Consider the following 102,284-nt stretch of genomic DNA (forward strand, 5'->3'; position numbering starts at 1 on the left):
GTTAAAGACACAAACTGACATTCAAAAAATGGAGAAAGCCCCAAGCAGTGCAAAACCAAGAAAGTCCAAGGCAAGACACATGATAATAATCAAACTTCTGAAAATTAAAGACAAAGAAAGAAACTTGAAAGCAGCCAGAAAGAAACAGCACATCACCTATAAGGGAAAACCAATTCAAATGACAGTGGATTTCTCATCTATAACCATGGGGGCGACAAGGAAGTAGCATACGCCATTTTTTGAGTGTCAAATGAAAAGATTTGTCAACTTCTAATTATGTATCTGGCCTCACCCCCAGAGTTTCCTATTCATACATCAGAGGTGGGGCCTGAGAACTGGCATTCCACATAAGTTCCCTGATGCTGCTGGTCCCTGAAGCAGGCCCCAGGACCACAGCTCACTGAAGTCACGTACCACATAGTAACGTTGTTTGGTCAGTGACGGCCCATGTATATGACAGCGGTCTATAAAATGGAGCAAAAAACTCCTCTCACCTAGTGACTTCACTTCATAATGTCTGATTTATCTACGTTGGTGGTGATGTTGGTGTGAACAAACTGCTTTGCCAGTTGAATAAAAGTATAGCACATATAATTATGTACAGCATACTTGATCATGATCATCAGTGACTTACGGTTCATGTATTTACTATACTATATTTTTTATCATTATGGCAAACACAGGGCTCGTGGGCTGAATCTGGCCCGGCACCTAGTTTCTACCCAGCGGCACTGCCAGGCTCCTTGCCCCTAGTTAAGGAGTAGTTACATTTATAAAATCCTAAGATTACATTCGGCCCTTTGAAGGCAACTGCAAGGCTGATATGGCCCCCGGTGAAAGTGAGTTTGACACCCGTTTTGGAGTGCACCCATTCCACTCAAGGAGGTGTGCTGTAAAGCAGTCGCCGTGTTACGTATCTCGTGTTCACTGCCTCTGCTGACTGCGTCATGGTACCTGTGCTCGATCTGACCTCGTGTTGTCTGTACAGGAATGCACTGTACAGGCCCGTAGCCTGGGGGCCATAAGGTGGACCACACAGTCTAGGCCTGCAGCGGGCTGGCCCATCTCAGTCTGTGTGAGTGCGCTGTGGTGTTTGCACGTGGCCAGATCGCCACGGGATGCCTTTCTCAGACCATATTCCATCGGTAAGTGGCACAGGGTTGATTGACTTTGAATGTGACTTCCTTAGCACCTAAGATAGGCCAGAGAAGAGGAACTTCCAAATTTATGGAAATAGTGATGATATGAGGAAACACAAGTGTCATTCTACAGTTTAGGAAGGTAGACGACAGGAGAGTAGAATGAGGGACACGAAAGTTGAACATTTACGGGGCATCTATACACCAGGCCTGTGCTAGGGGCATCATGTTCAAAAGTGTATACACTTCATAGAGGAGAACATGATATTCCCCATTTCACAGACAAAATAGTCTCCAGGGTGGATGCATTTTTATTTTAGGGGCAAATACATCACCCTTCGGCACCCAGGCAATAGTTACAGTTTCTGAAAATTAAGCGCGCCAGTGAGAGCCACCAGCCCCGAGTCTCGAGCCTCTATCCTTTGGTGCGGAGCCACAGCAGGCGGCACTGCAGGGTCCTAGGACCGGGCTCTGGGAGGGAGCGCCTGCAGTGGCTCAGGAAAGGAGAGCTCCTGACGCTTTCTGGGTTGAGCTAAGACAATGTAACTTCTGTTGTTTTGTATCAATCACTAAATCGGAAGTAATTTTTCTAAAAAAGAACAGGTCAGTTTTGAGTTTTCATGTCCTAGCTATAGCCACAATATGATAACATAAAATGAATGACCCAAATGGAAACTAACTTTATAAATGCCAAGCAACACAGTTAACTTTTTATTGAAATAAACAATAATACAACGTAATTTGGTGATGTGAAATTAAAGGTTGTAAGTCTTAAGTACCAGGTTTTCCAAGGATAATCAATTAAAAAAAGAAAGAAAAAGCAGTCAAATACTCTAAGCACTTTTTTCCCTATCCCTAAGACATAAGGTCTTTGTATAAATTAAAACAGTATTTCAAATACACATAATATTCACTGACTGTAACTAGAGATCCTTAGAATTTTAAACATTTAAACACAGACCTATATGTAAATTTCTTATAAAAAATAAACAATATTGCAAACAAAATAACTTACGGCCCAATCAGGTTCACTCGTAGTGCACAGTACCAGATTTACAACAACAAGTTCAGTGCAAATGAGCCTCCAGGTCACTTACAGAAGTAAGATGATAAACCTGAGATGACATCAGATACTTGCTCTGAGCTGTTTGGGTTGCGCTCTGTAATAAATATGTGGTAAAAGTCTGCAGTCCGCTGTGCATGGGGAGCACTCATCTTTCTCCATTTGAAAGCCCTTCCCCGGAGTCGGAGTCGCAGTGCTGCAGAGGCGTCCCAGTGGTGGGTGGGGAGGTGGGTGGGGAGCGGGGATTCTGCAGCAAGTCCACCAGCGAAGCGATCTTCTCATCCACGTGCTCCTGGAGGGCGCGGATCCGCTGGTCGATGTGGTCCATGAGTTTCTTTTCCATCAGGTCCATATTTTTAGAAAGAATCTTTTCCAAGTAGGCACAAACAGGCTGCTCACCCATTCTAAAGATAAATTTAAAAATAATGTAACAATTATCTCTAATATTGTAACAAAAACAAGCAAACTATACAACAAGCAGCCAATATACAGCTTTATGTTTTACATTTAGGTCCATCATCCCTTTTGAGTTAAGCTTTGCACACGGCATGAGGTTTAGATCAGGGCTCATTCCTGCCCACAGGATCTCCAGCTGCTCCAGCACCGTGTGTGAAACGCACTGTTCTCCCCTCGTTGAATCGCTGTTGCTCCTTAGAGTCGGTCTAGCGTGGTCTGTGCATCTCTTTCTGGGCCCTCCGTTGTGTGTCAGGGTCTGTGCGTCTACCCTCCAGCAGTGCTCCTCGGTCATGAGTGTTCTCACTGCATCAGACTTGACACTGGGAAGAGTGTCTCCTCCTGTTTTATCATCTTTTCAAAGCTGATTTAGCTGTTTGACCTCCTTTGCCTTTCCTTACAATTTAAAAAATAACCTTGTCTATGTTTACAAAAAACTGTGGTAGGATTTTACTATGCATTATGTTAATTAAGCCTCTATATTAACAGAGTGAACAGACAATTTTACTATATTAGAAATGAAATTTGTAACTTAAAAGTTTCCCAGGAAAAAAGACCCAGGCCCACTGGTTTCTTTGGAGAATCCTACACAATCTCTTCTAAAACACAGAACCCATTTTACGAGGCTGGTGTCACCCTGACACAAAGCCAGACAAAGCCAGTATAAAGACACATGCAGACCAATATCTCTCCTGACTTAGATGCAAGAATACTCAACAAAACATTAACAAATCAAATCCAGCATGTGTAAAAAAGAATTCTACCCCATATAATTCTGACCGAGTGAGGCTTCTCCTAGGTGTGCAAGGCCGGTTCCGTTGGTAAAAATTAATGTGATCCCCCATATCAACAAACTATAGAGGAAGATTCATACGATCATATAAACGGACACAAAATATGCCTGCCAGATGCAACACCCATCTGGGACAAAAGAAACTGCCCCAAAACCAAGACTGAGGTGACAACACCCTACACTCAGGCCCTAAGCAGGTAGACTTCCGTCCCCACTTCTGGTCTCTGAATGTTCGCGCATGACGTGCAGGGAAATTTCATGTGTAAAAGGGAGGGACTTTGAGTGAGGAGGGCATTCCATCACAGCTGGACCCAGAAGCGCTCTTCAAATATGATTAGTTTGTTTCTTGAGATTTTATCTTTGCCCTACACATGCCAACTAGTTAACGCTGAGGCAGACTATCAATAAGGAAAATGTTGCCCTTCTATGTCCTTCCTGAATATGAGCCACATTTTTTAATAACACCTCAAATTTCAATGCTATTGAAGAATTTACAAAAATTTCAACCAATACAACTACCTCGTCTCACATGTGAAAAAAGTCTAAGCCAAAAGATTTAAACAGTAAGACAAAATAGTTAAGCCAGGACTGCGGCTGGAGTGCCCACTTCCAGGCTAGAGCAACACTTTGGCACATTACATCTATATAAAGAATAGAGAACATACTAAATACTTAGTCATCCTTCAATCCAACCAGGACTGCCAAAAACTGGAAGTATGAGATCAGGGGATAAGAGCTCGTATATTATAAATGATTGTAAGGTTAAAAATGTTTCGATGGCCCCAAACCTGGCTTAGGTTAAACATGATACACAGAAAACAACCTGTTACGGGGGGTTCGTTTGGTGCCCACAGTGCTGCCCACACAATGCCTGAGCAGTGCTCAACTCCTCCAGCTTAAGGCACTTTTTCCACAGCACTCCGGTGTACTTTGTAGAATACTTATTTCCCATAAGTGTATTAGTGGTAAAATGTACAAGTTCCTAAAATTATCTCTGGAAACATTTTCAGCATGCATTTATTGAAACAAATATGCTTATCACTAGCTGATCCTCCCACCTACCAAATCTAAACCACATTTTTAAAAAATACTCACCCCACACCAGTGATGCCGTCACTGGGCTTGGCGATGGTGCCCGGCCGCCCCGCCTTATGGCCCACACGGAGCCCGTTAACTTGACCGCACAGATTCTGCAGAAGAGGCAGCAGCTCGGAGTCCGGTGTACCTGAGCGGTCACTTGCTTTCTTCGGTAGGAAAGAAGACACCGCGTTTGTAAGGTCACCGCCAGGAAGAGAACAGTTTGGTGGCATGACTGGACACTCTCCGAGGTTTGTCCTGTTCCCTCCAGCGGGTGCCTGGGTCCTTCTGTCAGTGTGAGCTTCTGAGTCGCCAGTCACGTGGCCAGGACTCAGCCCAGCTCTGAAAGGACAAGGTGTGGAGGGTGACCTGTCCCAGACTGCCGACGGGGACGACGCCTGCAGGCCCATCACTCGAGTGAGCACAGTCTTTCCCAAAACCGACTGGAGCTGCTCTCCGATGGAAACGCAATTCTAAGCCAAGGAAATAAGTAAATGTCACTGTTAATAACGATGACAGCCACCTTTGGGAGTAATTTAGAATCAGGCAATGCGCATTCTTTCATTGGACCCTCAACACAACCACAGGAGGTACGCTATCATTACTCTGCAACATTAGGTGTCCCTGTCCTCTGCTAGGGGACACCTCCCAAACCCTCCCTTCCACTCCGCCACCCCCAACCTGTGTTCCTGATGCTCACAACATCCCCCACCCATGTTTTATTCACTCTAATGTTCAGAATTCCAACATTCAAAGCCTTCTTTCCCAGGCAGTCTCCTCTTGTGGGCTCCATGTGTCTTACTGGTGTCATCCTCTAACAACATCAATTTCACGGCTCCCTCTCCTTCTCACCCACAATCCCAACACCCAGTTAGTTAGCTGTCAAGCCCTCCCAGTGCCATCATGCTGGCAGCTCACAGCCCGGCACCAGGCTGCTGTGTCCATCATCTGACCCTCACGAACCCTCGCGGGGACGAGGGAGTAACGGGCAGCTGCCCTCCTTCTTGTCGTCTCACCCTGGACAGCATCACCTTTCCTCTGGTTCACCCTGCACACAGCGTGGAGTAGCACGTCTTTGAAATGCAGTGCGAAAACCCCTCCAGACTTAAAAATCAGCGCCCAAAGCCCTCTATGACTGAGCCCTGATCTACTGCAAACTTCCTGTCACTTCTTGGCTCCACACACACGAACGTATAACCACTTCCCAGCTATGTCCTGTTCCCTTTAATATTGAAGATTTAACGCATACCATTTTCTGTCTGTGAAACTGTATCCCTCCAAGTTTACTTGCCTGATCCAAGCCTTCTCCTTTAAAGGCCTACAAAAATAAAACTATAAAGATCCTTAAAGACACGATATAGAAAACTGATCTTTAAACCTTGTCAAGTGCTCAGAACGTGCCTCAGTCACTGAGAAGGGGGTAGCAGGTACTGGCTGAAAGGGCAAGTGACTAAATTTATGAAAAATTGTGAAGATCTGTAACAAAAACATTTTGTGAGACAGTAGGTCTACAAAATGCAATTTTTACTAAAGTAAACAGATAATAGGCAAATCAACAATAAAAGCTCAAAGAAAAATTTAAGTCTGTACATATTATAAAAAGCTATTAATTTTGAAAAGTTTTGGTGTCCAGAAAAAAATTCCCCTCCCGCTCACCTGCTGCTGGAAGCTGACCATGCTCATCAGCTGCTGAGCCCCAGGCGACAGTGTGGACCCCATGGAGCGCACGATGGTCTGGACCCGCTGCAGGTCCACCCCTGCGGCCACCACGGGAGAGCGTGCGGAAGGACGTGCTGAGGCCGGTCGCACGTGCACCACGACTTTGCTGACGAACACACGCTGCTTTTCACCAAAAGAGAGCAACTATCGTAAAACAAAAAGGTTCCAGGGAAATAAATAATGACATTAAAAACAATCATCATTTATGGTCACTTCTTGTTATTACCTGAGTAACAGTGAAGCAGTCAAGGATCCAAAAATTTACTTACTTTTTGCTAAAATAGTCATTGTCTGAAAAAATACCCCAAAGAATTATGTAAATAAACAAATCCTTTTCAAACTAAAAGATTACATGTAAAATACCATTTCACATGCTTAGATAAGGAATTAAAAATAAACCACACCAACCTCACAGCTTCATATACTACAACTTTCTACAAAACAATTTAAACTCGTCTGTCCAGAGCCCATGCAGTATTTGCTGAAATACTAAATGTGAAGGTCAGTGTTTTAGAATTTAGAACAGCAAAGGAATGTCACGAGTTCAAGTGACATTCTGACTCAGTGAAGGACACCCAGTTAGGGAAGGTTGGGCTCTGACCCCAGTTTGCTGGTTTCTTCCCCAGCAGGTGGTCCAGGGCTGTGTGCTGCCTCGTTTGGCCCCTGCTTTAAACCAAAAAGCAGTTCATGTGTGGTACAGGGCAACAACGTAGCTGAGTGGAAAGGGAACGGGGTTTAGAATCAGACCTAAGTTCGGTGAGGACCCCGCTTCTCTGCCTGTGCGTGTGCGTGTGTGCAGGGCAAATGCCAAAACTTGAGCCAGGAGCAAAATGATTTCATATGGTTGTTATGATGACCAATATTAAAATTCCCAGGATCTACCACTGAGTAGATGCTCAAAAATGTGTATCACTGTCATTTTTAACATTACCATACTATCCCTGCAGAAGAAATCTTCATATGAACCAAAGGTTTCCCTAAAAGAAATGACTCTTTGCACTCCCATGTACTTCCACAGGACAGGTACAAAAAACACTCACCTTCAGAGACACGCAAACCCACATATCACACAAAGACACAGGTGAACACAGATCCACAATCTAAAAACAGTGGCACCAAAAATGTGACTGTCATCAACAATTGAGTAGACACCTCTCAGGTCTCTACACTTCCATACCACATTCCAACTTCCACATTATCCCTTTTCTTTAAAAAAGTTACTTTTACTTTTAGAGAGAGGGGAAGAGAAGAAGAAAGAGAGGGAGAGAAACATCAATGGGCAAGAGCAGCATCAATTGGTTAGTTGCCTCTCACACTCCCCCAACCTGGGGACTGGGCCCACAACCCAGGCATGTGTCCTGACTGGGAGCTGAACTGCTGACCTTTCAGTTCACAGGTCAGTGCCCAACTCACTAAGCCCTACAAGTCAGGACCTTTTCTGCTTTTTTTAACCTCCAAGACTTTCTCACTATCAAATATAACACATACTTTGTATACTGAATCTATTATGTCTTGCCCACTATCATATTTACATGAGGGCTTTATTCCAATTTGTTTTATCACTGCTCATTCCTAAGTGCCCAATATGGTATCTGGCATCAACAGGCATTCAAATATTTTTGAATGAATGAGTCACTTTATTTAAATGACTTTAGAAGCTATTAATAGGTATATACCTCTAAAACATTTTAGAATAATCAGTCTATGATCCTCTATAAGTAATAATAAGCAGAGAACCTCACAGATAAAAATAATCTAGGGTTTCTTTCCCTCAGCTCCCTAGTGTTACCAATTAGGTTGGTCCAAAGAACTGAAAAACTCGCTGTAGGCGATTCTGTTCATCAGCAACAGAGCGCATTTCATAGTCAGGGCTCAGGGTTTTCAGGCCCCTTTCCTGAGACCGATGACGTCATTAAAGTTCATTTAACTATATTTTTAATGTTGAAGACACCAGTCCGAATCTCTTGAACTTTGAGTTTCCCTTGTCTGAAACTTCTCCAACTGTGTTTTTTCCTCAGTATTTTGGGCCTGAAATTGCTGTGGTTTTCTTGGCGCCTACATTTTATATACAAATAAGAAAGGTTTTTAAACAGTTTTCCAAGGCTTATGAGCACCATGGTACTGTATGAGCAACAGTACATCACAAGACATTGCCACAGCCAATACATGGTCATATTTCGAAAGGAGAATCTTGAAAAAAATTTTTAGAATATAATTGTTTTTTCTTGTTTACTAAGTATTTCTGAACTAAAACCAGGGACTAAGGTAGACTAATTGCATTACTAACCAACAGAAAATAAATACACAGAGCACAACTGTAGCTTCCAATTTAGTTAACATGCAATAATGACTCACCTTTATTTTACAAGCATATGTGGAGGACTCCAATTTTAGATATTTTTTGTACATGCTAATCTTTTCATGTTCACTAAAAATAAAAAAAAATGACCCTTTTTTTACTTTCACACATTATCACATTTAATAGTCACATTTAAAAACAAAGTTTTCCAGGACAATCCTTTTTGGACGATTCAGTTTTGCTCGTGAGGCACGAAGGGCTGTAGCCCCTACTGAACTGCACTGGACACACAGACCATACCTGCCACTTACTAGCAATATTTAAGATTCAAATTTGATTAACAAATGTGTAATCATGTGGCACAGAGCATGTTTTAAAGCTCTATTAACATATCTACTATTTCCCACATATATGGTATATAACACAGTTCATATTTAAGTTCTATAAAAGAAATATTAGGGCAGAACATCTGTAAGAAGTCAGGAAAAAATCAAAACGTAATAAAGGGTTAAACCTGCTAACATGGCACAGTATAGGGCTCACCTATTACTTTTATTTTTTGTTTATTTTTAGAGCGAGGGGAAGGAAGAGAGATGGAGAGAAACAACCATGTGTGAGACATCAATCAGTTGCCTCTCAAGCACCCCCTACTGGGCACCTGGGCAGAAAACCAGCAATATACCCTGACTGGGAATCAAACCAGTGACCTTTCCGTTCACAGGCCAGCAATCAATCCACTGAGCTACACCAGCCAGGGCTCATGCACTACATTTAGAGGATGTCCTTGTAAGAACATATGTTCAAAGTCCCAAGCTCACAGACAAATTAACCGTTGGAAAACACCCCTGTTAGTTAAAGGACACAGAGAAGAAAACTCTTCCACTGAGGAGATCTGACCTTCCGCCCACTTATCTTCCCTAAACTAGCTCTCATTTCCACACTTCTAAAAACAACTAGTCTGATCTAGACCATCTCAAAAAGCCCTAAAGGTCTAATGTTCTATTCCTGCTGGTGTGTTTTATCTTCTCCCCCTAATGCCTGGCACCAATGTCAGAGAATCAACGCATCCTGCAAAGTGGAGGAAAAGAAGCACACTACTTCAGAAGAACACGCACACACGCAGAAGCCACAAACCTCTTCTCCAGAACATCACGAACAGTCTTGCCCCGACTGGTTCCACTGTACTCCTCTCCTACATACACCTCCATATTTCTCGCTGAACTTAAAATGCCAACAGAAACCACTTCTTCACCTTCCTCAGGGTCACAGCGCAGGTAAAGGAAGCAGGGGGTTTCCTCTGGGCTGTTCCGGCTCCTTTCCAAAATCACCGGATCCTGGCTGAAAAGAACATAAGAACATTATACAGTATAGTTCTCCGAACACGGTTACTAACCCTCTTACTAAGCCGTATTTCTTGTATTCACTGCCATTTGCCTTTGGGATTCGCGCACCGTCCCAAGCCCCCAACAAATGCTCAATACAAATCCATCAAGAAATGGATACTTCAGACATCAGGGCTTTCTCCTACGTTTTCCCTTGATCCAACATCGTACTCAATCTCCCGTTATTGCTTCTCATTTAATTTAAAGCTCACCAGACACCAGTTCTGTGCAGAATAGTGGGAAGCACAATACGATAAAAGACAGAGTGTATCTGTTGCAAAAATTAAGAGAATGGCGATTCTCAACTGCTGACACTTTTTCACGTCTCTTTTGGTTGCCAGGAGGTGGACAGGAGTTTTCTGTTTATTTGGGGGATAGAGGATGATTCCAGTTGTGACAAGTGCACTCAAGGGCTGACCTGACGGATTTACCCGCGTTTGTGTGAAATGCCTTTTGCAGGTGACCCGCCCAGAAGCCCCTGCGCCTAACACTCACGCCCTGCAGTGGCCCCGGCCCTCCAGCCACCCAGGCCCTGTCCGTCACCCACCCAGGCCCTGGCTTCCTGCACTGACCCTTCACCACATTCGCTCCGGATCCCGGGCCCAGACTCTCTCCACTCAAGGCCCCCGCCTCCCCTCACCACGCCCCCAGGAGCGTGGCTGTCACCAGGCAGCCAGCCCGTCCCCGCAGGCCAGGCGCACCCTGGGGCAGGCAGCGCCAGCAGCTCATCCCACTCCAATTCCTGCGCTCCGACACCAGCTCCGGTGACAAGGAGGCTCTGGTCCAGGCCCCCGCCTGTGGCATCCCAGGAAGAGGCCAGCGAGGGGCGGCGGGTCCACAACCCATCCTCAGCCTCGGTCTCCATTGGGCCACCTCCAGGCCAGGACAGCCCCGGAACCTTTCTCCCGGATCTTGAGCTTCTGCCTGGGCGGAGGGGAGCTGATAAAGCCGGGCAACTTCCGGTTCCTCGGGCCTCTTGCTCTTGCTGGAAAAGAACCCAGTGCGGTATAAACGCATGCGCGAGGCGGGCCTTGTTGAGCAACTGGGTTCACAACTTGCCGGGAGACCCCCCAGAGGGGAGCATGCGCGCTAACAGCACCTTCTCTCACCGCGGGAGCTGTTCTCAGACACGGAGTGGTGGGCGCGGGACCATGTCGTCCTTTCTACGTTGCCCCGGGGAAAAAGGCAGTGGAAGGACCACGGTTGCTGGGCGGCCCCGGAGGGTTGATCTAGTGAGGAGAGTGTGTCGTCAGGCAGTCGTGGTGTCGTCGCTCCACGCCACCAGAAGGACTGTTTGCAGACACCCCTGGAATGGGCGGCAGGCATCCCTGCTGCAGTGGAGCGCTCGGCGGCGCGGGGCCCGGGCGTGGAGCTGGCGTTTCCTTTTTACTCTTCCTTCTCTGCCCACACACGCTGTCCCCCTAGACGGTGGTCAGGTGGACGCTGGCGGTGCGGCGTTAGCAGGCGGAGGCTTGGCCGGAGTCCCAGGGCGGCGCTGGGGGGGCGGTGTCACAGGCGACTTTGGGGGGTGCAGCCGACGAGGTCTCGACGGCCCGGGGCACTGCGGCCAGGGGCGTGGAGACCCCAGCGCTCAGGCTGCAGGAAGCGAAGGCCCGGAGCCAAAGGGGCCCAGGGCGGGATCTGCAGCCCTGGCCTCAGCCCAGGGAGCAGAACCTGCCCGGGTCTCAGCAGACAGGAGACAGCATAGGAAAAACTGAGACTGGGCGGCTGTTACTGGCAGGCGGCAAGCATCCTGGTTGCCAGGGAACACGTTTTATCACTTAGGTTGAATGAATAGTAAACCTAGGCAGGGAGGAGGAGGGAGTCATCTCACCCAGGACTCAGCAGTCCTGAGCCTGGTCCCATAGTAAAGCCGGGTGTTACAACATCCTAAGAAACTATCTTGGCAAGGAAGGAGGGAAGTCCTTGAAATTCTAAGTAGCATTGCCACTGTCTGAGAAAGAAAGCCTTGAAACTGTGCTTTCATCCCAGAGCCTGAAATGCCAGAGAGGGTCCGCAGGGCCCAGAGGAGAGCCCATAAATAACTTTGGGTAATCGCCGCAGCTTTCATTAACTGCCTCCTGTCCTGTATCTGTTTTACAACACGATGAACAAATGGAGTCTGGAGCAAGATAAGGATTCGTGCCAACAGACCACCCGACACTTACCTCAATTTAGGTAGGCATGTAGTCCCCCTCCCCCTGCCTGGAAATCTGGCATCACCTTTACCTGTCAATCAGTGTGTGACTTGTTCACCCCATCCCGCCAACTAGGTAAGTCCTCAGATCAAAGGACCCGCTCTCTGGGTGCCCTTGGCTCTAGACCACCCTGGGCCTTACCACCTGGGCCATAGCCGCTCATACTTTTGCTTTGCTCTGAACCTCTCCCTTTGAGCCCCCCCCCCCCCCCCGCTACACCCCACCCTACCTAGGCCCAGTCTCTTCCATGGGAAAGGGTCACTAATAAACTGAATGCACTCTAACAGAGTTGCTGATCTGTAATTCTTTACATGCGTCAGTAAGAAGAACTAGGTGTCTCCCGTCAACACTAGACCAGGTTGGTTGGAAAAGTGAGAGTGGGTGGGACTTCCCAGGCACCCTGCCACCTAGAAAGGTAAATGCCTCACCACCTCCACCCACTTTCTTTCTGAAAAGGTTTGTGCCAGTGAGTTTTCATCTTTTGAAAGAAAGAATAAAGATTATGGAAAAGTGGAATGTCAGAGTTGAAAAAGTCCTTAAACGTGAAGGTCCTTTTTGCTAAGTTTTTACAAAACACTCCACTCATTCAAGGTTGTCTACCTCAGTAATTCTGCCCAATGTGTCCTGCTTCCTGTGGTTATAAATTAACTTGCATTCTTATCCACATATTTGGACAGTCCAAAGGAAAATAGGCTCTTCAGAAATTCCAACGTGCAGTTTGGGGAGCGAGATCAATACTATCAGTTCTATGTTAACTGTTTAAATATAAGGCTGAATAATCAGGAGTCGGAAATTAAAGAGTCCTCATGTTTTCCTCTTTCTTTCATTTCCCCTGTAGCCAATAAACCAAGTCTTAAGGTCGGTAGGAGTCCCATAACCAGGCCTTGTTATTAACAGTGTGTGTTCCATAATAGATTCAAACACTTTTGTTTCAGAACTCCTTTACAACCCCCCCCTTTTTTAGACACGGTTTTTTCTAATTCACTTTAGAGGCAGAAAGAAACCTTGACTTGTTCCACTGATTTATGCATTTATTGGTTGATTCTTTTTAAAAAAAAAAGATTTTATTTATTTATTTTTAGAGAGTGGAAGGGAGAGAGAAAGAGAGGGAGAGAAACATCAATGTGTGGTCGGTTGCCTCTTGTGTGCCCCAAACTGGGAACCTGGCCCACAACCCAGGCATGTGCCCTGACTGGGAATCGAACCAGCAACCCTTTGGTTCACAGTGTGACACTCAATCCACTGAGCCACACCAGCCAGGGCTATTGGTTGATTCTTGTATGTGCCCTGACCCAGGATTGAACCTGCAACTTTGGTGTACCAGTACAATGCTGTAACCAACTGAGCTACCTGGTCAGGGTCTTTACACCCTTATATCATTAAAAACTTCACACAGCTTTTGTGCATCTATAAGTTTTATTTTCCTAATTAACAAAATTAACCACCTTCTTCTGCTTGGATCTACAGTAATGCACACTAACTTGAATCAATAAAGAGAAGATTGAAAAGGTCACTGGCATGAATGACAGGGTATCTATGGAAAAAATCCTCTCCAGCTTCAGAACACCTGGCTTAAAATGAACTTTCATAATGGACCCATTGCATGGAATCGTTTTATTCTGCATCCCTGGGATCTTGGCTGTAACTTAAAATTGTTTACCTTTAAGGTCTGCACGAACCAGCTCTTATTTTGGTAAGTTAATAATGAAGGCAAGTAGCATTCGAGCCAAGTCAGCTTAGGATGTTCTTTTTTGTTATGTCTTTGTGACTCTTGCACATTCTGGAGAAATAACCCATCAAGTTCAACATAATATGCTCACAGTTAATTTTGAGTAGTGCATGTTTCCTGCAAAAACCACCTATATTTATGCAAAATTATAGACGTTTGAGGTATGTTTATTAATGTCCCTCTAGGGGTAGGTGGTACTATGGGATTGCAGTTAAAGGAAAGCTTTAAAATCCCTTTCTACCAATTTTACTTTTGATAGCTCTGCTTTTATATATAACATAATATGAACAGCCAGTGTAAATATTGTTAATATTAAGAAAATTTTTAATTATTTTTTAAAAACATATTTTATTGATTATACTATTATAGTTGTTGCAGACCCTGTCCAGCAGAGTCCGCCTGTTGTGGCTGATGATGAGAATCAGTGCACACAGAACAACAATCCTATGGACAAAAAGGGAACAACACAACTACTCTCTCAAGGGGAGAGTGTCCATGGATGCCTCAGCCACTCTCTCAAGAGGAGAGTACCTCGACCCTTGCCTAGACAGGCTTTTATTGTTTTCCTTGGGTCTAACATCATAGAAAGATTTATTATCTATCACATAGAATATTATGTCTACATTCTAGATACAATCAAGGAAATGAAAATAACATGCAAAGGGGAATGGCGATTAGCTCATTAGCTCTGTCCTCAGGAGAACTCATACAGGCTTTGGAAATTACCTTGAAGATAGACAATACGCATTTGTTGTTTTAGACCAGGGTGATGGAGTTTTAGCAAGAGCAAGCCATAACAATCTGTATGCATTTTCTAGGCCTGATTCCCACGGGAAAACTCTATTTGAAGGTCTGGCTCCTGCCCACCACTCCGCATCTGTAGGTTTTCCATACAGAGCTGAGTAACATTTGCCAGGCCAAGACAAACTGGTCTCCTACAATAGTTGTCCCATTTTTTTCCCCTTTATCCCCCTCCACCTTGCACCCCTCCCACCCACATTCCGCCCCGCTCAGTTCATGTCCATGGATCGTACATGTAAGTTCTGTGACTTTACATTTCTAACACTATTCTTAACCTCCCCCTGTCAATTTTGTACCACATTTATGCTTCCTATTCTCTGTACCTTTTCCCCTAATCTCCCCGGCTCCCAATCCCTGCTGAAAACCCTCCATGTGATCTCCTTTCTGTGATTCTGTTCCTGTTCTACTTGTTTGCTTAGTTTGTTTTTGATTTTAGGTTTCAGTTGTTGATAGTTGTGAGTTGTCATTTTACTGTTCATAGTTTTTGATCTTCTTTTCCTTAGATAAGTCCTTTTAATATTTCATACAATAAGCACTTGGTGAGGATGAACTCCTTTAACTTATCTGAGAAGCACGTTACCTGCCCTTCCATTCTAAATGATAGCTTTGCTGGATAGAGTAATCTTGGATATAGGTCCTTGCCTTTCATGACTTTGAATACTTTTTTCCAGCCCCTTTTTGCCTGTAAGGTTTCTTCAGAGAAGTCAGCTGATAGTCTTATGGAAACATCTTACAGTAAGTAACTGTCTTTTCTCTTGCTGCTTTTAAGATTTTCTCCTTTAATCTTGGGTAATGTGATTATGATGTGCCTTGGTGTGTGCTTCCTTGAGTCTAACTTCTTTGGCACTCTCTGAGCTTCCTGGACTTCTGGAAGTCTATTTTTTTTTTTGCCAGATTGGGGAAGTTCTCCTTCATTATGTTTTCAAATAAGCTTTCAATTTCTTGCTCTTCCTCTTCTCCTTCTGACATTCCTATGATTCAGATGTTGGAATGTTTAAAGTTGTCCTGGAGGTTCCTAAGCCTCTCCTCATTTTTTTGAAGTCTTGTTTCTTCCTTCTGTTCTGTTTGAATGTTTAATAGTTCCTTCTGCTCCATATTATTGATTTGAGTCCCAGTTTCCCTCCCTTCACTGTTGGTTCTCTATACATTTCTCTTCATTTCACTTTTCATAGTCTTCACTTTTTCCTCTATTTTGCAACCATACTCAAACATTTCTGTGAGCATACTGATTACCAGTGTTTTGAACTCTGCACCTGATAGGTTGGCTGTCTCTTCATTGCTTAGTTCTATTTTTGGAGCTTTGATTTATTCTTTTATTAAAGCCATATTTTTTTAAAAATCTCAGCACAGGTGTTATAAGGGGCAGATCCTTAAGTGATCACCAGGGTGAGGCAGCCCATGTGGCTACATTGTGGTGCTGTATGTGGAAGAAGAGGCCAAGAGGGAACAATGCTACTTGCTTGGCTCTCTGCAGGCTTCCTTCCAGTCACTTCCTCCACTCCCCACAAGCAAACTGGGTCCTTCTGGTGCTGATTCCTGGGTGGGTGGATTTGTGTACATTCTAGAACCCTGTGGATCTCTCCAGCAAACTCTCCTGTGAGACTGGCACTTTCTCCTGCCCCTGCAACCCCCACAGGTTTTTATAGTCGGAGGTTTTGAGGCTTTATTTCCCAGTGCTGGAACCTTGGGTTGCACGATCTATGCCACTCCCCAGTAGTTCTTCCTGGTTTATCTGCACACGAATGTGGGACCACCTGCTCCTCCAGCTGCGCCTGCCCCAGTCTGCCAGCTGCCACCTTGCCTGGAATCCTCTCTGCCCTGGCTGCCTGTCTCCACCCATCCTACCAGTCTGGAAGAATGTTTCTTCTTTTCCTCCTTGGTTGTTGGACTTCCATATAGTTTGCTTTTTGGAAGCTTAAGAAACCAAGGAACTGAAATCTGTCTCACCATCATTGCTATAAGGCAGAGGTTGGTGACATTAGGATCCCCTTTATCTTAGTAAAACTGCTTTGATTTTTCCTCAGACACTTTGGTGGCTCTTAGGGTTAGTGAGGTTGATGATTATTCTGGGTCTTTCAGCATGTTTATGGAATTTATGTATTCAGCCTCTCAATACGAGGAGCAGAGCAGTCTTTGGGAAGGCAGAAAAACACTAAAGAGAAAAACACAGACTAGGTAATATAAAAGTAGCTCAAGACCTGATATCATTTGAGCATCTGTCTCACAGTTTAGGACAATGTTGCTTTTTGAAAACTCAGTAGGAAGACTGGCGACTTGCCAATGATTCAAAGAGAAATTCTATTTCTAAGAATTTCTGAGGATAATGTCAAATGCTGAAGATAATGTCAAATACAGGAAAAAATATAGATAGATAGATAGATAGATAGATAGATAGACAGATAGATAGTCTCCAAGGCTATTCATCAGAATTCTTTGTAATTTTAAAATATTGAAAACCTAAATGTCCATACACAGGCAAGTACTGAATACAATATTGTCCTTCAGTACAGCAGAGTCTCATACTGCCACAGAAAAAGAATGAAGTGATGTAGTAGTTTCCAAGATATATTGTTAATTAAGCAGGAAAAAAGCAAAGTGCAAAAGAATTTCTACTGTGCCACCTTTTGTATAAGAGGGAAGGGGAAATAAAATATACACGTGCCCACTTTTGAAAAAAGAAATGCAAGAAAAACAAATGTGATTGGTTACCTACAGGACTGGGTGGGAATGGAGTAGACGGGATCTGGGAGAACCCTGCCAATGTTTAGTATCCTCAAAAACAACAAAAATCAAGGATGGGGGTAGTTATGATTCAAGCAACTTCTGAATGCAATATTTTGGCTATATATCCTCATACTAAAGATTAAAAAGAGGTATACTTACCTTTGCTAGGTTTTGCCCAGTGACATTGAAAAGTGATTTAAAAGTGGTTCTGTATTCCAGAATTGAGCAAATAAGTACATTTTTGAGGATTCTAAGAAGCAGGTTTCTCACTGATAAACAAAGAAATTACAAAGATGGAAAAAAGAACCTTTAAAATGAATCCTGTGGTATTGCACAGGTATTGAAGGTGCCCTGGTGAACTCATGATGGCTGGCTGGCTGGATATTAAAGACTTCCCAGCTCTCTCTACTGAAATAGCAAGAAGCAACAACACATCTGTAACACTGAGCACACTTAGTGCCCAGATCCTGATTTCTGAGTACCGATCTCCACTGAAAAACAAGGGGAAAACCAGAGCTTCTTGGAGAAATGGCTGCTTCCAGAGCTAGGGCAGGGAAAGGACAGGACGGACCTGCAACATATTGAAGTACCTTAACATAAGGAAAGGCTCGAAAGAATGATGGGGCCCTGACTAGTGTGGCTCAGCCGGGTAGGCGTTGTTCCACAAAGCGAAACGTCGCCAGTTCAATTCCCAGTCAGGGCACATGCCTGGGTTGCAGGTTTGGTCCCTGGTTGGGGCACATACGAGAGGCAACCAATTGTTTCTCTCCCTTTCTCCTTTCCTTCCTCTCTCTCTAAAAATAAATTTAAATCTTTCTAGAAAAATGATGGGAACATGACAAAAGTCAGCTTGAAGCTCCTCCACTTTGCAAGTCTGAGACAGTTTGAGCACTAACCACTCATAGATTTGAATCCATTCAATAAAATTCATTCAAGAAGAACATCTATAAATCCATTCTGATACAAATGATAACACATCCTGCTTTCAGTAGAACCCCAATAAATATAGAAGAAGGACAAGGTTAGGAAATCACCATCTGAAGACCATCATAGCTGTAATTGACCAGATGAGAAAGTGGGGAAAGTTTCATAGGAAACAGAGGTAGCTCTCCATGAGATGTTAATGAGAAAGTTAGTTGTATTACAGTGGAGAAACCTGGAGACATCACCTTAACCGACTGGCTAACATTAGCACCACCAATAGTAGGGAAAACCAACATTCTGCATTTCATTTCAGAATATGGCACTGCTGTGGTACTCTTGCTAAGAAAATAACCTAAATCCGACCATGAGGAGACATCAGATACACTTGAAATGAGAGACCCTCAAAAAAATAATTGACCTGTATGAACAATAAGAAAAGCTAGCAAGGCAGCAGGATATAAGGTTAATATACAAAAGTCAACTGCATTTCTTTACAACAACAGGAAACAAATAGAAAACAATTAGTGAGCATACCAATTACAATATTATCAGAGAATACTAATTAAAATTTTAAAAGATATCTATATATGGCATCTATAGGAAAAGAGTATAAAACTTTATTAGGAAACAAGTAATTGGACCTAAATGTTATAAACAGAGTTACAGGTTCAATAAAATTCCAATAAGAATCCCAAAGAGATTTTAGTGAAACTTGATTCTAAAGGATTCATGAAAGAAATAATTGGTGGGCTGGACTGCATTAGATAAAATTTCTGCTCTGCAATAGACTATCAAAAGAATGAGAAGACAAGCTATACACTGGGAAAAATACTTGCAAAAGATGTATCTTATAAAGGACTTATAAAAATATACAAAAATTCTAAAAACAGCAATAAGAAAATGAACAACCCAATTTAAAAATGGCCAAAAGATCTGAATAGACACCTCACCAAAAAAGACATACGGATGGCAAATAAACATAAAAAGGTGCTCAACATTACATGTTACTAGGAAATTTCAAGTTAAAGTAACAAGATACTACTCTGCAACGATTAGAATGGTTAAAATCTAAAACTGACAACACCAAGTGCTGACAAGAATGTGAAGCAACAGGAACTCTAATTCATTGCTTGTGGGGACACAAAATGGTACAGCCATTTTGGAAGACAGTTCGGCAGTTTCTTACAAGTCTAAATATACTTCTTCCATAAGATCCAGTAAGCATGCTCCTTTGTATTTACCCAAATAAGTTGAAAACTTACACATTAAAACCTGCTCACAGATGTTTATAGGAGTCTTACCCATAACTGTCCAAACTTGGAAACAACCAGGATGTCTTGTCCTTCAGTAGGTGAACGAATAAACTGCTTTATGCAGACGATGGAATATTATTCAGCACTAAAAAGATGTGAGCTTCCAAGCCATGAGAAGAGACAGGAATCTTTGGTGCATATTATTAATATGCACTAGTAATGAAAGAAACAAATCTGAAAAGGCTGTAATTCCAACTGCATGATTTAGCATTGAGTTATTGGTTGCATTTTTTCCCTCAGTATACATTGTTTTAACCTCGCTCACATTTTGAACATACCTTAAAATAAGGTGAAGGCTAGAATCTTAATTCAATTTTTTAAAAACCATTTCCTCACACAAGGAATTTGTTTTTTATGTCTCCACAGCTTAGTATTTAACGCTAAAATAACCCATTGTCCTCTGCATGAACGCACTAGAATTGAGGTCTAGGTATGTTCCTTTGCTGCCCCAGTTGCCTCATGCTTGCTGCCCACTCGGCGTTAGAACGCAACTATCAGCTACTTTGACCTTCCGCCTGTCAATTACATCGAAGAGGGGCAGCGGAGCCCGGTCGTCAGACTGTTAGTTTCCCCTCCTATTCTTTGATTTCCAGTAATTGGCCTTCCATCACCGCTGGGGGAAGAGGTTCATTCTGTGATTTCCCTGCATAGGGGAATTCATCGTAACTAATTGAGAGCACAAATCCTAATGTCTTGCAAGTTTCTGGTAGGGAGAATGATTCTAACTGAAGATTAAATTCAATTCTCTGACACTTTAGAAAAATGTCCCAGGGTTGGAAACGCATCTGCCGTGGTCTTCCCAGCCTAAAGGATTCGCGTCACAGAGGGGTCGGCCCCAGCACTTCAGGTGACCACGTGTATCATTTCAGATTCACAAACTAGCCCATTCCTCCAACGCGACACCAGGTGGCGCAGTAGGGAGGTGGGAGACTGCGCACGCGCGGTTGGAGGACGGTTCCGGAGACCAGTTTCGCAGCGGCCTTCAGTCTCCCGGGCAACATGAAGCCCGGAGTGGAGGCCCGAGGTGCGCGTGGAGAGGAGCAGCGGAAGCTAGGACTCTGCGTCCTCTGCGGCCTGCCCGCGGCAGGAAAATCGACCTTCGCGCGGGCCCTCAGCCTCCGGCTCAAACGGGAGCTGGGCTGGGCCGTCGGCGTCGTCGCCTACGATGACATCATGCCTGACGCATTCCTCGAGGAGGCGGGCGCACGGCCACAAGTAAGTACACAGGGGGCGGGGCCTAGGCTGCAGTGCACTGGGCACTTGCACACACCACACTGCGTCCTGGGCGACACCTGGCGGGGGAACCTTAGCCTAGATACCGAGGAGCGACCGGAGTTCGAGGAAAGTGGAGCTTGTTTAATAGAATGAGTTGACTCCATCTTATTCTAATTTATTGCAGAGGTTTATATGTGTACATAGGGCATATATGTATTGTGTATTCTTGACAGTGGAGTCTTATAAGACAGGTTCTGAAGTCGGCATGCGAGGTGCAAGTCCCCACAGTTAAATATACTCTTGAAAATCCTTTGGGAGAGTTATTCTCTCAAAAGTTCCAACATTAACAGCCAGCCAGGGGCGAATCCAGGTATTGTGGGGCTTAAAGCTTATATAATTTGGAGAACCCTTTCTAATAAAAATAATACAAAATAGTAAATAACAAAATTGCTAGGGCCTTTCCCAAGACGATAAAGATGCTGTACAAATGAAGGATCTGAAGCTCAATTTCATTCACCCCAGGGTAAACCTGCCAGCGCCAGCATTGGAAAAGATAGCTGTCTTCACCCCATGAAGGAATGAGCTTGTATTAGGGACCAACTTGTCCAGTATATACTTCTCCTTAGTCCTCAAATCACAATCAGTGCAATGAGAGGCATCCCCTTGGAGATGCAGGTGAAGGGTGCAGGTGAAAACAGACCTCTGGGGGAAGACTACATTCACACCTGGTTGAAATATTCTGAAGAATTTAAATACTTATTTTTGTCATTAGTGCCTGAGTGTAGATAAATTCACCATAAATAAAATGCAAATATGACATGATTCCACTCCATAAGTTTGTATGCAGAAGTACAGTATGTGCAGTGTACAGAAGCATTTTGGACCACTCCAGCAAAGTTATACATTTTCCCGTTTTTTTGCTCATTATGAGGCAAATACAGCGTCAAGTCCCTGGCAGAAGCTGGTATACCTAGATGATAGTATTTTAAGCACTCTGGAGAAAGCTGAAAGTTGTTGGTAGTGATTGTTGTAATTTGCTGGGCCACTCTCCTCCTACAGACGAAGGCCATGAAACTCGCCTGGTCACAGGAGAAGGCTATCTCACCTTTTTTAGTGGGTTTCCTTTTTAGTGAGTTTTGCTGATGGATTTGTTGTATGTGCTGCAATTTCAGCGATGTGGTAAGGCAGGGACAGGCAGGAGAGGGACCCTGATCTCCCGTCCTTGTGTTTGACCTCAGAACTATGTTAGTGCTCTCCACAGCCCTCAAGCAGCGCAGGATCACATGTATTTTCAAGCTATTTATTCTCTTCCCTTCAGTCTGCTTCCTCTACATTTCCCCACCCCATTTCCACCCTGTTGTTAGCCTTAGGTCTTTCTCAGTTGACCCAGGGACCTATCTGGGGGATCCTTTTTCTGTCCACAACTCTTCTCGTTTCAAAGACAAACCGGCATTGCTCCATCATAGCCACACTTATTTATTTTGGCAGGATACTGGTTTTGGCTCCTTTCTCCTGGATGGTCACAACAGCTTTTCATTCATTTATTCACTCATTCAGCCATTCAATGATTTAATATGGTTTCCTGAAGCACCTGTTGGTGCCAGACCCTCTGCTGGAGGCTGGGTGTACAATGGACTAGCGGGGACACAGAGCTGCACACACAAATGTCCCTACAGTGTAAACCCTGCTGGAGTGAAGACCCAATATGTACAGGACAAGGTGTCCTGATAGCCAGGGGAGGGTCTGAACTGTCTTCTGCAAGGTTTAGTCTGAGAAGAGTCCACAAAGGACTAATATCATTGACGAGGAATTTTATAGGAGGACTTGGAGACATGAGAGGTTAGTTATGTTTAGGGAACTCCAAATGGCTCAGTATGGCAGGCGGAAATTTTCATATGGGGCTGGGTGGCCAGGAGGCATGCCTGCCTTAATCTACTATACATTGCAGTTCTTCGGTCTTTTACAGCCATCCCAGTGGAAATTGCTTCGACAGGAACTATTGCAGTACATAGAGCACTTCTTGCTGGCTGTCATTAACAGCTGTCGGATGTCTGCCCCGCCCAACAGGAGAGAAGCCATGTGGGAAGATTTTATAACCTGCTTGAAGGACCAAGACCTGCTGTCCTCTGCAGCCCTTGAGGCCCCGTCTAGCTGCCTCTTAACGAAGACTGCTATTTCTGGGCCTTTGTTTTTGATTTTAGATGACAACTTTTATTATCAAAGTATGAGATATGAAGTCTACCAGCTGGCTCGAAAATGTAATTAGAATATTTTTTCCTTACACACCCACACATTTATTTGCATGTCAATGAAGACATTATTGTCTTCATTGGGAATTTAATTGGATTAGGAGGTCTATATGAATTTACTTAATTTTCAAAGCTAAAGGGCCCTGGCTGGTGTATGTAGCTCAGTGGATTGAGGGCGGGCTGTGAACTCAAAGCTAGATGCTCAGTATTGCAAATGGTTTTCCCTGCTGTGGCTGGGATAATTTGTCTAATATATTTATTTCCCATTTTGGAAAATAGTACACCAGTAATTCTTGTGGTTTCAAACTGTTTTCAGATTCATTAGGCTTTTGCCAGGTCTTTTTAGATTGTTCTCTCGAGACCTGTTTACAGAGGAACGGCCAGAGACCTCAGGCACTGCCTGCTGAGACCATCCAACTGATGACGAGAAAGATAGAAGAGCCAAACCCCAAGAAAAATGCTTGGGAACACAACAGCCTCACAATTCGGAGTCCAGCGTGTTCTTCTGGAGCCAGGTACCCTACTCAAAGCCATCCTTCCCTGCGTGTCTCCCTACGGCAGGCGCTGTGCTGAATGCTTCAGTTATAGTACATCCACTCGGTTGATCCTCACACAGGCCTTGGAGAGATACTGTCATTTCCCCTTTTGCGTTCAAGAGGAAACTGAGCGAGAAAGTTTTGTTTGCCCAGAGTCAGCAAGCTTGGGACAGCTGAGATTTGAACCCACGTTTGTTCCCAAACATGTGCCCTGGTTAGGATTCTGGTCTCTCAGAGGTCGGAGCAGGGGTTCAGCGCGTAGGACGCATCTTTGATACTCTTGCTGAAGTGGCAGATTAAGCTAAATAGTTGCCCAGTAGTACTGTTATAGAAAGAAAGAGTGGGATGGATACTGAATCCTAGTTTTGCCTTAAACCTCGCTGTCATTTTCCTCCTTTGTGTAGGCAAGGCCTGTGTCTGAGGCACTGCATTCATAATATGTGCCTTGAGCGTTGTAGAACAGCACATATCTGATAGAAATTCCACTGTTTCACTGATGAAATATTCTGTGTTTGCACTGTCCAGTGTGGTTGCTGCCAGCCACATGTGATCGTGAAGCAGATGAAATATAGCCAGTGCAACTGATGACCTGCACTTTACATTTTAATTACTTTAAACGTAAGTGGGCTCGTGTGGCAGGTGGTTCTTCCATCAGACAGTGCAGTTCTAGAGGTATATTGCCCACATTTCCCAAACTCCCACCTCTCGTCCATAGGGGATCTGCAGTTTTTAAAGGCTCTTTTTTTACAAGTCATTCTTCAAAAATGTTTGGTTCCCAGAATATAGTTTCTGTGTATTTTATAATAAATATTTTCACATAATTTAAAAATTGGATTTAAGTGACCATTGTTTATAGGGTTTATACAATAAGCTTGTTGCTGAGGTTTCTAATTTTAACTCATAATGCCCTGGAACTTGGAGCAGGCACCAATCGCTAGTAACTCGTTTTGGAATACTTAAAACGTTTCCTTTGGCAGCTGCTTGAAATGTTGCAGTATGCCTGAGAACAGCATAAGATTAGCATCAGTGTTTTCAGTTCTTGCTGCAAGCAGGGGGAGGAGGGTGGGCTTCTCTGGTGCCGGTCTGGCCCTCAGCCCAATCTGCCGATCGGTCTTGGGCCTTCAGAACCTGGTCGCGTGTTCTCACATGTCCAAAAAGTCCCAGCGGCACTGAACAGGTTGGTTGAAGTCTGGCAGCCTCTCTTAGGAAGATAATCTCTCTTAGGAAAATAATCTGATAGGTGTCTCCTTCCCAGGCTTCTATGAAATCCTGTTACTGCTCTGGCAGCAACGGCAACTGAGCAGATGCTCCATACGGGATGTGCTCTGGACACATTTTCTGTGTACTCTCATTGAATCCACACAATAACCCTTTGGGGGTACATACAGTTCTCCCCCTGTTAGAGAGGGGGTAGCTGAGGCCCAGGCAAGGACACTAACGCATCCGGCCACTTACTAAAGTGGCAGAGCCAAGGTCTGGACCCAGTGCTCCCTCACCCTCCAGCCTGGGTTCTTTCCATTGAGAAAACTCCTCTTGAGACTGAGATTTAACTCAGTTCACTGCCTTAAATTTTTTCAGTGCTATCCTTTGCACTCTGAGTAAAATCCAAAGTCCTTATCAGAGCCGACATGTCCTAACCTTGATCCTGCATCTAATTAGATGCATCTGATCCTGCATCTGTCCCTTTGCTACTTTTCAACCAGACCAGCCACCTCTGTTGCATGAACACACACCTGTTCTCACCTTGGGGACGTTGTACTTGCGGCTCCCTCTACCCTGCCCCGTGTTTGTGCTCAACTGGCTTCCCTGACCCCTCTCACTAGCCGTGAAGAATGTTAGAGGACCCAGTCGCTCTTATCCATCACTGTTGTTTTCTTAATTCGCCACTTGCCACTGTCTGAAATTATTTTTTTGCTTAGTTTATTATGTTTTTCTCCATTATGTTATTTCCTGGAGAAGGTGGGGATCTTGCTTTACCCTCAGCTTAGCAGCTTCACGTACCTGGTTGTACAATGTTTTTCATACAACATGCTCAATAAATATTTGTTGAATGAATGAATGAATTCTACCGCAACCCTCCCCAGGCCCTGGACAAGTGAGGGCCTTGGCTGATCCACATGCAGTGAACGAGCGGAAGTCAGACAGTGAAGATGGCACGTCTTTGGTTAGGGAATCAGAGAAGTTCTGGTGGCCTCAAGGTCAGCACTTAAGGAGAGAAAAGACAGTATCTCCCCAAACCTTATTGACTGATATGTCTTGATATTAATATTTTTGTTAAATGAAGGGTTTGGGGGCACTTAGGATTTGTTGGGCTTCTACATTTGAATTTTGCCAAGTGTAAGGCAGTTTTTAAGTCATTTTGCTTTGTCCCCCTTTTGTTTAGGATCTTGGATTATAGCACTTTTATTCTTTTAGAATTCAAGTTGGTATTCATGAACACAAGTTCTTTAAAAACACAAGTTTACTGAAATGACTGACTTTACCCCACCTTTTCTTACAGCCCGGAGTTGACTGATTTATTGCTCACTGCTCTGGAAAATCCAGTAAAATATGTTGAAGACAACGTGGAACAAAAGGTAAGTCTTCCGGTTTCGGTTTAGTGTAAATGAGAAGGAACAACTTTTTGCAGGAAGATCTTTTTGCGCGGAGTGTAACTTAGGAGTAGCTGGTGAAGGATGCCCGGCACTCAGCTCCGGGCCCCCGGACACAGTGGCGCCCCAGTGGCAGCCACACTTGCTGCTCAGCTGTTACATTTTCAGAAATGCCAGACCTTGGTGTTGACAGCTTGAGATGGGCAAGGATGAAGCTCCACAGATATTAACAAACACTCCAGATAGGTCTTGGGTTTTCTAAAAAAATTTTTCTGGAGAGCCTATTACTGGATATCCCACCGCCCGCATGGAACCCAGTTTACATCTGGATGTATTTCACTTAAACCCCCTGCGAGGGAAGAATAACTGGAACAGAGAAGCCTCTCCATCTTTTCAAACAGCTCACCTCCACTTTAGCCGGGTCTTTTGTAAAACTATGTAACTTCTAAAAACAACATCTGTGTTACACAGGAAACAGACAGAATTGTTTGTTCAACCAACATTCTTCATCAAGCTGATCAGACGCTGCGAAGAATTGTCTCTCAGACAATGAAGGAAGCCAAAGGTACGCTGGGTATATTCTGTGAACACAAGCTTAGTCATCGGGGAAATGCAACTCAAAACCTCAGTGAGATACCACTGCGCACGCACTAGACACCGAGAATCAAAAAGTGTAAGTGTTGCTGAGGATGTGGTGAAGTCAGAACCCTCCTACACAGCTAGGGGGGGTGCAAAATGGTGCAGCTGCTTTGGCAAACAGCCTAGCAGTGTAGGGTTACACGGGACCCAGCAGTTCCCCTCCTAGGGACACACTCAGGAGAAATGAAACATGTTCATACGACAGTTTGTACACAAATGTTTATAGCAGCATTATCCGTAAGAGCCAAAAGATGGAAGCAACCCACATGTCCATCAGCTGGTGTGGTATATCCATACATAACATGGATTAAGAATGAAGCATCAATATGTTACAACGTGAATGAACCCTGAAAGCTGCAAAATGAAAAGCAGCACATCAGAAAGGCCACATGAGTCCTCGGGTGAGGTGTCAGAACAGGGAAATCTAGACACAAGGTAGACTGGTGGTTGCTTAGGGGTTGGGAGGGGTGGCGGGGATGGAGAGGGTAGCAGCTGAAGACGATGAAATGTTCTAAAACTGTGGTAGGTGCAGGTATGTGAGCTGTAGTTGAAATGGCTAAATTGTGTGGTATGTGAATTCTCTCTCAAAAAAGCTGTTTAACAAGAAAATTCAGTTCCAGTCACAGCGCCCACACAGCCATCTAGTGGGTGCTGGGTGGAACAGGGTCCATACAGGACACTTCCATCACTGTAGAAAGTTGTATCAGACAACTGTAGTAGGTAACATCCCAGTTTCAAAACCAAAATGTCATTTGCTATCTCTTTTTTTGCCTCACTACTTGTTAGTTCAAGAATGTTGAGTCAACTCTCTTGTCAACAACAAAAAAATCCCCTCACAGGCTCAGGAATTTCATAGCAAGTTATTACAATGATTCGCTGTACCATATTAATGCAACCTTTGGTCCATATAGTATACCAACTCAAGTATGACTTTAAGAATCTGATTGGTTTGTCCAAAGTAATCAAATTAATTTCCTGATGTCACTAGACAGCCCAACTTGATTTAATTTACGCAAATAATTTTAGAATATCTTGATTCTAGATGAACAAGTGCCTTCTTACAACTTGAAACTTCTAGCAGAAGAACTTAACAAGCTCAAAGCAGAGTTTCTGGAAGACCTAAGACAAGGGAACAAAAAATACCCATGCTTTCAACACACGGCTGGATTATCGGGTGTTGTTTCTTTGTTTCATTATGAGAAAGACAGCATTGTGCAGAAGTATTTTTCGAAGCAGCATTTAAAATTCTGACTTTCTAATCAAATGTCTGATTTTGGTTAAGATTTTGCAAACTGACGACAATAATTCCGTATTACTGAATGTCTTCTAGGCCAGTGAAGTGAACTGCCTTTTTTATAAAAATCAGTCACCCTAAAAGATCCATTTGTTGTTACAGAAGTTACTTTAGTCAGCTACCTGTGAGATGCTACAGGGTGATTAAGCCTCCAGCAGCCTCAGAGCCCTGAGGGCGGGGGAGGGGCAGCAGTCTCCAGGCGAGGCGTGGATGTTAAATACAGGGAAGAAACTAGAAAGGAGACAAAACGGGGATGCTCGGAGCCCATTCTAACTCACGTGACAGACGTTCTCATGGGTGAGGCATTCTTCAAATTCAAACAAAGGTTGCCAATAAGAAACCCTTTTCTCTTAATTAACATTTTACATACTGGAAAGTTACTTAAGAAAACCAATTGGATCCTAGTTCTCAAAAAAGAAAAATCGAAATCATTAGAAAGCGTTATTTTTTTATTCATATATTACAAAAGCAGAGCTTCTTTCACAAAATGAACTACATACTAGGTGTGGTTATTTCAGCATTAAATCTCTTTCTGGAATCCCTAAACAATATAGTTTTCGCAGCCATACTCGATTTGTTTTGCATACAAAATATGTTCTTTACATCAAAGTATATATTAACAAAAACATATTCTAGAGATCATATACCCTCTAAGACTATTTAATAAAAAAAATGCTTAGCAGGGAATTCTTTTAAAACTATGTCCATTTGATAAATATTTTTGTAGAACTTAAAGTGAGGTTTATCTCTGAACATTTTTAAAGTAATATTCCCTTTGTCGAATGATCCTGCAGACAGATGGCAAACACTTATTTCTAAAATGAATAGCAGTGGAAAATATCCAATGGAATTTTTTCAAAGTAAAAGTCTAGGCCTTTACTTGAATTTCAAGAAGTTGTAGCTACATACATGAGTAGAATCTGAAATAAAGTAATTCCCTATTAATGACTTCATAGTTTCTTAAAAATATATTAGTGGAGATAAATTATCTTACCAACTTTAAAATCTAAACTTATGTTCACTGAACAAAAATAAATTTAATTTCAGAACACTGCCTGTTAACAGCAAAATACTATAAATATTGCATGTTAAACTTTCCCCAACAACTCATTTCTATAAAATAGTTGCTTAAAAATAAAATGGGACAAATATATTCAATATTTAATGAGAGATACATTTAACTCACAGAAGATTTAAAATCCTCAATCTGTTTAAAAATACAATACAAAAAAGGTTTCTAAGATAGGTTTGCTTCAAAACCTTTAGTGCATTTAGGAGTAACTGTAGCTTTCAAGCATCAACACCTTTGGAATGCCAAGTCATAGCAAGATTAGAATTATACATTCTAGTTTGTAATTATGGAAGAAAATGTTCTATGCTTAAATTAAAATGCACCTCCAAAACATCTATATTTAGTTGTCAGAAAAAAAATGTACCTGTCACCATTTGGCCCAGAATATAGAGTTAATAAACTGGTTTTAACGAGAGTTCTTCCTTTTGTTTCATGAAAGCTTCCAATTTCTATTTTGGGTGTTGCTTTTATTTTAACGATAAAATAAAAGTGAGAGGGCAAAAATAAAAGCTTCCAAATGACGGTACCTCCTTCTTTCTGGCAATAAGTAAATAGTGGGGCCAAGTTACACACGTGAAAATGGCAGCACTGGAACGGACCTGAGCCGAGGGCAACCTAAGCATCAGGGCGAAATGGGACAGTGGAACTGAGATGCAAGCCTCGTCTCTGGCGGGAAAGAGAAGCACAGTCCGGAGAAACTCCGAGATCCCACTTCTTTGAACAGTGCACAGGAGATGAGTTTGGGCTGGATGTTAAACCACAAGAACTCACTCCGCTGGCTTTCCAGCAACTGGGAGGCAAGCAGCCCCATTAACTCGGTACGTGGGGTTTTTGCGGATATACGCTATCGATATTTCTCTTATTTACTCCTAGAGTAGTGGTCTTTTTTGTTTAATAAATGCTCCGTCGTTAGGGCATCTTCTTTACAAAGCCAATTAGTAACACTTTCAAACTTTGAACCAAATTAAAAATAAAATTTTTGCAAAGTACACAGAAACCAACAGTTAGTAACAATATATTTTATTGTTTGACCAAGCTCTCTTGAGAGTAAGCTAGTTATTATACAATATATAAACAATAGCCTCCTATTCAAAATTACTCTAGATTTAGCAAGTCTCATTTTTGTAAACAAATACCATGTTTAAATGCATTTTATATCTATTTTCACATTTTAAAATCCTTTCCTACTAAGGTGACAACTCAATCAGTTTCCCTATAGTTTTGTAATGTACAGAAAGACTGTTAAAGCTGCAAATAAGCATTAAAACTTGAATTCACACAAAATATCTTAATGGCCAATTCTGAAGCAGAAACCAGTATCTGTTTTGGATATATGCCCTCATTTTTAAAAATATTACTTCACCATCACGTTTTTCCACGTGTTTCCATACCCAACTTTTTTTCTTTTTTTGAAATTATGGCCAACAAATAGATACAAAGCAGGCAAAAGAAACTTCGGAAGTCTTTTTCCTAAGGACAGCATTTCCTGGGAATCAACGGATGGTTTGCACTGCACCTCTTTGGTCATCAAAGGAATAGGAGTAGAAACCAAGGAATAGATTCTTGGTATCATTTTCCACCTCACCTGACATCAGTAATAATGTCAGATTGAAGGGTTTAAATATAAGGTTCAAAGTAAAAGAACGAAAAAGGCATTTTCATAGATAATCTTCTGATATTTCTAGCATTCTCATGTATTTACCTGTAATTTTTAAAAATACATAAGCTAGAAGTATAACAAAAAGAATCCAGTGGAAAATTGACGTATCTTTAAACTAGGAATAAACAGGTTTTTAAATAGTAAACTCCATTTTCAATGTAAAGTCTTAAGTTTCATTTCTTTTCAGAACTTTTCTCTCATATTTTTATAACTATAATTTAAAAAAATTAGCTGTTTTATATTTCCCCTTATGGGAAAAAAGAAAGGTTTACTATACACTGAAATAGCTTTATTATTATCAGTTGAAATGAAACTAATTCAACTTAAACTATGTGAACTAAATAGTATTTCAACTAGGAGCAGTTTTAAAGGCAATTCCTCTACTCAACACTGAAATAAGTTGTAACAAATTTTGTGAGAAAGTAATGTACTCTACTATTTTGAAATATGGTAGAAATAGTATCCAGCTGCAACGTACATATTGAAACATCAAGAGTATCGATAAGCTTTGAAGTTTATACGGACCATAAATGTGGGAAGTTTAAATGAACACCTTTAAGATAAAGGGTACACTTCAGTTCTCAAATGTCTAAATGAAAGCAAAACAGACACCAGTGTGTCTCATTGTTCTAATATATAAACAACCCTGACCAGACTTTTATGGGAAAAAAAAGGGCAAACATTTTGTTTCCATTGTCAAATTTGTTTTCTATAAATATAATGTATAAACTTTAAATTAGCAGACACCTTATTAGGGATGAACACCCCCCCAAAAAACAACAATCAACAAAACCACACGATGCAAAAAGGCAAAACCAAGTTAAGCACAGTGTGACTGTTTCCTATCAGTGTTGGTTATGCTGCCCTCTTGCAAAATGACAGGCAAAATCGTACTTGTTTTTACATTTGCATCCACATATGTTACACTGGAAAGGGTTTTCGTACCCATGGCATCCCATGTGGATAGTGTAAAGGATGTTGTCGGCAAAGTACATGTCGCAGTGCTGGCAGTGGTGCAGAAGCTGTGGGTCCTGGGCCGGCAGGGTTGGGGCTGGAGTGCTTGGCTGGCTGTTTCCGATGCTAGGTGTACTTGTGTGAGCACTTGGCTCACTGCTGGGACCTGCCACGGGGCTGTAGTTCCTCGGATTGTGCGGCGGCCTAGGCTCAGGGCTTGTTGGGGAGGAGCTCTGAGGGATGCCTGCCGACACGGCAGCGACCACCGCTGGGCCGGAGGGCTGCTGCATCATGAAAGGCTTCTCGTCCGGGCAGGGAACTCCATCAGGGGATGCGGGGTTTGGGTTCTCGGGTGGCAAACTGGACAACTGTCCTGCTAGAGTGGAGAGCTGATTTAAAGGGTTGTCAACCAGGAGTTCTTGGGGGTCCCTCGGTAGGCCACCAGTTGAAGTGGTTTTCGCCATGTTTTCATAGGAATCAGTCTGGATGTTTGAGATTTCATGGGTAAAATCATTAAGGTAGTCTGGCTTCTGAACCACCATAGAAGGTGGACTTAAGTTGATTAGTGCTCTTCTGCTATAGCCCAGATTGCTGGTTTTCTTCTGTAAAACCCCCCACATTTTCTTGCTGCTTAAGGAAGACCTAGTACCTTTAATCGGTACCATTTTATGTTTGCGCCTTCGATGATGGGACAGGTTACTTCGATCACTGCAGCGGAAGGAACATAATTCACATTTGTACGGTTTTTCTCCTGTATGGGAGCGCATATGGGCTTCCAGATGACGTTCATAAGCAGATGCAAATGGACATAAGTGACATCTGTGAGGTTTTTCACCTGTTTAGAAAGAAAAAATAGGGGAGAAGCTGCAAGAGGAGTTTATGTATCTAGAGTTTCATGTTTTGTTCATTCATTAGATTTGAAATTGATCAATAATAAATGCTTTTCAGAACTTCATATTTGCACAGAAGATTGTTAAAATTTGTAAACAAAGCTTCAGGACTTCATCAGCAACAATTTGAGATGTACGCATATAATCTATTAGTCGATACAGTGTAAAAATTGTTACGGCTTCAACTGACATTTGAGGAAGGCAGAAATAGCACAACTGATGATAATATTCCCTATATAATAATGATTTTACCAAAAGTATACCCCAGAGTTACATGTTCATCTATGTATGGACACATGACCCTTATTCACACATATTTACACACACATAAATACCCCTTCCTCAGGAAAAAATACAAGATTCCTTTCTTAAGAAGTCCTTATATCCAATAGAAAGTTAAAAACAGAAGTGGGCTTGCTAGTCCAAATATGAGGTATATGAAGTGTCCCTTCAAAATTGCAGCTTCACCTCTACCTCTCTCCTCTTCTTCAGTTGTCAGAAGGGGCCATTTAGTCAGTGCTGTTAGCTGAAGATGGCCACACATGTAGAATAATGATCTGGATTATGAGATCTGGAGTCATTCGTTTAACAAGCATGGTGTGTGTACCTACTACGCACCTGATGCTCTGTGGGGCTCTGGGGGCGCAAAGATGGCACTATACAATCCCTGTTCTCAATAGGTTGCTGGACCACCAACACGACGTGGGAAGCCAGTGGGACACACAGGAGGGACACCTGATCTGGCCTGTGGTCGGGAGGGTTTCACAGCAGAAGGCTAGAGTGGGATGTGAGGAATAGCGGGGTAGTCTACAGTGGTGCAGAAACCTTTCCCCAGTCTGCAATTGAGATGTACTTAGGGTAAAGATGAGAACATCTTACCACTCCATACTGCCCTGGGCATTAACCAGCCCAGCCGAAGAAGCAGACCGAGGCTGAGAGATTACTTGGATTCAGGAGGAGATGGCTAAGGAAGGGGAGGCTCTAGCAGGGACCCCACTTCCTGTTTGTACGTTGTAATGCTACTGCTTTGTAGAAATGGAGTAACTCCCCCATTTATTCAGACCTCCTATCCGCCTTCATTTTTAAACCATCAGAGCTACTGATATGACAGGTCAACCTGCCCTCCTTGGCCCCTCTCCTGCCACCAGAGGGCCTTCTCCAGCCCTTTCTCTGTTACCTGTGTGGATTCTGATATGTTCAATAAGCCGGGCTGTTCCTTTGCTGGCATAGTTGCAATACCGACACTTGAGCTTCCCATCGAAGGTCCTTTCGAACCCGTCTACTAACATTCCTGAGTTTTCATCCAGGGAAACTTCAACAGATGGGTGATCAAGTCCATTTTGATCACCATCTGTTCCAGCTATAAAAAAAGTACAGCAAAAGAAATTATGCATCTCAGAATCAACTCATATAGCATTTTAGTCCTGAGTGGTAGAAAATCTTTCCTGAAATGAGAGTTGACTAGCTCACCTGCACACTTTATCAGTGCTCAGCATGGCTTTGTAGAAGGGAACAGCATGTCACCCTCACAGGACAGGTACAGAGACAGGGGAGTCAATGGTGCTGGTATAGTCACACATTTTTGAGTCTAGCCACTTCATTCACAAAACCGGAAGTCATAAAAATCTCCCCAAATCCGAACTCTATTTACTTTAGCCTAATCCAGTTAATGCTGAGTTTTGCACTGTTCCACTCAGTCAGTATGCATGTCCTAGATTATGGGCTGCATTTTTGACCTTGAAATTATAGTAAAGCACCCAAAGGAAAATACTGTATTGGACTCCTCTGAACGTGACAACTGTAAGGCTTTGAGAGCTAAAAGATGTCTGTTTGGCTCTTTGCTCTTAAACTAATCTGACTACTTCTTTGAATCAAGAAACGGAAGGGGTTGAAAAATAACTAAATAAAATTTTTAAAAATTTAAAAAAAAAAAAAGAAAGAAACGGAAGGGACAAGTGCTCACAACAGGAAAACCATCAACCAGCAGGGACCAGTGCCCTGGGCTCTTGGATCCCAGTCCGGGGCTCCGTGCACGGGGGCGTCTGGAAGGAAATGCTTATTCCTACAGCGTCAAGGGAAAAGCAGCTGTTCCATCCCCAGAAGGCAGCAGTGTGACATAAGGAACGGAAGCAACACCCCCGCCCAGGAGCAGCGACTCTGCTGCTCGGTGCAAGTCCGGCACACGGTAATGCCGCTGTGTCGCAGAAGTGCGCGGCTCAGCGTCCCCTCTCCCCGACTGCCTTCCCAAGCCAGTGACTCTCCAATCACCCATTCTGATTTACTAGACATGAGGTGGGGACTGACATTCTGCGCTTCTAACAAGCTTCCAGGTTTCTGCTGCTGGTCCCTTGACGACAAGACCACAGCCCACCTAGGTCGGGGGCCAGGGAGCTTTTCCTCTAAGGGTCAGACAGTAAATACTTTGGGCTTTGGGAACCATATGGTTTCTATCACGACCACTCAACTCTGCAGTTGCACCCCCAAAACAGCTACAGAAAACATGTAAACAAGCAAGTGTAGCTATATTCCAGTGAAACTTCATGGATGCTAAAGTCTGGATTTCATGTAATTTTCACATATTATGACATTCTTCCTCTTCCGATGTTTTTCCAACCATCTTTAAATGCAGAAAGCACCCTGAGCTTGCAGCTCACACGGAAACCTCAGTCTGATGGGCTCACAGGCCGCAGTGCGCTAACCGCTAGTTAGGGTCAGAGCCAAAATCCGGTGTGTGCAGTGAAAGAACTGGACGCAAGCTCTGTAGCGGATCACTGCTCTCTATCCCAGTTTTTCCTCCTAGACAGGTAAACATGGTCAGCCCTTTCTTCACTCTAAAGGAGAAGAAACGGAAACCCCACCTTGTTTCAGGTCTCATCCCTATTTCCTAATGGCTGAACCCTTCCTACATAGAAGCTGATGCCTGACCTGCTGGGTTGCTTGTGTCTGTTGTTAGTTGATAGAACGCAGAGGACAAGAATGGTATTTAGAACCCCCAATCTTCCAGCAAGACCACAAAACATCTCTGGACCATGTTAAGCCCTTGGGGAGTTTCCCTTTCCATCACCCCAAACCTGACATGTTTAAAGAAAGAAAAACAAATTGCCCTGTATCTTTTTAAGAACAAATGGAATGATTCACATCAGTGAATAATGGTCTTCGTAGTATGGTAACTACATACAAGCGTGAATCTGTCTACGGAAAGTGAATGACTGCTAGTATTAAGATGAGTCTACCTCCCTGAAGAGCCTCCGCTTCCTTGTCCCCACTAACTGATCCCGAGATCATGTTCACGTGGTGGGTCTGCTGGGTCAGGTACTCCTGGAAGTCCTTCACAAAGTCCAAGGGCTCTGGCTTCTTTTCACCCATCTTTGATTTTTTTAAAGTTTATAGTTTGTTATACCTAGGGGAAAAAAACTGAAATAATTTTACACTAGTTAGAGAGATCCAGTACACACGAAAACAACGACAGTGACAAAGATTATTGTGTGCAAGCACTATACAAAGCAACAGAGAACACAGTCCCTGTGTTTAAATATTGTATCACCTTCCCGGTGAACTAGAGAAGACATACCAAAAATGGGGACAATTAATATATTTAATATTCCCACATTTAACAGTAAATAATATTGCTTAATTAAATATTAAAATAAACATTAAATGATACAACTAATATAAGTAACAATAGATACAATGACTATAATAAGTATATAATACCATAATATTAAAATGTATTATTTAATATGTTTAAATTAGGATTCATACTTAAATCTTAGAGGATGGAAGGAAATTACAAAGACAGAGAAAAAGAGAAAATAAGTCCAGATGAAAGAAATAGGCACATCAGCAGGGATTATCATTGGAGACAGTAAAGTAACCCAGTGGCTCAACAGAGCTGTTCAGAATTTTCTGGACGATGGACATGCTGCGTACCTGCATTATCCAGTACCGTGGCTTCTAGCTGAATGTAGCTACTGAGCACTTGAAATGTGGCTACTACTAATGACCTGAATTTTATATTGTACTCAATTAATTTAAATTGAAATGGCTACAGATGGCTAGGGACGACCACTTTGGACAGCAAAGGCTCTTAAGTCGCAGGGTTCACATGAATGAGCACTGCAGCAATTGGCGATCTAGAACGGAGGGTGGGGCCTTTCTGTAACAGGCCAAACAGTGAACGGTCCAGGCTGTCCAAGTCCTGCCGTCTCTGTCAAAACTACTCGACTCTGTCACTGTCGCTAAAAGCAGCCTGACATAATATGCAAATGAGCGAGAGTATCCCTGTGTTTCAATAAAACTACAAAAACAGGCATTGAGCCCAATCTGGCCTACCAGCCAAATCAGATCTCTCTCTCTCTCTACAATTAATAAACATATCCTCAGGTGAAAATAAAAACAAAACACAAAGCTTGTACAGTTGCCTTTCCCCATCTCCCTGGTATTTTCCTGAACTGGTTCTCTGTTTCCTAACCATTATAACACTGTATTACTATTTGTTTTGTGACTATAGTTGATTCTACTGATTATTTGTCCTTTAAAATTTGCCCTTTGATTAGACAAAAAAAGTGAGACAGCTCCAATGAAAAATATTATTAAGATCAAGAACAACATATAATAAGGTTATTTATCAATAAAACTGAGAGGAGGAAAATAAGACAAAACACAGAGGAATGAGAGAAGTATTTTAAAAATGCATAAAAAGGTAAGAAATACAGTACAGAGAGGTGCAGAATGAGTTCCAGAAAGAAAAAAAAAGGGAGAAATGTGTTTTTTTAAAATGATCAAGAAATTTCCAGAACCAGAGATCTCATTCAGATTGAATGGGATCACAGAGTGTAAAATAGGATATATGATAACACTTAGGCATATTACTGTGATCTTTAAAAACTTCAAAAACAAAGAAAATTATACAACTCTGTCTACAACGAAATGGCAGCCTATCCACGTAAGAAAAACAATGAGACAGATATGGGGCATCAATGTCAACCCAAGGTACAAGGCAAACAACAGAGTGAGTAACTGTTTATCCAAATTGAGAATGTTTTAACTTCAAGTTGATAGAGGATATCTTCCAAAACTCTACCTTACAATTAACAGAGAAGATCAGATGCATGGCCTTTGGAATCAAGAAGAATACAAGAATGCCTGCTATGGCAACTATTTTTTTTTACTGAACTTATTGGGGTCACACTGGTTAATTGTATAGGGTGTAGGGGTAAAACTTTATAGCACATCATCTGTATACTGTTTTGTGCTACAGCTGTTCAACACAGTACTGGCGATAGAGGCCCCACAATGAAAGAGAAGGGGAAGGGAAGAGAAAAGAAAAGGTATGAGGAATGGGAGAAAAAAGATTAAAGAAAAGATGATGATGATGACCTGGAAAATTGTTTTATAAATTATAAAAGCTCTAAGGCTCTACAGCGTGTCTGTGGTGTTTACCTTGCAACTTAGCACCATTTCTAGCAATCAGTTCATATGAAAACTGATGTTTCCACTGGAAAATACCTGAAAGCACTCTGACCAGGCTTCAATAAGCAAGACCAGTCTTACCTAGAAAGCACACCACCACTAGGGTACGACAGGAAACAATGCAGAAAAAATGGGGAAGATTGCCAGGGCAAAAGCTGAACAAAATAACTTTTTTCCAAGCATCTCAAGTTTTAAAACCAATAAGCCTAATGACAGAGAGTGGCTGGCGTATTTTGGCAGTCTTGGCTATTATCACACTGTCACAGTGTACATTTCACTGTGTTCCGTTATAAACTGGGTGCTGACTTGCAGTCATAATGCATGATGGGCTTTAAAACATCAAAAAACAAGGGATGCCAATGGTAAAAAGGAAAACAGCACTGTAAACATGAAAGAAAGCAATTTCTAAATTAGAGTTTTAAATGTACTGATATGGTTTGTAACCTAAGACCTACATCACACCTCCCCCCTTTCCCCCCAACACACGTGCACGCACACACACACACACACACACACACACACACACACACACGGGCGTGACCGGCCCTTGCACAACTCTAGCCCTTGCAAGTCAATTCTGAATAAAGATGCCTAAATCTTTGATTCCAGACCCAGGTTTCTCCAGCTCAAGTCTGTATATCTAAGCCCAATAAATAGAAAATGAACAATAATTCTGAAAAAACAAGTTTCTGATATTGAAAGAAAATACAGATTTTATATCCAAACTACCTGTCATAATCAAATAACCAACAGCCTCAGGACTAAAAATTTAATCTAAGAACTCCACAAGTTAACTGCTATCTGGAAATGCTTCTACTATACCAATAAACTTTAAAACATTTACAGAAGTAACATAAAAACCTACTTTGGAAATCAGAAAACTGTAATGTTTTCATTGAAAGTATCTTTTCTGCTAGCCATGAATTCAACACCTTGGAGCTTGATAACCAAAAAAATACAAAATTTCAAAGTGTAAGATTACGTCTGCAGAATAAGAAACATATTTAAGAATTCTCCGCTTTCATTATAGATTTGGGTGGTGTATTCCAAGCCTGAGCGATTCTCTCTGTAACTGGCACCTGATTATATGAACTACAGAGAAGAACGTTCTCCATACTTCATGAGCAGCATTCCCTCTGACACGGGCTGCTTCCCCAGTCTGCCTGGTGAGCGCTCGGATGCAAGTTAAACTGGGTATTCCAGGGCACACGGCACATGTCCGTAAGAAACTGACTAGAATACGCCTCAGTTAGTTTTATGTCAACAGCTTCTCCCAAATTATCCATTCAAGACTCAAAACTAAGGTTCTTACGAAACAGAGTCTACTCACCCTGGTGAAAAAGATATTTGAGAAATAAGCTTTGATACCCAAAAGAACATGAAGACCTTTTTACCTTTAACCAGGCAACTGTAACAATTCTGAGCTTTTAAAAAATTTGGATAAAGTATTTATTTGTATGATGTCCTCTGATCTTTCTTCTTCAGTCTCATATAAATGGGAAGTTTTAGAGCAATACAAGGTCCAGCACAAATAATGCCCTTCTTTTACTATAAAATCTTTTATTACATAATCATTGGCATGTAATTCTGTAGCATAACAATATCACACTCAAGCACACCATATGGCATTTTAGGTGAAACGTTCACATGGAAACTGTAAATTACTGTACACACATCATTACCCTACCAACAAGATTCAAGCAGGCGCTACTTCTGCAGACCCTGTACGTACGTACACACACACACTCGTGTACACACACACCCTCTTCACCATGGCCAACAATATGGAGATGGTGCCATGCAAATTAGAAGACAACTACAACCACAAAAAGAGGTGATATAAGAACCAGGGAGGCTCTCTAACCCACCTTCCTTCCAAAGTCTGTCTTTTTTCTAAGCTATAGGAGAACTTTAAGAAAACGTGACTAGGGAAGAGTAGAGTCTGTTATTAGCCAACATTTTTGAAAGAGCTGCTCATCCTGAAGTAGCACACTTAGCAGCTAACGTACTTGTACAGTGACTTAATTGGGGGTGAGGTAGGCCCACACATATGAAGTGACTGCAGTTCAACAGATACATTTACTTGCTCAGACAAATGGTTACGGTGACTGAGAGGTGTGCTCCGCCGCAGAGCACACTCAGCGGAGAAGTCCGACAGGCGAGGACTGGTCTGCAGAGAACAGGACTTTCAGAGAGAATGATAACACGTCTCCTCTGATTACAGAACTGTCAAAAAACAAATTCTTGAAGGCGAGAAGGGACATTATGAGGCTCAGGGAAATCAGAAAACATCAGAGTAAAACATAAATAAATACAAGTTAGAAGAAATCCAAAAGTGGAGTTACACAATCTAACCTTTTCACCCCAAATCAGTTCCTCCTTTTTCTTGCCACTCCAACATTGATGAAATGCAGAGTAATTGAAATTTACTCTGGAGACACACCGAGGGACTCCAAAAGGCCATGGAGGGAATTTCAACTAAAATTGAAAAGCCACACAAAAGTCTGCAAAGAAAAACACACCACAAATCAAAACCTTTATGATAAACATTTAATTAGCACCTACTGGTTTAATAAGCTCCAAAAATAAATTGTGCCAATTTTCCCATTACCAAAAAAGGAAACTAACAGGTAATCAAAGAATAAAGTAACAGATTCACTTTGACAAAGGCTTCAAAGAATCACCAAAGAATAACATGCACTAGTGTGACTACATTTTTTTTTTCAACCAGTGGATTTCATTAAGACTTCATTTTTGGCAAAATGTTTACGTCTTTCTAAACTCAAGTTACTAATTTCCTTTGTTTACAGTACACTTCTAAAAGGGTCAGGCTTACTGCTGAACGCCTGTGGTTGCATAGAAGCAATGCATTAGGGGAAACGTTTGTGGGAAGGGGTTTTTACAGAAGCCCCACCAGGCACACCCAGAAGGGGCACACCTGGATTCCCACCGTTATTCTCCTCTCTATGGCAACCAAAACACTTAGGGTTTTGTGGGAAACACTCTAGACCCCTAAGGGCAAAAAAACAACTGGCGTCTCAATTCGCTGTAACGAATTCCCAAGAACATATTAATCTGTAACTGCGGTGAAGGCACAATATAAACAAAATTAAGTGGAATTTCAAATTACTGGTCCAGACGTTTTAAAAGGTGGCTTGAAGTTTAGTTTCTTCTAGTTTCTTTAGATCTCATGATTTAAAGCGCCTTTATTTCATCTCCCGCTTGTCTCTACTCTTGGATTCTGAACAGCCCATTAAGGGGACACTGAATGGGCCAGTGTTTGGTGGCAGCTGGAACTGGTTTAACTTCAATTCAGAATATTGTTACCGTGCACTTACAAGATGCAAGACTTGGCTACTCGCACCCCAGTTTATTAAGTGACTTAAACCCTACATGAACCTGAAGAGTTCTTTGCTGCAAAGTCCTCCCCAAACCTCACACCTCCCCAGAATTAGAGGGCAAAAGCAATAAAAACGGATCCGAACAGGAACATCAATAAAAGACAGAGGTTTGAAAAGTCCTCCCAGGACTTGCGTCGGGGCGGCATCCTCACCAGGATTCGCAACACCTAGGAGATCAGCGCCTCATCTGACCCTCAGGCCCTGGAACCCGCAAAGACGCAAAGTGCCGGGCACCCCCGGCACGACCACCTGTCAGAGCCCGAGGCAGCCCCCGGCCGAGGAGCCTGCGAGCCCAAGCCCGACGGCGCCTCCACCGCGGGCGCGGCTGATTCGGGACTGCCGCGGCCACAGGAACCGCACCCTCGGCACTTGGGCCCGGAAGGGCCCGGGTCGTGACCCTACGGACCAATCGACCACGCCCTTCCCTCCGCTGGAGCTGAGTCCCTGGTGGGGACAACCGGTCAGCCGAGACCTCGGCTCTCGCAGCCCGCTGCTCCTTCTTAACCGTCGTGCTTAGCCGCGTGGCTGCCGGCTCGGACGGCAGCCTGCTACTTACCGCCTGACAACCGCACCGGGTAACGCCCACCGCCTTGTACAACGCCGCTGCCGCCGCCGTCGCCGCTGCTGCCGCCGCCGTCTCCGTCACCGGCGCCGCCGCCGCCATGTTCGGTACGTCTTCGGCTGCCTTCCCGCCCCACTGCCTCCCCCAAGTCTCGCGTGAGCAAAGAGTAGCGCAAAAGCGGAAAAGAGGCTTTTGTCTTTCTTAGGGTTCCGTAGGCGCGAGAGGGCGTGGTCAGAGTGCGGGTAGGCGGGTACGAAGTGGGCGGGTGTAGGCACGGAGTGGGCGTGGTCCTGGATCAAAGTCGGGGAGCTGGCTAGCGGCCGCGAAATTTACTGGAAGGCTTTCGCTCACCCTGCGACGCCGTTCGACCAGCGGCACAGATGGAGGGAGCGGTGGTTCGGCTGCTGCGTGGCAGCGCGCTGGTGAGTGTGCTGGCGAGTTTGCTGGCGGGGGACGTGCTAGGAGCCCGGGACATCCTTGGCCCTGGCCGCAGTCTTCTAACGGGATTGGGGTGCCGTCTCTTCGCGCGCCCAGTCTCACTGCGAGCTGACCGCGACCGCGACCGCGACCGCGACCTCCCTCCAGACCTCCGGCTGAGCCGGCCTACTCTTCTTTAAGGCGGGTTGGAAGTGGCAGCTGGTGAGAAGGGGGCTAGGGGCTGGCCTAGAAGCTTCCTTTGCGGAGCAAGCACCTTGCGTAGTGTCGGAGAGCCGCCTCTGCAAGATGTCCTTTGCAGATTATTATCGGGCCCGGTGACCCACCAAGTCTCGGATCTTTAAAGATATTTTGCAGAGATGCGACCTCTTCGATGCCACCTCTACCCAAAGGTTATAAATTTCATTTCCCCTCCCCTCCAAAAAAAAGATCGTTAAAATGTAGGCACAGTTCCGGGCAGAGTGTTTCCCGGTCCTCCCTTCTGCGGTCCTGAGGCATAATTAGGAAGGGACCTCGAAGTAGGTCGGTCGCACTTAGCGACCAAGAAGAGAACTCCCTTTGGTCCTTATCTCGTGGCTGGTGCCTGAGCATCTTAATGCATGGGGTCTTCATGGCGCGGGGAGCTCTCCCGGCTTCCTCGAACTGGAGCTGAAACCCGGCTGCTGGAAATAGCCACCTTAATTCAGCTCTCTGGACCTGCGTTGATTCTTGAACAGTTGTCGTGTCTGCGTCCTTTTTCATTAAACAGCCCCACTTTCTTCAGCCCTGCGCTCTCTCTGTGGCACGCTTTCCAGAGCCCCAGGCATTCGGATTCGTTCCCCTTTGTCAGTACACGTCCTTGGGACCTTTCCCGATGCCGACTGTTTATTTTTTATATTTCTTTTTATTTGCTTAATGAGTTAAAGGCTCTTCAACTGCTGCCCAGAGGCAGGATTCCTTTTTGTTTAATTAGCGATAATTAAAGTTATTTGATATTTACATCCCTGGGGTATTTTAAAAAATTAGTCCAATAATGTTAGCATTTTGTTGCAAAGAAAAAAAAAGCATGTCATTATGGTTCCTACATAATACTCTTTTAAATTGTTTTTTATTATTTACTTTTAGACAGAGAGGAAGGGAAGGAGAAAGAGAGGGAGACAAACATCCATGTGTGAGAAATACATCAATAGTTGCCTCTTAGCCCCCAGCTGGGTTGCAGGCATGTGCCCTGACTGGGAATGGAACCAGTGATATTTCTGTTTTCAGGCAGGCACTCAATCCACTGAGCCACACCAGCTAGGGCTTATTTTATAATTGTTTTTTAATAGTTTGGCAAAGGAAATTGCCTGGGTTTCACAGATTTGACTCTTTGCATCATTTATTTAATTCTCACAACCATCCTAAAAAGTAGTTTAATTTTTCAGGTGCAGAGCCTGCAGCTGAATAAGATTAAGTGTCTTGCTTAAAGTCACGCAACTAGAAACTAACAGCTGTTGTTCCAACTCTGGTCTGATTCTTAACTTAACCTTCGTGCATTCATGCCTGCTCCCCTTCCTTAGAGATACCAGAGACCTGTTTTGTTTGCATTCGGTGCTTTTGTGGCGGCTTATTATTCTTCATAGTTTTTAAAGCACTTTTACATGTTTTAGGTAATGTAACTGATGGGCTGGTGACTGCAGCATAGTGGACATTTACTGGAAGGAATGTGGGTTCTGCAGTCTGATTGCTTGGGTTCAAACCCAGGCTCTCTCACTTCCTAGTAGTATAATCTTGGGCAAGTTACTTAACCTCTTTGGGTCTTAGTTTCCTGATCTGTACCTGTACCCATAGGGTTGTTGTGAAGATTAAATGAATTTATATGTGCAAGTGAGGTACTTAAAGTGGTGCCCAGTGTTCTTCAATATCAGCTCTTATTATTGCCAGGCATGAGGCATTGGGTGTTACCACAGGTATAACAAAGACCCCAAACACTTACCTATAAGTTTATCTTTCAGTAGAGAGATTAAAACTGTATCCAACCACCCTGATAGCATTTAGATGTCATACAAATTCTAAGGGCTCCAGGATCTGCCTAGGGGTTCATAGGAGGGACAGGCTCTTTGGAAGCTGGGTTTGGATTTTAGGAGGGGAAAGGGAGTGGGGGAGAACACTGATGTGAAAAGGGATAGGGTCATTTTAAGGAATTTTGGATTCCTTACATTCCTTTGGGTTGTGAAAAGGCATGGAAGGTTTTGAGCCTTGGAGTTACGTAATTATAGCCATGATTTAGTTAGATTGCTATCATAGGAAGTGGTCTGGAGGGCAGAGAAATGCAAGGTAAGGCTAATTTTGTCCCTGTGCAAAGAATAATGGAGAGTCAGCATGTAGTGAGTATCTACTGCGGACCAGGGGCAACACTGTGTGCCCACTGCCCCATTTATTCCTTATGTGAACCCCGTAAAGAAGGTGTTAGTGACTTCTTCTCCCAGACGAGGAACAGAGAGGCCATGTTCAATATCCTCTTGTTGCACAAACATCAGGTGGTAACACTGGCACTTAGCCCATGCTTCCTTCTCAGATCTTTCTGTTCCTGAAGATTAGAACTTACCTGTGTATGCATTTTGTTTGGAAAACCCAGTTTGTGGGGAATTGTCCTTCTAGTCAGCCAGTGGTGTCAAAGCATTTTAGGCAGCTTGATACTTTTCAAGAGGTCCTTCTTGAAAAGTATCCTTAAGGAAATTCCTTGTTCAGTTCATTCTATACAGGAACAGGTTCCAAGAGCTTCTCTCCACCTCCTGTCCCATGCCCCCACCCCTGCTCCAGAACCAAACAGGGTTGCCTCTTGCCCGACCCTCCCCCCACCCACCCGGCTTCCAGGAATCAGGTCCCTGGTGCCAAAAAAGTTGGGGACCACTGCTGTACAGGACTGTCTGTTCCTCTAACTGCTAGACTAGATGTAAATCTTGTTCAGCTTTGTGCTACTGGAAGTCAGCAGTACTCTTTTTGTGCATGTTTCTCATCTGGGCGGAGAGAGCTTGGTAGCTAAACAGAAACTTCATGTGTGATTAAACAGAGATTCTGAAGTCAGGCCACTTGAGTTTGAATCCTCTGCTACCTCTTGGGAGGACGACCTTACACAAGCTACTGCCTGCCTCTGAGCATCTGTTCCTTTTTCTGCAAAGTGGGGATAACAGCAGTGTTAAATGAGATATGAGATGTTAAGTGCTTAGGACAGCTCTGGCACATTGTCAATACTCAGCAAACGCTAGCTGTTAATATAGGCAGAACCCATTACCAGCAACTCTGGAGTGGTGAGTGTCTTTGCTCACTGCAAAGTACACTGGTATTCTGATCAGTCTTAGAGATCTATACATTTACAATGGGGTTCATAACCTCAAGGAAATTGCATTTCTAATTGGGGAGACAGGGTATATATGTGAAGAAATACATATTGGGACAGAAGACAGTGAATTGCTAATGCTAAATAAATATTGGTAGTATGAACAGGTGTGCATAAATGAGGTGAGGCTTGAACTGAGCAGCAAAGGAAGAGATGGCTTAGATTTAGGTTAAAGAGCAGAGGAGATTCCAGGTCAAGGACATGTGTCAGCAAAAGTGGGAAGGTAGGAATACACCCAAGAAATCATCGTGCCAGGGCAGTGGGTGTAACGAGTTTGTGGGGCGATGGAATGGATTCAAGTGGTGTGGGGGAAACTTTACCCACAAGTGCCCCCGTCCGCCACAGATGAAAATAAAACTACCAAGACATGATCTGCTTGGGGAGGAGAAGTGGTCAATCGCTCACAGGAGAAGGACCAAGAACCCCTTCTCAATGGCTTTTATTAGATTCGTAATACACAGGAATACAGGTAAAGTTCATCAATCAATGTCATGCAGGGATCAAACAATATATAGCATTTCAAAGAAATCTGAGGGCTTAATCTGAGTCAGTGTCTGTCAGGTAAGGGGGTTGCAAAAACTTTGGGAGACATATTCATTTCCTGCTTGGACCCTAATCATATGAATGAAAGCACTCTTAGCAAAGCAGGCTTCACAGGGCTTTAGGAATTCTTTCTTATACCCGATCACCCTGGAACCTGCTCTAGCCGGAGGAGAACTGCACCGCCCTCCCTGTCATAGGTTTTGAGGCTTAAGTGGCTTAGAGCCAGAAAGTGCTTCTCCCACACGGAAATGGGGACTCGGGCTTGTCCGAATAGCCGGGGGTGAGGGTCCATCACCCTTCTTTGCTGCAGTTCCCACTCAAGTCCTTCCTTGAGGGTCTCCCAAGTGATCGTGTCTGGCTTAGGTTGCCCCCCCTCTGAGGGGTTGTACCCATCATTGACTAACGGACCAAGCGTTGGGGGCAGAGATGGATGAAGCAGAAGCAGCGCTCCTGCCAGGGAGATAAGCTTTGTCTCCTTAGTGTCTCACTGTCCAAAGGTTGCTCACTCAGCCTTAGCCATGGGGGGCGGTTACAACTCCTGAAACCAGGCAGAGCTGTTTCCAACAAAGTGGCAGCTCCTGTCATACTAAGGGGTTAGGTCTGTACTTGTCCCTGTATCAGCGAGTGCTGCCCACAGTCCTAGGTCACAACCCTTTTGTTCACCAACGGTCCGAACGTTCTGTAACATTAGTACTCATTATACAGAAAAGTCCATGTTTCTTTGCTATTGCAAATACAGTTTTCTTTCCCACCCTTCTTTCTGGTTTCAAGAAGTCCAAGTCACCATCAAGATCTTCTCTGGCAGTCATTAGTGTCTTTCCTCTTTCTCTAAGGGCCTTTGCCCTGCAAAAGAAAACTAACTTTCACTGCCAAAAGCCTTTAAAAAAAAACGGATTATGGGCCATTGCTAGCAAGTTAAAGGACCAGGTCCTGGGGTGTAAAGTCATAAACCAACAGCAGGCCAGGTGGAAAAGGTAACAAGTCACCCTTCCTGGAGTTGACAAGAACTTCTGTACATTTTGTTTGGGGGAAGAATGATGGAAGTTGTTTTGAAAGAATTTACATTGGCTACAGATGATGGGGTGGGAGTGGGAAAAGGGGAAGTGAGCTACTTCCAGAGCAGGAGCAGAGTCCCGTTTGCTCCTGTGGATGGACGAGGGGCTGGAAACTTCGGCGGCTCCGTGACACCTGGCTATTCTCTTTCAGATACTCATCCTGGGGACAGCTGCCTGAAGTTAACTCGGCCAGTGTCCGCTCAGGAATGTGAACCGTCTTGTCCGCTGCCCCTCAGCCACTGACTGTTCTTTTTTTCTCTCTCCAGCCTGCTGCAGTCTAACCTCAGGGACATGTCAGAACTGTTCTCTTCGGCACACTGGCCCCATCGTGGGTTCCTGTTGCCTTGATTCCTTGTTTCCTAAGTGCTGGACCGGGCTTTCTTGACCGTGGCCCCGTGAACCTTGCAGGCCAGAGAATTGTCCGTGGTGAGACCCTGCCCTGCACAGTGTAGGGCCCGGACTCAGCACTTGTGAGTGAATGACCAGAGATGTCTGCAGTCATTGAGAAGTGTGCCTGGAGGCAAAATCCTGTCCCCATTTGAGAACCAGGTGTCGACCTGTGCTCTCAGTGTGCTTTATGGGGTTGGGAAGGGTGGCCTTTCTCCTCGTACTCCTGTAGAAAACTCATTGTCGACATACTAGTTGCCACACCCAGTTTGTTGACTATAGAAATTGATCTACAAGGTTCTGAGAGCCATTGAGATATTGAGGTGCTTTTTGCCAAAGGGCTTTCACAAGATCAGATGGTCGGTAGCTTGCAGGAGGAGCCGGTATCACAGATACCACTTAGGCCATTTAAAAAGTGCACCTGTGGTGGGACAAAGCATTCAACTAGGGTAATGCCACTGATGCTTAGAAAGGAAGACCCATGAGTAGAGGAAGACTTGAAATGATCTCAAAATGGAGGAATCGAAATGGAATGGCTTAGCGATGGGCAAAGATTGGGACACGTTGGGGGAAAGCCCCAAAGGTCGAAATTCAGGACCAGTTCCAAAGAACTGACATGTAGCCTTATGCAAATTCATAAGAGCTTTAAAAGGAGAGACTTAGATATACAAGCAAGGTAGCTGCTCCCAGTGGTGGCCAGCAGGGAAGAGCCCATAGCCCTCCCAGGACAGGGGCTCTTTTTTATAGGTGGGGGATCGGCGTAGGACACCAGAAAGAAAACACATTCCTCAGTTAACAGATAACTTTGGGCAATTAGCACACTCTGTACATTCATTAGCCGCCTTCTGAGGGTGGGGGGAACATTCCAGTTTCCTGGGCAGTCAGCAGAGCCTGAAGCTACAGAGTTAAGAGTCTAGCATTTCCCAGATGCCTTTGCTGCTGGGGCCATACTGCATCTCAGTGAGTTCCCCTACGGGACCCCTGGAGGGTAAGTAGTTTAGGGGCAGCAGAGGAACATGATTAATTCTATTTTGGACTTGGAAGAGTGTGAGTAAAACTTATAACTGGAAGTTTTAATATGCATTTATGTATAAATATTAGAGAGATAGTAGGTGGTAGCCAGAGCCATCACAGATGGGCATGGGGCTCTAAGGGAATGAAACAAGAGGACAAATCTGAGCCTTTGGGGAGAGCACGAGGGTGGATGCTGAAGAAGGCAGAGCAGAGGGGGGATTAACGTGGGACCTGAGCTCCAGTTGGCCATGGTTTTCTGTTCGGGTGTGAGTGGCCTTTCCATAAAACTCCCCCGAGGGGGAGTCTGTGGTGGCCTCATTTCCCAGAAATTGCTGCTTTTAGTGGAGAAGGGAGACTCCCAGAAGACATTTCTGCATCTGTCGAATCTCGTCTGTCTTCAGCCTAAAGTAACCTTTGTGCCAATTCCAAGGCACCAGGGTCCACACACCACGATAGGGATGTGCCAGGGATGTGCCGCGGGCGCTTAACTCTTCAGGCGCTGAAAGACATCCGGTGTCCAGTTTTTTTGTGTTTTTTTTTGCATTTCTTTTTTTTAAAAAATTTTTTAAAATTGATTATGCTGTTACAGTTGTTCTATTCCCCCCTTCATTCCCCTCCACCCTGCCCCCCCCATCCCCACCATTACCCCCCTTTAGTTTATGTCCATGTGTCTCAAGTCCTTTAGGTTCTATATTTCCCATGCTATTCTTGCCCCCCCCCATCTATTTTCTATCTACTGTCTATGCTACTTATTTTCTGTACCTTCTCCCCCCATCTCCTCCTCCCACTCCCCTGTTGCTAACCCTCCTTGAGATCTTCATTTCTATGTTTCCACTCCTGATCTAGCTGTTCTTTTAGTTTGCTTTCGTTTTAGGTGTGGTTGTTAATAACTGTGAGCTTGTTGTTCTTTCACTGTTCATGTTTCTTTAACTTCTTTTTCTTAGATAAGTCCCTTTAACATTTCATATAATAAGGGCTTGGTGATGATGAACTCCTTGAATTTGATCTTATCTGAGAAGCACCTTATCTGTCCTTCCATTCTAAATGAAAGTTTTGCTGGATAGAGCAATCTTGGTTGTAGGTCTTTAGATTTCATGACTTGGAATATTTCTTTCCAGCCCCTTCTTGCCTGTAAGGTCTCTTTTGAGAAATCTGCTGACAGTCTGATGGGGACTCCTTTGTAGGTGATTGTCCCCTTAGCTCTTGCTGCTTCTAGGATTCTCTCCTTCATTTTATTTTGGCTAATGTAATTACGATGTGCCTTGGTGTGTTTCTTCTTGAGTCCAACTTTTTTGGTACTCTCTGAGCTTCTTGGATTTCTTGGAAGTCTATTTCCTTCGCCAGATTGGGGAAATTTTCTTTTATTATTTGTTCAAATAAGTTTTCCACTGGTGGTTGTGTCTTTCCCCCTTCTGGTACCCCTATAATTCGGATATTGGAGCGTTTAAAGATGTCCTGGAGGTTCCTAAGTCTCTCCTCATTTTTTTGAATTCTTGCTTCTTGACTCTTTTCTGTTTGGCCATTATTTGCTTTCTTCTGGTCCACTCCATTGATTTGAGTCCCAGTTTCCTTTTCAACACTATGGGTTTCCTGTGGAATTCCATTCATTTCCATTAGTTTAGCCTTCATATGTTTCTCTAATTTGTGGCTATAATCAACCAGATCTGTGAGGATCCTGATGATCAGTGTTTTAAACTGTGCGTCTGAGAGTTTTGCTATTTCTTCGTCGCTTAGATTTATCTCTGGGGCTTTGAGGTCTTCCTGCGACATTTTTGGTCTGTTCTGGCCCTTTAAATGTGAGAAGCGGCGCCTTGGACTCCCAGGTCGCTGGGTTGTGACGCTGTATGTGGGGGCGTGGTCAGAGCGGGGAAATGGCGGCGCCCTCTACCGCCGCTTGCCGCGGGGACGCTGGGCCCCGGTCCAACCGCCCACTCCCTCGCCTGTCCGCTCGCCCGCAAATAGGCAACCGCAGTCAACATGCAGCACCGCCTCCCCACTGTCTCCTCTGCAGTCGCTCACCCGGTGGGTTGCTCAGTCGCTCACTAGGTCCAATCCTGCGTTTGGAACCCGTGCGTCTGGGTCCGACTCAGTCCTCCTGTGCAACCCCTCACGAGACGCCGGTTTCGCCCCTTACCGGTCGGGCTGAAGAATTTGTTGTTAATGGACTTCCAAAAAGTTCAATTTTCCGTGTTCTGGTTGTGTTTTCTGATGCTAATATTTAGTTGTCCCCAAACTTGGTTGTGTGAGAAGGCACGGCATATCCACCTATTCCTCCATCTTGGCGGAAGTCGGTTTCCAGTTTTTGACCATTATGAATAAAGCTACTGTGAACGTTTCTGTTACTGGCTTTGGTTTCAACTTAAGTTTTCATGTCTTTCGGATAAATACCCAGGAGTAAGATTACTGAAACTGTTAAACTGTTTTCCAGGGTGCCTCTATCATTTTATAGTCCTGCCAGCTGCCCATGCAGTCCAGTTCCTCCTCACCCATGCCAGTGGTTTGCATGATCATTTTTTAAATTTTAGCCATTCTATTGATGGTGTGTAATTATATCTCACTGTTAATTTACTTTTAAAACATTCTTTAATTTCCAGCAAGATTGGAGAATAAGCTATCCCGATTATTTGAGTTAAAAGAATCTTCTTTTAAGTGGCATACACATTGAACTATATCATTAAATAATATTGTTTTACCTTTCCTTAGTCCCTAACGTTGAATCAGTGAAAGAGGACCTACAAATACCATCAAAATGCTTCCCAAGGGTGAGCACTATAATCATTTAGCTTAGAATCATTGTATGATCTTTGTGGAGTCAATAAGTCAACAAGGACTTAGGAAAAAAGGTAAATTTGTTCATGCATCCATTATCTTTAGCCAGTCTAAACAATCACATTAAATGGAGACCATGAATGCAGATAATGCCACCTGGGCAAACCCCTTTATTATCTTAGAGTAAGGAAGGTCATTTTAATTAAAAGCTGGATGTCATCTCTAAGGATTGATTTTGACAACATAAAAATCAAAAACATTTGCATTATAAAACAAACTATAAGCCAAGACGAATAGCAAACTCCTAGCACTAAAGAGCTAATTTCCTTAATTTATGCAGAGCTCCTAGAATTTACTAAGAGAAAGAAATTGAATAGGAAAATGGGCAAAGGATATGAACTAACAGTAAATAGGAAAGAGTCAAGATGGTTCTTAAGCATATGAAAAGGTGCCCAATCTCCAGAGAAATACAGATGAGTACATTGTGATCATGTGGGTGCAGAAACAAATATTACCTGGCAAGCTGCTTTGACAAGGTTGTAGGGAACATTAAACGAAAATTCTACGTCTGGTCTTTTTGGAAAGTATGTCTTTTCCAAGCTAGAATGCTAGCCAAGAAGACTGGTCTTGGAGCATGAAATCTATACCACCAGCAGCATGGCCAGTCCATCCCCCTAAAGTTTCCCAGCATTTTGATACTTCTAGTGGGGTCGGGGGTGGGGAGGGAGGTAGTCTGGAAGGATTTCTGGTGAGCCATAGGCAAAGGGGTGGGAGAAATGTTTGCTCGTGTGGATTGGCTGGCGTGCAGTCTCCCAGCCTGCGCTCCTGGAGTGAGCCGTGCCTGCTGGAAAATAACCACCTGGAAGTTAATCGGAGTCCCAACAGGAAGTGGAAAGAATAGAAACAGTCTTTTGTTAGCTGGTCTGAAGCCATTAACAGACAAACAACTCTTTCTCTCACTGTAATTTAATGGAGAGTATTTCAGAATTTTGCCCTTGTCAGAAAACAGGCAGGTTAATCACTTACTGGGGGAGTTAGGATGGTTTAACTGCTGCATGCCCTGGCCCATGTGGCTCAGTTGTTTGGAGAGTTGTCCATAGGCTGAAAGGCTGCGCGTCTGCTCCCCAGTCCCGGCACATGCAGGAGACAGCCAGTGGATGTTCTCACATCCTCACGTTGATGTCTCTCTCTCTACAAGCAATGAAAAAATGTCCTTGGGTGAGGATTTAAAAAAAGTTTCTACTGCTGCAAAAGACAATTTGGGAAAATTTATCAGAATTTTGAATTCATTTTGCCCCTGGACACAACTCCCACTTCCAGATGGTTTTACAGGTAGAGTGCACAGGTGTGAAGCAACGTACGTCAAAAGCTACTCATCGAAGTGTTTTTTATTTCATTTTGTTAACCTAACAACCAAAGGACAGAGCGAGAAGCAGCAAGCGCTGGCAACCCAGAAGAACAGCTGTTCGAGAAGCACTGATTCAGACAGAGGCCCTAATAGGTCAGAGAAGGAGGTGAGGAGGCAGGAAGGAAGGAGAACAATTTCCTGACTGAGGAAGGAATGTCCATGGGGTTACTAGGCTAAGGGAAGAATGTCTATAGGTGCGAATAAGCTGGCAACGATGCTGACTCTAAAGAGTGTCTTTAATTTTCAGCCAGGTGGGCATTGCTGCTCTCCCGTTAGCCTTGCACACAGCTGTTTGGGACACAGCGCTGCTTTTGCCCATTCCAGAGTTCTTTGGCCCCGTTTCAGCACAAAGAACTGGGGAGTAAGACCTACAAAGCAGTTCCTCTGGGCTGTGGTTCCAACTCCATTTTAAAGAGGCTCCATGTATATAATTTTTCACAATTTTTAGAAACTTTCTGACTTGAAATATGTAATTAGGTTCATAGAAAAAGTGCATAAATACTAGAGAGAGATCCCCATATCTATCATGAGGAGTGCCCCACAGTTTCATCCTAACAGTACAATTGTCAGTGTAACGAAGTCTCTGACAATGTAACCCGTTGGGACACTTTGTAACCTTCTGGGTGACTCAGTGTAACCCAGAAGGACACTTTGGAGAGCTCCTGGGCTGGTGGACACCTAGCTGTGCTGGGGGAAGGAGGTGGCGCCTCAGAGCGACAAGGACACTGAGCCCTGTTTCCAGTGTGTGTACCTGCGCACCATCCTCCATTTAGTAAAGTGCTTTTTGGAGCTCTGTGAACTGCTGGAGCAGATTGAGCAAACTGGGGAAGTGGGTCGTGAGAACCTCTGGTCTACAGTGGTGGTTAGGAGCGCGGGTGACAACCTGGACTTGTGATTGGCGTCTGAAGCGGGGGGGATTCTTGTGGGACTGAGCCTCTAACCCACAGGACGGATCCGACGCTGCCTCCAGGTGGGCAGTGTCGAAGTTGGGCTGAATGGTAGGACGCTGAGCCGGTGTCGGAATCGAGTGTGGATGTGGAAACCCCAAACGTTGGCATTAATCTCTGGATCATTGCAGGTCAATCAGCCACACTGATGGGGGTGGGGGAAGGGAAGAAGTTTCAGACACAAATGTTGCCAGCGGAATTCAGACTTGTGAGAAAAGCGTTTCGGACCCACGCGGGGGAGATTGTGGTGTGGCAAGGTTTATTCTGGTGGAAGGCTGCCCCTGGGTGTCCAGTGTCCCATCGTCACCTGTCCCGCCGTGGAAGAAGGCCAACCATGTCTTCGGCGAGGCCAAAACAAGGGCTGGCGTCCACAGTTTCTGTGTCACGGTAAAGCTGAGTCCTTTGGTGCCTGATGTGCACCCACGCGTCTGTGAGACCCACGTGGTTGCGTGTGGTCCCCAGCACAAATGAGTGGGGGCAGTGCAAGTCACAGAGAGGTGGGGGGTGGGGGAGGAATTGATCGAGTCTTTGTTCCCTGGGGTTGTAACCAGGAGTTTTTTCAAAATAACCAATCTGCTTCTCAAGCTTTTTATGGGCTTTTGATGGGTCCACCCCCCAGCCAATGATCCCTTTCCCGGGTTAAGCTGACGGGCACCGACCCCTGCACCACCCCCTCCCCCAATCATCTGATACCAGAAGGGGGATCCCCTGAGTGTGAACTGTAACTTCCTGGCGAAGCAAACAGGCCTCTGCTCACCAGGTTATAAAAGTCAATGTCCAATTGATTCCCTTTGTCTCTTACTCACTAACAGCTGGTTAACTATGGTGAAGGGGAGCAGAGTTTGCCCCCACAATATATAGTTCTTTGACATCGGGATTATTGTAGTCTGATTTGACTTGAAGAGACAGCGGGCATGGGAGAAGCTCTGACAACCAAGTCAAAGATGATGACCTTTGTCACGGTCTCCCCCTCACCGTGCCAGGCTGGCCTTCACTCTTAGTGGAGAGGGCCTGGGCTTTGTGGATGGAAAAGGGGCCACGCACTCAACCCGACAAGCCCAGGGGAGGCCTGCGTGGTAGTCTGACTAACTCAGACCTCAGGTGACCGGATTAAAACTTTCTAGCTCAGAGTGAGTCCTGAAGTAGGCTGGTATCTTTCTCGAGAAAGGTCGATCTTTCACTGAACTGAGCCCACCTACTGTCTTTTCTTTTAAACCCTCACTGGAAGATACATTTACCGATTTGAGAGAGAGAGAAATATTGATGATGTAAGAGAGAAGCTTGGGGCCGTCTCTGCGAACCCCCTCCGGGAAGATGCCGCAGCCAACGGAGCAGCCTGGGGAGGGCATATTGTCTCTTAGCGTTTGGGCAGATAAGAGGCCTTTGGGACGTCAGGGTAATTTCCTTTTTCCAGACCCCTGAGGGCACAATTTCCCACCGGAGCGGGAGCCCACTGAGCCTCTCATTGTCATTGTTACCAGTTCATTGTTAACTGCTAACTATCCTATACCCGCCTACTTAAAAGGAAACCTGTCTGTTGGTTTTGCTTTTTATCCAATCCCGGAGATCTCCCCACTCTGCTTTCTTCCCCCTCCCTAATCCATCGCCAGTGGATTTCGTGTAACCTCCTTACATCTTCCCCTTTGATGCTGATTTATATAAAATAAGCGGTGAAACTGCCGTTCTTTTCCATAGCACTTCTCAGTCCGTTAAGATTTTGCTTCCAGGCAGTTGTCAGTGTGGCTCAAATAAACTCGTAATAAAAATTGTTACTGGTTTGGATATTCCTTACACGGAAAAGTTAAATCTGCACAGCAATGTCATCCTGTGTGCGGTGCTTTTCCTGGTCACCTCCCATAACTGGCTTGCCACCCCTGACGGACGATGGCTTCTGCCATTTTGGCAGGTTGCTCCAGGTTCCTGAGTCTCTGCCGAGTATACAGGACGTGTATGTGTTATTAAGCTTTCTTTTGTTTTTCTCCTGATAATCTGTCTCGTGGCAACTTGATGATTAGACCAGCCAGAAGAACTTTAAGGGTAGAAGGAAAATTGTTTTTCTGCCCCAACACTGGGTACTGTAGAGTGAAGTCAGAAGAACTGCACCCAGGCACTGACCTCGAATCCATCAGTGCTTCCCTTGGGGGCCGTGTCAGCAGACCTGTGTACCGACTGTGAGTGAGGGAGCACGTCCTGCGGAGTGCGAGTCGGGTTCATCACGGTCACCAGCGCCCAGTCACAGTGCTGTGATGCTGGAAGGGAGTCCCACACACACCCCTGCAGGGAAAAGTGCCAGGAGGGCACAGGTGGCGGGACCCAGGGACCTAGGGATTCCAGCGGCAGCGTCCTGGTGCCGGGCCACGTGTTTCCTTTGGGGAATTGAAGGAGGCGCCTCTGCAGGTTAGCACAGCTGCTGTCTCCTCCCCTTCGCCTTGCGTGCGTGCACTGTCAGTGCGGAGAGCTCCTAGACCTTGAAGGGGGTTTGGAACCGCACCTCACCATGCGGGACACCAAGGGGAGGGGTGCTGAGTGGCAGAATGGCAGAACTTCTGAGTCTAGGAAGAGTCACCAGAACACTCAGCGGTCAGGGGGTCTGAACTGGCTGTTGTGCCGTGGGTGAAAGGCACACGGCAGCGGTTTCCAGCCTTTTTCCTCCCAGGGTGCACGCACACGGATCGCTGAAATTCTGCGGCACACCCAAAAGTAGACTTTTTGCTGATCTGACAAAAAAATAAAAAATAGTTATAATTTTGATACTGTAGTGGCCTGCCCAGGAGGGGAGCTAGCCAGTGAGTCAACAGGATCAGGAAGAGCAAGTAACTAAGTAATTGAGGAGTAAGAACAAATTCATATTAACTCCTATCAGCAGTTCTGCTTTCTTGTTTCTGTAAGCTGCTTCCTGCTTTCGGGCCAGAAGTAAGGGTCCAAGTGACAGACTGCCCCCCTCACCCTATATAAGCCATTACTCCCCACTGATTGGGGCCCAGAATTTGGAGACTGACTCCTCTGGGTCCAAGCACGTGAAAATAAACTTCCACTCCGTGCACCCGAAAGCGGCTGAGTTGTTTTCTGTAACAGCACCTTCACACCAGATGATTAGTGTTGTGCTGGCTGTTGTCATTTTTTAAGTTCGACAGTCTGAGGGCAGAGAGGCCAGTGCCCCTGACTAATAGTCAGGTACTGCATGTGTTAAGAATTCTCGTGGCTCACCCATTGAAAATTGCAATGTAATAAACTTTATAGACCCTTTCTCAAAATATTTTCAAATGCATGAGTTAATATAGAGTTACAAAGGAAATAAACTGTAATAAAAATTATTAAAACATTTTCATGGTAACAGTAATATTTGCTTCTTAACTAAAACCTGACAACAGTTTGAATAACTACCATTTTGAAGTAGTAATGAGAACCAACAATATTTCAGGGTATTTGGACCAACTGTTATGTGATAATAAAATATCTGTCATTTCTTTTGGTGACAGGGTCACAGATAACTCCTAACACTACTGCAACTCGTTGCCTAGAAAATGCAATATTTCAGTCAGAGGGTAGTGAGGTAAAGGTATTGTTGTAGCCCCACCCACGTCCGTGGGCTTTTGTTCTGTCCGCGGGAGTCCGCAGACCCCAGGTTCGGGCAGCAGTGCCTCGCAGTGCGGCGGAACCCTGCTGGGCGGGTAGGAACCGGACTGGAGCTCTGAGCAGTCCTTGGCAAGGCATAAATAACCATGACTCCGCTCAAGGCGCAACTGCTGCTTCCCACAACAAATGTGATGATGCGGCACAGTGGGTTGCGACCGTGGGAAATCATGTTGACGGAGTGGACACCAAAGCGGCAGAGGCTGGGGTCAGCCCCGGAGGACAGGGGACCGTCGGAAATCATCATCTCGCCCTCGGGCTGCGTGGGGAAAGGCAGGAGAAGAGACATTTCGTGTATCCAAGACTGTCCTGTGAAAGGGCGGTTTTTTCCGCCAGTGTAGGGAGCACTCGCGGTTGCGTGGCTTTGGTTACATGGAGTCCGTTCACTGAGCACGTGGCCGCCATGTTCCCCGGTGAGCGCTGTTGGCAGCCCCACCCTGCGTGTGTGCGCCACCCCATCCTTTCTGAGCACGCTTGCCTCTGTTAGCTCATCTGCAGACTCTGAAATAACTGCTGTGTGTTAAACAGTCAAGTCCTTTATCAGTAGCCACACCAACGGTAAGGACATCACAACAGCGTCAGCGGGAGCCAGTGGACACCATCTTAGGCCCCACTGGCTACTTAAGCTTCTCAGGGGTGGACTTTCCGTTCAAGGTAAACTTAGCTAGGATGATCATATATTGACCAAGAGACGCAAAGAATTCCGTTGTGGGCTTAGTAAATAATCTCCCCTAGCAGTAAGAAACGTGAACAATGGATTGCAGTTTTTGAAACAGTACAGGCAAGTTTTGTGAGTCTTCTGTGGAGACGACAGCTGGCCCTTTCATTTAGGTGTGGAGGGGCCTTCCACGACTCCACCGCCAGCCACGCAGCCAAAGCGCACCGCACCGCCCTCCCCTCCCCGTGGTTCCGTTCCTGCTCCTGTCCTGCTTCATCCTCTGGGCCTGCTGCTCCGGAGCTCTCTCTCCGCCTAGCAACCCTCCCCTCCCTCCCGGCCCCCTTACACTTCCATTTCTTGCCTCTCTCCTCCCTACCTGTCTCCATTCTTCGGACCCGGTTCATCAGGAAGAAGACAGTGCCTGGTGTAGTAATGTTACCGAACAAGAGGAGGTCCAAGGGAGGGGCAATACAATATTTGGCCCACCTAGGGATGCCCAAAACTGCTGTACAACAGGGGCCCCTCCCAAAACCCAAAATACTAAAATCTACTGGGCCCTTCTGTCCGCCGCCAATTGGAAACACATCTCTCAATGCCAGAGATTTGTGAAAAGGAAACAAAATGTTTATTTAATGTTATTCAGGCCTAATGCCACCACTAAAATATCAAAGTCCTTTAGGGTATACACCTACACCCACACAGCGCTCCCTTCCCTCTTGTCCCAACTCCGGGTACCGTAAATCAGGAAAAGAGCACACGTCTGTGTTGCAGGCCGCTGGCACCGTCAGCTGTGTCACCGTGCAGGATCTCGAGTTAATCCAAAGTACTGTGGTACCCTCTCATGGTCCACTGGCAAGAGTCCTTTGTACCCAGTTCCAGTCAAAGTCTCTGTTGCTTTTCAGGCCCCGCAGCCAAAGGGGGCACCCCAAAGCCGCGTGGGCCTTTTCCACCAAAGCTGCAGGAGTCCGCACTCCACCAAAAGCATGTGGCTGTCTTCTTCACCTGGCTGCAGGGATCTCCCTTCTGGCAAAGCTGCGTGGTTTTTCTCTTCCACCTGGGAAAGAGGGGGTCCACACCCTGCCAAAACCACGTGGCTCCCTCTTTCACCCCACCAACAGGGGGTCCTCACTCTGCTGAAACCGCGTGGCTCTCTCTCCATCTGGCCAAGCGGGGACCCTTCATGTCTCGGAGCCAGTCTTTTCCAAGCTCCCACACAGGCCTTCTCACTCCGGAGCGCAGCCTTTAGTTACATCCTGAGTCCAAGCCCTTCTCACTCCGGAGAGCAGCCCTTAGTTCCTATCTTGAGTCCCTGCCACTCAGGAGGGCAGCTCCTAGTTCCATCTTGAGACCTCCCAGTTCCATCCTCAGTCCCTGCTAGTTCCTTCTCTCTGGCCCCAAACTTGGCCACTGCTATTTAACATATCTATGAAACTAGTTAAAGGTTATAGATATGTTAAATAACCATTCCTCCAGAGGTTAGCTCCAAAACTGTTGCTATGCAAAATAGCTCTCAATGGCCTGGCTCCATTCTTTCTTCCCCCTGGGGGGGGGGGCGGTGAGGACATCTTATATGTCTCTCCAATATTTCTATACACTTTGAATTCTGGACACTTTTCCAAATCTTTTTGGGGGCCCCCCTTGCTGCACCCTGTATCAGTAACCCCATCCTTCTTTCTGATACAAAGTGCTCACGTCCCAATTTTAACGAGGAAAAAAATGTTCTGTGCAACTTGGCCCTAACCTTTGTCTCCTAATTCTCGAAATAAAGCACAATTAAGTAGGAAAATTCAGACATACACATTTTTGTTCTGTCCGGCCACTGTTTCTTTTTCCCAGTTAAATCTGAAGTAGAATACATGTGCTCCTAGCAGTGCGGGGACTGGCAGGTGCACAGGAAGGATTACCAGTGGCTTCAGACACATGACTCTGGTTTCTTTTTTTCTCTCTCGATAGAGCAGTTTGCTTTTCAGTGTGTTCCGTATAATCCAGCCTCTTGAGAAAATACGATGCAGTGATATGATGCATTTGATGCAAATATGGTGCATTTGCTTTTTAATCTTGCATTTGCTTCGTTTCTTCCTTATTTTCTTTAAGATTTTATTATTTTTGGAGAGGAAGGGAGGGACAGAGAGGGGGAGAAAAACATCGACATGGATCAGTTGCCTCTCCGACGGGCCCCATCCAGGACCAGGCCACAGCCCAGGCGTGTGTCCTGACTGGGCATCAGACCGGTGACCTTCTGTTTCATGGGAAGACGCCCAACCAATGAGCCACGCTGGTTCCTGACAGCCGGTTACAGAACGTGTATCTTGTTGCCCTGTCTAAATCACATGCTTCTCAGAAGCTGGGGCCAGTTCTCTTTCCCTTTGTGCCACTCCCCGCTGTGAACGCCAGGCCCTCCCGGGCATTTGCCAGGGCTCAGGGCATCCTCTTTTAATTTTTGTTGTGTAAAAGGAAAGCACTAATTTTTTTCTGTGCAGCTGTGTTGAGCAATAATTTACATACCATACAATTTAGTCTCTTTAAATGTATGATATAATGCTTTTCCATGAAAGTACAGAGTTGTGCAACCATCACCCTAATTCAATTTTGGAACATTTCGTCATTCAGAACAGCAGTTTCCAAGTGGTGTGCCCCAAGAATTTTTTTTTAAAGATTTTATTTATTTATCTTTAGAGGGGAAGGGAAGGAGAGAGGGAGAGAAACATCAATGTATGGTTGCGTTTCATGCATCCCCTGCTGGGAACTGGCCTGCAGGGAACCTGCCTGCAACCCCAGTATGTGCCCTGACTGGGAATCGAACCGGGATTGTCTGGTTCGCAGGCCCGCGCTCAATCCACTGAGCTGCACCAGCCAGGGAATTTTTAAAACCTGCAACCCTTGGCTGTTGAGTCAGGAGCTCTCACCTCCTCTCCCTTATATTGTCCAATACAACAACATCCATCTGGTGCGCGTGTGTCAGAATTACGACCCTCTTGTCAGACTGGCAAAGAGTAAACATTTTTTTAGTGGTAGCACAATTTCAGTAGTAATTACGGTAGTTCCTGTGTGCCAAGAGATGGAAAAGGTTGAAAGTCGCTGCCCAGAGGGACCTCCGGGACCTTCTGCAGGGCACCGCCCCTGCGCCCCAGCCCCAGGCAACCACAGTGCTCTCCTTTCTGCGTCTGGATTTCTCTCCTCCAGATCTTCCTACAAACAGAATCGTATAATATATGCTCTTTTGTGGCTGGCTTCTTCTACTTAGCATGTGTTTAGGTTCAGGAAATGGCTAATGCCTTACTTGTTTCCCCGGTACTAAAATTCTACAAAAGAAAATGGGAAAGGCACAACACTTAAAATTGGATGCTCTCTTTCCTCACTAAAACTGTCGCGAACCCACTGCTGAGTCGAGCTGGCAAGTTGATGGGTTTGGGACGCCAGGACAGGGAAGGACTTGTACCTGGACGAGAAACCGCTGCTGCTGCTCTGACTGTGACCCGCCCCCCCTGAATTCTTAGCACAAGTCACAGTGAAAACTGTCATGGTCCTGCTCTCAGCCCTTCACGTGGATTCTCTCATTAACCCTCATCAGGTCTCGGCATTTGACAGGGAGGGAAACAAGCACTGGGAGATTTTAACTGAGGTTAAAAATCCGAGACCACGTAGTTACGAAGCTCGTCCTTTGAGAACCCCAGAGATGGTTCTCCTAAGCCTTCTTGTGCTGCACTGCCTCTTGCTGATGAGAGGTCAGAGAAACAAAGGTAGCCTGAACTTATGAATGAGCTCCATTGAGAGTCCAGTTTCTCTGAAGGTACAAGTTGACTGTCTGGGAAATGCGTTTCTTTGGAACAGCTCATTGCTGGACAAAGCAGTGCTGTGTTAGCAAGCCAATTTCTGTTTCTGTTCACTAGACGGTGAATTTTAAAACAGGCAGGGTTAAGCTCCCCTTTTTGGCGACACATGGTGTAAGCATGAGTTACAAAGTTATTCCCAAAGGAACTAACATTCTGACACTTCTCTTACCTTGTGTTTGTGTGTGTATGTGTGTGTTCTCTCTTCACTGGGGACGGTTGTTACAGCTCAGAAGAGACTTCCCCACTTGCCTGCTTTCTTGGAAGACTCCTCCACAGGCCCTAAAATCTTCCCAGCCAGAAGCTCTGCTCAGTATAACCAGCGAGGGGCTCTCTTGCGCCCCCCTGCAAACCTTCACCATCGAGGAGATGATGATAAAGAACTCAGGTGGGCAAACTTGTCAGGGGCACCTCGTCATCCCTCTGGCCCCGGGCCGGGTCTATGTATGAAACCACATGACACGCGGCCCAATGGGAGGGTCTGTTCATCTGTGTATGTGGATGGGATTCTTTGGCATGAATTTTTAAAATTTTTTTAAAGTCATGTATGTCTTATTAACAGAATAAAGGCTTACCAGTGTTTTTATTTCCCGCAGTGAAAAAATTTGCCCAGGAACAGATTGCTCCTTTGGTTTCAACAATGGACGAAAATTCAAAAATGGAGAAATCAATAATACAAGGATTGTTTCAACAAGGGGTACATAATTCATAATTCTCCCAATTTCAGACTTTGTAAATACTTTCGAGGGTTAAAAATGTATCTATTAGGAACTACAATGATAGTGTAATGAACTCTTCATTTCCTAGTCAAAATTATCTGTGTTCTCTTTTTGATTGAGATCCTGCAGTGTTTTTTTTAATTAAATTAAAAGTTTAAATGAGAAGTACTGTGCTTTTGAAGTAAAAGGTTAGGAGCAAGAGGGAGGGGATTCTTTAGACCATTGGTACCTACCTGTCCAGGAGCTCCTTTGTCCCCAAGAGGCATTAGGCAGTGTCTGGAGGCATTTTTGGTTGTCACAGTGGGCCATGCTCCTGGCATCTGGTGGGGTGGCAGTGAGGATACAGCTGGGCAGCCCGTAGGGCGGCCGCCACCACGGAATTCTTCAGCTCAGTGACCCCGAGGTTGGGGACCCCACCCGCAGTGAACTTCAGACTGTAGCAGATATTGTAGCTGAATCCCTAGGTATGTGTAAGTTTGAGGCAAAGGCCACATCTGAATTCCACATTCCCCGGGTGGCTGCTTTCCAGCTTTTTAAGCCCACAGCTAGTGAACAGAAGCACAGAATCTGAAAGACACAGTGTGACCGCTCTGGCTGCGGGGTGCAGGGGCTGTCTGGGTGGGGGCTCCAGGGAGAACACTGTGAAAATCTCGCCACTCATCAGCTCACCTTCTCCACGGGTGTGAAGCGATACCTATATTTTATTTTAAATACGAAGGATATCTCAGAACTAATAGCTCCCATTCAGAGCCATTGGCTTAAATCTTGTCTGTTACACTGTTTGAAAAATAGCCTTTTCCACTTAACTAAATCGTTTTATTCTCGTTTTATTTAAAGAGACAAGCTTTTTTACACGATGAATAGTAGTGATTTTTCCAACTTTGTTTTAGCAATGAAACTCTTGGGAAAATGGAGTCAGATGTGGCGCTGCAGTGGGTCACGCAGCACCGGCGAAGCCACTTCCCAGGCAGGAGTCGCCTTCACTGTGCGCAGGCGCCGAGGCTCCCTGGGAAGTCGGAGGCGTCCAGGCTCCACCTGACTCTCCCAGGGGCTAGTTCTCAGTCGTCTGCTCCAGCTTAGACGCGGCGTCCTCGCAGAGGTCCACCAGGTTGCGTGTCCCCCGCCAGCTTCTCTCGCCTCCCCTGACTCCTAACTCCTGTTGTGGTGTGGCCACCTGCCGCAGTAACTGACAAAAACAGTGTTTCCACCGTAGGGGAAATGGCGACTTTTTTGGAGAAGCAGGGTCTCCGACAGCCGTCAGGGCTGTGCTCAGGCCACTGCCCTGCCCCCCCCCCTCCCCGCAGGCGCCCGAGTGCCCCACCCCTTCCTCGATGTGCGTCACTTCCAGGCCTCCCTTCACTCCAGCTCAGCTTCCCATCAGCTTGGACCTCCTCCCAGCCTGCAGCGGATGGGATTCCAAAGTGTCTGGAGAGAATGGGAGGTGGGGTTAACCTATGAACAGCTTTGGGGCGTGATTACTCGGACACGCAATCTCTGCCTGAAGTGAGAACGCGGAGCTGGAATGCTGGGGACGTCTCGCGTGGTCCAGACTTGGGTGCAGCTGCTGAATGGCCCAACCACGGCCGGGAAGCCGACGTTAGGCGAGTTAGCGGGCACCCAGGCCTGGTCTAGTGCGGTCCTGGGGCAACGCCACCAGATGTTGTCAGCTAAACATCTGGATTTGCTGCCGTGGCCTACAAGGGAATGGTCATGTAATTATCAAAGAGTGAAGGTGGAAGGGTCTGGCTGGAAGAGATCATGCCCAATGAAACTAGACATTCCCACTGAGGAGTAGGCAACTTCTTCAGCTTCCTCGCTGCGTTGAAATCAGCAGAAAGGGGCCACATTGAAAAGCCAAACCAAAGCGGCACCTGCAGCTTTCAGACAGGCAGCAACAGTTCTTAGCAGTAAAGGTCATCAGCATATAGTTAAATCTGGTGCTTTCTCATTATTCCACTCTGTTGTCTGTCAAAGCATCTTACCCCTTGTTTTTATGTTTTAGGTCACAAATGGAAACAAATAGTTGTGGCATTTCATTATTTCATCCTTTTCAAATGCATACAGTTTTATGTTTTATGTATACATAAAGTATGCATGCAAATTTAAACATTAAGAATGTGTATGCCCTGGCTAGTGTAGCTCAGTGGATTGAGCTCGGGCCTGCGAACCAGAGAGAGGATTGCCGTTGGATTCCCAGTCAGGGCACATGCCTTGGTTGCAGGCCAGTTCCCAGCAGGGAACCCATGAGAGGCAACCATACACTGATATTCTCTCCCTCTCTCCTTCCCTTCCCCTCTAAAGATAAATAAATAAAATCTTTAAAAAAAAAGAAAATGTGTATGGTTACAGTTTCTGTTTTAACTGGTTATTTCGCCCTGTAAACACTGCTTTCTTGATCTGCACGTTTTCGTTTCCCTGCAGCTGATGGCCATCAACGTGGACACCAAGTATGGAGGGACGGGAGCTTCGTTTTTCTCCTTAATCCTGGCGGTGGAGGAATTAGCCAAAGTCGATGCATCTGTGGCTCTGCTGTGTGCTGTCCAGAACTCGGTAGTCAGTAAGCTGGTTGAAAAACACGGGACAGAAGAACAAAAGGCTACCTATTTGACCATGCTAGCTACAGGAAAAGTGAGTTGGGATAAGATGTTGAAATGCATTGGACCTTTCAAACATTTAATATTTTCAGGGGGAAAGTCACCATGACGTTGACTTTACTATTCCACCCCACAGTGCAGCACCATTGACGAACCAAGTAATACTCAGTAAATTAACACCGCCCGAAAAATATACTCTGCCTCTCTCTTGCCACTTGGACATGTCAAGAGTAATCATGAGCCAGTATTATTTTTTCTCTCATATTTTCTAATACCTTCATTGGTGGTTTCATTTACATTGAGATGTCTTTGTACTGTAACTGATAGAACCGATATAATTGAACTTCACATTGAATACGTGTACGTAGGTCTTTAAGCCCACTTTAGACCAATAGGAAGTTTTAGGAAATAATACTGTCAGAGTACCATTACCGTTTTGATAAGTAGAGTTTTTCAAAGTAGCTGCACACTTGATTTACACATGTTTCTTTTGCCATAAGTGAGTGTTTGTTATACAGAGCATAAACACAGTTATTAATCAGGGGCGTTTTCCTTCCATGTGTAGGTAGGAAGTTTCTGCCTTTCAGAGGCTGGCTCGGGTAGCGATTCGTTCGCTTTGAAGACCAGAGCAGAGAAAAGGGGGAATTATTATGTCATCAACGGCTCGAAGATGTGGATTACCAATGCCGAGTACGCGGACCTGTTCTTGGTGATGGCGAATGTGGACCCTTCCGTGGTGGGTTTGAGATTTCTTCTCCTCCCCTCGCCCCCCCTCCTCTTTATATTTGTGTCCTACTTCCATTTCCTTTTTAGGACTTAGTCTTAAATTCCTCATTCTCCTCAGCACTGAAAATGTTAGACAATTCTCATCTTTTCATCCTCTTGTTTCCTAACCTCCTAAATACTGTTGATGTGACTGCTGTGCTTGGAGAACCCTTTATTATCTCCTAATGTGTCATATAGGATGGTAATTTTTAATGCTGTAGAATTTCAATTTTCCTATTTAATCATGAAAAATCTAAGGACCTCTCTAGTACATTTAGTTTTAAGACAGTTTTATTGAGTTGGAAAATAGACATATAGAAAAATAAATACATTTTAACTTTGGTCTTTTTCTCTGATGTAACATTTCATTGAATTAAAGTTTGAAACTTCAAAGTGCTTAATAAAATTAAATATAGAACAAGCAGTGCTCGAGATCATAGACTTGGAGTATAACTTAACAAGTTTATTATCCGGAATGGTTTCTGCAAAAGTAAAGGGAACAGTAAAGTTCTTGACTTTGAATCTGGTGCCCTCTAATCATTCCTGTTTTCTGTACACACATGTTGCAGTTCTGAGACCATTAGGCTTTATTGCTGAGGTTTATTTTGAGCTCTTTGGCAACAAGGGGTCTTACAATCCCAGTGCTAATAACATTTTAAATCTTCTTAGGGGTATAAAGGAATTACCTGCTTCATAGTCCATCGGGACACTGAAGGCTTCCACATAGGGAGAGCGGAGAACAAACTGGGAATCAGAGCTTCTTCCACCTGCCCGTTAACATTCGAAAACGTCAAGGTGGGTATCTGGGAATTTCTAGTAAAATTCCGACGGATGTGAAATAAGGTTTGCATGGAACCATAGATGTGCAGAAAAGGCGTCCAAACATTAAGCATGCAATGGAGAGGATTTTGTAAGAGGCTTGAACACCATCCTTAGGTAAGGGCAGGACTAAATCTACTTTTCACAAGAGTTCAGGCCAGGAGTGGAAGCCTTGTGCCCCACAGCTTGGCCTGGAGAGCCAATACCAAGAATTAACCCTGGTTATAATGAATTTGATCCTTGTAAACCAACTGGGCTTCAGGGAAGGAAGCCTGGTGTCCGATAGGCCACAAGATGGGGCTGTTGCTCAGAGAGAGTGGAAACCACCAGGCAGCACCGGGTTTTGCGTGGAGGCTGTGAGAGATGAGGAAGAGGAGGCTGGTGCTTTAGGACTCCTGGGCCGTGGACCCCGCGGCTCTGCATTCTCTGCCACTCGCTTGGTCCTTCCCCCGCGCGGCTGGGCGTGCGTGTTTGCAGACTGCCTTTGCTGGTGTCATCTGAGGCTCCGCACTTCGCCAGCTGTCCTCCTTCTTGCTGCTTTCTCTTTTCTGCCCGGTCTCTCCCCTAACTGTCCATGTCATTTAAGCTAACTGTATTTTTTTATTTCTAGTGTAGATTTTTTAAATTATAAATAAACATTACAATCTTCCCCCATTTCCCTCCTCTGTATGTACACATGCATAAACACACCCATCAGTTAAGTTTTTAGGATAACCTCATCTCAGCAGAAGAAAGTATTACTATCCATGTTTGCCAACTACTTACATATTTTCTGTAATTTATATATCTGTATATATGTAATTCTCACACTACACCATGCAGATAAGAACTGGGAACAAGGTTACTCCTTTGTGTTATTGATGAGTTGTAGGGGATCCCCCTTTTCTAGGTTCATTCATTCCTCCGGCAGCTGCCTGCCAGGCTCTGGAGGAGGCCGCGGTGTCCTGTTCTCTCCAAGAGCTGGTGGGAAACAGTTCCCTGGGAGACGCAGGCACTCCACCGCCTATTTCCTTGGAGCTGACGTAGATGCTGGAGTAATATCACACAGACTGGGAGTATGTGTGCCTTTAAAGATATAAAATCAAAGTGAACTAAATGAAACTAAGTTGAGAAATAACTGCATTTTTTTTTTCAGGTTCCGGAAGCCAATATCCTGGGGCAAGTCCGACGCGGCTATAAGTACGCCATAGAGAGCCTCAATGAGGGCAGAATAGGGATCGCTGCCCAGGTCAGTTCCCTTCGGCCGTGGTCCCCAGCAGAGCTGGCGGATGCAAACGTGGGGAGGGGAAAATGCGGTGAAACCCAGGAGTATCTGAAGGCTTGCGACCACAAGAGGGCGCCCATTCCTTCCATGAGGCCAAAGAAGGGCTTCTATGATTTCTTTAAAATTCCATTTTGGTTGATTACATAATGTCCTGGAAAGCAAACAATGGCCAAGCAGTAGCAGTTTTTCTTTTTTAAGAACATTAAAGTGTTATCCAACACCTGGAGTGAGAACTTCTACAATATATCATAAACACGGTATTTTTTTTGTCCTCACCCGAGGACGTGTTTCTGTTGATATTTAGAGAGAGGGGGGAGGGGAGAGAGAGAAAGACAGAGAGAGGGGGGAGGGGAGAGAGAGAGAGACAGAGGGAGGGAAACATCGATCAGTCGCCTCCCGGACGCGCCCAAACCCCGCAACCTCGGCCTGGGCCCTGACCAGGAATCGAAACCACAAATTCCCGGTGTGGGGGACGGTGCTCCAACTCACTGATCCACCCGGCTGGGGCATAAATACGGTATTTTGTAAAACATCTACTTGTCCACAGACTCATAGCTATCAGAGGGGCCTCGGTGGGCAGCTGGGTGGAAAAGGTGAAGGGACTAAGAAAAAAAGCTCCTAGTCAACAGTATGGTCATTGCCAGAGGGAAGAGGAGGTGGGGACGCAGGACGGGGCAAAGCGGGGATAAAAACGGGACGGAAGGAGACCGACTGGGGCGGCGAACACACAATGGGATACGCAGACAGTGTGCTGAGCGTTGTCTGCTTTGAACCTGTATCATTTTATTAGCCAGTGTCCCCCCGGTAAATTCAACTTTTTAAAAAACCAACTTTTCAAAGCGTGAAACTCATCCTGGAAGAAATTTTTTAAATTACTGATAAATAATATTGCACTATGTAGTAAAAGCTGCTAATCTATAGATAATGAGGAATTTGTGGATTAGGGTTTTACATGTGAAAACGGGGCACTTCTTGAGTGGACGTGACACTTGACGTAGAACAGCCACAATTAAGTAGATATGTAAGACGAGAACTGTACACGTTTTTACCGTCTTTGTTCTCTGTAATGCGTATTACATATGTTTCTATTGTGACAGCAGTTATTTCCTAAATTAAGGAAATGAATAGTCTTTGGTTTTAGTATAAATTGGCATTTTTGTAGAATATATTTATTTACTTTAAATCAGTGAGCATTCAAAATTCAAAAACTGAAGAGCTTTTGGATTTTGAAGATGTTACATATGTATTATATATCCATTACATGTATATTACATATACATTACAGATATTACATATTTATTAACTGTTGAATTAATTCAGTGCGATAGTGTTACTCTAGATTTTTTCACTGCTGTTAATTTGCTAACAAAATATTCTTGGATTGTAATGCACACTTCCCCACAAAACTAGATGTTACTGGAGAGAATTGGTTCATCAGTTCTTTTTTAAAGTTTTCCTGTGGTTCAACTTCAAATATGGTATTACAGTACTGGCTCTCATTGTTCCAAGACATATAAATAATATAGATGCTTTGCTAGTAAAATATACAGCCAGGGCTTGTATTTTACTAATTACTCCAAGCCATCTTGTAAGCTAATTAGAAGTTATGGTCAGGTGGTGATTATTTCTTGTTCATACTGTGGGTGCCTTTTAATGAAAGAGGCATATGTCACAGGGAACTGAAGGCATCCATCCTCAAATCTGGCATTGGAGAGAATTTATTTCTCCAGTATTTACAGTGAAAACATTTCACAGAAGTGGAAAAGCCTGTTTGGATTGACAGCTGATCACTTTAATTTCCGTGTCAATGAGGGACATTATGAACAGACTATAAACTTTCATTATAAGGGTGTAATGACGTCACGTTCCCTCACGGCCAAAAGTGCAGTGATTCGGCCTCACTTCAATCTGTTCCTTTGGAGTTTTGTTTGTTTTTGTTCGTTAATTTTCAGCGTGACATTCTGTTCTCCAGAAAGTTTCAATTAAAAGGCTAAAGGAAAATGTGAACGAATACTAATGAAATATTGATGTGTGTGTGGGCATCTCCCCCAAAAGCTTTAACTATTGATTCTTTTTTCCTTTTTTCGAAACCTCTGTAGTTTGACATAATTAGATAGTGATTTAATAGCTTGCTAATGTTGAAGTTTAGAAACCGTTTCTAAGCTTGGATCGTTCAATAGACACGGAAATTGGTTAGCAGTGAGAAAGTTTGGCTCCCACGGCCAGCATGTCCGGACCTGTTCTTCGCACTTGCTCTCTCTGAGTTGTTCTCAACCCTTGCTCTGCGTGAAATCACCTAAGTTTCTACAGTGCTGGTTGGTGCTTAGGCCACACCCCCTCCGCCCCCGTCGACCCCCCCCCTCGGGTTTGGGCTCCATGGTTAGACCCCCGTGCAGGTATTCTGTGATGAAGCGCCCCCAGATGGTTCCGACGGCCGCCGGGATTGAGAAGCTCCTCTCTCCTATGTTCTAATGCTCTTTCAAACGACGCCTTTACTAATCCTGCTCAGATGGACCAGAAGGTAGAAGGTTAAGAAGTGGCCTTCCACATTTGACCTGTAGAAGGGCTCCAGGCGCCACTGTACGTCTTTGCAGCCAGTTCCGAGCCGTTTCTGCGGCTTGCTTTATTGCCTGGAGAATCGGAGCAGGAAGGGGGAGTTTTCTGGAAAGTGACCTGGTTATGTGAGCACAGCCACGCTGGAGATTTCCCTCTGCGCTGCAGTTAAATGTGCTCGTTTTCATGTGAAGTCACTCTTTTTCTCCCAGTCTCTAGAAGCAGAGTTCTGCAAAGCAGTGGATGAAGGTTATTAACACACACCTCACCACCTTGGGATCTCCGGTTCTTCCCTCCCCAAACTCTTCAATTTGCCCGCAAAAGGAATTTATAACTTGAATAATTAAAAGCATAAGCTTATAACAAAATAAGAAATTCTGATTTCTTTTTTAAACAGATGCTGGGATTGGCTCAAGGATGTTTTGACTACACTGTTCCATATACTAAAGAAAGGATACAGTTTGGCAAAAGATTATTTGACTTTCAGGTATCTAATTATTAACATATTTTTACTGGACTGGACTCACCTGTCTCCCTGTTGATGAACAGCAGTGTTACGAAGCTGTGGAGGGAGGAAGGACTAGATCTCAGGGCATGTGCTTATGAAAACCTTGACCTCCTCAAGGGCAGAACAGTAGCCCCTGAGGCCCAGCTATGTCATCATCCAGGATACCCGGTGAGGGCTTTGGAGCTATCTTCTCGCAGCCTCATAAGATCCAGGACCTGGGGTCTGCAGTCAGACTTCCTGGGTTCAAGTCCTGGTGCTTTGTTTTACTAGCTTTAGGCCTTGGACAGGTTCCCTTGCCTCTCTAAGCCCTGACTGCCTCATCAGCAAGGTAAAGGTAATACTGCCTACCCTCTGCAGTGATTTGGAATAAGACAGATGAGCACAGTGTTACCACATTGCCTGAGTTTAACACGTGTTCCAGAGATTAACAGTTGTTGGGAGTCCGGCCAGAGTTGTGCAGTAGTCCTCAGAAGACCCCACCCTGTCTGACGCGCCCATCTTTTGGAAGGTATACTTGGCTGCCGTGAGCACAAACACGGTGCTCTTACGTCAAACACATTGGGTAATACCGGCCTGGCCCAATGGCCTGGCTTCTCCGAGCTCCCCAGGCCATGGTGGGATTAGTGGCGGCAGTAGGCAGTTTTCCTGCGCACCTTGCCAGACCTGTCAGAGTTACATACAGGCTTCTTGGCATGGCTGCTGGGCTAATTTTCACTTTGTTATGCTCGAGTGCTTTCTCGGAGCCAGCCACCACATCGATTGCAACAAAGGAGACAGAACGTGAAGACCGTTTTGAGAGAGGCTGCGAGTCTCCTTTGCACACAGGAAGCCAAGTTTTCATTTACATGCAGGGAGGGAGGGAGGGAGGAGGGCCAGGCGTGCTAATGCCTGTAATCATGACGTTTTTGAAGATGCCTGGTATGGGTCATTAAAAGAAAACTCTTAGAAATTTGATCATGCAAAGCAGCATCATTAGTTTTACATATCCGTGTGAAGCTTTGATCAAAGTTAGTAGAGTTTTTTTCTAACTGCTTTACTCTCATTAGAGTGATTTGGTTTTTGCTTTGCCTACAATCCTGTCTTTTCTCTAGACGTTGGGCTGCTTGAGGGGAGGGACCGTGTGCAGGAGCAAAATTTTGTCAATTCAAGCAAATGAAAAATGTACTCAAATTTTTGCTTTGCTGGAGTTTTGTTTAACCTCGATGTGGATCATAGGGTTGAAAATAATTATTAAATATAAATCAAATTTTTAAACCTAATTTTGTGATCATTTATGTTTTCAAATCATCACAGTTATAAAGACTTACATGAACTATGAAAAATTCTTCAACAGTACCTATAGTATAGTTCAGTTCAGATGGGGGATTTTAAAGTATTTTCACAAAACGAACATGCATTTCCTTTGGGGTGTATTTTGAGTCTGTTACTAGTCCATACCCAGGCAGGCTCTTGCGGCTAAGCTGGGATGTCAGAAATCGCAGTTCTCTAACCCGGGCCTCCATGTGACAGGGACTCCAGCACCAGGTGGCTCAGGTGGCCGTCCAGCTGGAAGCTGCGAGGCTGCTGACCTACAACGCCGCTCGCCTTGTCCAAGCCAGAAAACTGTTCATAAAAGAGGCAGCTATGGCCAAATACTATGCGTCAGAGGTAAGGAAAAAACGGAAATTCAGATACATATTTACTCAGCTATTCACTTAGAAATATCGGTTGAGCATTTGTTTGTTTTTCAAGCAAAATAACATGGACTTTACAGTTCCTACAAGAGCAGCAAAGAAAAAGTAAAGCTTCCACAGGAAAGTGCTTTAATTCTGTGAGGCCTCGAAGCTCTCACAGGATCTTCGGTGGAAACCAGGTCACCTGAGGCAGGTGGAAGGGCCATCCGTCATCAGTCCCCTGCTGGGCCTGGTCTGAGTCCCGTTACCCGCATGGTTCCACGGCAGGGCACGGGAGGGCCCCGGAGAGGCGCAGTGGGAACGCCACACTCCCGGTGCTCGGGTCCTACATGCGCCTTGTGTACGGAGCACGGGCGTGGGCCGGGGGACTTCTCCATGTCACTGGGCTGCCATTCCCCAGCCTCGGCAGTTTGTGCCGAGTTTACTCTTTCCCTTGCCCGCACCTCCCTGTCAAGTGCCGGCTACTAGATCTTTTCCACTTTATCTGCCCACCGCATTGAGTGTTCGTAACGCCTAAGTCATGTGGTTTCAGCGGGTGATTGGCTGCTTCTTTTTGGCAGGTTGCAGGACTGACCACTAGTAAGTGTATCGAGTGGATGGGAGGCGTGGGCTACACCAAAGATTACCCTGTGGAAAAATACTTCCGAGACGCAAAGATCGGTAAGTGGGCTTTCTCTGTTTTGTGTCGTTTGCTTCCACAAGTGTTTGGGCTGTTGTGTTTGGCTGGTGTTACTGGTTCAGGGGCCAGTTTCTCCTCTGCAGGGTTGTGCGCCTCGCTTCTTTTCTGTGGCTGGGTTTCCCCCCTCTCCCTTCAAAACAGTGGATTTATATTTTTAAAGACATCAAATTGCCTTTTTCAATGGCTCAACAGGCCTTTTAGTCAAACCACCACAAAATCTGTATTAATGTTTCTTTTGCCAAAAATGTCACTATTTTGGATTCGCTTAATGCTCTTCTTCGAAACCTAAGTTTTGATTTCCGAAGGTAAGTGCCCCCCAGACCCGGTGCTCTGCTCCCAGGTAGGGAGTGGAGTGGAAGCCGCCTGTTCCTGAACGGCGAGCCCAGGTATCCGGCTTTTGCATGGGTCGTTCTGGGATGGAAGCCTCCACCCGTTTAGTGCCGAGTCTGGAATCAGAATTTAATTTCCAAATGGAAAATCGTCATCTTTTAGACAAAAATTACTCCGTCAGCGCATTCAGGGCATGCCGAGTGCCATTACCAGTGATGGTTTTGTAGCAAATGAAAAGGTAGCATTTGTAGAGCTCGTCCTCATGTCCACGCCTAACTGTGACCCGCTCCTCACTGTCCCCTGTGTTGAAGGTACAATATATGAGGGAGCGTCAAACATCCAGCTGAACACCATCGCCAAGCTCATCGACGCGCAGTACTGACCGCCGCAGGGGTGGGTCCTCCCTGGGGCCACCCGTGCAACGTTTTAAACTCTCGTGCCCTCTGGGGAAGTCAACCGCCAGAGCAATGAAGTGATCTGTTTAAGCCCATAGTCCATGGGTCTTGGGGAGCCCTTTTCTATGTCATCCTTCAGGTCTGCCTAACCTTGGCACAGGAAACCATTTTTAAAGTTTGGGGAGAAGTGTATCCATACCGTCCCGAGAAGGCCTTGTTTAAAGCTCGGTGTTCCAGCTCCGGGGAGCACACCAGCCTCACTCTGTCAGCATTTGGAGACACGGATGGTCATTGTATAGTCCTGTTAAAACTTTATTTCCTGGCATTAGTCAGAAATATTTGTTACACTTGGCAATTCTACAGGACAGATAAATTCAATTCTAAGCTGCTGTATGAGGTAGAAACCGATAAAATTTTTATTTAGAAAAATCTAAATATTCTAGTCCTAAGTGCCTGAGAATGGATGAAAACTAAGGGTACAACTCTGTAAGTCAAATAAGTGAAGAAAACATTAACAAAACAAGGTAATGTCATGTGTGACAGTGAGTGACCTGTGTAGAAGAGGCATTTTATGATGGCTTCAGCAGATCATTTCAGAAACAAGCCTCTGCATTAGTTCTCAAGTGTGAAGCTTAAATAATTTGGTTTGTAATCAGAATATGTCTAATATTGTAATATTCATCTTCACGCACCGATTTTCAGCAGCGCGGTTTCTTTGTGTATCAGATTGAATGCTGTTTCCTCAAGCTCAGATACTGGGCTTTATCAGGGCTCGTGCTTCAAAAGTTGTGCTCTGTTTGGGTCAGTGACTCTCAAGAGGGAGAGATGTCTTGTCCCCACAAAGAACTGTACCAACACGTCATGAGGAATGAGGCCCTAGAGGTTGAAAAAGCATATTCAGTCATATAAAAACATACACAAAAATAATTTTATATCTTGAGAAGCAAAAATAAATGTATTGCTTTACAGTGCAAATTACAGAAAAGCAAAGGTCAACAAGGTATATAGCTGGTGCCGTGTCTTCGTACTGGGGACTCCCGGTCCAGAGAGGCCCCTCTAGGGCGCATGTCCTGAGATCCCCTCAGGAGGGAGGTGGGCAGATGAGAGGTTGGACTTTCACACTTTCTGCAAGCAGGCCTGGGTTGGCGATGCTGGAAACATTTCAAGGCTCATAACCACTGCTGTTCAATGGGAAGCACTTTAGCACTTAAATGAAAGGGTAGCGTTTATTAGGAAAACGAGATTTTCAAAGTCATTTTGCTTTGCACATTCATGTTTGTTGAACTGGATTAATTTCTGTAATGCAAATCGTAGTTAAATATTCAGAATTGTGTAAATACAATTGAGGGAGGAATTACATTAAAATATTAGGAACGAATAAGGGCAAATTTAGACTTCAGATCCAAAGAGATAGCATCCACTCAGCTTTCAAACAGGAACACAGTGGAGACCCGCCTGTTCTGTCTTTCGGAACAAAGGGCAGAGGAGCCCGAGAAGGGAAGGAGGGGGTGGATGAAATGCTCCAGAGCGAGGGGACTTGGGGTTGTGGGAAAGGTGGGCTCGGCAGGTGATGGAGCAGAGGTCAACATTAGTGAAAAAGAATCTCGCCTTGCTCCCGTGGAATCATAAACGCATGAACACGCGTGTGAAACCGTGGTGAGCCTCGTGAGCGACTGGACGAGCAACGCCAGGAAGCCTCCCAGGACCGGAGGTGTCAAGCCTTTTGGCGGCTCTGGGCCACACATTAAATACACAAACACTAACGAAAACTGATGAGCAAAAGACAAAAGTTTTAAGTAAATTCACTGTTTTGTGTGCGGCCGTGTGTAGCATGGGCTGGACACCCTGATGGACCTTGAATTTATACTTAGTACTGATAGTGTTCTGACTGTGTGTGTATTTTTTGTGCATGTTCATAAAGAACAGTTGAAAAGTGTGTATTTCAGTCAATTTATGTACCTAGCTTCCTCTGTTAGTGAACCACTGTGTTAATTTACCATTTCCCAAAGATGTTATGGATTTTCCCTGTAGAACTTGCATTACGGCTTTGCCTAATAACCATGATTTTGGTGTCTTTAAAACTACCCATCCTGACTTTGTGTCTGGTGGCGGACAAGTTTGTTCCCCTCCCGGAGCCTGTCCTCACTGCCGGTGAATTTGGGGTGTAGGCTGTCGTGAGGCTTAGAAGACGGAGACTTGAACAGAAACTTGAATAGTTTGCCTCTCATGTAAGCCAATCTTGTTTGTTTTCAGAGCAGAGGTTTTATAATGAAGATCAAGTTTAATTGTTGGTGCTACAGAAAATTTTATCAGAAGATCATTTTTTTTTTCCTAAAGCGAAATAAGCAACTCTTTGGCGGAGAGGTCACCCTGTCTGAGCACATCTTCACAGCACTGATTGTGTCTGGCGGGTACTCATGCCTGTGTTTTATACCAGGGGTCCCTGACCTCCACCCGCAGACCGATACCGGTCCGGGCCTGTCGGGAACCGGGCCGCACGGCAGGAGGTGAGCTTGAATGCAGTGCGCTTGAATCATCCCGAAACTGCCCCCTACCCCCCACCCCCGTCTGTGGAAAAATTGTCTTCGACGAAACCAGTCCCTGGTGCCGAAAAGGCTGGGGGCCACTGCTTCACGGTTTTGCTTCGGGAAACCTCCCGTCCTTGCGCCTTCTACCTGGTGATGCGCTACAGTCCGGCGCCGCAGGAGATTCCTGCCTACCTGTTCCCTGTTGTTTCCTGCATTACTTTAGAAATCTAGATATCAATCCTGGCTTTTCTTTTGTCGTTCAGTGACATGTGACAAAAGGTCACGGTGTCCAAGGGTCCAAGGTGCTGCAGGCACCAGGCTGCTGTGCAGAGATGAGTAAGGCCAGATCGATATGAAAATGCGTGTTCACCTCAGGGGTTCTTTTTCTGGTATTAGTGCATCCTGACACAAAGATTGAGTAGGGAACAACCAAGGCCAACCCTGGCAAAAGTATTTCTTTAGAGCCGTTAGACCGATGCCAGTAAGTACTGACGTCTCTTGAGCTCTCATCATGTGCCAGCCATTATTCCGTATTCTCGACACGCATTAACGCACAGCACCCCTATGCGGTGGGTGCTCTTATTAACCCATTTTACAGGCAGGGAGACTGAGGCAGGAGACGTTAAACAAGATACTTGTTAGGACAGAAATGGGATTCACACTCGGGCAGTCTGGCTGATGGGCCTTTGAGGTCTGGTAGTCTCCAGGGGCCTTCCAGTGAAATGCCACTGCCAACGAGCCCTTGATCGGTGTGAATGATTCCTCAGGGTGGACTTTCAGATCTTTTCCAGCTGAGAATGGTGCCTGCCGGACAAATAGCTGTGGGAGTGCATGTGTTTTGGGAGAAAGAACGGGGGAGGAGGTGGATGGAGGCAATGGAAGGGTGAGAAAAGCGCTACTGAAGAAGGAGCTAGGGAAATACAAAGCAAAGATTCACTTCTTTGGAGTTACCTAGAAGCTGTGCCAAGGGAGGAAGAATGACAGAGATTGACAAATCTGTGTGGTGCTTACAGGCGGCGTGAATTGCAGTTATTTATTCGTATGGATAGCTACAGTAATAGAGGAAAACAACTAACCTTTCGAAAGTTTGTTTTGTTTTTTTTAAGAAATAAGTTGAAAATAAAGTTAGGAGTGTAGCCAAACATAGTAGTACTTATAGGTATAAATGGGTTAAAGTCACCTATTAAACATAAAAGATGGCCCTGACTGATGTAGCTCAGTTGGTTGAGTGTCAGCTTGCAAAGCAAAAGGTCACCAGTTTGATTCCAGGTCAGGGCACATGCCTGGGTGGTGGGTTCGGTCCCTGGTCAGGGCGTATACGAGAGGCAGCCAATCGATGATTCTCTTTCTTTCTCTCTTCCTCTCTAAAAAATAAAATCAATAAAATTGTTTTTTAAAAAAGCAACAGATGTTAACACAGGACAGAGGCAAATTGAACTCCTAGCTACCAAAAGTCAAAAACACCGTAAAAAAAAAATCAGCACAGGAAAGTCAAAATGACCATTCGAGTACTACAAAAAGGAAAGCAGGAATAGCCATGTGGACATCAAATGAAACAGAATTAAGGGCAAAAATAATGTTAAAGAACAAAAAAGATGTAACAAAACAGGCAGAGTTTACTGAGAAGGTCCAGCAGTGACGAAGTTTTTGTCTCTAACAATATAACAGCTCCCTGGAGCAAAACAAATAGAAACACACTGGAAAACATCCAGAGCCATTGCCTTAGGCGTTGACTTAGGGGTCAGCCCCTCCGTGGAGTAGAAAAAAGCTAGAACAGGCGAGAGAATTTGGAGAGCACAATTCAGTTTGATAGATGGAGGGAGAACTTGTTTCTTTTCTAATGCAAATGGACAGTCATTTGAATTTCACCACAAAGAAAATTTCTGCAAACTCCAAAAAGGGAAAAAAAATGTTATCCTCACCCAAGGATATTATTTTTTCATTACTTTTTCAGAGAGGAAGGGAGAGAGAAGGCGAAACATCGATGTGAGAGAGAAGGGTGGATCATTTGCCTCTCATACCCGCCCCTGTAACCTTTTGGTGCATTGAGGACACTCCCACCAATTGAGCCACCCAGCCAGGACCAAAAACAAAATTTTACATGTTCACTACACATAGTGATCAGTATATAACAGGATATGAAAAAGCTAACCATAACTTGAAAGAACTGGTTAAATAGAAAACAAAAAGACAGAGTACAACTTGTCAAGAATCATGGGAAGCCGGGCCATCTCACTCAACTCAGTGCTCCTGGGAGGATGGACAGGAAGGTGTATCAGACCTCCGGGCAGCATCATCGGCAGTGGTGAAAAACTAGACATGGCTGCGCAGGAGCGTAAACAAATCACGGAAATGCACAATACGATCCTATGCAGCAATTTAAAAGAACAAGGTTCACATACGGAGACCAAAGCATCACCAAATTGTCTTGTTTCACAATTACAAATCGCATGTTTCTGCAGAACTGTAAGAAGCCATCATTTTTAGTGCATATACATTCTGAGAATGAACCCAGAAAGTCCAGTCCCCGCGCCAAACTGCACTGCTGGTGGTGCTGGGACTCGGGGTACAGAAGGCAGCCGTGGGGTCGCTGGCACCGTCCCCACTTGCGTTTTTATAATGGGATACAGTGGTGCTTGTGTAATTGTAGTTCAAGGTAATATTACTTCTGTGATTGGAAATAAATCAGATTAAAGCTACCATATATAGTTATCAGAATTTTTCACTTTTGTGTGTCATTTTTCCTTTAACTGATTTTCCTGATTTTCTTGAATGACCACAGCCGAGGAGGCAGCTCCTTTCAGCCCCAGGGGAGACTAGACTCTGCCACGGGGGGACTGGAAGGGGATGTGACTTCCAAGGGCGAAGCACATGGAGCAGGTTTAAATGCCCGCTCTGCACGCAGCAGGGCTAGCTTTGCCAAGCCAGACTTCCCTGGAACGGCTCTGTGCTGCTCTTGGGGTTGGTTAGCATCTTGTCTTGCAATTTAATTTTATGTGACTTGACCTGAAGCATTCAAAGGGAATATTTTCTTATATATGAAATACTCATTCCCAGGAGAAAAAACAATTACAAAGTTCTGAAGTTGAAGGTCCCGGGTCCATAGTTTAAATTGGGTGGGCGCACTACGACAACTGCCTGTGTTTGTTATGACCTGGGAACTATAATTTTTTACATGTAAAATGGTATATAAATGTCTGTATGGTATCTTCAATTTTGCCTCTTGCTCGCAAAGCCTAAAATATTTGCTATCTGGTCCTTTAGGGAAACATTTGCCTACCTCAATTGAATTATTGCCTCCTAAATTTTACTGAGAATGTGGGTCAGTCACACCAAAAAGAGAAAAAGAGGAAGAGAAGACCTCCCCTGAGAACATGGGTCATGCTTCTCGTAACTTCTCTGTGGCCTATTCAGTCCGACTGGCTCTCTGTCCTTCAGTCCACAGAGGTGTCCAAGTCTCCCCCATCCTTGAAAAGCAAACCCCTCCCAAGGCACCAGCCGAAAGGCTGGACAGTGGTCGCCAGCTGCACGGGAGCCCCTCGTCCTCACTCACCGCCGGCCCCTTCTACCTGTTTTTACCTGGCCTTCCCTTCTGTCAGTGGATTTAAACAGCGCTCTCAGAAGTGAGCTTTTCACCCTCCCTTGGTGGCCTGCTCCGTCCATTCCAGACGCCTCTCCTTCCTAGAGCTCTCTGCTTCCTTGGCTTTTGTCAAAGCTCCTCCGCCATTTGCCTGGCCCTTCTCTTCTGCTTTCCTTCCCCATCAGTGGAAATTCTGCTGTTTATCGAGGTCCTGCCGTCGCGCCTCCTCTGTTTCCTGCCCGTGTGTTCGCTTTAGAACGAGCACGTGAGCCCTAGAGGTGCAGGGTGCGTTCCCTCGCATGCGGATACTCCGTCTTTCCAACTCTGTGGGTTTCCATCGCTGCTGAGCTCATTTTAAATGTTTTCTGTGATAAAGGGTATTTTCAGACTGAAACGAGCCTGCACTTGTCCGAAGGGCAAGAAGTCTGGGCACTTAGGTTGAAATGTACCAATAGTCAAACAGTTGCCACGCACGGGTGGGGCTTTTTTAATCCTCACCTGCGGGTCTGTTTATTGATTTGAGAGAGAGAAACCTCAGTGTGAGAGAAAAGCATCGATTCGTTTCCTCTCATACGTGCCCCAGCTGGGGATCGAACCCACAACCTTTCAGTGTGTCGGCTGGCACTTCAACCAACTGAGCCACCTGGCAGGTTTTTGTTTTGTTTTTTTTTAACAATATGTGAACAATGCAGGCTCGGTTCATTTATTGTCCAGTTCTCAGAAGTCCTCATTTGGGGTGGGCATTTATGCTGCCTCTGGGTTAACACATTTCTCACCTCAGTGACCCTGAATATATGCACACGTTTGCCTCATCCCGGCTAATGTTTTGGTCTGAAATTTCTACTGGGTCTCAGCCATCCAAGGCAAATTTCTCCAAAAGAACAGAAATTTCGGAGCAAGCCTACTTCATCGCCCCTGACTGATAACGCTGCCTGTGAGAACCTGAACCCAAATCAAGCACCAGGACATTCCCCACCGGGTCTCAGAGGGCAGAATTCATTATCATGACGAAGCCAGAATGTTCCAAAGGCATCTGAAAGGAAGGTCTCTTGAAAGAAAACCCTCATCCTTCTGTCCAGCAGAAGAAAGTGCTCTCAGGGTTGGTTGGTTTTGAAGCCTTTCTGTTACTTCTCTCAACACTCACTTCTCTTGTATCCTGCTGAAATTGTCCTACGCCCCGTGACGTCTGACCCTTTTTGGACCCTAGTTCCTCTACCATTTTTACCATCTCTGTTCGAGGCCTTCCTCTCTAAGACCCCATGGTAACTTCATGCCACGTACGACAGAGAGCACCAGACCCCCAGTGTCTCTGCCCTTGCCCTCCGAAGGCCCCCTGGTGTTCGGGGGGCGCCCCCTGATGTTTGTGGGGTGCCCCCTGATGTTTGTGGGGCACCCCTGGTGTTCGTGGGGCGCCCCCTGATGTTTCTGAGGCTGGGACTAGCCTACAACCGCAGGCTCGGCTGTGGTCCTATTGTTTTGCTCAGTAATTACATTTTTAACAAAGAGGGTAAAATCGCAGGGATTTCAACCTTCTCCTGTGGTGGATTTGATGAGAACGGTTTTCATATAGATTTTCATTGTTCTGTCGGTAATTAAATTTTCATTAAATAAAGAATGTGCAATGTCCTGTTTGTGCTCACTTGATTATTATGGAGTTTTAAAATTGTAAATGGGCCGCCTCTCTGAAGATTTTCTATTTCTTGCTCTTTCTAGCTTTTTTTGTGTTCTAACCTCTCCTTTTGTATTCTGTATTTCTATTATGATCTTATATGTCCTTCATTGTGACCCGCGGGATTTTCAAAAATAACTTTATTCAAAACGTACAGAAGTAGCATGTATTTTCATCAAAGAATGCAAATTAAAGTTCATGCAAAACACGAAGCTCACACAAGTGTCTGCACTCACCAGAGCGGCGTGCTTCTGCTCCCCAGCCTAGAGAATCCAGGGGTGGGACGGGCACGAGGCCAGCAAGGAGGCTCTGTCCCCCTTCCCCGTGCAGCTTCACCCTAAAAGCAGTTGATATCCTTTGGTCAGGGGTGGAGGTCAGCCTAGAAGAGGAGTCCAGCATTTTTCTCAATGAAACAAGAATTATGAGACACTGGCATTCAATGGGGGGTACAAGAGAACGCACATAGAGGAAACCTCAGGGAACAAGCCAGTCTGGCAATGCCCAGTGATGCTGCCCTGGCTGGTGTGGCTCAGTGGGCTGAGCGTCACCCTGCAAAGCAAAAGGTCACCGGTTCATTTCCCAGTCAGGGCACCTACCTGGGTTGCAGGTTTGGTCGTGTATGAGAGGTAGCTGATTGACGTTTCTCTTTCATGTCGATGTTTCTCTCCCTCTCTTTCTCCTGTCCTTCCCCAGTGATACTGGCAGTGGGGTGAGAGGGAAGGCCTGCCGCAGTCCTGGTCCTGGGGAGGTGACACGCATGGGAAAGCAGGCCCTGGGGACACGCCAGGCAGCGGTTGAAGGCCTACCTGCAGCTGAGCCCTGAGTTCAGAGGGTGCTGAGTACAACTAGACAGAGGGAGAACTAGGTTATTCTTAATAGGGAGGAAAAAAGGAGAAATACATCTGTTCTATTTATATATCAAATGTATCCAAGTAACTCTGGGAGATTAAAAATTGTGAGGACTTCTGACCTTAGAAGATGCTTTATTTTTTCTCTGAATGGGGGCAACTTTTGAGATAGTCAGGGTCAGAGGGAGAAGCCAAAATCCTGCAGCGCTTTGATGGGATTACCTGATTTGGGGTCAGAAAGAATCTTTTTCATCAGCTATGGACTGAATCTTTGTGCCCCGCCCTGCAAAGTTCTGGGTTGGCATCTTAAAAGGTGAGGGCGTTGGGAGGTGGGGATGAATGGGTAGTGTCCTTATCAAAGGACCCATCCCAGGGAGACCCCCAGTGAGAAGACTGCTGTGGACAAGGAAGCGGGTCCCCCCAGACACGGAATCTGGTGGCGTCATGATCTCGAACTTCCCAGCCTGCCGAGCGGTGAGCCCGTATTCTGCCGTGTGTAATGTGTGCCCATGTTGTTGGCTCAAACTTTCAGGAAAAAAAGTCTTTCATTTTAATTTCTTAATTTAATTACTTCTATTTCAATACTTTTTTTGTATTATAAAAGAATTTAGCATTTATTTTTTTAACATGTTATGATACAAGAAATTTTAGGAGACAAATTATTACAAAACACAAGAGCAGATATAGGTTATTTCAGGTGCTACCCAGGTATAATGCACACCCTTACTTTCCCCGCAAAAATTCGGGCAAAAAAGTGTGCATTATATATGACAAAATATGGTAATAAGCATTTTTTGTTTAGCCCCAACTGACTAAGACGCCACCCCCGCTCCAGCGTCCAAAAGAGCTGAGACCAGGGGCTGAGGAAACATATTTGTAGGATGGATGACCAGATAGGAAGACCCGTTGGGTGGCCCAGCCACCAGCGGGCCTCATTCGCCTCTACAAGCACTTCAGTCCACAGTCACACTCTCTCCCCGGGGACGGTGTGGTCACCTCCCGCTTCCACTCTTCCCGTAGCCAGGCCATGGTCTGTCCAGCACTGTCTTTGAAACGGCAGTTGGACGATACCGCTCCTGTTCAACAAGTTCTCGGGAACTGGGCTCTCCAGTATGATAGCCACTCGGAGCTGTGTCAATTTAAATTAGTTAATATTAGATAAAAAGCACATCACAAGTGCTCATCAGCCATGTCAGGCTTGTGGCTGCTGTGTGGGGCAGCACAGCTGCGGAACCGCTTCATTACCACGCAGCATTCTGCACGTCTTCACGGCTGTAGGAGACACGGCCGCTGGACCCACCGAGGTCCAGGTGGCCGGAGGAGCCCCTCGCCAAGCAGGCCAGACCGGTGTCCCAGAACCTCTGGCTTTCCAGTGGTGTGGTGAGATGGCTTTGGGAGCTGTTACTGTTCTTTCCTCCTTTCCTCTCCCCTCTCCTCCCCATTTCACGAGATTGGCCGCAGCACTTCCTGACATTTGTCCCTGTGCTCATCGGACGGTGGGGTTTGAAGGAAAGAAAGGGGATATGAGTCCAAATTGGAGCAAGGCTTGAAGAGAGATCAGTCTGCCCCAGATGAAAGGGATTGCCCTGGGTTGGGTGCAGACAGGCCTTCCTGCCCTACAGGTCACCTAGACTAGCGCCCCGGGGGTGGGGGTGGGGTTGCCGGAGGAAGGGGCGGATGGGGCCCCAGGAGGCTGGATACTGGGCAGAGCCCTCTGGCCTCGCAGGAGATGCCAAACGCCCAGCCTGTCCCAGATGACACAGCGAAGCGGGTGCAGGAGTTTCCTAGCCAGGAGGACAGACTGTCTCGTGGAGGTAGGCTATGCGGTGGGGGACAGAGGCTCCAAGAGGGCCCTTTACACTTGGCCCTGCATGAGACCCCCCAGAAGCCAGACAGACAGGCTCCTGGGGAAAGGAGCCCTGAACGAAGTCGGACAGCAGGAGCGGGGCTCCGAGAGCGCATTGCACGGACCGATGGTGTGGAGGGTGTGCTTTCGCCTTTGTGAGGAACGCGCTCAAGTGCAGAGGCGCACGAGGGTCAGCAGACAGTCCATCTCAGTTTTCCTAGACAGTCCCAGTTTGTGCCTTTTGGCTCAGAATCCTTTTTAATTAGTGCCACCTGTCACTCTCAAAAGGGCTTTCCAATTTAGGCAATAAATTATAAGGTCACCAAGCCCTGGCCAGCTAACTCAGTTGGTTGGAGTGTCGTCCTGATAGGCCAGGGTTGTGGGTTTGAACCCTGAAGGCATGAATGCATACGTACAAGCAGCAAACAATGAATGCATACATAAGTGGAACAAAAAATGATGTTTCTCCCTCTCTCTCTCTCTCTCACTAAAATCAATTTTAAAATATCATAAGGTCACCATACAGGAGTACCTCATACTTTATAAGTTCAGAAGACCACCGGGAGTCAGACTACCGTCGTCCCCACAGGCCTCAGAGGGGTACCAATTCAGTCGACCATCCTCAGTGTGAGAGGAATTCATCGCCACCCACCAGAGTGGACAGGAGGGGGCTTTGCCTCCCCAATGCCAAGGCTAAGGATCCTACAAGGAAGGCAGCCTGGCATTCTGCTCCCAGCCGGACAACTTATTTAGCTTGTGGATTGTTGATTTTTTTCCATGAGAGCAGGAGAAAAAGAGACTTGGGAAATGGTGGGGGAACCCCAGAGAGGGGGCCAGGACCACTCCATCTTGAGTTCCTGGTTCCAAATGGTTAAGTAAGATGGGTAAGGTAGGTTCCATGGTTACCCACAGGCCCGAGAATTGGCACAGGAGGCAGATGAGATTGTGTTACATGACCTTGGGGAGTCTTCTATCTTGAGGACAAAGAGGTATGCACCGAAGGGGAAAGAGCCAGGCAGAAAATGCAGCCACTCTTGCAAGAGACTGTGGATAGCAGGGCTTGCCCCAGCCAACCCACCCGTGGAGTGTGCACACGGAGAAGTCGCCAAAGAGCAAAGTCGAGGAGGAGCAGCGCCTCGCCCAGCCAGGTGAGGAGGCAGAGGTCTCTGTTTTGATCTCCCTCCTCCCCCCTCGACCCCACAGTCAACCACAGCACCTTGGGCAGAAAGGAAAACAATCCAGAGAGAGCCTGCACACACTCGTCTCCTGCCTCCACCACACACATGCGAATGCACACACTTGCACGTACAGCAGGCTGCTAGAGTCGCAAATGGGCAGGGCCAGTGCTGGGCTTTGGGGCCCAGCAGTTACAAAGTGGACGTGAGACTACGGTGTGTAAACGGACAGGGCTCAGTGTTCAGTGCTCAGTCCGATGGACCAACAGTGACTGAGGGGCCATCACCCTGACCCGAGACCTGTTATTGCCAAGAACTGCCACCTAGCAGGAGACATGGTGTGGGCAGACGATTATTAGAAAACATCCCCAAACAGTGTGACTCACTATGTTTGTCCCAATCAAAACTGAAGAAATGCGCTGTTTCCCCCTTGCTCACCTGTGCTGGTAGGGGGAGATCCACACCTGCCACGCTGTCACTGGCCACCTCCGGGGACCTTTAGCTGCCTGGAGGTACCCGATCCTCAGTCCTCTCTCTGCTCTGGGGGGGCTACCTGTGGCTCTTCAAAGGAGGTCCCCGAAACAAGCCCAAGATTACCTAAAAGGTCTTCTGAAAAATCTTGTAATTGTCGAGCTGCCAGGGGCACCGGGGATTTGTCAGCCCCGCCCCCCTTATTTACTTAAAGGGGCCCTGAGCCCAGGGAGCTGAAGCCCTTGTCCCTGCGATCACGGAGCCAAGGGCCTGGGCTTTGTTGACTGCTGGGGCTTGTCCGCTTCCCTCTTTTTAATTAATTGTGCAGCCTGAGGTGGGTGACTTAACCTCACTAAGATTCGTTTTTCTTTATGAAGTGGACATGAGGATAACACCAGTGCCCACCTGGAAGACTGGCTGTAAGGCACAAGGCGCACCATGCGTGCTGACCCTCAGCAGAGCACCAAGAACACCGTGAGCCTCTCGGTAAAGGTTAGCTCTCGTCACCAGTCGGAACCCCAGCTGGGTCTCCTGGGGCCTCATTCCGTATCCTTGTCTCAGAAAGTCAAACCAGCCGTCACCGAGCAGGTCAGAACATAAAGTCAAAAAACTTCACCAGTCCCACTTCTGCTTGTGGTGTAGCATCTCTCTTCGCCAAGGGCAATACCCTGACCTGCTTGGTTAGAGGGTGGCCTTCAAGGCCATGGCCGCGTCTGGCTGTGCAGCCAGCAGAAAATGCGGAGCCCGTCAAGCACGCTGGCTTCCCACTCCAAGATGATCTGCATGACATTTGGGTCAATCAATTTAGAGATAATGATTCTCGCCGCAGCGCCGTGCACGTCCAATCACAAGGAATAGGGGTCCCCAATTGATTTTTGTGGGCTGGTTTCATTTTCTCAGAAAGCTTTTTCAGGTTCAAACATTGGCCGGAGCCAGGGTGCTGATAGGAGGTGGCATATTTCCATCTACGTTTTGCCCAGGAATGCCTGGCTATCACTTGTGCTCTGTTGAATAAAATTGAAATCATCAAGCCCTTTGAGGCATTGCAAGGACATTTTTCAAGCAGGACTTTTAATCTGGGGGGTGGGGGCTGGGGTGGGGGGGGAGACACAGAGCATCTGCCTGGAGGAAACACACGTACACACACTTTGTCTTTTCCAGAATAAATTTCTCCCAGCAACACAGTGAGATTCAAGAAGCGGGAGGCTCTTTCCTTGTGCAATGCTTGCACCTCAGTGCAAGGACTTCATTTACAACGGCCTCAAAACTCAAGTGTAAGGAAACCTAACCGAATAGTTACCGGGGTAATTAAAACTAGGCAAATGGCTTTATTTCTCTCCTAAACCCGTTGATTGATGCCTTGTTGTGGTTTTTTTGAGAACACAAAACTATTAATTTATGTACGCAAAGAACAGTGAATTAATCCCAAAGAGCCCCGCAGCCTTTAAAGACCTGAATCATATGTCGAGCTCATTTAAAACTTGCATAGGAAATTAAGGTAGAATAAAGCCCTTGAATTTGAAAAGTGCATCTATGTTGCCATCCCTAGGATATCTGCAGGGTCATTATTCAGAAAGGTTAAGGAGGACTTTATTTTTTTATATTCACTATGTATTTCCCAGAGCCAGCTCACCATGGTGCATTTCAACTTCTAAAGGGAAGCAGATAACAAAGGGGGGAGGGGAGCTTTTTATTCACTTTCCACTTAATTTCCTTGCTGCCACGCCAGTCCCGGCTTAATGAATGTAATTGCTACCTTTGATGAAAATACTATTATCAAGATCACACATTACATTGGAAAACAGTTTTTCTTTAAACACAGCGACTGCAGTCTCTAATTATGCATGTAACAAGTGTCTCCCGAACAAAAGAGCATGTTGTCTACAATTGCTAGGAATTGGAGCAAGGCGAATTCGAACAAAGGACAGATTAGATTCGCTCCCGGCTCCACAAAGCCCAGCCCTCTGATTAATTTCCTGCAAAAACTAAAACAATTCTCTTAAAAGGCGCTCACCCCCTTCTCCAGAATGATCCATATGCCATTTGGGTCTTTCTATAGGATGATAATGGCCCCTGATTTGAACTCGTGTTAAAAAATAAGAAAGGGCTTTTATGAACTTCCTCTTTCATATGCAAATGAGCAGCACGAGATCTTGAGGGATAATGAGCCCCCCAAAAAGTGACTTTTCAGGGGCTATCAAAGAGCTCGGTGGCAGGGGAAAGTCTGCATGGAGCACGTTCAGCCCAATTATTTTCTTGGTTTTAAGAAATGAGGCATCTTTGAGAAAATACTTCCCGGGTCTGTTGAAGTGACACCAGCACTTCTGGAGGTGCGTTTCCTACAAGACAGACAGTCTCAGCTCGTGCATAGACTTTTTGAAATGGATTCATAATGCAATGGAAAGTACACTGGTTATTTTAGAGGTTTTATTGCAGATTTCTATTAAATTTGGAAGCTGCATTTAGCGAGTCATTTCTTCAATAATCACATGCGGGAGAGGGGCTAGCCCACCTACAACACCTCACTTCTGCTCCCCCAGCATTATTCAAACCCAGAAGGAAAAAAAAAAAAACCAAGTTAGTTTCCAAAACCGATATTCATTGCGAGTGTGAGGTCTGGAGTCCTACGGCCTGCATTCAGGTCTCAACTCACAAGTTACCACTTGTGTGACCTGGGAAAAAAGTCGCCTTTTTTTTTTAATCCTCACCCAACGACATTTTCTCATTGCTTTGAGAGAGAGAGAAAGAGAATGAATAACATCAATGTGAGAGAGAAACATCCACTGGTTGTTTCTCGTAGGCTTCCTACCGGGAACTGAAACTGCAACCTAGGTGTGTGCCCTGACCGGGAATCAAACACAGACTTTTGGTTTATAGGACAACACTCCAACCAACTGAGCCACATCAGCTATAGCAAAAGTCATCTTTCCATGTCGTTATTGCCCCAACTCTCACACAGGGGTAACACTAAAAGGGTAGTGAAAATGAAATAATACTTGTGGCATGTTTGCAACAATACCTGGCCCAGGGCAAGCACCCAACAAACTTTACTTATCACTGTTATTATTTAAGACCTAGAAGACACTGGTGTTTAAGGAACCAGGGTTCCCAGAGTACTGCTCACTCCCTCCTTGAGTCCCCCAGCCTGTTGTCCCCAGGGAAAATGGCCCCAGAAGTGTCATTTCGGATTGAATCTGGCATCCCTAGGGACAAGAGGGCTGCCTGAACCCAATATGAGGAGGTTTTGTTTTAATCTGGAGCTCTTGGACAGAGTTCTGCATCTGCGGCCTGCTTCTTTTCAGACTCACCCTACCTGGATGGGTCTCTGACGTGGTCCAGACACCTGTGGAGACAGCTCGGGGTGAAGCTCATGGCCTCCACTGCACCTTGCAGGAGAGAGATCTGGCCACACAACAGGAGAACCACCGCGCAGAGGTCCTCGCCATTCCTGGGGTCAGCTCCGGGGTCCCCTGGTCACGTAGCTTCCTCTGGGCAACGAGAGGCACCGTTACCTCCGTTTGCTATAGAAGTAGTGCCGGCCAAGATGTCCCTTTCTGCCACTTTAGTGTCCACCCCTGCCACCTAGGCAAAACCCATATAAAATGGAGAGCCAAGCGAAACTACAAATTGCGCCAAAATTGCAGGATTTCACGGGGTCATGAAAATGATGCTGGAGAAGTGTCTGAATTGTGTGTGCAGCCGTGGACAGACGAGGGTCTGACCGTTCCGGATTTGAAGAAAAAAAAATGAGCAAGGATGATGACACGACAGCCACTCAGAAGAGAGGGATTCGAGGGCTGTGGGTTAAGATGTGCCCTTGGGAAAATGCATAAAGCCTTCGGGGAGTTTTGCAAAAAGGACACTTTGTAAGACCATGCTGTGAAAATCAGCCGTGAAGAAGGGCCCACAGAGTGAGCCATCATACGATTTTTTTTTTTGCTGAAAAAATTGATTTGATACTTCCAGATCAATTTTTGATTCATTCTTGGCTCAATCCAAGATTATAGTTGCAGTCATAGCCTTGAGTTGGAAAAAGAAAAAAGGTAATTTAATAAATCCTAATACAATATTTTTTAAATATTTTTTTAATTTATTTTCAGAGTAAGGGGAAGGGAGGGAGAAAGAGAGGAAGAGAAACATCAATGTATGGTTACCTCTTGCGCACCCCCTACCAGGGACCTGGCCTGCAACCCAGGCATGTGCCCTTAATGGGAATTGAACCTTCGACCCTCTGGTTTGCAGGTCAGTGCTCAATCCACTGAGCCACACCAGCCAGGGCCTAATACAATTTTTTAAACTTTTTAAACAAATTGCACATCGAGCTTCTTCAGTTTACACCCTCTCTTAGGAAAGAAGTTAGCTGTTTTAAACAGATCCATTTCAAGGGGGTGCTTCCAGTTGTGGCTTTCCTAAAATGACAGTGACACGGACTTCTGTATGCCAGGTTCCGAGGTGGCATCTCGGAATCCCTAGGACAAAAGGCACGTGTCGTTGTATGCGGAGCTCAGAGTGGCAGAGCTCCACCGGCTGTGTCATCGTGTAGGGAGACCTTACCCAGCGTGGGCCTCCCCTCAGCAAAGGACGGTGCAAATCTCTACGGCCGGTGGTCAGAAGGAAGAGGCCCGGGAGGGTTGGACGTGAGTGCAGAGTTCTGGGGGTAGAGTGGCAGCCAAGAAGGCAGCCCCTGGTGTGACCCCAGGCATGTCACAAAATCTGGAAACAGCTCTGAGCCCCAAATATAACAGGCGGTGTTCTTGTGCCTCCCCCTGCCCCCCAGGAGCTGTGGAGAGGGGCCACCACGGGCTGAGAGTCAGCAGAGTCTTAAAGGCCGTTAGGTACGCAGCTATGCTGTCCTCTTCCGGGAGCCCCAGGGCCCTGGGAGCACGTGCCGCAGCCCTGGGAGGGAGGTCCAGCAAGCGCAGAGGCAGGGGTGGAGAGCTGGGCCGGGGCCAAGGGCACCCAGTGGGTGCTGAGACAGTGGGGTGGGGGTGGGGGCGCTCCCTTGAAGGCCCACACATCCATCACTCGTCCCGTTCCTCCTGCTGCCTGCGACTCTGGAAATTGGCTGGAGTGATCGCTCTGAGGGGCCCCAACAGGGGACAGCATTAAAGACAAGTGAGCTTTGAGGCAGCATCTCTGAGCCTTGATGGCGGCGCAAATGACCGGCCATTTCCTGGTCCACTGGTTAGCGGAATTAGCATACTGCGGGTGGCAGCAGCCTCCATCTGTCTTCTGCGTTCGTTCTTCACACCAGCGGCAAGGTGGAATCGGCACCTGACCTTTGAGTCCATGAAGGGTAAGGCTCCAGACTCCTGAGCGGACACGCTCACCTAGGACAGCCACGAGGCGGACAGTGGGTCAGCCAGGCCACAGCCACGTGGGGGAGGGCTGGCGTTAATGGAGAGCTCGGGGTAAAGGTGGACCCCAAAAAGAGAAAGAGGTGAGGAAGGGCTCTGGGTTTGGGGTCAGAAGGCCTGGCCTCTCCACTGACCCAGAGCGCTGCCTGCTGGTGCCTGTCCTCTAAATGAGAGGTTGTCCCAGCAGGTGACAGGTCCCGTAGACTCCCTGCTCCAGGCTTGCTCTCCAGGGAAACCTTTTCCAATACTGTCCTCACCTGTCCCCACAGCCAGAGGGAACCAGCCACAAACCCGCCATGGCACCCATCGTCTGTGTCACGGCTCCCACCACACGTAACTGGGCACTCCGGCGGCAGTGCGGAGTCTGCTCAGCCTCGGCGGCCTCCCCCTCCGTCAGCAGCAGCAACTGGCCCTGGTTTCCTCCACGCTTGCTTCTGGCCGCAGCTGCAGGCCGGGTGGGTGGGCAGAGTCCCCTGGGGACAGAAAGGCAGACGAGGCTGAGAGACCAATCCTCCCTGTGCCCCAGCCGTCCAGCGGAGGCTGCTCCTCAGTTCAGCCGGCTCCTGGGGCCCCGGCCTGTGGCAGCGGCTTGCTCACAGCCACGGAGCGAAGTTGCTGGGTTGGTGGGTGGGCTGGGGTCTGCCCGCCAGGGGATCTGACCGCTGCCAGAGGGGGGACAGCCCTGGGCTTCCCAGGCAGCTCCTTGGGCACCAGGAACCCAGACCCACTGCACAGATGCCACACAAAAGGCAGGATGCCCAGCTAAATTTGAATTTTAGATAAACGAGGGATAATGTTTAAATATAAGTCAGTCCCAAATATAGCATGAGGTACACTTATATTGACCCAGTCACCTGAAATTCAAATGAAACTGGTGTTTGAGGGGCAGGGTGTTTGATTGCTTGGTTTTGTCTTTTGTATGTTATTTTATTATTTGGGGGGGGGTTGGTTTTTTGCTAACCTGGCAACCTACCCTTCTCTCTTTCCACTTTCCATCTCCAACTCCTGTCCCCGGGATGACTTCAGAGTCTCGGCAGGGCTGCTGCAGCCCCAGGCTCCACATTTGCGGTCAGGGAAGCCGCCAGATGAAAGGCAGACAGACGGACGGACAGCTGCCTCCCTTCTGAGTCAGCCTCTGGAAAGGAGGTTTCCTACCTTAACTGCGGGCTGGCTCTCCGAATTGTTACTGATTTTGTTAGGTGTGATAGGTATTGTGGATGTGCAGGAAATGGCCTTCTCTTTGGGAGATGCATCCTAAGATATTTAGATGTAAAATGTCGTCATGTCTGTGATTATTTTTAATTACTTTGGGGAAAAAAATCCCAACATGGCAAAATGTTAACAACTATTAAATCTGGTGCTGGGTATATATGGGTGTCCATTCTCCGAGTCTCTCTTTCTCTATCTCTTTATCCTTGAAAATTTTCCTAATAAAAAGTTTGTTCCCCCCCCCACCACACCCCCCAAGGAGAGATTTGCCATAATCCTTATCCTACAATTTTTGCTTCCTCAATGACCAGTCCTCGCAGGAAGGGAGGCTGGGAAACGTCTTCTAGCTGGCCGTGCGATGCCTGGGGTGATCCAGGTTCTGTCCGTGAGGAGGAAGGGGAGTGGCAGCCAGGCAGGAACTCACAGCCCACGCCCAGGGCACCGTTTCTCAGCTCCTCCGCCCCAGCGCACAGAGAGGCAGGGGCCACAGTGCCCAAAGCTCTGCTTCAGCTTCCTTTTTGGGATCGGCCCCTCCTGGTTCTCATTCAGCCTCCTGATGGGAATTCTACCCTTAGAACAGTGGCTTCGTCACAGCCAACTTCTCACCCAAAGGTGGGTATTAAGATGAGCGTTGCTGAAGCTCAAGTCCGTGCATTCTGCAGCCTGTTCACTCCACACGATCTTCGCCAGGAGGCCCAATCCTCCGGGGCCCCAAGGCCGCCTCTGTAAAGAACTCACAGTGTAGCTGCTTCCCTTTCTCGTCCAGAGGGACTAACATTTTCCACCTCGCTGGCCCCCACACAGGTGAATCAATCTCACCTGGAAGAAGGATCCTTGAACAGAAAGTGACGTCCTGAGCTGTGTCCCAGGTAAGATGATTGGGCAGTTCGCCCGGTGTCCCCAGCTGTCAACTAACCAGAACTAACAGCAGCTGCCTGGCGATCCCTGTGTAACACAGGGCCTCAAAGCTCTGCAGAGACGTGTGCTTTGCTGCCCTCTGCATGCCTGGCACAGAGCAGACCTGCTGCAAAAACTCAGGGTGGGCGCTCGGGAGGCCCTCGGGAGGCGCTCTAGTCCATCAGTGAATGGATAACTAAAACGTGGTCTCCCCACACAATGGAATATCATACAGCCATTCAAAAAAGAGTGACGCACTGATACATGCCATCATGAAGGGACCGCGGAGACTCCATGCTCAGTGACAGAAGCCGGTCTCAAAGGACAGCATACTATTTGATTCCCTCTTCATGAAATGTCCAGCCTGGGCAAATGCACACGGACAGGAAGTAGGTTAGTGGTTTCTAGGGCTGGGAGGGTGAGCAGAAATGGGGGGTGACTGCTCAGGGGTGCGGGGTTTGGGGGAGACGACGAAAATGTTCTAAGTTAACCGTGGGGGTGGCAGCACAGGTCTGCTGGTGGATTAAAGCCCATAGAATCGCACACTTTGATATGTGACTTATATCTCAATAAGTCTGCTTAAAATATAAAAAAAAATGGCACTCTGCAAATGGGAGATATTTTTATCAAAAACAATAATATCGACAATACACGGACGCCCAGTAAGCCCACGGCCACTCCCAAACTGGCCAATTCCCAGCACCCACTGGGTTCCAGAAGCCAGTCTGGATGGAATGGGCTGGGAAGGAGCCCTGCCTGGTTCCTGCCCAGCAGTGAATGGGCTCAAGTTAATGGACCTCCACTTACATATATTGATCGTTTACCTCCCTCTGTTCCCAGCGCGAGATCTATGAGCGAGAGGAAAGGAAAAAGGAGTTCAGGTTTAAACTCTTATCACTAAAGTGAGTCTCCCTCTACATTAAAAAACTGCCCAGACCCGGTGGCAGGAATGGGCTCTGTTCTGGGGGCATAAATTTGTGTGTGTGGAAAAAAGACTTATTGGTGAATTTAGCAGTATTTTTCGTTGAACTGGCAGTTGCTAACCATTACACCAGTATTTATTTGATTCTTAAAGAGTACAAAACCATGGACCACAAATAAAGAAGATGGAGTAATAGTTTGTGGCTGGGCCACTAGCTTTAAACTTGAAATGAAGTGTCCAGTTTTGAGTTACTGTGTCCAACCACCATTTGTACAGTTTGAAAAGTGGGGGCATTTTTCCGGGCTGTCAGTGTGACTGTAGTTCATTGCCATGAGTGATATCGCTGAAGGAGCAGTTGTTCTGCTACGAGCACTTCACTCATGACCAGAATATATTAAATGTATTAATCTGTGCCTCGCAGCGTAATTTAGGAAGGCCCTCTATTTGACACATTCCTGTACATCCTTGTTTTATTGCTGGCTCCCGCAGGTAACAATGTCTCAAAAGTCTTGCTCCTGAATGAAGTTAAAATTACATGTCACCCAATAGCATATGCAGTTTTGTGGCTTATTTTGCTGTCAAAATTACCACCCTGCAACAACATGAGACGTTAATGGGGACGTGGCGTGATTTACCTCAACGGCTCCAGGCTCGGTGGCCAGAGGGGACTCCCTGCATCCAAGTGGCCACGTGCTCAGGGAAGCCATGGCGGCCTCAGCCCTTCAGTTCCTCTGCCTTTAACACCCAAACCGGGTCACCGAGCATGGCAGGCCTCTTCTGAGATGAGACTCGGCGGCATTTGAAATGCTCTGCCAAATGACTGCTAAGCTGCTTTAAGTCAGTAGAGGAGGGAAATGTATATTTCAGGTGGGTTGTCCTCCCCCGACAGAAAGGACTCAGCCTGCTTCCCAGGCAGGATGGTGACTAAGGTCTAGCCAGGACATGGCCGAGATGTCACAGAGAAATGCCTGATTCTAAGGCCACTAGAAGCAGCCTTGATGTACGATTTGATGCGATATTTTTCTACTCCGACAAGCCAACATCTTGGGAACGTTTGCTACATCAGGTAATGCGAGATGGTCATGAAGCCGAAGTGCGCCTTTTAATAGAATTTAAAATTATTAATATTGGAAGGGTATCGGACGCAGTTGAAAGCCACCGGGGAGTCTGGGCCAGAAGCTGTGTTAGGACGTTCATGGGCCTTCGGTGCCTTAGCCTCTGGGGGCCTCTTCCTCCATGATTTTAATATGTACATATATGTATGGCATTTTAGACACAGATATGTATTATATGTTATATACTTTTAAAATTTGTATTTCATGGATGCGTTGATATCAAGACAAAATCCAGGCTGGATTTATTATTATCCAGGTTTTACTATGACATGAACGTTTTTGCTTCTGATTCTAAAAGAGAAAAAAAAAGAAAACATTTCTGTGGGCCCCAGGTGCTGCACCTGATTGGCATGGCTTTCCTGACCCAAACTGCAGGACCCAAACTTTGGGTCTATCTCCCGGGGTCTCTTGCTGTTAAGGCCAAGACAGCCTGGACGTGACAGCTCATTGGACGGGCTTAGGTGGCAGTCGTCCCACTGCCCCCAGCCTGGCCCAGTTTGCCCCCATGCCTCTCCCATTGCTCCTGCTCCTTGGGGAGCATTCACACCCCCCCCTCACTGGCTGCCTCCCCCTCCCATTTACTTGTCCTTATTCTAAACAAACAGGCCGGTGCTGTGAATTTTCCGGTGCATTGAGAGCGGGGACAGTTCCCAAGTGCAGGGCTGAAGCGTTCCACCTGCGGGCGTGGTTGGCTGTGACGCTAGGAACCAGCGTTAACGACGGGCTCCCGCAGCCGACCCCTGACCTCATCGACCCAGTTCCCTCTTCACAGCTGATTTTCTGCAGGAGAGTAAAGGGCAGCCATTGTCCCTAGTCTGCCATTAATAATGTTTCCATCCATGACAGTGACAAACCTGCGGTACTTGAGGAGAGTTTATTAAGGTCAGTCTATAAATAAGAATTAAACTTTTTTTAAAAAATGGGTTGAAACAGACAAACAGACAGATGGATAAACCGATCGAGAGAATGGACAAGGAGCTCGAAGAGCCCAGCCTGGACAGCGCGGCCCGGCCCCGTCTGGCCTCGCCCCATGTTCAGATTTCTCAAAGCTGCTTCAGGCCTTGTGGGGCCTGCGAATCCAGGCCTGGCTAACGTTCTGTCATGCGATGCCGGTTCTCTTAGCTGATAAAAAGAATTGCAGCCGTTTCTCTGTGTCAAGCCTGTAACGGAGAGCTGGTAAAATTTAAATGTCTCATCTGTCCTCAGGCTTGCACGCCGATGACCTCACCGGAGAGCTGGACGCCGGCTCCAGGCCTGCAGGCGAGGGACAGTTGGTTCCCACTCACCCGGCCTGGCCCTTGTCTCGGGAAGGACTGCGAGAAACAGCCAGAATGTGTCTGCCCAGAGCCTGGTCCCCCTACTCAGAGGGCCGGGTCCCCTCCTGCAGACTGCCGGTCCTCGGGGGTGGGCACAGACCTTCTCACCCCACTTCTCCAGCACGTGCTCATTCTACACAGGGCTTTTCAACGCTCGCAATGATTCTTAACTACGTAAGTAGCTGTTGGCAAAGCTCTTTTTTAAAAAAATATTTTTGTATTTATTTTTAGAGAGGAGAAGAGAGGGAAACATCAATGTGTGGTTGTTTCTTGCGCGGCCCCTACTGGAGGAACTGGCCCATAACCCAGGCCTGTGCCCTAGACTGGGAATTGAACCAGCGACCGTTTGGTTCATGGGCCATCATTCAATCCACTGAACCACAACAGCCATTGGCAAAGCTCTTTTGCACATATTCATTCATGGTGCCCTCGCAGACAGCCCAGGAGAGACTGGGGGCAGGTTTGATGATATTTCTGTTTGGAAGATGTTCCCAGCACAGAAGGATGAGGCTGAGCTAAGGCCACTCGGGACATCAGAGAAAAGCCAGGTCATGGTCCACTACATGTGGGCAGAAGAAGTGGAAGAAGTCAGTGGGTAAGACGTCCGAGCACCGTGGCAAAGCGGGACTTGACTGGCATTCTACCTGCCAGGATGCCCATCAGCACGGAAGTCTACTCTCCTCACCTTCGGCGATAACCTGGGAGCATTGTGGTGACCCTGCTGGGCTGTCAGCCCCTGAAGAACCTTCTGAATCATCGCTTCATTAGGATTTGGGTCTGGTCAGCAGTTTAGTCTACATAAGGGAATGTCACTGTGTCCCCTCCTTCAGAATAGACAGTTAGACCAAAGCACCTGTGGCAGTTAATTCTCACTGAAGCAGAATCCTCGATAAATCAGGATGCCCCCATGGGGAAGCAGGTGTGGGCAAGGGGACGAGCTCCCCTATGTGTTCTGCCTCCTGCTGGCTCTCAGATCCTCCCGAGAAAGAAATTCTGGGAAGACTTCACAGAAGCTTGGAAAACAAGTGGGGGAAATGCCAGGTGGGACAAGGAAGGGCATAGTATGAGCACAGTATGGGCTGAGTGGCATACCCTCAAATCTACGTGTTCAAGTCCTAACCATCGGTACTTTAAAATGCGACTTATTTGGAGACAGGGTCTTTAAAGAGGTAACTAACTTTAAATGAGATCATTGGGACGGGCCCTAAGGCAATATTGGTGGGCCACAGGAGACATTGGCCGGACCTCAAAGCCCAGGCCCAGTTGGAAGATGTTTTGGAAGCTCTTAGTTGGAACCTCATAGCCTCTGCGGTGTGGCAGGGGTTGGCAGGCTGAATCATAGCCCCTGAAGATGTCAAGTTCTAATCCTTGGAACATGAAAAATTTCCCGATTAGGAAAAAGGGTCGTGTCCCCTGTCACGTGGAACACCCTCAGTGAGTACTGAACTAGCGAGTGGAGGAGAAGAGTAAATGGGAGGGGCATTCAATGCCCAGAACAATCTCCCACAGATGCCAAGTCAGGATGAAACCTCGACCAGAGAGTGAGCGAGCAGGTGTGCCCCCGCGTTCTCCCTGACTCAACCGAATTCACTGGGCTGATTTCCAGGGCTCTCTAGGGAACTTTCTGGAAGCTTCCAGAGCAGGAGTGAAGAAAACTCCTGACCTCTCACGGGTCCTGGGCTTGAAGTCTAGGAACAGAGAGGCCAACCAGATGCCACTCTGATGCCAGGTGGGTTGTGTTGACGGCTGTGCTCGGGCCGACAAGGCCACAGGGGTGGTGGGGGGAGACAGATTCACACCGGGCATCCTAGGTGTCCTTCACTGGTTTCCTCCCAGTGTTTACATCGAAGTCCAAAAGGCAAGTGGGCGGGCTTCTTTCCAAAGACAGCAGCTGCATTTCAGCCCAGAACTCCACCCTAACTGGTGGAGCCTTGCAGCCCCTAAGCTCCCGGGACCCCAGCCCCACAGTTCGCCGCAGCCTCACTCGCTCTTAAAGCCAGAACTTACCCTGGCACCACCCATGCATGGGGAGGAACGTGCCCCTTTCATTTCTTCCCAGCACCCGATTCCCTTGGTGACACTTTAAGGAGTTTGAACTGGAAGGAAACCTTCCCTTAACCGCCCTCTGAAAATCTTTAATTGTTAAAATTCTTCTTTTGCTGCTTCAAGTTTCATTATTTTTAAATAATCCAATTTTACGGGCATTGCGTCCTTAATGTGGCCTAATTATGGGGGACGTCGTGGAGGAGAGGCCGTGGGCTGCTTCACCCCAGAGCGCTGCCTTCCCCGGAAGGGGCCGCGCGAGGGTTTCCGGGGAGTCTCGCATCGTTACACACGGTAATTGCGCACATCTTTCCTAGGGGCTGCGAGGACGCTCCGTTACAAGTAATTAGAGTCAGCACAACCAGAACCGCACCGAGAAGACACACGCCGTCTGTAGGAACGGCCCAAGTGTCGGGTTCGGAGCACATCCCAGAGCTGCCCTGACTGGCCTGTGCATCTCTTCTCTGCTGCTCTCCAGCCGGGCGCAGGGACCTTCGCTCACTTACTCGGCCTCCTTGGGGAAGGGAGGGGAGCGCTCAGGAAACCTGCGTCTGAGTTCTGGCTCTGCTTCTGAGACCTCAGGGGAGTGAATTCTCTCCTGGGCTTTGGTTTCCTACCTGTAAGTTGGAGACAATGACAGCGTAACTGTGAGGATCTAATGAGAAAATGGAGGTAAACCTTCTTTTCAAACTGGAAGGACCAGATACAGGACTCAGAGCCCCAGGCTCTCGAAGAGAACAAATTGGAGGAACTGGAGACCTGGTTGCCCAAGACATCTGCGCTCGTTCCCAGTGGCACCCTGTCCTGCTCTCTGCCTGAGCACTCAACACCCTCCCACCGTGTCAGGGGCCCCGCTGGCCTGTGGGGCCCTGAGTCCAACATCCTGGCATCTCTGTTTTCATAGCCCTGTTTCAATTCCCCGTCCTAGTGCCTGCTGCCCAGCGAAGTGGATACTTCAGGAACCTAGTGCGTGGGGTGAGGACCCACCGCCTGCACCATCCGGCCGCTTTGTTTTTACTTCAAGGAGAAGTTGAGTCACATGGTAGATGGATTTATCAGTAGCTTCACATGTCACATGTCCACTTGAAGTTTCGATGTGCTTGTACACACTGACAGGGCCATTGTCCTTAAAGGGGACACTGCGGATGGGCCACAGCCACCTTTTCTATCAGAGGGTGTCCCCCCTGCACCTGCCACCTGGAGTCACTTTGGAGCTGTGGGCACCTGGCCATCCTTGCAGATTCTGCCTCCCCATGCTCTGCTTGCTGTTTGTTTATTCCTTCGTAGGTAGTAACCCTTGTTCAGGGAATGGCACGACTTACCAGACACCCCTTCAGGCACCACGCAATGGGCCCGGAGGCCACTAGAGGCAATGAAGGGACACAGTCCATAGTCCTATTGGACACTCCGGGGAGGCAGCTGGTTTGCAGAAACGCAAGGACTCTCACTCGATGCGAGAGACCTGCGAGCTAGAGCAAGAAGTGACTCCTCCTGACAGCAGGGGAGAAGGAGGAGACAGACAGGACAGTGGGGCGGGGGCGCTGCCAAGGGGCTGTCCTGCCCCGACCGCCTCACTGGGCCGGTGGGTGTCATCATCAGACCTCCGTGCTCCACGGAGACAGAAGGTGCTATGGCAACTGGAAATGACTGCTGCGCTTGATTATTCCTCACATCTAAAGGGTTTGTGGCCGAGGTCATTCAGCACAGCGGGGAAGCACATGGGGCCTGAGGGACAGCACCGCCACCTCCCAGCTGGGGGTGAGCGGGAACATCACTGGCTCCTAGAGCCTCAGTGTCCCTGTCTCTGAAATGGGCCCAGCAATCATGAGAGTTATAGCAGGAATGTTGTCGTAGGTCATCAAGATTGAATGGGGTCATCCATGTAACTCACCCAGAAAAAACTATGTGTTCAATGTATTTTGTTATTTCTGTTCCAAAGTGCTCTCACTTGTGCTCCTCACATTGTATCCTGGTGGGAATTTTGTGAATTTGTACTTATTATGACTCTTTTTTTAAAAGATTTTATTTATTTTTAGAGAGAGGGGAAAGGAGGGAGAAAGAGAGGAAAAGAAACATCACTGTGTGGTTGCCTCTCACACGCCCCCTACTGGGGACCTGGCCTGCAACCCAGTCACATGCCCTGACTGGGAATCAAACCAGAGATCCTTTGGTTTGCAGGCCGGCACCCAATCCACTGAGCCACACCTGCCAGAGCTGTTGTGACTTTTTTACGGATGAGAAAACTGGGGCTCCGCGAGGTCCCCTGACTTACTGTGGCCACTGAGCTATCAGGGGATGGGGCTGGCGATGGCCCCTGTCCCCCCTGCACTAACAGTCACCTTGAATCTTCAGTGTACATCACAAGTTCATTTTCCTCACAAAACCACTCCCAGAATCCAACAAGCCAACCAGCAAGACCATGGACTGCTGTCAACATCATGGACACTGGTCCCATGAGGACACAGGTAATTACAATAAAATCAGGTTAAAACTGCAGGACCTCAGTAATACCGGCTACTTGTGGCTGGTGGTTACTGAACCAGGTAGTGCTGCCCACCCAGAGTTGCGGGAGGTCCTTTCTGATGGACAACGTGGAGCCCTCCTCTCAGCCTGACCTTCCTCTCCATGTGCAAAAAGTTTCTCTGGCTCAAAAACGGAGCCTGTTTCACCCACACCAGCCAACTGGAAGCTGCAAGGGTCTCTCAATTTACAGCGGATCTCACAGCAGCGACAGAGAAGTCACCCTTTGGATCAGGAGGAACAAAGTCCTGCCAGGGCAAAAGGGAAAATTCGCTCATCGGGTATTGTTTAAATTATTTGAAA

General features: G+C 46.0%; 4 protein-coding genes across 14 annotated transcripts; 2 read left to right on the forward strand and 2 right to left on the reverse strand.

Annotated features, from left to right (window-relative positions):
- Positions 1–1,881: 1,881 nt before the first annotated feature.
- Positions 1,882–11,116, reverse strand: LOC119059539 (ATPase PAAT). Of its 2 annotated transcripts, none has more exons than XM_037159213.2 (7): positions 11,035–11,116; positions 10,627–10,910; positions 9,678–9,881; positions 8,600–8,672; positions 6,182–6,388; positions 4,544–4,998; positions 1,882–2,606 (listed from the first exon to the last, which is right to left on the reverse strand). In XM_037159213.2, exons 2-7 carry the CDS (start codon positions 10,788–10,790, stop codon positions 2,351–2,353), a joined length of 1,359 nt encoding a protein of 452 aa, XP_037015108.2. In that variant the 5' UTR covers positions 10,791–10,910; positions 11,035–11,116; the 3' UTR covers positions 1,882–2,350. The 2 variants fall into 2 exon arrangements, with proteins under 2 accessions (XP_037015108.2, XP_053524543.1); XM_053668568.1 differs by having other exon boundaries at positions 11,025–11,114.
- Positions 11,117–20,489: 9,373 nt separating this feature from the next.
- On the forward strand, positions 20,490–28,554 carry PSTK (phosphoseryl-tRNA kinase). The gene is made up of 6 exons (XM_037159237.2): positions 20,490–20,829; positions 22,796–23,087; positions 23,395–23,593; positions 26,115–26,190; positions 26,677–26,770; positions 27,887–28,554. Exons 1-6 carry the CDS (start codon positions 20,614–20,616, stop codon positions 28,093–28,095), a joined length of 1,086 nt encoding a protein of 361 aa, XP_037015132.2. The 5' UTR covers positions 20,490–20,613; the 3' UTR covers positions 28,096–28,554.
- Positions 28,555–28,566: 12 nt separating this feature from the next.
- On the reverse strand, positions 28,567–42,235 carry IKZF5 (IKAROS family zinc finger 5). Of its 6 annotated transcripts, none has more exons than XM_037159217.2 (5): positions 42,144–42,235; positions 40,542–40,690; positions 35,948–36,114; positions 33,892–34,074; positions 28,567–32,659 (listed from the first exon to the last, which is right to left on the reverse strand). In XM_037159217.2, the coding sequence occupies exons 3-5, from the start codon at positions 36,078–36,080 to the stop codon at positions 31,716–31,718; spliced, it is 1,260 nt and encodes a 419-aa protein (XP_037015112.1). In that variant the 5' UTR covers positions 36,081–36,114; positions 40,542–40,690; positions 42,144–42,235; the 3' UTR covers positions 28,567–31,715. The 6 variants fall into 6 exon arrangements, with proteins under 6 accessions (XP_037015112.1, XP_037015110.1, XP_037015111.1 ...); XM_037159215.2 differs by having other exon boundaries at positions 35,948–36,128; XM_037159216.2 differs by lacking the exon at positions 42,144–42,235 and adding an exon at positions 41,740–42,014 and having other exon boundaries at positions 35,948–36,128.
- On the forward strand, positions 42,173–82,441 carry ACADSB (acyl-CoA dehydrogenase short/branched chain). 5 transcript variants are annotated; one of them, XM_053668574.1, is made up of 12 exons: positions 42,177–42,256; positions 47,807–47,966; positions 62,415–62,574; positions 62,783–62,883; positions 65,327–65,533; positions 66,065–66,235; positions 66,934–67,059; positions 68,219–68,311; positions 71,298–71,387; positions 72,918–73,055; positions 73,642–73,741; positions 78,968–82,441. In XM_053668574.1, the coding sequence occupies exons 3-12, from the start codon at positions 62,556–62,558 to the stop codon at positions 79,060–79,062; spliced, it is 1,140 nt and encodes a 379-aa protein (XP_053524549.1). In that variant the 5' UTR covers positions 42,177–42,256; positions 47,807–47,966; positions 62,415–62,555; the 3' UTR covers positions 79,063–82,441. The 5 variants fall into 5 exon arrangements, with proteins under 5 accessions (XP_053524548.1, XP_053524549.1, XP_053524547.1 ...); XM_053668572.1 differs by lacking the exon at positions 42,177–42,256 and adding an exon at positions 42,414–42,571; XM_053668573.1 differs by lacking the exon at positions 47,807–47,966 and having other exon boundaries at positions 42,173–42,256.
- Positions 82,442–102,284: the final 19,843 nt, after the last annotated feature.

Source organism: Artibeus jamaicensis, unplaced genomic scaffold (genome assembly GCF_021234435.1).
Source record: "Artibeus jamaicensis isolate MK-2021 breed Jamaican fruit bat unplaced genomic scaffold, CSHL_Jam_final contig_490, whole genome shotgun sequence".
Taxonomy (NCBI): domain Eukaryota; kingdom Metazoa; phylum Chordata; class Mammalia; order Chiroptera; family Phyllostomidae; genus Artibeus; species Artibeus jamaicensis.

Bases quoted from the DNA above. Each gene is read 5' to 3' on its own strand.
- LOC119059539 (XM_037159213.2), bottom strand. From the start codon at position 10,790: ATGGAGACCGAGGCTGAGGATGGGTTGTGGACCCGCCGCCCCTCGCTG. The intron at 9,882-10,626 runs GTGCGCCTGGCC...TGTTCTTTTCAG, and splicing joins CTGGCGCTGCCTGCCCCAGG to CCAGGATCCGGTGATTTTGG. The intron at 6,389-8,599 runs GTGAGTCATTAT...GTTTTACGATAG, and splicing joins CATATGCTTGTAAAATAAAG to TTGCTCTCTTTTGGTGAAAA.
- PSTK (XM_037159237.2), top strand. From the start codon at position 20,614: ATGAAGCCCGGAGTGGAGGCCCGAGGTGCGCGTGGAGAGGAGCAGCGG. The intron at 20,830-22,795 runs GTAAGTACACAG...GGTCTTTTACAG, and splicing joins AGGCGGGCGCACGGCCACAA to CCATCCCAGTGGAAATTGCT. The intron at 23,594-26,114 runs GTACCCTACTCA...CTTTTCTTACAG, and splicing joins GCGTGTTCTTCTGGAGCCAG to CCCGGAGTTGACTGATTTAT.
- IKZF5 (XM_037159217.2), bottom strand. From the start codon at position 36,080: ATGGGTGAAAAGAAGCCAGAGCCCTTGGACTTTGTGAAGGACTTCCAG. The intron at 34,075-35,947 runs GTAGACTCATCT...CTTTTTTTATAG, and splicing joins AGCGGAGGCTCTTCAGGGAG to CTGGAACAGATGGTGATCAA. The intron at 32,660-33,891 runs GTAACAGAGAAA...CTTTCTAAACAG, and splicing joins ACATATCAGAATCCACACAG to GTGAAAAACCTCACAGATGT.
- ACADSB (XM_053668571.1), top strand. From the start codon at position 42,530: ATGGAGGGAGCGGTGGTTCGGCTGCTGCGTGGCAGCGCGCTG. The intron at 73,056-73,641 runs GTAAGGAAAAAA...TCTTTTTGGCAG, and splicing joins CCAAATACTATGCGTCAGAG to GTTGCAGGACTGACCACTAG. The intron at 73,742-78,967 runs GTAAGTGGGCTT...TTACTTTTTCAG, and splicing joins CTTCCGAGACGCAAAGATCG to AGAGGAAGGGAGAGAGAAGG.